Raw genomic sequence first — 144,086 nt, forward strand, 5'->3', positions numbered from 1 at the left:
ATGATATATTTAACTGACATTTGTTATTGTAATAACCAACGATTTATACAGGAAACTCATGACAACAAGGTTGCCCAACCAAACTTTTGCATCCCACTGTATATATATATACACACGCATTGTACTAATAATATATTGCCATAACTTTCACAAGTAGTCACTCTAGTGTAATCCCAGTAGCCTCTGGCTCAAGACCAGTGACCACATCTATCACACGATTAGCGTAATACGTGGCTGTTGCTGTCCTTAGCTGCCTATGAGATTTGAGTCCTTTAGTACAAAACTGCTTTACAATTACTAGCTCATTGATAGTAATACAGTAAGTCATTTTATCTCTAAGACTTTTTAATACAATCCTCTGGTACGTCTTTATTGTCCTTACCAACTACTGACGGACACAGCCTGGCAGTAAATCAGTAGATAAGCACGTTATTAACGCCTTGGCTGAAGACAATAAATACAACAGAACAAAACATGAATGACAGCAAGTCCAAAGTTTTTAGTTAGCAATATCAGTGAATATCAGTGAAATGGAGCAAGCGTAGATTTATTGCAGGATATTGCACCAAGATGAGAAAGTACGCAATTACGGTGTAAGCTCGCCAGTCTTGAGGTTTTTATTCTGTTTCCTTAAGAGTGGTATTTCCGTTTGGCACGTCTACAGTCCTTCCTGAACTACCCAATTCATGCTTCTCTCTCCTCACTCCTCGGATGCCGATCCTCTCAGTCTGTTTCTCCCACTGGTTACCCACCAAGCAAAAGATTCAGCTCAAGTCTGAAACACAGGGGCTTAACTACAAAGGATGCCCCCCCCCCCCAGCAAAACTTTGATAAGCCCCTTAATGTTCACAACCCCTCCTTTGCCTGGTGTTAATGACCCTCAGAGTCTGGTGGCCCATCTCAGAAGGTTCAAAACAAGTGTGGCCATCAGGATCGTCACACCCATAACATGTTTAGCCACAACAACACCTGATCTGGAGCATCTGAGTCGGGAAGGTTAGCCCCCCACACACACCTCTGGGCCCCCCTGCAGTCGCACAGGCTGCTCCCCCTTAGTTACGCTCCTGCTGGAACACACTTCAGACATTTGCTACACTCAATGTGCAGCCATGATAAACAAACAATCACCACAGGTGTGCGTTCTTGTAAAACATGGTTTAACTGAATTTCACTAAACAATGTTGTGCTATATCGTGAAAAAAATAATTATAAAAAATTGCGTCGTGGGTATGGGCCTTTATCCACGTCAGCTCTCTCCTCTCTCTCAGCAGGTTCCCCTGTGCTGTGCCTGGACTTCCTGGTAGCTACGTTATGCTCATGTAACAGAATTGTCCTTCAACCACTCTGCGACCGCCTAACGCCGATCGGTGGCCGCAGAGTGGCTTCCCCAGGACAGCTTAATGCCAAAAGGCTTCAAGTCTTGGGGAGGAGATTAGCGGGGATGGAGTGCGCTGATGCACGCATCCCCGCTTGAGTGACGGAGCGGAGCTTGGCTGTCCCCTGGAGAGGCTCACTACGCGATCCCCTCTTATAGGCTAATGCCTATGAGAGAGGATCGCCCTAATTGGGGGGGGGGGAAGAAAAATTAAAAATAGCCATTTTTATTTAAAATAAAATTACAAATAAATTAATAAAAAACAACAACCCTGCAGCAGCCATCAGAACCTACCAACAGAAAGCTCTGTTGATGGGCAGAAAAGGGGAACAGATTGATTTGTGTGCTAAGTTGTATGGCCGTGCAGCACACTGTTAAAGCGGCAGAGTGCTGAATTGTAAAAAATAGCTTGGCCACTAGGGGGGTGTAAGCCTGTGGTCATATCCTAAAGTGATTAAAGTGGACTTGAAGTGAGAAGTGTATGGTAACTTCCATACTCACTCTAAACAATGCCAATTGTCTGGCAAACCTGCTGATCCATCCATAGTGTCTGAATCGCACACCTGAAACAAGTACAACTAATTGGGTCAGAGCACCTGATCTGCATGTTTGTTCATGGTCTATGACTGAAAGCACTTGAGACAGAGGATCAACAGGACAGCCAGGCAATCTGCATTGTTTAGAAGGTAATAAATATGTCACCGTCCATATACCTCTCACTTTAAGTACAGTACACGCCAGACCGGACGACTTTCTCACGCGAATTGTGGAGGATCCATGAGGTGGAGCAGGACGGTGAGGGATCAATCAGCCTGGAGGGGGCTGGAGAAGGCCCCAGGTGTGTATAATTTTTCCCCCCTCTCAGGTTTTCTTTAAAGACTTTATCCAAGACACAGACTTATTTTAGGATAGTGAGGAAAACTGTTAGAACCCTTTGGCCTTAATTTACCAAGCTTTACCAAACACTTTATCGAACGTTTGATAATTTACCTCATGAGTAAAATCTAATTTTGAATTCACTAAGGCAGGGCCGGGCCGAGGCATAGGCTGGAGAGGCTCCAGCCTCAGGGCGCAGTGCAGGAGGGGGCGCACAATTCATTCAGCTGTCACTCCTAATTGTGTATTAAGCAGAAATAAATAAGAAAAGGGGATACATAGCAGTGACTGCAAGCCATATAACTAGATATTAAGGTGTTGGGGAGGTTGTGGGCCCTGTGGCACCTCTTAGTCTAATAGCAATCAGTGTGTGACAGCTGGGGTGGGAGGGATGGAGGGGCGCAATTTGGTGTCTCAGCCTTGGGTGCTGGAGGACCTTGTCCCTGCTCTGCACTAAGGTGTTATAAATTTATTGAACATTTTATCGATAAAACATTAGATAAATCTATAACACCTTAGTGAATTCAAAATTAGATTTTACTCACGAGGTAAATTATCAAACGTTAGATAAAGCTTAGTGAATTGAGGCCTATGTGTTTTATTGCTTTCAGTTAAGGTGCGTACACACGCACTACCAGAGACAACAACGGGTCCGCTGAGTGGATCGTTCAGAAACAGCCTTATCAGTCCGCCGACAGCACGTACACACGCACTACTGTCGGCTAAAGACCGCCCAGCGGGAGGGTCCAGCGGACCCGTCGTTGCCGCTGGTAATGCGTGTGTACGCACCTTAACCCTATTGGGAAGATTTTCAACTCACATCCTGTCTCCAGAACCTTCCCGAACATGCAGGCTGGGGACCTGAGCAGAAATCACATAAAGGTGTGACAGCTTCTTGATGTGGCAATGACGGAGTTTTCGGACAACCTTACACAAGTAGTCCTTGAAGATGAATAATAACGATCCACTCATCAAATATCTAGATAACCACAGTTATTTCATTAACAAGCACAGGAGGAAATAAAACAGAGATAAATTCCAAAGGTGTTCAGATAACAATAGCAGGAAACAACACATTTACATAAATTTATTGAGGTTAATTATTCCCAGATGAATGTTAAAGAGAATCTGTACTGTAAAATTCTTACAATAAAAAGCATACCATTCTTTTCATTATATTCTCCTGGGCCCCTCTGTGCTGTTTCTGCCTCTCCCTGCTGCAATCCTGGCTTGTAATTGCCATTTTTATGCAGTGTTTACAAACAAAAGACATAGCAAGTGATAGGCTGAGAGTAGCTCAGCGTGTGAGTCATACAGAGTGTGCAGGGGGCCTGGAGAGGGTGTGTATAGCTTCTATCCAATCACAAGCAGCACATCACATTCCAGCCTGACTGCCTGAGCCCGACAGACGAGAGAAGATTAGATTGTATAACAGAGATAATACAGCCACTGGGCAACTAGGAAAGGCTGCAGTACTCCAGATCACATTAGAACAGCTATAGGAACTTATAGGATAGAAGAAATAAGGCTCAACATTTTGTTACAGAGTCTCTTTAAGTCATAAAGTATTCTGCTCATGAGTTTCCCTAAAAAAGAAATGTCTAATTAGCGTAAAAGATAATAGTGTGATAACGCTGAAAATAAGCCATCTTGAAAGGGCATCTGAACTGAGAGGGGTATGGAGGCTGCCATGTTTATTTCCTTTTTAAGCAATACCAGTTGCCTGGCAGCCCTGCTGATCCTCTGCCTCTAATATTTTTAGCCATAGGCCCTGAACAAGCATGCAGATCAAGTGCTCTGACCCAATTAGCTGCATTCTTGTTTCAGGTGCCATAGCCATAACCTCAGGGGCATAGCTACAAACCATAGACCCCCCCAGCAAAACTTTGATGGCTCCCCCCAATGTTCACACCTTTCCCCTTGCCTCCCCTTGGTGACCCTCATAGCCTCAGGGCCCATCCTGTGAGGGTCATAAAGCAAATATGGACATTAAAGAGACTCTGTAACCAAATTTTCAGCCTTATTTCTTCTATCCTATAAGTTCCTATACCTGTTCTAATGTGGTGTGTCTTACTGCAGCCTTTCCTAGTTGCACAGTGGCTGTATTATCTCTGTTATATAATCTAATCTTCTTTCCTCTGACGGCTTTGTCGGGCTCAGGCACTCAGGCTGGAATGTGCTGCTCTGCTTGTGATAGGATAGAAGCTATACACACCCTCTCCAGGCCCCCTGCATGCTCTGTGTGAGTCACAGACTGAGCTCCTCTGAGCCGATCACATTCTGGTAACAGCCATGTCTTTTGTCTGTAAACACTGCCTAAAACTGACAATTACAAGCCAGGATTGCAGCAGGAAGTGGCAGAAACAGCACAGAGGGGCCCAGGAGAACATAATGAATAGAATGGTATGCTTTTTATTGTAAGAATTTTAGAGTACAGATTCTCTTTAAAATCTTCACACCCATAACAAGTGTAGCCACAAAAACACCTGATCTGAAGGGTGGACTTTATTGGCGGAAGGTAAGGTTAGAAGGTTAGTAGTTGGGGTCCCCACACAGCTCCGGGCCCCTCAGGAGCTGCTCTTCTGTAGCCATGCCCCTGCATAGACCCTAAACAAGCATGCAGACAAAATGTTTCTGACTGGTGTCTGACTGGGTTAGCTGCGTGCTTGTTTCATGTGTGTGTGATCCAGACACTACTGCAGCCAAAGAGATCAGCAGGATGTCCTTGAAGAAATTGAGAGATGCGGAGAGGAGTACTTAAAGGGGCATTATAACATTTGTCCGTGGAGCACTGTTAATGACATGTATTGCGGCTGAGTCCTGCACTGAAGTGTCCTCAGTAACTGCACATTAGTGCAGTTAGGAGATGGAACGATCCTAGCTGAGCTGGCCAGTGTGTGGGGGGGGGACGGACACTAACGGTAGCTCAAGCAGTAGGAACAGATGCCTCCTACTCAGGGCCGGCCCTAGACTTTTTGCCGCCTGAGGCAAATTTGTAAAAAATTGCCACCGCCGCCCCTCCCCCCCCCCTCGGGGGGGTGGCGCACTCTGGGGGGCCGCCGAGCTGGAGGGGTAGCTAGCAGGACGGGGGTATTGGGCCAGCGGCGGGGAGGGGGGTCGGACCCCCCCCTCCCTCGCCTGGGTCCCCCGTCCTCCGCTCCCCTCCAGCCTAAATAGAAGCAGCCGCTATGTGTAAGAGGAACGGGCGGGGAGGACACTCACCTCTTCCCAGCATGCGCTCCACTGACATCACTTCCTGCAGCGTTGCAGGAAGTGATGTCAGTGGAGCGCACGCTGGATCGAGGAAGAGGTGAGTCCTCCCTGCCCGTGCCTCTTACACATACGGCTGCGTCTATTTAGGCTGGAGGGGAGCGGAGGACGGGGGACCCAGGCGAGGGAGGGGGGGGTCCGACCCCCCTCCCCGCCGCTGGCCCAATACCCCCGTCCTGCCAGCTACCCCTCCAGCTCGGCAGGCCGGCTCCCCGCACCCACGGACGGGCGGGTGCCGCCCCTGGAAATTTGCCGCCTGAGGCAAAAGTTTCACCCCGCCTCATGAGCGGGCCGGCCCTGCTCCTACTACACAATGGATTAGCCCGAGTGGCGTCAGTAAGTTAAATCTTCCGATGTGACCCTAAAGTTATGATTGGATAGTGGCCAGAGCGGGGACAAGGTCCTCCAGCACCTGAGGCTGAGACACCAAAGTGCGCCCCTTCATCCCTCCCACCCCAGCTGTCACACACTAATTGCTATTAGAACAACAGGCGCCCCAAGAGACCCCCATAGTGTCAGAGAATCAGACACTAGGAGCTCTACTAGGGATGCTCACCGCATTCCACGGAATTCCGTTTTCCCGCGATTCCGATCGGAAATTGGCGATTCCGTTCCGTCGCATCGGAACGGAATTGCTATACCGTTCCGACGGAATTCCGGAATTGCTATGCATAATTCCGTCGGAATGCAGATTTTTTTTAAGCCAATCACAAGGAAGACCCTAGAAGAAGCTTAAAGTGAAAACAACAAGATTTCTGCATGAAAATCGGATTTTCAGCATCAATAAAAGGCTTAACAAAAACCAACCAACAGGATTTCTGCATGAAAATGTACCACCTCTAGGGCCCATGGCTTACGCGACAACTCCTGCTGCTCCAAACCAAACTTATAAAGACCGCCGTGGAACCACCTCTAGGTCCCATGGCTTACGCGACAACTTCTGCTGATCCAAACCAAACTTATAACGACTGCCGTGGAACCACCTCTAGGTCCCATGGCTTACGCGACAACTTCTGCTGATCCAAACCAAACTTATAGCGACTGCCGTGGAACCACCTCTAGGTCCCATGGCTTACGCGACAACTTCTGCTGATCCAAACCAAACTTATAAAGACCGCCGTGGAACCACCTCTAGGTCCCATGGCTTACGCGACAACTTCTGCTGCTCCAAACCAAACTTATAACGACTGCCGTGGAACCACCTCTAGGTCCTATGGCTTACGCGACAACTTCTGCTGATCCAAACCAAACTTATAACGACTGCCGTGGAACCACCTCTAGGTGAAAAAAAAAAAAAAAAAAAAAAAAAAGACCGGTGGAACAGCCACTAGCTCCCATGGCCTACGATCAGGGGTGGACTGACAACTCATGGGGCCCCCGGGCAATAGGAGATTATGGGGGCCCCCATACCAGTGTTTCCCACCTTTCACGTTATATTTTTACAGACTAAGATATAATAATTTATTGATAACAGTAAATATGTTGTGATATTGTACACTGACAAAAACCCCACCAAAAAATGGGTGTGGTCACGCAACAGAATGTGGGCGTGGTCATGGGTGGGGCAAAATATACATGACCTTAGCAGTGCTGTAAAAGGTCTGACGGGGAAGTTTGAACTCTGCCATAGTGTTTACCCCCAAAATACATGTAATCTGACAGCATTTCACCAAAAATCCATGCAATTTGGCAGAGGTTCCTCCAAAATACAGATAATATGGCAGTCGTTCCCCCAAAATAGACGTTATCTGGCAGCAGCGGTTCCCCCAAATACACATAATTTGGCAGCGGATCACCAAAAATACATGTAGCAGCAGTGGTTCCCCCAAAATACATGTAATCTGGCAGCAGTGGTTCCCCCAAAATACACAGAATCTGGAAGCAGCAGTTGCCCCATTATACACAATCTGGCAGCGGTTCCCCAAAAATACACATCATCTGGCAGCTGTTTCTCAAAATACACTTAATCTGGCAGCAGCAGTTCCCCAAAAATAGTTAATCTGGCAGCAGTTCCCCCACAATAGGTGCCGTCAGTATAGGTAACCAGGTCAAAAGGTATCCCCAGTGGAAGTATCCAGGTCTATAGGTTTTCCCAGTGCAGGTATCCAGGTCTATAGGTGTCCCCAGTATAAGTAGCCTAATCTACAGGTGTCCCCAGAATAGATAACCAGGTCTATAGATGTCCCCATTTAAGATAGCCAGGTCTATAGGTGTCCCCAGTATAGGTAGCCAGGTCTACAGGTGTCTCCAGTATAGGTAGCCAGGTCTACAGGTGTCTCCAGAATAGATAACCAGGTCTATAGGTGTCCCCAGTATAGGTAGCCAGGTCTACAGGTGTCTCCAGTATAGGTAGCCAGGTCTACAGGTGTCCCCAGAATAGATAACCAGGTCTATAGATGTCCCCATTTAAGATAGCCAGGTCTATAGGTGTCCCCAGTATAGGTAGCCAGGTCTACAGGTGTCTCCAGTATAGGTAGCCAGGTCTACAGGTGTCTCCAGAATAGGTAGCCAGGTCTATAGGTGTCCCCAGTATAGCCAGGTCTGTAAGTGCCCCCAGTATATGCAGCCAGGCTTGTAGGTGTCTCCAGAAGGGGAAACAGCCAGTGAAGGAGGGCGATGTGCATAGCAGCGGAGAAGGGGGGAAGTTCCCCCCCCCCCCCTTCCTGGCTCTCCCCTCCGTAATCTGCAAAGTGTCGCACAGCTGGAAGCGGCTGACAGTGGGCGCCGGGCAGAGACTTACCGCTGTTCAGCCACAGGAGGGAGCGCTGATCTGTGTGCCGCTAGTCTGGGCTTCTCAAGCCCACACTAGCGGCACACAGATCAGCGCTCCCTCCGGTGGCTGAACAGCGGTAAGTCTCCGCCCGGCGCCCGCTGTCAGCCGCTTCCAGCTGTGCGACACTTTGCAGATTACGGAGGGGAGAGCCAGGAAGGGGGGCCCCAAGGTGAGAGAAGGGGCGGGAAACTTCCCCCCTTCTCCGCTGCTATGCACATCGCCCTCCTTCACTGGCTGTCTCCCCTCCTGCTCAGGGTTTTCTGGCGGGTGGCAGGTCACCCCCTGACCACGGGCCCTCGGTCTGTGCCCGAGTGCCCTAATGGTCAGTCCGCCCCTGCCTACGATTTATCAAAAACGAGGTTTCAATTGAGATTACTGAAATTTTTCCGTTGGAACAATTACGCAAAATTCTGACGGAATGTAACAGTTACGGAATTCAACGCGATCATCCCTAAGCTCTACCATCCTATTCATTCTCAGACAGTAGGGGGAAAAGCCAGAAGAGAAGATCTCTGCAGAATGGACAGACCAAGTGGCCAGAGGAGAATACCGCTGCCCGCTGCCTGGGGGACATCCGGAGCACCCCAGAATAGATCCAGGGCACATGCTTTGGGGCTAGCAACGCCCCTGATTCCCGCGGGACTTTTCATTGTGAGAGGTGTGTGAAGTCTATGCATACCTGTACATCTGTCTGGATGCGAGTGACGGTCAAGTGCGAAATTAGAGGAGCTACTTGTTTGTGGTATGATATTTTATTGCTACGTAATTGACTTAAGATATTCCACAGTTTTATTTTATATTTAAATCTACTTTTTTAAATTTTACTGTTTTAATGTGTTTGCTCAATGGCACATTCATTGAAGAATGCCAAAGCTAGAATCTATGAACCATTGACCTTTTTTATCTCTTTCCTGCTCTCAGAAGCCATTTTCTGCTAGGAAAGTGTTTTATAGGTGTAATTTCTTATCAGTGAGGGTCACACTGTAGTCTGACCCAGTCCTGACTCAGACAGGAACTGGCACTTACATATCTGATGTATAACTCTTTAAGGCCTTGTTCACATTGCGTTCGGTTTGTGTGTCCGCCCATGGTGGCCTTATTTTGAGGAATTTTTTCTTTCCGATTCTCGGCGCTTGCGTGGGTGATTTTTTTTTTTGGGGGGGGGGGGTTAGCGGTTTCCGACGCGTTTTTCCCGAGCGTTTTGGTAATTCACTCCCTGATGCAAGTCAGGAAGTAAACTCTTTGATCCAGGAAAATAATACAATGCATTTATTCTTAAAAACGTGAACGCAATCGCTCCACAAAGCGGTTTTGTGTTTTTCCTATACCTCCCATTATAGCAAAAACGCCCTAAAATAGCTCAAGCACCGCTTTTGAAAACTGACAGCACACGGAACACTCTAGTCTGAACTACACCATAGCACAACATGGTGTAAGCGCTTTCTGAGCGTTTTCGGAAAAACGTCTGCGCTTAGATTTTCCAAAAAACGTCTCTAATGTGTACAAAGCCTCAGGCAGAGAAAGAAAAAAAGGAACACGGCATAGTTATTTGTGTGCTAGGCACTGTACATACACATGTCTATCTCATCATGTCACATGTCACCTCGGGTATCCTTTAAAGAGAACCCGAGGTGGGGTTCTGACAATGCAATCCACATACAGAGGCTGGGTCTGCCTATACAGCCCAGCCTCTGTTGCTATCCAGATTCCCCCTAGGCCCCCCCTGCGCTCTGCTATCCCCCATAAATCACAGCAGTGCTGCCGACACGCAGCGTGTCACAGCAGGCTGTGTTTACATCTGTACTGTCAGTCTGCGTGCTCCCTCGACTCCTGCATAGCTACGGTCCCCGCCCATGTCCCTTCCCTCCCCGCTGATTGGAGGGAAGGGACGCTGGCAGGGACCGGAGCTATGCAGGAGGCAGGGGAGCACGCAGACTGACAGTACAGATGTAAACAAAGCCCGCACAGCGCGGCTGTAATTTATGGGGGATAGCAGAGCACGGGGGGAACTTAGGGGGGATCTGGATAGCAACAGAGGCTGGGCCTCTGTATGTGGATAGCATTGTCAGAACCCCACCTCGGGTTCTCTTTAAGTTTTAAGCCACTTCACCAACAAAATAGTCTCTATTCATCAGGAAATATCCAGCCTTCAATCCTCACCTCCCATCCAGCTCTTCCTCCATCCTATCCTCCCCTCCTTCAGTCCTACTACCATTGAGGAAGTTAACCACCTACTGCAGACTTCCCATACCACTACCTCCCCCCTTGACCCCGTCCCTTCTAACTTACTCCGTCCTCACTTCCTGGATTTGGACCCAGTCCTCACTGCCCTGTTTAAAGGGATACTGTAGGGGGAGGGGGTCGGGGGAAAATGAGTTGAACTTACCCGGGGCTTCTAATGGTCCCCCGCAGACATCCTGTGCCCGCGCAGCCACTCACCGATGCTCCGGCCCCGCCTCCGGTTCACTTCTGGAATTTCAGACTTTAAAGTCTGAAAATCACTGCGCCTGCTTTGCCGTTTCCTCGATCCCGCTGAGGGCCCCTGAATGAGTCACAGTGTGTGACGAAACGCGTAAGGCGGATTCGGAGGCGTGCTGACATCATTGAGGAAGTAGAGGCAGGATCAGGTATTCGTGCTGCTCTATGATATCCGCGGACGGAGTGGTAATGAATTAACCTGTAAGCCTGCATTCTAAAGTTTTAAATAAATGATTTTTACTGGCATACACTGATCCTACTCCTTGGCTGGCTGGATTCACTTACGGATTTGGATGTGATATGCAATTGAGAAAGACGCGCTTCTGGTGAGTGCACCCACAAAGGGGGAGCTGAACGTTGTTTTTTTACCCTCATTTTGGTGGTGGCACTACCCCCTGGAGTGCGGTACGAGGTGCTTACTGTAGCCAGTAATAGACTGTACTTGGCACTATGTGCATCTTCTGATTTTTATTACAGGGCAATTGAGCGCGGTGATCTAGTGTGAGTAAAGGTTATATATATATATATATATATATATATATATATATATATATATATATATATATATATATATTTGTATATATACACACACACACACACATTTGTTCAATTATTACATATAAATATTATTAATCTAAATATTAATAATCAATACAGTCCTTCTAAAGAAAGACATAGCTATTGTTAAACCCTATATAATGTAATACTTTGAAATACATTTAAAAGCTGGTGATGCTTTGAGACAGTAAAACATTCTCATGAGATTGTTATGATTCTGGAGGATTGTTGACGTGCTCTAGCTTCAGCTAGCTGATAACACATGATGTTTTGGGAACAGGCTTTATAAAATATTAAACAAAGAAGGGGTTTTCCCAATTAGTTAAAGATGATTCAATGATGCCACCTGGCGGTTTCATAGTCTTATAAAATTAATATTATTAATACAGATTGTTATGAAATGCTGACATCTGCCGGTTGAAGAAGTTATATTTATTCATAAGAAAGGCAAAATATAGAACATGATTTTATATTATTAAGTTCTGAATTGCTGAATCTGAATTGCTCCTCTGCCCCGAGATTTAAAGGGACTCCGAGCAGTGCAGAAACTATGGAAAGATGGATATCATTGTAAAGCTCTCTTTCTCCTCTTTCCAATGATATATAAACCGCCATTTAGTTTTCACTATTTTCACGATTGAAATTGCGGCGGCCGCGATTTCGATCGCAAAAACAAATAGAGAAAACTAAAAGGCATAGGGCGGCAGTTTATGTGTCGTCAGAAAGAGGAGAAAGAGAGCTTTAAAATGATATCCATCTTTCCATAGTTACATTGTATTACACAGGGCGACTTTTTCTCAAAGTCAGCAGCTCCATTCAGCAGAATAGAGCTGCTGACTTTAGGAAAAAGTCGCCTTGTGTAATACAATGTAACTATGGAAAGATGGATATTATTGTAAAGCTCTCTTTCACCTCTTTCTGACGACACATAAACTGTCGCCCTATGCCTTTTCGTTTTCTCTATTTTCGCGATCGAAATCACGGCCGCGGCAATTTTGATCGCGAAAATAGCGAAAACTAAAAGACGTAGGGCGGCGGTTTATATATCATTGGAAAGAGGAGAAATAGAGCTTCAAAATGATATGCATCTTTCCATAGTTTCTGCACTGCTCGAAGTCCCTTTAAGGGGGATAAATACCTCGTTCTGCCACGGGGATGCAGCAAATCAGCTTGGATCGTAATGCTGAAGCTAACTGTGCAATAAAAAGAGATTTTTGAGACTGCTGATTAGTTGAGTTTTGGTTGGATAACTGGGACTCTACTGTATAAATATATAAGAAGTGTTTTTGAAATTAGGATAATTAATGTAAAATTGTGTACCCTGAATAATGTTTTACATTCGGACTATATGTCATTATGGTTATTTTGTAAGTAGAAAGGAGTCTTTCAAGGATTGTTAAGTGAGAATTTTGGACAGAGAATAAAACTGGTTTACAAGAGGACTGAAAGAGGCAAATCTACTGTACATCAAACCCCTAAACACAGGAGGCAAGCTTGGAGACAATTCCTGAAGGATTTACTAGGATGACCAACAGAGGATTGAGATGGCCTAGAGCAGTGTTTCTCAACATTTTATTGATATGTACCCCTTTTAAAACCCTGTACTCACCAAGTACCCCCTAGCATAGTAAATATTATCACAAGCACCCCTTGACAAAAACATACATGGTATAGAATATATGGTAGTACATGATAATTCATTCGAAACAAGGTACAAGCATTTACTATTGCTTTAAAAGGGGAACTGAAGTAAGAGATATACAGAGGCTGCCATATTTATTTCCTTTTAATCAATACCAGTTGCCTGGCAGCCCTGCTGGTCTATTTCTCTCTGCAGTAGTATCTGAATAACACCAGAAACAAGCATGCAGCTAGTCTTGTCAGATCTGACTTTAAAGTCTGAAACACCTGATCTGCTGCATGCTTGTTCAGGGGCTATGGCTAATAGTATTAGAGGCAGAGGATCAGCAGGGCTGCCAGGCAACTGGTATTGCTTAAAAGGAAATAAACATGGCAGCCTCCATATACCTCTCTCTTCAGTTCCCCTTTAATTAGCTGACACTAATTTGGTGTTTTTAAATAAGATTTATAATTTTCTAAATCTCTAAATGTGTTATTCTTGCTCCAGTATATCAAGACGGAGTACCCCCTAGAACCATCTGAAGTACCCCTTGGGGTACGCGTATCGCACGTTGACAACCTAGGGCCTAGAGGACAGCGTGAAAGTCCCAGGAATGTATAAATTCTTTTTTTTCATCTTAGGTTTCTTTCATACAATATACATTGCTTGGGTGTCTTACTGATTCTCTGCCTCGAACAGCCGTAGACCCTGAACAATCATGCAGATCAGATGTTTCTGACTGAAGTCTGACTGGATTAGCTACATGTTTGTTTCAGCGACACTGCGCTGATGCCTTGGTGCCATTTTCATGAGCGAGAAAATGGAGTGATTCGAACGAAGTGGAAACGGGACCTTTCCCTTGTAGCTAAATACAAGTAAATCCTTGCAGCTGTTTTCCAATATCAAGTTTGAAGCAATTTGATGGAGGAGTTTATAGTAGCAAATTGGGGCCAAAACTACATAAATGCCAATAGTCTGGAAATTAAATATAGCCATATAAATTACATTGTGAATCTAGAAGCACCATTTACTTTTCATTGGAATTAAAGAGTACCGGAGGCGTTTTTTTTTAAAGAGCTTATAGTATACAGTGGCATGTTCTCCGAAAAATGACATGCCTCTGTATCCTTCTGGTGCCCCTGCCAGACCCCTGGGCTCTGATGTCCCCTCTCAAAGCTGGCGACAGGCTAGCAACAATCTGATTGGCGCTAGGCTCCTGTTTACCTGCCAGCTGTCAATTAAATTGCTCCCCCCGCATTGCATCTTGCTTATTGCTCTCCTGCCACCACCAACATGCTCTCCGCCTCTGTTGCCTCACTCCCCCACATCCTCCAATAGGCAGCTAAGCCGTGACCCCGGAAGTACTTCCGAGTGGCAGCCAAATTGGATTTCCTCAGAGGTTTCACCGGCTGCGGAGGAGGAAGAGGACAACAGAGAGCGGCATGGAACAGCGCCGATTGGTCCAGGTGGCAGCGTGGAGCAGGTAGTATGTTTTTTTTACAGCTGCCTCTTGTTCTCTTTAAAAGATTAAAGCAAACCTAAACTGAAAAATATAAGTCAAAATAAGCATACACCTGTCATACTTGCCTCCCGCGTAGTCTACTCATCAGTCTCTTTCACCTCTTTGTCCACTGTGATTGGTGGAATTCTCCATCATTTACATAGACATTACCTTGCACATCAGCAGTCTTTTCAGTTATAATTGACAGCAAGTGATATAGTGGAAAAGGGCCTGTTTCCACTACACGCAGTGCGATGCGGCTGCATAGCCGCATCGCACCATGGCCGAACTGTAACCAATCCATGCCAATGGAACAGTTTCCATTACGCGCTGGTTATGCGGAGCGGAGAGATCCAAGATAATGCATATTCTCGAAAGGCCGCATCCGTGTTCCGTCTCTGCCAGTCACTTCCGCATCGCGAATGCAAGCGGAAGTGATGCAATGCGACGAGGTAGCCACACTCGCATTACTTTGCAAATGGAAGAAGGCCCTTAGGCTTTCAGCTTCCGGAGAGACAATTCTAACTAGATCTAGTCGGAGCTGGAAGGAATCGTTGTTAGAAGGATTTGGTGAGCTTCTGAAAAGAAACTAACCGCAAGGTATGTAATATTAATTTGCCGGTACATCAAATGTTTATAAATTTACTAAGTTCAGATTCCCTTTAACTCATGCCATACAGATCAATTGAGAATCAGCTCAGACCAAATTCTTTTTTTTATTAACAAGGAAAAAGTAAGTTTAAGGTTATCCAAAGAACATCCTTATTGTTTTGGTAGTTAATAACTATGTTATGGTCTATAAACTACTGGGGGTAATTAGGTAGAAACTAGATAAAATAACGTTATAAATCTGTTACGCTTTCATGACGCGATGGTGTCTGGAGGAGAAATGATTTCGAGATAAGCTCCATGACAAGGAAGAGAAAATAGTAGCAGCCTTTCAAGTGATGATGAAATGTCCAAAACAAACATTTCCTCATCAAAGTTGTGAAGTCAGTAGATAGTTCAAGAAGAACATTGTGCAAGTCATACCTCGGCAGTGACAATAAGTGTTAGTGGCGTAGCTGGTGATCAGCTCCTGGTACCGATCATGAGAGTCCATTAGGTGAATGCATATTGTGTTGTAGTAAGTCAAGGGGGCCGTGCTGGTGGTGATAAAACTTTTCCCCCCCACCCCTTGCTGACCACTCCACGCCGAGTGGTGTGAACACGGCGGTAGCCCTAGGACCACTCCACGGCAATTGGCTTGAAGTCATGGGGCGGGGTTTTGCAGATCGCGCGCGCATCTCTGCTCCGTCATCAGTCTCCCAGCTGCAATCGCCACTAGGAAACTATTAGACAGCGGTTTAATTTACACTGTACAGCGCTGTGATCTAAGGCAGCGCTGTACTGGGGCCAGCCATGTGACACTGCTGTCCCCCTGGGAGGCACTAGAGTGATCCGCTGATGCATATCACAGACGATTGCACCGATTGGCTGGCCGGGGGGGGGGGGGGGGATGAGGGATTAAAAAATAAACAAAAAATAACATTTATTTAAAAAAATAAAGACAAATAAACTAGCATCCCTGCAGGAATCAGAGCCCACCAACAGAATGCTCAGTTGATGGGCAGAAAAGGGGGGGGGGGGGGTGGAATCACTTGTGTGCTAGGTTGTTCGGCCCTGCAGCAAGGCCTTAGGTCGGGATCACATTGGAGCGCATCCGCCCCCTGCGCTGCGTTCCACTCCGTGAAAGCTGAGCAAGTGGAAGAATTGGGAAAAGATTGGGAAAGCATTGCTTCCGCTGCTGCGTTCCGCTCATCAGAGCGAAACGTAAGCTATTTAGGCTCCAATGTGAACCAAGATTTAAAGCTGCAGTGGCTAATTAGTAAAAAAAAAATGGCTTGATCACTAGGGGGTTTAAGTGGTTAAAGGGAACCTGAGATGGGGATTAGCAATGAAATATACATACCTTGGGCTTCCTCCAGCCTGATTGCTCCCACGGCGTCTTCTTCCTGTCAGTTTGCCCGCAGAAAGCCCTCTGGTCCGGGGCCAACTGGTCATGCGTGGCCCGGCCGCATTCACGTCGCTTGGAGCATTCTGCACTTGTGCAGGCGTAGGTCACTCCCAGCTATGGGAGTGAGAAGGGAGTGCACCTGGCCCAGACTGCGCAAGCATCGACTGGCCCCGACTGACAGAGTTTTCGGGGCCAATTGCGGGCGAATGGAGAGGGAGAAGAGGACGCACCAGGTATGTATATTTTATTGCATGGGCCCCATTACAGGTTCCCTTTACTGCAAATAGTTTGGCATTTGTTTTTATTATGTACTAGCTGATTGCCCGGCGTTGCCCGAGTATGTATTTGGTTGTTGTCCACCCACTTTTCTAACCCTAACACACAATGACTCAATGACCTAGTTTGTGAGCTTTGCATTGTTTGGCATCAATAATTTGCATTGAAATGAAACAAATCTGATTGGCTGTGGCTCCACCCTCTTTTCTGATTTTGAACCCCAGTCACCAAATGACCAACTGTACCAGGTTTTAAGCTTGTGTCCTTAACAGTGCAAGAATGGCAGCAATTGAATATTCCCCTTGAAAAGCAATAAATGAATTTGAATCGGCTTTTGTAGGCTCCACCCTCTTTTATGAATATTAATCCCAGTCATCCAGTGACCAACTGTGCAAAGTTTGAGAACCCTACCAGTAACAGTGTAAGAATGGCTGCAGTTTACATTTTCCCAGTGAAATTTCTATTTGTCTCCACCCACTGATGACCCAGCATTGCCTGTGTATGTATTTGGCTGGTGTTGGCTATGCCCACTTTTTGTAATAGTAACAGACAATTACTTAATTACGCAGTGACCAAATTTGTGAGCTTTGCAGTCTTTGGCATCAATAATTTGCATTGAAATGAAACAAATCTGATGGGCTGTTTGTGTCTCCACCCCTTTTCTGCATTTGAACCCGTCACCCAATAAATAACTGTACCCAGTTTGGGGCTTGTGCCATTAACAGTGCAAGAATGGCAGTAATGAAATACTTCCCTTGAAAATCAATAGATGAATTTTGATTGGCTTTTGTAGGCTCCATCCACTTTTATGAATAATAGCTGATGAATTGGCGTTGCCCAGGTATGTATTTGGCTGGTGTTAGCTCCGGCCACTTTTTCTAACCCTAACACACAATTACTTAATGAACAAGTTTGTGAACTTTGGGGTCTTTGTCATCAATAATTTGTATATTCCCATAGAAATTAAGCAAATCAGATTGACTGTTTGTGGCTCTGCATCTCTCCGGGATTTGAACCCCAGTCACCCAATGACCAACTGTAGCAGGTTTGAGGCATCTGCTATTAATAGAGCAAAAATGGAAGCAATTTAAATATTCCCCTTGAAAATCAACAGGTGAATTTTGATTGGCTATTATAGCCTCCACCCACTTCCCATAATATTAATCTCAGTCACCCAGTGACCATCTGGGCAAAGTTTGAGAACCTTTGCCATTAACAGTGTAAGAACGGCTGCAGTTTATATTTTCCTAGTGAAATTTGTTTTTGGCTCCACCCAATTTTTGTAACCTTGACATACAGTCACTCAATGACCAAGTTTGTGAGCTCTGGGGTCCTTGGCATCAATAATTTGTAATTTACCAGTGAGATGAAACAAATCTGATTGGCTGTTTGTAGCTCCACCCCTTTTCTGAATTTGAACCCCAGTGACCCAATGACCAACTGTACCAGGTTTGAGGCTTGTGCCATTAACAATGCAAGAATGGCAGCAATTTAAATATTCCCCTTGAAAATCAACAGGTGAATTTTGATTTTCTTTTTAGGCTCCACCCACTTTTTTGAATATTAATCCCAGAAAATCCCAGTGACCAAGTTTTAAGCTTTTGGGTTTCTGCCATCAAAATTGTGTGAATGGAAGCAGTTTATCCAGTAAAGTAATCTGATTGGCTGTTTGTGGCTCCACCCCTTTAGCGCATTTGAACCCCAGCCACTTCATGACCGAGCTGGTTTGAGGCTTCTGCCATTATTAGTGTAAAAGTGGCAGCAGTTTCAATATTTCCCTTAAAAATCAATAGGTGAATTTTGATTGGCTGTTGTAGGTTCCACCCACTTTCCTGAATATTAATCCCAGTCATCCATTGACCAACTGTGTCACGTTTGAGAACCCTGCCAATAACAAAATGGCTGAAATCAATCTAACAAATCTGATTAGCTGTTTGTGGCTCCGCCCCCTTTAGTGAATTTGGACCCCAGTCACCTATCAGCTAAGAGGTCTCTGCCATTAACAGTGTAAGAATGGTAGCAATGTAAATATTCCCCTTGAAAATCAATAGGTGAAATTTGATTGGCTGTTGTAGGCTCCACCCACATTTCTGAATATTAATCCCAGTCACCCAGTGGCCCACTGTGTCAAGTTTGGGAACCCCGCCATTAACAGTGTAAGAATGACTGCAGTTTATATTTTCCCCTGGAATAAAATGTAGTTATTGGCCCGCCCACTTTTTCTAACCTTAACATACAGTCACTCAATGACCAAGTTTATGAGCTTTGGGCTTTTGGTATCAATCATTTGTATATTCCCATTGAAATTAAACAAATCTGATTGGCTGTTTGTGGCTCCGCCCCCTTTCCAAATTTGAACCCCAGTCACCCAGTGACTAACAGTACCAGGTTTGAAGCATCTGCTATTAACAGTGTAAGAATGGCAGCAATGTAAATATTCCCTTTGAAAATCAACAGGTGAATTTTATTTGGCTGTTGTAGGCTCCACCCACTCTCTTGAATATTTATCCCATTCACCCAGTGACCAACTGTGCAAAGTTTGAGAACCCTGCCAGAAACAGTGCAAGAATGGCTGCAGTTTATATTTTCCTAGTGAACTTTATTATGGGCTCCGCCCACTTTTTGTAACCTTGACACACAGTCACTCAATGACCAAGTTTGTGAGCTTTCAGGTTCCTGGCATCAAAAATGTGTGACAGGAAGCAGTTTATCCAGCAAGGAAATCTGATTGGCTGTTTGTGGCCCCACCCCTTTAATGAATTTGGACCCCAGTCACCCAATGACCAACTGTACCAGGTTTGAAGCCTCTGCCACTAACAGTGTAAGAATGACAGCAGTTTTAATATTCCCCTTGAAAATCAATAGGTGAATTTTGATTGGCTGTTGTAGGCTCCACCAACTTTCTTGAATCTTAATCGCATTCACCCAGTGACCAACTGTGGCAAGTTTGAGAACCCTGCGATTAACAGTCTAAAAATGGCTGCAGTTTACATTTTTCCATTTAAAATGAACGTCTGAAATTTGATTGGCTGTTATGCTCCTCCCACTTTCCTGGATTCGTAACCTCGGTCACCAAGTGACCAACTGTGCCAAGTGTGGGGACTCTGGCTTGATTACTGTGAGAATGGCAGCCTTTTACATTTTTTCCATTGACATGAATGGGTGAAATCTGATTTGCTGTTTGTAGCTCCGCCCAGGTGTGCAGGGGGGCCGCGAGACCCCCAGAACCTATCGTCCAAGGTAGTAAGGGATCTGTATACCAAGTTTCGTTCAAATCGGTCAAGCCGTTTTCGCGTGATCGCGGCACATATACACACACACACATCCGATTTTATATATATAGATTTTTGTTTAATCTTTTCTGGACCAGCACCCTCTGCCCCCTTAAGGACCAGAGGGTGCTGGTCCCGTAAATCGCCACTTCCCGACGAATCGCCGCAATGATCCGCCGCTCCCGACGAACACGCCGCTCTGTCCCCGCCGTCGGTCAGGAGCCGCTTTCATTGGCTCCTGACCCTGTCACTCCATGTAAGCCAATGAGAGCGGCTTACATGAATGACAGGGCCAGGAGCCAATGAAAACGGCTCCTGCCCGGCTCACAGAGCTCTGCCGTCATAGAGGCGGCAGGGCAACAACGAACGGCGGGGGCAGAGCGGACCGAGCGGTGGAGACGGGCGGAGGCGCGCGGTCAATGGGACGTAGAGTTTACGTCCTGTCAGGACCGCAGCGCCCCCTGCCCGACGTAGATTCGTACTCGCTCGGTCCGAAAGTAGTTAAACAATTTCAGAGTACCCAGCAAGCTCATCGTGAACCAGAACTCCTAGGAGTGTGTACAATGGACCGAAAAGCCCTCTTTGTAAAATGCTATGGAAAACAAAGACTTTCTTTCTTAAAGAGAATCTGTAACGTCAAAAGATCCCCTGGGGGGTACTCACCTCGGGTGGGGGAATCCTCCGGATCCTAATGAGGCTTCCCACGCCGTCCTCCGTCCCTCAGGGGTCTCGCTGCAGCCCTTTTTGATGTTACAGAGTCTCTTTAAAACAGAAAGTATTTGCGATAATTCAGGTTGGAGTGAGCTCCGAGATGTCTCTCAGCAAGTCCGAATACCCCTGGAGATTATTATTATTTAATACTTATATAGCATCGACATCATCCGCAGCGCTGTACAGAGTATAATTGGCCTCAATTCACTAAGCTTATCTCCTGTCTTTAATAACGTTTCCATAGTTATCACCATGGTGATAAGGCATTTGATATTTAGGAAACACTTTAACTCAGGCAAACCTAAAGTTACCGCTTCTGTCTTTAAGTTAACTCTTCAATCCTTAAAATAACTCCAGAATTCTTAAGTTAAAGACAGGCTGTTAAAGCAGAACTGTAGATTTTTATTAAACACATTGTTTCACTTACCTGGGGCTTCCCCAATCCCCCAGCAGCCGTTCTGTCCCGCTCCTCAACGAGCCCTCCGTTCGCCCGCCACCAGCTACTTTCGGTATCACCACCGGGCCACTGCGCGGCTCTGGCCATGCGTATCCTTTCTTCGCGTTCCCCGCTATTGCAGAGAGGAACGTGAAGAAAGGATACGCTTGGCCAGAGCCGCGCTGGCATCTACTTACAAGTCGAGGTACGGGACCGAGCGACGGCGGGGGAACAGAGACTCGTTGAGGAGCGGCGAGGGACAGGACAGCTGCTGGGGGCTTGGGGAAGCCCCAAGTAAGTGAAACACGGTTTATTTTATATCTACAGTTCCGCTTTAATTAACTGCATGTGAAAAGAACTACAGAGGAGGTAACTTAAGGAATGAAGAGATAAGATAATTCTCTCACTGTGTGGTACCAAGTTTTCTCTTGCCTGATCTCCAGCATGATCTTAGTGAATTGAGGCCAATGTCACATAACTGTCCTTCATAGGTGCTCACAATCTGATCCCTACCACAGCCATATGTCTATATTATTATTATTTAGTATTTATATAGCGCCGACATATTACGCAGCGCTGTACAGTGTATATATATATATATATATATATATATATATAGTCTTGTCACTAACTGTCCCTCAAAGGAGCTCACAATCTAATCCCTACCATTGCCATATGTCTACATTATGTAGTGTAAGTACTGTAGTCTAGGGCCAATTTTTAGGGGGAGCCAATTAACTTATCTGTGTATGTTTTTGGAATGTGGGAGGAAACCGGAGTGCCCGGAGGAAACCCATACAGACACGGAGAGAACATACAAACTCTTTGCAGATAGTGCCCTGGCTGGGATTCGAACCAGGGACCCAGCGCTGCAAGGCGAGAGAGCTAACCACTACCCCACCGTGCTGCCCTATATCGTGTAGTAGTGTATGTATTGTAGTCTAGGGCCAATTTAGGGGGAAGACAATTAACTTATCTGTATGTTTTTGGGATGTGGGAGGAAACCGGAGTACCCGGTGGAAACCCGCACAGACACTGGAAGAACATACAATCATGCAGATAGTCCCCTGGCTGTTATTTGAACCAAAGACCCAGCGCTGCAAGGCGAGAGTGCTAACTACTAGGCCACCGTGCTGGAGATCAGGATTAGCACCCCCTGGGGTCGGGGCACCACTTTCTGTAAGCCTAGCCTTTGCACTACGAGAACTGTGTAGGATGCACAGTAGAAAACAGTGTACTCCAAAAATTAAGAGGGTTCACACAAAAACAAAGAGAAAACACTTTATAGCATTTCGTATGGCACTGGCAATAACACTGGTTAAAAATATAAATACAATTTGCAAACAAAATCTTTCTGTATTAACTTAGTGAAAATAGATTATACATACAAAAATACTGTATACAACTTGTGATAAACATCTGATTAGGAAATGTAGAATGCTTAAAAACAAACATTTGTAAGTTATGGTTAAAACAAACATGTATGCGGTTTTACAATTGCGCCCCTTATTTGTTCCATTCATGGATGAGTGTGCTTATGGTAAGCTAGCTTTTGGTTGCTTTCCATGTTATTTTAACTGCCCCCAGTGCATGCTAGCAATATAGTATGTTACTTCCAAGACCAGAGACTAAATGGAACCCGAGATGAAATGCCTATGGAGGCTGCCATATTTATTACCTTACCAGCATGAAGTTAAAGGGACCCTAAACATTAAAAATAAATGTAATTGGGACTTACCTGGGGCTTCCTCCAGCCCACCGTAGGTCAGGAGGTCCCCCGGCGTCCTCCTGGCTCCTCTCCCGCTCCTACTGCAGAATTCACGACTGGCGACACCCGGGCCAAGTGTTGGCCCGTCACTTCCTTAACGGTGACGCGTAGCATCATCATGGCGGCCGGCGTGACAGTACTGTGCATACACGGCTTTCTAACTCTGAACCGCGCATGCACAGTATTGTCACGCGGGTCGCCGTGATGACGCTACGAGTCACCGTTAAGGAAGTGTCGGGCCAACACTTGGCCCGGGTGTCGCCAGTCGTGAATTCTGCAGGAGCGGGAGAGGAGCCAGGAGGACGCCGGGGGACCTGGCAGCCTACGGTGGGCTGGAGGAAACCCCAGGTAAGTCAAAATTTCATTTATTTTTACTGCCCAGGGTCCCTTTAATCTAGTCAAATGTTTCAGTCAGAAACATCTGACCTGCATGCTTGATCAGGGTCTATGGCTGAAAGTATTGAGGCAGAGGATCAGCAGGACAGCCTCCATATCACACTCACCGCAGGGTCCCTTTATCTGCATTTAAGCTTCACGGACCCACAAGGCTATTATCACGTGAAACAAACATTTGTAATAGTTTTGGATCATAAACTGCAATGTGTACAACAGGTGGCCATACACCGATTTTATAATTCAATTCCCTGCAGATTTGATTCATCTGCTGGGAATCGATTCCCCCAAAATGTCAGATCGATTGATTTTTGAACCATTTTAACCAAAAATCGATTTAAAGAATCGATCGGACAGAATGGAAAATTTAAAACAATCAGGGGAGGGGCAAAAGCATGGGCAGATCAATGGTCTATAGCTTTGCATTGAACAGTGCAACTCTGCGGTTCAATCGATTTTCAATTGATTATTTTTGAATTGATTCTTTTCAGAAAGGAATCAATCATTTTGGAACATTGGGTGGGTATCTATAAAGGTTCGTACACATGTCTGATCAAAGGCAACGACGGGTCCGTCATCACCTCCTGCTGGGCGTGTTTTCAACAAACAGTACAGCGTGTGTACAGTCTGTGGTGTCGGTGGTGGCTAGATAGTGTATTGGTTAAGGGCTCTGCCTTTGACATGGGAGACCAGGGTTCGAATCCTGGCTAGGTCAAGTATCTATTCAGTAAGGAGTTCAAGGCAAGACTCCCTAACACTGCTAGGTGGCCTCTTGAGCGCATTCCAGTGGCTGCAGCTCTTGAGCGCTTTGAGTCCAACAGGAGAAAAGCGCTATACAAATGTTCGGATTATTATTATTATAAGGCTGTTTCTGAGCGAAACAGCCTTATCAGTCCACCGACAGACTGTACACAAGCTGTACCATCTGTTGAAAACATGCCCAGCAGGTGACGACGGACCCGTCGTTGCCTTTGATCAGGCATGTGTACGGACCTTAACCATTTCAGCCCGCGGGGATTTTTCACCTTATGCATCGGAGCAATTTTCACCTCCCATTCATTCGCTAATAACTTTATCACTACTTATCACAATTTATTGATCTATATCTTGTTTTTTCCGCCACTAATTAGGCTTTCTGTGGGTGGTAAATTTTGCTAAGAGCCACTTTACCGTAAATGCATTTTAACAGGATTAATAAGAAAAAATTGGAAAAAAATTCATTATTTCTCAGTTTTCGGCCTTTATAGCTTTAAAATAATCCACGCTACCATAATTAAAACCTATGTATTTTATTTGCTCGTGTGTCTCAGTTTTTATACCATTTAAATTTTGTCCCTATCACAATGTATGGCGACAATATTTTATTTGGAAATAAAGGTGCATTGTTTCCGTTTTGCGTTCATCGCTATTTACAAGCTTAGAATTTAAAAAATGTTTGTAGTATACCCCCTTCAAATGCATATTTAAAAAGTTCAGACCCTTTGGTAACTATTTATGTCTTTTTTTTTTTTTTTTTTATTGTAATTTTTTTTTTTCCATTAAAATTTTTATTTGGGGAATATTTTGGTGTGGGGCATAAACAGTTAATTCTTAATGTTGTTATCTGTGTAAATTGTAATGTTTAAAATGTGTAGCTGTAGTTTTACTATTTGGCCACAAGATGGCCACCTTAATTTTTGTTTTCCGTCCTTGTACTTCCTGCTAAGCGGAAGTACAAGGGCGATGCGAAACTCTCTCCGGGCAGAAGAACTGAAGCCTCACAGGTGAGCGCTTCGGTTTTTCTGCGGGGGAAAGGGATCGGTGATCAGGACCATGTTCCCTTTCACTGATCCCAGGGCTACCGGGCGGCACAGCGGGGATGCGGGGGCGCGCCCGCGATCGCGGGCGGGAGCGCGCCCAAGCGCGGGAGCGCTGCAGAGCTGCCGCCCGGACGTGAGCGCGGCGGAAATGGTTAAAGGCCCATACACCCGTCTGATTTTTGCGGACGGGTCATTTGAACGTCCCGTCATTCAGTCGTCCGTACGCCAAATCAGGCGTGTGTACAGACTGTCGTTCGCGTGATAAGACAGAGTTTGAGCGATCCGCCGGCGTTCGCAAAAATCAGACGTGTGTATGGGCCTTAAGTGTATGGCTAACTTATCTCCCTATTGTCTATGGGTACACATGTGAGATAAAAGTCTTTGCTACTCAAGGAATCAATCTGCTGCATGCTGTACACAGGCAAAATATTACTTCATGCAAAAGACCCAAGGAATGCTTTTGTAGTTACTTTACTTTCTTCTTTTTCACGTGTTGCGCACACAAGAGGTAAAGCACATCTGAAGCGAGAGGCCTATGGAGGCTGGAATATTTATCTAATTTTAAACAATGCACGTTGCCTGGCTGTCCTGCTAGTCCTCTGCTTTTCATTTTTTTTAGCCATAGATCCTGAAGATCAAAATTTGACTTAAACTAAAGGAATACTGTAGGGGGGGGGGGGGGGGGGGGGGGGGGGTCGTAGAAAAATGAGTTGAACTTACCGGGTGCTTCTAATAGTCCCCCGCAGACATCCTGTGCCCACGCAGCCACTTGCCGATGCTCCGGCCCCGCCTCCGGTTCACTTCTGGAATTTCAGACTTTAAAGTCTAAAAACCACTGCGCCTGCGTTGCCGTGTCCTCGCTCCTGCTGACGTCACCAGCAGTGTATAGCACAAGTCCAGTATGGTCTGTGCCTGCGCAGTACGCTCCTGGTGACATCCGCGGGAGCGAGGACACGGCAACGCAGGCGCAGCGTTTTTTAGACTTTAAAGTCTGAAATTCCAGAAGTGAACCGGAGGCGGGGCCGGAGCATCGGTGAGTGGCTGCGCGAGCACAGGACGTCAGCGGAGGACCATTAGAAGCCCCGGGTAAGTTCAACTCATTTTCCCCCGACCCCCCTACAGTATCCCTTCAAAAGGAGTCATCAGTCAATCTAAATCATAGCTGATTTACTTACCTGGGGCTTCCTCCAGCCCCTTGCAGCTGACTGTCCCACTGTGACAGCTCCGTTCGCAGCCGCTGGCCCAGGGTCCTCACACGGTGCAGAGGCCGACCTCGAGGCCGTCCTTACTGCGCCTGCGTGAAGTGCCGCTGTCAATCAAGCCAACGTTGTCCGCGGCGCACTCCAGGTTGTGTTCAGTAAATCTCCCTGGTTAGAACAGTTCCTGCAATTAGCCTGTAAGTACAGTGTATGTTTGTGGGCTTTGAAAAATTGGCAGCAGCACCTTAGCTACTGTAATCACTGTATTATGAAGTTTACACAGACTTTCAGAATGTGGGTTATCTCCACTACCTGATAATTGTGATAAGTAGGGATGATCAGTGAGAAGCAAATACCTCTGAAATCATGCAAATGTTTATGCAAATATATGCAGTTTGAAAACCTGGGTTTAAATTGATTGGTCCATTTTCAAACGGCATACATTTGCATAAATTTGCATCAACTCAGAAGAATTTGCACCTCTATGATCATCCCTAGTGATAAGCAGCTTTTATTAGCCCATTTCCCCATTCTACTGTCTTTGAATAAAACCCCACTGGCCTTGAACCTGCAACACACGTCACCTTCTCTAGTTATCTTCTCAATCAATCCAATAAGTGGCTAGAAAAAGCATTTAGAACTTCGTGGAATTCAAATAACACAGCTGATCGGCAAATCGCATGTTTGAAGTTCTCGGAATGTAAACCTGTTAAAAATGAGAACTTCCTGTATTCTTTACTCGACAAACCATTTCTGATTGGGCGACTCCCAGAGTTTGGCCGGTTAACCAGCAGAAGATGATCTTGGTTGTTTAAGCCACACTGATGACCGCATCAGGCTCACCCCAGGGAAATCCCGAGCCCTGGCTTTGTAGGGGTGTGGAGTGGACGCTGATCCAGCAGCTTATACTTATTTTTCACCACATTGTTCTTGGTCCTCCTTTGTAATGCCGTCTCCTACCAGCTCTTTGAGTCTAGATAAATGCTGCAGAGCTCTGCAAAAGCAAAAACCAGTAAGATTATAAACCGATTTAAAGCTACAAATACAGGATCCCGAGGTGAGAGGGATATGGAGACTGACATTTATTTACTTTTAAACTATATAAGTTTCCTGGTATGTAGGAGACAAAGCCCCTAGCAAGTATACAATCAATTGATTTAAAAACAGTAACAATAGAGGACTTGACAATAATAATGTTTGTTTTATTTCTTTTACTACCAAAAAAAGGGGGGGTGCAATCCGTTTCACAGGTCCACAGCCCCCTTCATCAGGCAACAGTATTGGGAGCAAGCTTGTTCGGTTGGAATCAAGCCACAGCGCCCCTGTTGTCACAGAACAAGCTTGCTCCCAATACTGTTGCCTGATGAAGCGGGCTGTGGACCCGAGAAACGTGTTGCACCCCCCTCTTTTTTGGAGTAAAAGAAATAAAGTTAATATTATTGTTTTACCGACTTCTATCTGAAGAGTCTTCTATGGGGGGGTAGGTCCACCACTACCGCTTCATTTTTACGGTTTTTAAATCAATTTATTTTATACTTGTTGGTGCCTCTGTTCCTACATACCTTGTTCATGCACCTTGGATGAAGGATCTCTTGCCCTATTCTATGTCTGCGGAGAGAGACTTCTTAATTTTGAGTGGGGACAGGACAAGTTACCCACCTCCTGCCTATACAATGGTTGCCTTGGAGGTAACCCACCTTTGTGAGTATTTTCTTGCACATTTACATACTAACATACCTTGAAGGAAACTTACTACACAATAGATGGATCCCGATGCTTGTCCCCTTTTTCTTTCTATGTAAGCTGCCTGTTAGTCTCCCTGATCCTGTGTCTCTTAATACGTTTCTCCTTGGACCCTGAACAAGCATGCAGATCAGGTACTCTGATCCAGACACCATGGATGCCAGAAAATCAACAAGACTGCCAGGAAACTGTTATTCTTTAACCACTTCGCATCCAGACCTTTTTTCCCACTTATTGACCAGAGCAGTTTTGACAGTTTAGCTATATCCTTATTTAATAACTTTATCCCTACTTAGGACACAGAAATAAAATATATATTTTTTTTTTCAAGACAAACTAGGCTTTCATTGTATGCCATTTTTTTTCCTCGAACAATTTTGTTTTCTATGAATTTTAATGGGAAAACAAAGAAAAAAATAGAAAAACATTTCTCAGTTTTACCAATTCCAGTTTAAAAATAAAAAAGTGCTACTGTAGATAAAAAAAACCAAAAATTTTGTTTTGGCTATGCTTACTGCTTATCACAAAACTTAGATTATGTTCCGGTCACAATTTATGGTGAAGATATTTGATTCTGAAATAATGCTACAGAGTATTTTTCACTATGAAATGAGAAAATAAAAGTATTTTTAATAGTAAAAATCACTCATTAGCTCAGGAAACATATATTCCTATTCACCAATTAGTGCTGCATCAGATAGTGCCAGAAATGTGTACAGGAGCAAGCCCAATCCATAGCACTGCTTCTGTACAAGACTTATATCTACTGACTTGTGGCTTAGATGAAGTCACAGATGACGTATATCTACTGACTTGTGGCTTAGATGAAGTCACAGAGCACATATATCTACTGACTTGTGGCTTAGATGAAGACACAAAGAATGTATATCTACTGATTTGTGGCTTAGATGAAGACACAAAGGACGTATATCTACTGACTTGTGGCTTAGATGAAGTCACAGAGCACATATATCTACTGATTTGTGGCTTAGATGAAGACACAAAGGACGTATATCTACTGATTTGTGGCTTAGATGAAGACACAAAGGACGTATATCTACTGACTTGTGGCTTAGATGAAGACACAAAGGACGTATATCTACTGACTTGTGGCTTAGATGAAGACACAGAGGACGTATATCTACTGACTTGTGGCTTAGATGAAGACACAAAGGACGTATATCTACTGACTTGTGGCTTAGATGAAGACACAAAGGACGTATATCTACTGACTTGTGGCTTAGATGAAGACACAAAGGACGTATATCTACTGATTTTTGCCTTAAATGAAGACACAAAGGACGTATATCTACTGACTTGTGGCTTAGATGAAGTCACAGAGGACGTATATCTACTGACTTGTGGATAAAGTGGTTAAAGTGTACCAGAGACGACAAAAAAAAAAAAAAAAAAAAAAAAGCATTTATATGTACCTGGGGCTTCCCTTAATCCCCTTTAGGCAGATGGCTCCCTCGCCATTCTCTCAAACCACAATGACTCTCTGCTTTTCGTCCTGGTAAGTCCTTCAGTCGCAGCGTTCTGCGCCTTTGCAGTACTACTGTGCAGACACCGAACGCCCCCCGTGATAAGAGCGCAATGAGGGTGTGCGCACACACAGCTTAGCCGCACATGAGCAGTATGCGTGACTAAAGGATTTACCGGGATGGAAAGTGGAGGATTGAGATGCACGGGGAGGATGGCGAGGGAGCCATCGGCCTGAAGGAAGCCCCAGGTACGTATGAATTCTCTCCTTTGTCTCAGGTTTCCTTTACAAAAAAATAAAAATGTCAGCCTCTATACCACTCTCACATCAGGTTCACGCCATCATTCATGGACAAGCATATCATCGCTTTGGTTGACTGGTCACAAATCATGTGACCACGTCTTTTCTCTTGTATTGTAGGCTACAAAGGGAAGGGGGGGGGAACGAGGGAATCAGACAAGATCAAAATCACAAAAACTATAATTTGGGGTGAAAAAAAACTGCCCCAAAAACTCTTTGTGGGTATCGACCTCTATCCCTTACCAAACATCCTAAAACATTTTATCCTCTTTATCCTAGGGCTGGACATTAACTGGTTCCGGACCGACGCAGTCTGAATCTACGTCCAGCAGGTGGTGCTGCCGCTCTGACTGCACATAGATTCAACGTCCCGCTGAATGATGTGTCCCTGCCGATCTCGCCACTCTGAATCCGCCGCAATTCGTTCGCTCTGCCATCTGTAAGATGGCAGAGCTCTGTAAGCAGGTCAGGAGCTGCTTTCATTGGCTCCTGACCGCATGATCACGGAGAGCCAATCACATTGGCTCCCACTGATAGACAGCGTCAGGAGCCAATAAAAGCGCTCCTGACTGGCTGTCAGCACGGTCATAGAGACGGCAGAGAGAGGAGCCTGCTGAGATGGGCACCGGCGAGAGCGGCGGGTATGTGCGTCGATTCGACAGGAAGCGGCGTTTTACCATACCAGCAGTCTCTGGTCCTTAAGGAGGCAGAGACTGCTGGTACGGAAGTGGTTAAACTAGAATCCATTTTACTTAAAATCTCCATTTTCAACAATATGTCATTTGTTGTGTGCTTTAGACAGAACTGGTTTGTCATTTTACCTCAGTTCTTAACAAGAAGAATACCGGAGAAGAGCATTAGATTAATTAAGATGAGCTTATAGCTTTAGTGTGAGGGGATGGTGATCTGGCTTCATCAAATTCAGCTTATGGCTTCGTTTTGTGTGGTTGGTGAAATCGCTGAGCCTTCACGTTTATCGCAGAGCGCAGGACTTACTTCTGGAGAGACTTGTTCACAGGGAAGATCTCTTGGTCCACTTTTTGCAGCTCGGATTCTGCTTCTACGCAGGCCTACAAAGAAAAAATGTAAATCAAATAAAAGCTGCAAAGCAGCATAAATAAAACAAACAAACACAGAACATTTATATTGCGCTTTTCTCCTGGCGGACTCAAAGCGCCAGAGCTGCAGCCACTAGGACGCGCTCTATAGGCAGTAGCAGTGTTAGGGAGACTTGCCCAAGGTCTCCTACTGAATAAGGTGCTGGCTTACTGAACAGGCAGAGCCGAGATTCGAACCCAGGTCTCCTGTGTCAGAGGCAGAGCCCTTAACCATTACACCATCCAGCCACTCGCTGGATAATCGTCGCAAGAAGCTGGATGTAAAAGCACACCTGCATTGAAAACTGGATAATCCAGAGGCTTTCCCCTCCACCTCACCGTTCCAGCAGTGGGAACCCAATAAACTTTGCTGAGAAGGGCTTGTCGATGGAGCTGGGTCACACTGTGCAAGATGGCGTGCATCTGCATAGTAGCGCAGAGCCAACTGGGCTCGGCTTTTTCCGCCGAGCCCGAGTAGTTCGGTGCAACTGCATGAGCTGCACTGAGCTTGTGCAATGCGGCTGTGCTTATTCACAGAATGGTGCGCAGCTGGCAGCTTTTAGAGGGTCCCGGCGAGAAGCGATGTTTTGGAGGAGGACTTGGGAAGCCTCCAGAGGATTTACCGAGGTATGTATTTGAGTTTTGCTGATCTCACAGGTTTCCTTTAACCTCCCTGGCAGTAAACCCGAGTCAAGCTCGAGGTGAAAAAAAAAAATCCAGGAGCTCGGGGGTAGCTACGGGGAGGTCTATGCACAGCCTGAAGCGCAGCGTGCGTTTCAACTCCCCTCCCATGGGATCCAGACGCCAGCAGCCTTTCTTCTTCAGGTTCTTCGGAGGCTGTGGATCCCTCGGTGAAGTTACCTTTTTGTCATCATGATGAGAGATGGCGATCTCACTATAGTGTTACAGTGCCACCCAGAGGACAGAGGAAGAATTGCAGTGCTGGATCCCAGGGAGGTGAGAGAGTGCAGGGCTGCCACAGATCTCACTGCGGTATGACTTTTTCCTGGTTTTAGGGTCTAAAAGCATGCCAAAAAAAAATAAATAAAATTGTACTGCTTTTAGACTCTATAATCCAGTAATAAGCTACGTACATATGCTAGATTAAACGCGGCCAATAACTGACAGCTTCTGCTGAGGCTCTAGCACGTTTACAGCGACCCCAGACCCCCTTGGTACATCAGCGAGCAATCTGCCCGGTGGACAGACCTGGCCAATTGCTAGCCAAGGAAATTGTTTTCCACACTCACTCCGCCTCCTCTGTGACGTTCCTCGTGTGCCACTCTGTTGCTGCCCACCCCATCGACAGCCAGGTGGCTAGCAATACATCTGTACATTGAGCCCTGATCTCTGCCGGGGCACAGTCCTCATATGTGTGTACAAGGCTTACAAAAATGCCTCTAATGTTGCAAGAACATGTTGCTTCCAGGATTGGCTAAGCGGTGGGCAGATAGCAACAAAAATCGAGATCAAAACGTGGAGTTTGCACAAATGCCTGTTACCGATCGTACCAATGGCTGTACATTCATCACAATCGCCAGCATTAAACGAGAAGAGCCCAGACCATCGTATATTGTTGCAGAACCGTCTGTGTGAACGAATCCTAAACGTCCCAAAAGGACCTGATACAGGTTAGAAGCTGTTGATGCGGTGTATAATTTATGCTTTGCCAGCAGTCCCCTGGCTGAGGATTTGTACTCACCAGGTGGAGCTCCTTCCCCTGTTCGGTGGACTGTGCTGGGGTGAAGTTCTGCTGGAAGGCCTGAAGATTGAACAACATGTGCTTCAAAGCCTCTACAGGTCCGTGATGGTTTCCTCCTGAGAATGAACCGCTCTGGAAAATAAAGTCAAAATAAAGGAGTGGTAACTGGAAGAGTGAATCCAAGCAGAATAGTCACTGTGCACAAACCAGCTCATAACTCATCTCCGAGATATCAGTCCCAAGCTGGCTGAAGATCATCTGTCTCCATCTACCATGTGATCATTATTCTCACACTAGGTCCCGACGGGTGTCCAGAGTGCTGGATTGCAGCACGAATACACTGTGTCTAACCTGAATATTTTATACTACTTCCAGTCTAGTTTGGAGTGGAGAGGTTATCACTCATGGGTACTGTACTAACATGTTCTGGGAAAAATGAGTTAAATGCTCACCTACATATTGGGGAGGCTGTAGATCCCATAGAGCCATCCCAGGCCTCTCTCTGTGCCCTGTCAAATTTTTGGGCCATTATGGCAGGTTTTGGAAGCTTCCGAAGACTGGAGCATCCAGACTAGCACATGCGCAGTACATATCTGATCATCTTCCGAAGTACTCAACACGATTACTTCAAAAGGCTGCCTGAGGAGGGCCGAACGAAGATGTGTTCGACAAATCTAGTCGTAGAACTTTTAACGGTGGAAATAGGGGGGAAAGAAAGAGGGCCATGAAGACTCTATGGGATGCAAAGCCTTCCCTCTCTATAGGTGGGTACATAGCTTGCTTCAGTATTGATTTAATGTAGAGCAGGGCGGGATCACCAAGAGGTCGGTGAGGAAATATTGGACAGTACTGACACTGTCTAACGCTACTGGAAATAAATAAGTCACAAGACTTACCATACTCGCTTCTTTAAGTCCATTGTTGAAGAAATCTGCTAGATTTGACTTGATGGGAGTTTCAAGTTCTTTAATACTCTCAGGATCACATATTACTGGGACAGGAGATTTCCTATTAAAAAAAAAATAAATAAAAAAAAAATAGCATTTTAATATTTAAAGGGAACCAGAGACGAACAGTACTGAAAAAATGAAAAAGCTTTTATACATACCTGGGGCTTCTTCCAGCCCCATAAGCCTGGATCGCTCCCACGCCGCCGTCCTCCGCTGCCTCTATCGCCGCTACCGGGTCCCGTCACTTCCAGCAGACGCGGCCAATTGTATGCAAGAGCAGGGACTCCCTCCATATCCTTACGCATGCGCCTGCATAGTATGGAGGCGCATGCGTAAGGATATGGAGGAGTCCCTGCTCTTGCGTACAATTGGCCGCGTCCGCCGCAAGTGACGCGCTGCGCTTGTGTCGACTGGCTCGACTGGCCTAAAGTACGGGACCCGGTTACCGGCGGATAGAGGCAGCGGAGGACGGTGGTGTGGGAGCGATCCAGGCTTATGGGGCTGGAGGAAGCCCCAGGTATGTATAAAAGCTTTTTTCCAACGTCTCTGGTTCTCTTTAACCACTTATTCCACAAACTACAGTAATATCTATGTCCTCTGTGACTTCATCAAAGCCACGAGGACGTAGATATACGATTTTAAATTACCAGGCCAGCTGTGCATGATTGGGCGCAGTCCTGAGCGCGCCCCCCAGCACTGTCAGCTGCATTACTAATTGGCGAAAGGAAAAATGTTCCCTTGTAACCAATTAGAGACCCCACGTGGATGAACGATCACCGCTGGATCCTTCATTTTTCCCCTCAGTGCACAGATCGGGAAGTAAATTGAGCGGCAAGCAGCCTTTCTCACCTTACCTTGTTCCAACAATCAGCCTGCAGCCCAAGCTTCCGTTCCCCGCTCTGCACTCAGCCGCGTACTGCTGAATATCCGTGTCCCAGCTTTATGACATCATCAAGCCGGGACCCGGGTAGTTGGCTACAGACTACATAGGACTCGAGACACATCTGACTATGCTAGGGGGACATAAACTGGTGGCATGGTTTTTATCACAGTGGCACTTTTTATTTCTAAAATGGAAATGGTAAAACTGGAAATAATGCATTTTTTCTTTTTTTCCCCATAAAAATGCCTAGAAAACAAAATATTTCTTGGGGCTAAATACCACCCCATTGAAAGCCCAGTTTGTCTTGAAAAACGATATATAGATCATTTTGGTGTCATAAGTAGAGATAACGTTATTGCTGATTAAACAGGGACATGGCTAAAGCGTCAAAACTGCTCTGGCCCACAAGGGAAAAACAAGGTCTGGATGCAAAGCGATTAATATTTTTTTCAGCCGGTCAGACAATGACAGCCATAGCATGAAGTGAGTCTTTAGCCTCAGGCAGTGCTGGGAGGGTTTGGCAGACGTTCATCTGCCTCGTCTTCCAGTTGAACGGAGCATAGATGGCACACGGCATTGCTAACACCACATCACTCTCGACACGTTCCTCTATCGTTGAACGTTGTTTTTGCAAGACGTTCATCTGACATGCGTGCACACATCCAATTTTGATTAGCCAAGCACCGGCCAATTTTACCACCTCCATGAAGTATGCAGCCAACTCATTTTAAATACTGTGAGCAGATACTGGTCAGTCATTGGCCAGTCAAAGTTGGAGGAGTGTGCACACCTTAAAGGGGAACTGAAGAGAGAGGAATATGGAGGCTGTCATGTTTATTTCCTTTTAATCAATACCAGTTGCCTGGCAGCCCTGCTGGTCTATTTCTCTGCAGTAATATCTGATTAAAACCAGAAACAAGCATGCAGATAGTCTTGTCAGATCAGACTTATAAGTCTGAACCACTGAAACACCTGATCTACTGCATGCTTGTTCAGGGGCTATGGCTAATAGTAATAGAGGCAGAGGATCAGCAGGGCTGCCAGGCAACTGGTATTGTCTAAAAGGAAATAAACATGACAGCCTCCATATACCTCTCTCTTCAGTTCCCCTTTAAGGGTTAAAAGTCCAAAAAGCTTTCCTACTAAAAAGCAACCCTCAGTGTAATTTGCCTTCTTAACCACCCTGGCGTTCTATTAAGATCGCCAGGGCGGCTGCGGGAGGTTTTTTTTTTAATTAAAAAAAAAACTATTTCATGCAGCCAACTGAAAGTTGGCTGCATGAAAGCCCACTAGAGGGTGCTCCGGATGCGTTCTTCTGATCGCCTCCGGCGACCAGAAGTAACAAGGAAGGCTGCAATGAGCAGCCTTCCTTGTTTCGCTTACCTCGTCGCCATGGCGACGAGCGGAGTGACGTCATCCGACGTCCTGACGTCAGCCGCCTCCGATCCAGCCCTTAGCGCTGGCCGGAACTGTTTGTTCCGGCTACGCTGGGCTCAGGCGGCTGGGGGGACCCTCTTTCGCCGCTGCACGCGGCGGATCAGGTAGCACACGCGGCTGGCAAAGTGCCGGCTGCGTGTGCTGCTTTTTATTTCATGCAAATCGGCCCAGCAGGGCCTGAGCGGCAGCCTCCGGCGGTAGTGGACGAGCTGAGCTCGTCCATACCGCCCGGCTGGTTAAAGAGGAAATTCGGTGAAAAAAAAGTGCTTCATTTTTACAATAATAATGTATAAATTATTTAGTCAGTGTTTGCCCATTGTAAAAATTTTTAAATCCCTGATTTACATTCTGACATTTATCACATGGTGACATTTTTACTGCTGGCAGACGATGTCAGTGGAAGGAGATGCTGCTTGCTTTTTTTAGCAGTTGGAAACAGCTGTAAACAGCTATTTCCCACAATAAAACGAGGCTCACAGACAGGAAACTGCCAGGACAATGGTCCTCAGAGTTTCTTGTGGGAGGGGTTTAACCACAATATCAGTCATACAGCGCCCCCTGATGATCAGTTTGTGAAAAGGAATAGATTTCTCATGTAAAAGAGGGCATTAGCTACTGATTGGGATAAAGTTCAATTCTTGGTCACGGTTTCTCTTAAAAACAGAAGGTGTTTGCAATAATTCAGCTTTCAAAGTAAACCAGAGAGGGAAGAGACGGCCAATTAAAAATAGGAGCGACAGCAGGCTCGCAGGTGTGACACACAGCATAATGTATATAAATCAGTAATACTGGCTGTAACCTAGTAAAAAGTGATACCACAAAATACTGTTATATGTAAATGCCTTCCCTTTAAACAGACCAGAAAATGCTGCAGCACAACTGGAATATAGGAGTGCGCAATAAAAAAACAGCAATTATTCAAGCGGATCTCAATGGTCCTTTACCCAGGGATCAGCCTAGTCACACTCTGCGTACCAGCCGCCGCACCTGCTCAAGCATCTCCGAAGAAGCACATAGTGCGATACGCGTGAGCAGGTGCGGTGACTGGTACACGGAGTGTGACTTGGCAGACAGATACTTATCTAAGGGGAGGGAAGGCTCTGGGTCCTATAGAGCCTTCCAGTTCCTCTCCTGGTTCCTGCCTTCCAGAGTGTCTCCCCCGTTTAAATCTCCCGCTGCGGGAGGCTTTAGAACCCCGAGTGCCCGTGAAGATGGGCAGCTCCATACTGAGCATGCATGAGAGAACACTTGCGCATGCGCAGTACAGAGCCGTCAGTCTTCGGGAGCACTCGGGCTTCCAACGACTTCAGAAACTTCCCACAGCAGAAGAGAGCAGTCTCTGACCCATCGGTCAGACAGCTAACAGGGGTGACAGTGCTGGAACGAGGGGACTAGGAGGGCTCTAAGGACCCAGAGGCTTCCCTCTCAAAGAGAAACTCCAACCTAGAATTGAACTTCATCCCAATCAGTAGCTGATACCCCATTTTACATGAGAAATCTATTCCTTTTCACAAACAGACCATCAGGGGGCGCTGTATTACTGATATTGTGGTGAAAGCCCTCCCACAAGAAAAGTATGTACTTTTGGCAGTTTCCTGTCTGTGAACCTTGCTGCATTGTGGGAAATAGCTGTTTACAGCGGTCTCCAACTGTCAAAAACCATGCAGCAGCTACATCACCTGCCAGCAGTAAAAATGTTCACTGTAGTTCCTCTTTAAGTATCTGTTTTTATTTTTAAAAACACTTCAGGTTTACTCTGAAATAAACCTGAGACAAAAGGGTGTAAAAGTTTTATACATACCTGGCTCTTCCTCCTGCCCCCTCCACGAAGACCGATCCCTCGCCGCCGTCCTCTGCCGCCTGGATGCTCCGATAGCTTTGCTGGCGTACTGCGCATGAGCAGCCCGGCTGCGGGCAGACTGCGCTGACTGGCCCAAGATAATGGTGCATCTGCTGGTGCATCCAGGAGGCTTCGGACCGCAGCGAGGGAGCGATCTGCGTGGAGGGGGCTGGAGGGAGTGCCAGGTATGTACAAAACTTTTACACCCTTTCATCTTATGTTTACTTTAAAGAGACTCAGAGACAATATAAAGTAATAGGCTTCCTCCAGCCCCATCTACATGGATCGCTCCCATGCCGATGTCCTCAGCCTTCTTGATCGCCGGTACCGGGTCTCGTAACGTCGTTTTCCACATGCGCAGGGACTCCCTCCGTCTCCAGCCTTACACAAGCGCATGCGCAGTACGGAGGGAGAGCACTGGGCTTGCGTCGACTGGCCGAAGTTACGGGACCCGGTACCGGTGATAGAGAAGGCTGAGGACAGCGGCGTGGGAGAGATCCATGCGGATGCAGCTGGAGGAAGCCCCAGGTATGTATAAATCAATTATTGTATTCATCTCTGAGTCTCTTTAATGGTGGCCATACATGGTACAATTTTTTCATACAATCTTACCATTTCTATGTAATATAAGGGAACTGCCTAAATTATCCTTTCAGTATATTCACTTAATTTACCCTTATACTACATAGAAATGGTAAGATTGTATGAAAAAACTTGTACCATGTATGGCCACCATAAGACAGATACAACTGTATGGCGTGTAATCAGCCTAACAGCAGTTTCTCGAGTTCCCCCCGCTTTGTCCTAATAGTAGAATATCGATAATGTTACTGATATTCTACAAGTGGCTATTTCTGGTGCCCCTTTTGGCCTGTAGGCATAAAATCCTGCTTGAACTTGCACTTAATTAGGACATATAAAAGAGAAACAAGTACAAGCTGAATAAAGAATGATAGCACATCTGGTAGTTTCATTACAATGTATACGGGATCTTCTCCCAGGACCTCTCCCCCTCCAGCACATCTTCTGTTCGTGGGCTTCCATTATTCCCCGCAGGCTGAGGAGACCCCTTCTGCAAAGGATCAAAGCCTTCTGGTTTCCGCACAGGCAATTCACAAGCGCCATCTGAGAACAGAACAACCAGACACGTTACATGCAAAGAGTTGACATAGGAAAATATCACGGGAACACTTAAATATTTGTAGGCCGTGAACTCAGGAAGGAGAGACGGGCATTCGCTTACTTTTCAGTGGCACATGCAAATGCCTGAGGGCATCCAAATCAGAAAGGTCTGGATGTAATCGCCTGCCAACGCAGTTACCGGAATTAACCGATTCATCACCGAGTTGACTTTGAGGGCCATAAAACCGAGAACTTAAACAATCCAAAGAAAAACAATCTTGCGTATTTTTGAAGGATCCAAGTGTTGGAACATCTTCAGAAGACCGTTGTAAGTTTTGTGCAATTTTGTCATCGTAGTCATCCAAAAGGCCGTGGTCTTTTAACCAGAGGGGATAGCGGACGCCTGGAATACTGGTGATGCCGGAAACACCTAGATCGGACTTCTGGCTGGTTAGCCACCTAGGATAACTTCTAGACAGTGCAGAGTTCCTCGATAAGTAAGGAGAATTCAGATGGTTGTAATAAGGGTGATTTTCTCTGTCCATTATTAGTGAGATATTTTTGTCCTTTACTTTGAAGTCATCTTTAAGATGCTGTAGATCCAGAGAATGGGAATCGTGATGTAGGTGAGAGAGGTTAGTCCTTGAAGACAACATTAGAGGAGAAGACAGTGGAGAGTGGTTTCGGAGAGACGTTCCATGGCGCTTTTTCACATTTTTGTGATGCTTCCGCTCAGATGCTTCAGAGAATGGCAATGAGCCATCAGAGGGGAATCCCAAGAGATCATCGGTGGTCAGGCTGAGTAGATCTGGATCACGAACAGCATATCGTCTACCAGATGCGTGCTTCTGCCGGATATGGCGTCCTGCTGAACCTAAGGTTAAAAAGAAATAAATAGGTCTTAAAACCCAGCTATGCAACTTTTCCTCACTGACCTAACGCTATGAAGAGTCTACAATGTCCAAGACTTACTAAAAGGGCTAAAGTCACAAAGCAATACAGCATACAGTAAAGCAGGAGATAACTGATTTCACTGAACATTCTGTCAGATATCAATTCACAAAGGTGATTACTGCAGAATGCTGTCTGTATTACATTTGGTTTCAATTTTCCATGCACTACAATAACCAGGGCTGTGGAGTCGGTTTAAAAATCATCCGACCCCATCTCTGACTCCACGCATACGTATAAAATCGCCACTGGGATGTCTGGGCGCAGGATACAGCCAGTATATGGCTTATCCTGCTGCTGCACAAGTCCCGGCGGCGTTAAATACTATTCCCCCTCTAGGTCCACGTGGATGGTGCGAGAATGATGTAATTCGGCTTCCAGCTGTTGCTGGCGGCCGAATTACAGTGTTTTAAAAGTAAGTTCAGCTCTGTCTTCTGATGGCGTCGAAGTTACTCCCTGTGCGCTGCTATAGCAGTAATTCCTATTATGGTCTATGGTGGCGCAGATTGCACCCAAATCTCCTGCGCTATTATTACAAAGCTCGGACTTCACAGCCCTTGCAGTATTGTGGAGTGGGTACCAAAATCACCCGACTCTGACTCCTCAGTTTTTGTAACCACCGACTCCAACTCCAGGTACCCAAAAATTGCTCTGACTGAGACTCCAACTCCTCAACCCTGACAATAACCTATCAAATACCATATATATGCGAGTATAAGCCATCCCCAGTATAAGCCGACCCCACAACTTTCACCCCCCCCAATAACGAGTGACTCAAATATAAGCCGAACCCCCCAATGCCTCCCCCTAGGCAACCCTCCATGTATGTGATGCAGAGTGCCGTGCTTGTGTACATATAGTTGCTTCCCTTCGTTTTGGGCAGCCAACTTTCCATCACCCATGCAGTTCTTGCTGTAACAGGTCCAGGCATCATTCTCTTCTGGTCTAGGGGCAGACATCTTCCAGCTTCCCTTGCAGCTCTGTACTCCCTGCTGACCTCTAGTTGTCAATACAGAACTGCAAAGGGGATGGAAAGATGGGACCAGAAGAGAGTGAAGCCCTGGACCTCTAGCGGCAAGAGCTACATGGGAGAGGACGAGGGGAGGCAACTATAGACACAATGCTGGCTACTGACCATGGTACAGAAGCTCTGCTGTCACTGTGACAGCAGAGCGAGTGAGTGCAGCAATGGAACAACAGTGCAAACAGTGAGAGACACTGCACGGCATGGCCGATTTAAATCTACGTCCTTGCAGGGATAGCAGCATCCAAACAGGGTGTAGATTGCAATTAGCATGGTGTGGAACCGGTATAATAATAAGAAATAGCAGGCTAACTAACATACCTTTTTTCTTAGCCGAGCCAGGATCAGCAGAGGGATAAATGTGGATCTTCCCTGTACTGGTGAGAGGAGAGAGCAGGCTTTCCTCATAGTCCTCGATGTAGGCCTCCAAAGCCTTAGAAGCAGAATCAAACATCTTATCCTTGTAAGCTATGGAACTGCCAGATGAAGCAGAGCCCCTACTGCTCCCCAGACTGCAGCTGGCCAGGAGGGAGGAGATGGAGATGGAAGAGTCTGGAGGGCTGGAGGTCGCCATCTGCCCAAATTCATATCCGTCACCTGTGTGAAGACTACCTGTAACATAACAAGAGAAAATGTGCTACTGGAACAGCAGTATCATTAAAGTGGTTATAAAAAAACAACAACTCACTAGTGTTTTTTTTAGATTTTCAAGGTAAAGTAATATATTCAAGACCCTGCCTAAGGCTAGGTCCACACTAGGCCTGTTTGCAGAACGGACCTGAAGTCCGTGATTCTGCTTAAACCTGAATGCAAACGGATTCGTGCTGCCCTTTCGCAGCAAACGTTTTTGATCCGTTTGCAGTGTTCTCCCCAGAATTTTTTTCCAGCCGGGTGGCATGAAATAGTAGCCGGGTGGCATGAAAAAATAGCCGGGTGGGGCGCGATGAAAATGCAGGGCAACTGCTTACAGCATGTGAGGAGGTGAGCCGATGACAGCCGGGTGGTCACCAAATCTAGCCGGGTGGAGCACCCGGCTAAAAGAGCCTGGGGAGAACACTGCGTTTGCGTGTTTTATTTTTTGCCCTCCCCCCAAAAACGGATGGCTGCATCCAGGACCCCAGTAGGTGTCCCCCAGGTAGCCTGAGGGGGTAGCAGCCAGGACAGGGGGAAGCGGGAGCAGCAGCGGGGAGGGGGTGTCCCCGTCCCCCCTCCAGCTAATTGTTACTTAAGTGTAGCGAACAAGCGAGAGGGGAAGTTTACCTTACTTCCTCTGCTCACCGTGACTTCCTGCAATGGGGCGGCATTGCCGGAAGTCACGAAGCAAGCACAGGAAGAAAGGTAAACTTCCCCTCTCGCTCGTTCGCTACCCTTTTGCCACAAAATAGCTGGGGGGGGGGGCAACCCCCCTCCCTGCCGCTGTGCCCGCTACCCCGTCCTGATTGCTACACCCTCAGCTTACCTGGGGGACACCTATTGGGGTGACAGGAAGGGGAGGAGCAGGCAGTAGGCAATGCGGAATCTCCCTCCGTTTTGTGTGCAAGAATAGCCTGTGTAGAGGGAGATCCATTTTTGCACTGCCTTCCACTACCCCCTGCATGTATCAGCATCCATGTGCGTTGCAGAAAAATGCAGCAGATCCGGACCTTTCGTTCAGGTTTTGAAAACGGGTCCCTGCAAACACAGATGGATCCGTTTTTTTGTTTGGGTGAAGACGGCTGCTATTTTTAACATTGCTATCTGTGGCTCCGGTTTCGATCAGGTTTTAAAAACGGAGACACAGATACGTTTCCGGACCTGGTGTGAACAAGCCCTTAGTCTTTTTTTTTTTTTTACCTCAAATGTAAAACACATTTTACATGGGTTATTTTTTTTTGCCTTTGTAGGAGTATACTCCCAAAACTAGCTCTGGTCATCAGCAAAGGCAACAATCTCTCTGCGCCTGTGTCTTCACTCTGCTTCCCTGATGACAAGTGAATGCAAATATATGTAGCTTACAAATGGTCTAAGGAAGAGTGAGTGAGCGAGTGTGTGATCAAGGCGTCGTTTCAGATCAGAATAGAAGTGGTGTGTAAAGGAACAGGAGTTACAGTGATTGGAGCTGCTGTTAGCCTGAGTATGGCGGTTTACTACACTAGAAGGAAGGGAAAAAAAAACCCAGAGGTTTCCTGCTGGGTCCCTGAAACAGACTAGTGCCATAAAAGTTATGGCCCGTACTCACGGGCTGCAGAAGTGGCCTGTCGCCAGCACACGTGAGCGTGCTAGCGACAGGCCGGCGACAGCTTCTCTCCAGGTCCCTCCGCGTACACACGCAGAAGAGGGACCAGCGGCGAGACGGAAGCTGTCGCCGACGTTCCTCCTCCCCCCGCCGGAAGCTCCATTTACCTCTATGGAGGTTGCTGTCACTAGTCCGCGTACTCACGCGGACTAGCGACAGTTGCGGCGGAGGTGCGGCGGCGACTGTTGCCATGCGATTGAAACTTTCAATCGCATGGCGACAAGAGCGACGGGCGACAGTTCGGGGTGCGCGCGCGTGCAACGGCCCATACTCACGGGCGACCTGTCGCCGCAACACGCGTGCGCCGCGTGTTGAGGCGACAAAAGTCCCTCGTGAGTATGGGCCATTACTTGCCTCGGTAGTGGGAAATCTCTGAATAGTCCTGAGGCTTTCATTAGCATCTTATACCTCACTGTCCCAGCGCTGGGTTCCTCTAAACTTATTTGACTGGAGCCAGCGGAATACGTTTCTTCTGTCCACGCTCCCATCCGTGAACAAGCGCATCACCACTAGGTGTCTCCACTTACCCAGCAGAAGAAAACGCTTGTACACAGAGGGAAAAAAACTGAGCACAAGCTGACCTGACTTGCACATGCGCAGTGGGATGCACTCGTCCACACCCAGCAGCGCAGTATAGAGCAGCGCTGAGCAAACTACAGCCCACGTGCGTTGTGAATGCGGCTGCCAGACCCCTCTCCTCCCTCCCTGCAGATTTGTGAGCGGGTGATAAGAAGTGTAATAAGCTGGCATATCCAGATGGTGCTTCATGTGGCGGCACTGTTGCCATGGAGACCCAACGCTGGAAGCGGTGATTAGGCAACTTAACTCTCTTCTTATCACCACTCGCAACTCTGCAGGGAGGGTGATTAAGGTCACATTCACATCATTTAGTGCAGGTGCCCATGCAATTGGAATGCAACGCATACGATTGCACGCCAACTGCGCTGCTGATCCCATTCACTACAGTGAATGGGTCAGCGCTGCGATTCCCGAAAAATTCATGCAGCAGTGCGACAGCGCATCGCACTGCTGTGCAGCACAAACGATGGGAACGGCATAAGTGCCGTCTATGCACTTCTACCGTTCTTGCGTGTCGCACACTATAAGTACTGCCGAAATGCGCAGGGCAGTGCATGATGTGAACGCAGCCCGCAGCCGGAAGATCCGCGCTAAAAAAACCCCACTTATCTGGGGCTTCTTCCAGCCCCTGCCAGTCGATCTGTGCCCTCGCCACAGCTCCTCTCCCTGTCCTGCACTGAAGAAGCCGACCTCGCCAGACGCCAGGTCAGCTTCATGTGCGCTCCACAGCCGGGGAGGGGGGGCACGTGGTGTATGCGACGTCATCGGATCTCTACTGCACAGGCGCAGTCTGCACAGTAGAGACCCGATGACGTCACGTACACCACGCGACCCGCGCCGTGGAGCGCACATAAAGCCGAGGTCGGCTTCTTCAGCGCAGGACACTGGGAGTGAGGAGCTGCGGCGATTGCACAGATCGACTGGCAGGGGCTGGAAGAAGCCCCAGGTAAGTGGAGTTTTTTTTTTTTTTTTCAGCACGGATCTTCCCTTTAAACTTTGCCCAGGCCTGGTTTAAAGGGACCCTTCTCTGGAACTGAGCTGTAAGAAGATACAGGAAGCCTCAGGACCATCCATCCTCTACTGAGACTAATTTTTAACTTCTAACAACAGCCAGGCAGGACACTCCCCAGCACAGTGTAGGCCCCTCAATCAGAGTGCATTGCCAGTTATTACCTCGCTTTCCTGTAATACGCAATAGAGCTCAGATGATCAGCAGCCAGGCCTGTCAGTTCAGCCTTCCCGTTCCCGCCGCTCATCTCATAACAAACGCTTCTTCCAGCGGATCCTCTGACGTGCTCCTGCGTCCCATAACCTGACATTCATCAGCCCGACGTTACGTCGCACTTCCGAGTTCCACTGCTGAAACGCAGCGCGATGTCTTAGGCGCCATCTTGTGGTCAGAAAAGGGTAGTACTGCCAGTGCCACTTATAGGGTTTAAAAGGGATTAGCATACAATGACAAAAAACTACACGTATTTACATAGAAAATGTCCTTCAGTCTTGAAGTACATATACATATACAGCAGTGTTGCCAACCGTCAGTAAATTTACTGACAGTCAGTAAAAAAGTCAACAAATTTGGGCTGTCAGTAAAGTCCATGAAGTCCATAAAGTCACATCCCCCAAATGTAAATGTATCAATGTGCCCCCCCCCTCCCCGATGCCGTGCATTAATGCTTCACCTGTCCGGTGTCCACCACTGTACTCTTCTTCCTCATTTGCACCCCACGTGGTTGCCGATGTATTGCACGTAAGGGGCGCATGTGTGATATCTTTCATTGAATTTCAATAATAGTAGATGTCAGTAAAAAAAAGTATTCTGTCAGTAAATTTTTGTGCTTTGTCAGTAAAAATGTATTTCCTAGGTTGGCAACACTGATATACAGTATATATATATATATATATATATATATATATATATATATATATATATATCGGGATGCGAAAGTTTGGGCAACATTGTTAATCGTCATGATTTTCCTGTATAATAGTTGGTTGTTACGATAAAAAATGTCAGTTAAATATATCATATAGGAGATGATACTCTTTAGAGAAAATTAAAAGAGGAGGGAAACTTACAATTGGCCCCCTTAAATTCTCTTTCTCATAATTGGATTCACCTGTGTATGTAGGTCAGGGGTCACTGAGCTTACCAAGCCAATCTGAGTTCCAATAATTAGTTCTAAAGGTTTTGGAATCAATAAAATGACAACAGTGCCCAAATGTATGCACCTGCCTAATTGTATTGAAACAATTATTGCGCACTTTCTATAAATCCAATAAACTTCACTTCTCAAATATCACTGTGGGGGCGCATCCTCATAGGTTTGCCTCTAGATCAAAAGTCTAGAACAAGCTATATATATATATATATATATATATATATATATATGTATATATATATATATATATATATATATATATATGTATATGTATATATATATATATATATATATATAGTCCTGCTGATCTATTTGGCTGAATAACACCACCAGAGACAAGCATGCAGATAATACTGTAATATTGTCAGGCGTGACTATAATGTCAGAAACATCTGACTTCCTGCTTCCTTGTTCAGGGTCTATGGCTAAAAGTATTAGAGGCAGAGGATCACTCAGCAGGGCTGCCAGGCATCTGGTATGGCAGCCTCCATATCCCTCTTGCTACATTTGTCCTTTAAATAATAATTAATGCATAGTATTTGAAATGGTGAGAATAAAGGAGGTGGGGTCTACTTAATACTGAGGGAACATCTGACTACCTATAGCAGGGGGAGGGGCTACTTCTGGATGCCTATAATGGTGGCTTGTCTAGTTAATTATACTAGCAACTTATGCTGGGTGCTGCCTAAAACTGAGGGTCCCTATTACTACATAATACTGCAGGCACCTATAGCTATCTAATACTGATGGAGAGGGGAAGCTCTGGCTACCTAGTAGTGGGTAGTGGGGGCACCTCTAGCTACGTATTACTTAGGGGAACCTCCGGCTTTCTTAGACTTGCGATCACCTCTGGTTACCTAATACTTGGGGGCACCTCTAGCTACTTAAAACCTGAGGGGACTTCTGGTAACCTATTTTTTTTTCCTCTGGCTACTTAATACTTAGAGGCACTTCCAGTTTCCTAATACTTAGGGGCACCTCTGTCTTCCTAATACTGTGGGGGACATCTGGCAACCTAATACAGAGAGGCTACTTATTACTGGGGGCACCTCTAGCTACTTAATACTGTGGGGCCTCCTGGCTACCTATACTGAGGAGCTACCTCTGGCTAATATCCAGATTTTACTCACCTCTCAGGACCTCTCATGCAGCGTCTCCTCTATGGCTCCAGCAGTATCTATTATTACGTAACTTGCCAGTACATACTGGTGAGCAACATGATGACAGATGCCACTGGAGCCATGGAGACCAATTGCTAAACCTGGCTGAAGAGAGATCCAATCCCTCATCATAATATTACATTACAGGGCGTCTGCAGTGAAGTCCTTATTGCCAGATGGAGGGGCACTCGAGGAGAACAGATTGTTTGCCAGCTGGCCACGGTGTGGCATCGCAGCTACAGGCACATTCTTCACCCCTCTACAAGTAATATTTTATGTGTTGCTGTTTCTGTCACTAAAATATTAAACACATTATCAAATGCCTTTATTATGAAAAAGCCAATGGTAAAATTGTTTTTTTACTCTCATCCAATGGTGGCGCAGCTCTAGATTGTATAGTGTGAGACTTGTGCCATCCAGGTCAGACCCTCCCCACTGGCAACACTACCCCTCCATTTGGGACAATGGAAATTGGCCACTTTCCCCTAGTGACATTGATAAGCTGAGGAAATTTGACCCACTCCTCTAGAGACACTGGGAAGTGGACACACTTCTGCATAGCTCCCAACTGTCCTTTTCAGAGGAACAGTCTCTCTTTGGGCACTGGGTTTCACCCTTACGTGGAGCAGCCTTGGAAGGAGCATGCAAGATTTTCACACATGGGATAATAGTTTGGTAATTTGCTGGAAAATATGGCTTCAATTCAATTAAGACCTGTTCCAGCTGTGGAGGAGGTCTGTGGAACAACCTGTGTTCTGCTATGTGATGTTCTGCCACTTCTGTCCACAGTTGTGAAGGTTCTTCTGGTATAAGTGGTCTGCCTAAAACAGTATAAGTGGTCTGCCATTCCTGCTTCTGTTCTGTGACAGCATACGAGTAAAAAGCATTCCTGGGGTCCCTTTAGACTACATGCCTCTTCTTGTGACTCTGATTCTCTGTATCAGTTCTAAAGGGTTACAGGGAAACCTCTACAAATGTGCCCTGCTCCTGCATCTCCTGTTTTGTTTATTTTCTAATGGGCCGCCCGGCAGTACATCAGTACCAATGGGGTGAGGAAACAGACCGGGTGGCTTCTCCTATTGGCAGTATCCCCAGCCTGTCTATTTTACCAAATGGTTGATTGTTACTTACCAACAGCTCCAGGCTGGAGGTAAATTACCAAACATCTCACTTGCTTTACCAAATGCTCTAATCTTTGTGAATTGACATTCATTGCGGTACAGTATTTACTGCACAAGTCAGTAATTTACCTCAATAGTCAATAATTTTACTTTTCCATGTGGTAACAGCCTTAGTTAATTGAAATTCAGATGTTTGGTAAAATCAGCAGTTTTTTTGCATTACCGAATGTGGTAATGCTTAGTGAATTAAGCCCCTTGTGCAGTATATAGTGTACTAAACAAGTGTGTATTATATGCAATGACCTGGTTTGTCCATGCAATTTATTTGCATTACATGCTATTTACTTAAAGAGGAACTCCAGTGAAAATAATGTAATAAAAAATGCTTCATTTTTACAATAATTATGTATAAATGATTTAGTCAATGTTTGCACATTGAAAACCTTTTAAATCCCTGATTTACATTCTGACATTTATCACATGGTGACATTTTTACTGCCGGCAAGTGATGTAGCTGCTGCTTGCTTTTTTGACAGTTGGAAAAAGCTGTAAACTGCTATTTCTCACAATGCAACAAGGTTCACAGATAGGAAACTGCCAGGACCATGGTCCTTAGGCAGGGGTCACACTTATCGGCTTTCGTACGCGTTTTCTGCACAGAAAAACTGACTTCAACTGAGAACTCATGTTAATCAATAAGCAAGGTCACACTTGAATGCAGTTTTCGCACGTAGAAAAAAAACTGACATCTTGCGCAATTTGTCAGGCAGGGAACACACTTGACTATTTTCGTGCACGTTTTCTGCACAGAAAAACTGAGAACTCATGTTAATCAATGTGCTAGTTCACACTTACTGACTTGTTCGCACGCAGAAAAAAAACTGACATTCTGCATGATGATTCTGCACATTTTGTCAGTTTTCTCTATCAATTACATCAGCTGCTGTGAAAAACGCGCGCGTTTTCCTGCATGGAAACACACTTGGTGTACAGAAAAAGTATGCAGAAAAACGCGCGCGGGAAAACTGAAAGTCAAGTGTGTTCCCTGCCTCAGTTTTCTCTATAAATTACATTAGATGCTGTAAGGCAGAGGTCACACTTGTCTTTCAGTTTTCTGCAAAGTGTAGAAACTGAAAGACAAGTGTGTGTGACCCCTGCCTCAGAGTTTCTTGTGGGAGGGGTTTCACCACAATATCAGCCATACAGCGCCCCCTGATGATCCGTTTGTGAAAAGGAAAAGATTTCTCATGTAAAAGGGAGTATCAGCTACTGATTGGGATAAAGTTCAATTCTTGGTCACGGTTTCTCTTTAACTTAATGTTAGCACCGCATATGTCAATAATAACACAATTTAGTGATCAAACGTATTTTATTCTCTATCAAGCTAGATTTAAAGGAAGTACAGGGAAATGTCAGAAATGTCAGGATTGCGTCCAAAAAAGAGTGCAGTATCTTTTGCATTTGCCCAGCTCACCTCATGGTTCCCTCCTTAGACCAATTAGAAGAAGGTAACAGCACCGAGGTGAATTGGCTGAGTACAAACTATACTGCAGTCTTTTTGGGAAACAAACTCAAGACAAGACACAGAACATTTCTATTGCGCGTTTCTCCTGGTGAACTCAAAGTGCTTCAGGGCTGCAGCCACTTAGGGCGGGATCCACAGGCAACCATGGTTATTAGGGAGCCTTGCCCAAGACTCCTTACTGTTTTATACACTGGCTTGAGCCGGTTTTATGCACTGGCTTGATCCTCCATTCTGACAACTTTAGTTGCTTTTATTACTGTCAGTGTTTGAGTTTGTTGGGAGCATGTGTTTTGAGTGTGGAGGGTTAATGATTATTTGCTGTCTTTGTAGAGACATACTGATCTACTGATACTGTTCTGTTCCATGGAGAGAGGAGATGAGGCAAGAGGTGTCCGGCTGTTGGAACTACAACAGAGGTTGGTTGTTAGCAATTCAACATGTTAGATTACCAACTTCATAATCAATGGCATCACGGACAACATATTTCCAACACAGACTTCATCGGTGGATTTCCGGCTAGGCAACAAAGGGTATGGCCTAGGGCACCAGGAAAGCAAGGGGCGGGCTGTGGGCAGCAGGGTGTCAGTAGCAGTTAGCCTGCTGAACATCCGTCCTGCTACACAGAGTTTGCACATTGCGATGGGCGGCTACCAACAGCCGGATCTGACACTCGGGGGATGAAGGGGCAGCGAACGGGCGCTTACAGTGATCTCTGAGCTGCCTGTCACTCGGCAAATGTGGCGCTCGCCAAAAAGCTTACAATTTAATTTCTGCCATCATGTCACTAACTGTCCTCAGAGGAGCTAATGATGTAATCTCTGCCATCATGTCACTAACTATCCTCAGAGGATCTTATACTGTAATCCCTGCCATCATGTCACTAACTATCCTCAGGGAAGCTTATACTGTAATCCCTGCCATCATGTTACTAACTGTCCTCAGAGGAGTTTATACTGTAATCCCTGCCATCATGTCACTAACTGTCCTCAGAGGAGCTAATGATGTAATCTCTGTCATCATGTCACTAACCATCCTCAGAGGAGTTTATAATATAATCCCTGCCATCACGTCGCTAACTGTAGTCAGAGGAGCTAATACTGTAATCCCTGCCACCATGTCACTAACTGTCCTCAGAGGAGCGTACAGTCTAATCCCTGCCATGTTGGGGGGGGGGGGGGGTTGTTTAGGATGCTGTTGGTCCCAGGGCGGTTGGGCCTTGGGTGGTAAAAAGTCCAAATCCGGTCCTGCAGAACTTTCTGTCTGAAGATCAGCTGACCAAAATCTAATGTGTGTACTCAGCTTTAGAACTCAGCGAGAGAAATGTGACTCTGTTAAAGTAGGAGACAGAGATGGGGGTGCTGCTAGCCTGGGATATCTCTCTACTGGAGTGGCTTGCTTCCCTCCTATAAGGAGTGTTCAGAGATTTGGGTCGTCTAACCATTGCTATTCAGGGTTGACATGAGAATTAACAGCTATTATTAAAATTTCAATCAGTCACATGATATAACTGTAGCATTAACATTCATATAGATTCATTTCTCTCTCTGGGCCACCTATAGCAAGGCATGGATCCGATGCCACGATAGTTTCAAAGCCAGTACAAAATATACCTAGTCCACCAGAATGCTCTGGGGGTGGAGAATTATGTATATCTAAACAGCCCCAATTGTGACATCATTGGGAGGGCGGGGTTTCATACCAATACACAGCAATAAATGTATATAGGAAGTGCTTCTGATGCTGAAACCCGGAAAATGACCGTAAAAGTGGGTATCCTGAATTATTTACTGCATTCTACTATAAGTCACTGCTTAATCAGAAGAGGACTGGGAATGTGTAGGAGGAATTCTCTAGAAGTCTGGAGTCCCTTTTTATTCTGGCATTGTTCAGGAAGAGAATTCCAGGAATCCAGGTGTACAAGGTATTTGTCGTGTGATCTGGTTCTGGTCCAGGTTCTGGTTGGCATAACAATTCGGTCCATTTATGATCTCTGGTTGTCTCTCCTGTAGTCCAGAATTCCTCGGGAAGTCTTTATGGCCCACCCAGGAGGATGTGAGCCTGCAGTTCATTCAACTTCCTGTATTTAACTCTTTAATCCCCTCTTGAACATAAGTGATGAGATCGACAACATTGCTGGGTATGGCTGTTTCCACCACCGATCGAGGAAGCAGGCCCCCCAGTTCTGGCTGGATGATGACCACCAGCTTGGAATGTGCCAGGTTTCTACATAAAAATGGAGATGTACATTAGAATTTATTTAGGTTTTATCGCTTACAGGTCAAAATTGATGAATAACAAGCTAAAAGACAAGGAAGTGACTATAAAGATGCTGAGGAAAGAGAGGGGGTCAACAAAGTCCTGAGGAACAAGAGGGGGTCAACAAAGTCCTGAGGAAAGAGAGGGGGTCAACAAAGTCCTGAGGAACAAGAGGGGGTCAACAAAGTCCTGAGGAGCAAGAGGAAGTCAACAAAGTCCTGAGGAACAAGAGGGGGTCAACAAAGTCCTGAGGAACAAGAGGGGGTCAACAAAGTCCTGAGGAACAAGAGGGGGTCAACAAAGTCCTGAGGAACAAGAGGGGGTCAACAAAGTCCTGATGAACAAGAGGGAGTCAACAAAGTCCTGAGGAACAAGAGGGGGTCAACAAAGTCCTGAGGAACAAGAGTGGGTCAACAAAGTCCTGAGGAAAGAGAGGGGGTCAACAAAGTCCTGAGGAACAAGAGGGGGTCAACAAAGTCCGGAGGAACAAGAGAGGGTCAACAAAGTCCTGAGGAACAAGAGGGGGTCAAAAAAAGTCCTGAGGAACAAGAGGGAGTCAACAAAGTCCTGAGGAACAAGAGGGAGTCAACAAAGTCCTGAGGAACAAGAGGGGGTCAACAAAGTCCTGAGGAACAAGAGGGGGTCAACAAAGTCCTGAGGAACAAGAGGGGGTCAACAAAGTCCTGAGGAACAAGAGGGGGTCAACAAAGTCCTGAGGAACAAGAGGGGGTCAACAAAGTCCTGATGAACAAGAGGAGGTCAACAAAGTACTGAGGAACAAGAGGAAGTCAACAAAGTCCTGAGGAACAAGAGGGGGTCAACAAAGTCCCGAGGAACAAGAGGGGGTCAACAAAGTCCTGAGGAACAAGAGGGGGTTAACAAAGTCCTGAGGAACAAGAGGGGGTCAACAAAGTCCTGAGGAACAAGAGGGGGTCAACGGGATGCAAATAAATCCGCTGCGCTTTCATTTGCGCTAACAACTGCAACTGACTATGTCATTCATTGAAAATAAATAAATGATTAAAAGGTTGAAGAGAAAATGTAAAGGATTTTTTAAAATGAACCTCCCCCTAAGGCAGGGGTGTCAAACAAATACAAAGTGGGCCAAAATTGTACACTGGGACCAAGTCGCGGGCCAACCTCAATGTCTAATGGCCGCCTCCCTCCCTTATTAAGTTCCCAAGTGGCCCTCCTCCCTCCCCTATACAGTTCCCTAGTGTTTAGTGCTTCCCCCCCCCTACCTCCCCCATATGGCTTCCCTGGTGTTCTAGGGCTTCACCTCCAGTATAGCTTATCTGGTGGTCTAGAGTGGGCCAAACATAATGCAAAGTGGGGAAACCACTTGAGGGCCAAATTTAATGGCTCTGTGGGCCACATCTGGCCCATGGGCTGGAGTTTGACATGTATGCCCCAAAGGAAGTTTGTAATGGAGTGTGCTTTTTGGTAAGGGGGGGGGGAGGGGGGCTTGGGGGTGAGCCTCATTACTTACCTACAGGGTGCTGCATACCTTCCAACTTTTTGAGATGAGAAAAAGGGACACTTAAGCCATGCCCCTGCCACACCCCTGGCCACGCCCTCACCACGCATCTAGTCACGCATACCATAAAGATTTCATAAGAAAAATATGTTGTTTTATAATTTAAACCACATTGGTCCTTTCTATCCTGATTCATTTTCCTTCATAGTGACATTTTAAAATTAGTAATATATCAATTTAAAGGTTGGAAATAAAGTTTAGAGTCAATCAAACACATTTTTAGTATAGAAATATATATATTTACATAAAAAAAAAAAATTCCACGGAGCTGGCACCACCAAATGTAGTAAAAAAGCTCTTTATTCAAACGTCATTAAAATGACATTCAGTCAATGATCAAAAATGTAGCAATGGCGACAGCCCGCTGTTTCGAACTTGACGTCCTTTGTCAAGCCATACTGCTATCACTAGACATAAAACACACCTCCTTTAAATAGTGGTCAGTTACACAATCAACCAATGAGTTTGAAATCGCAACATCCAATGAGGATGCCTGACAGGGGGTGAGGACCTGATGGGGAACTACTCTAAATCATGTGATCCATGGTAGACCAATAGGAACGCTGGTCGCGTAACCGAAATACGCATGCGGACAAAAATACGCATGAAAATACGCATAAAAGCTTCCGGACCGCAAAAATGACGTCAACGCGTGTCGTACGCGTAAAAATTTACGCATGCGTCACCGGATGCGTAAATTTACCAAAAAAGTGTCCTAGGCCTCTCCCCAGTGTGGCCAGCTTAAAAAATCCTAAAGCCTCACAAAAGAAGCAAGTGATTAATCATAAAGACAAGCCCAGTTAAGGCCACATCAAAGAGGAAACAGTCGGCCCACACTGTGGAGAGCACCAAATTTTGGCAAGGAAAAGGCAAGGAAAAAGGGGGAGAGGGAGGGGGAGGGAAAGGGGGGGCAGGGAAAGGGGGCTGGGAAAGGGGGGGGGGGGAAAGGGGGGGGGAGGGGGGGGGGGAAGGAGAAAAGAAAAAGGGGGGGAAACGGAAAGGCAGGGAAGGGAAGGAACCGGTCTCACCATAGATCATAAAAAAGCCAAAATAAATAAAAACATCAGGTAAAAATAACAACCCCTGACGGCATCGCCAATGGTTTACAAAGACAGAAGCATAGGCCAACAAGATCACGGCCAACACCCTTGAAGCATCAAAATTAAACACAAAAACTCAAATCATAATCTCGATTCAAACCCCCTCGACCCATAACCCCCAGGCGTTTAATCCACCAAGCTTCTCTACGTGCTAGTTCTTGTTTGCGGCTCAATTTACCTCGCCAATCAAGGGGAACACTATCGATTACTTGGACTCTCATTTGTGAAATGTTATGTCGTGCCTCTGTGAAATGACTGGACACTGTCTAGAATCCTTGTTACGGATGGCAGTCTTGTGACCCGACATCCTAACTTTAAGAGGTTTGGTCGTCATCCCAACATACCCAAGACCACATGGGCATACAATCAAGTAAACTACATAACTCGAGTCACAAGAGTACCGTCCCCTAACAACAAATCTTGTACCTCTAGAAGGGTGAGTAAAAGTACCACCTCTAGTGATATGACTGCATAAATGACAATTAAGGCAGGGATAGGTACCTTTCTTGGCATTATCAGGAAGCCTGTCCCTTGACACCCGGTGATGAAAAACCTTATCCCTGACAGTGGGGGCTCTCTTAAAAGACAAGAGAGGAGGGTAACGGAACTCGGGAATACGTGGGAAGGCCCCTTGTAAGAGGTGCCAATGTTTACGAATGGCCTTACCTATAGCTTCACTACAAGTATTAAAGGTAGACACAAATGGCATACGATGTTGTTTTGGTTGTCTCTTACCACGTCTACGCTGATCAGAAAGAGTATCAGAGGGATATCCTCTTGCTCTAAATTTAGATCTAAGGGCCTCTTGTTGTTCCTCTCGTTTGATAGGGTCGGATACAATCCTCGAAACACGGGTCATCTGGCCAGAAGGAATAGCATTCTTGATGCCAATTGGATGAAAGCTATTAAAGTGTAAAAGAGAGTTTCTATCAGTAGGTTTTACGTAAAGTGTTGACTCTACCTTACCCGATGTACAGGTAATCCGGGTATCAAGGAACACAGCCTCCTCCTTACTGCTATGCTCAGTAAATTTAATGGTTGGACATTTAGAATGAAGAGAACCAATAAACTCAATTAGGGTCGAATGTGGCCCCTCCCACAAACAAAAAATATCATCTATATAACGCCACCAGCACTTAGCGTGCTGGTGGAAGAGTGGGTGGGTATAAACAAAACTTACTTCGTATAAACCCATAAATAAACCAGCATAGGAAGGGGCCACATTCGACCCCATGGCTGTCCCCCGTTGTTGTATGTAGAAGGAACCCTGAAAGGAAAAATAGTTAAATCTCAAAATAACATTCAATAATGAAATTACGTTGTGCACTGGATAAATCTGACTGTTGCATCAAGTACCAATCGACCGCCTCTACACCTCCATCATGGGGGATGGAGGTGTAGAGGCTCTCCACATCAAGGGTGACAAGCAATGCTCCCTCACCAAGCTCACCAATAGAGTGAAGCCTGTCGAGGAACATGCTGGTGTCCCTGATGTATGAATCAACAGAAACCACAATAGGCTGCAGGATACGATCGACATATTGTGCTAACGGCACAAACACAGAACCCACGCCGGCCACAATGGGTCGCCCCGGTGGCCGGCGTGGGTTCTTATGTATCTTGGGAAGGGTATAGAATGAGGGAGTCTTTGGCCTGTCCTGTTGGAGAAAAGCATATAAAGCATCATCAATAAGACCATTAGTTTTAGCCTTTTCTAATATGCATTTAATACGAGACTGTATCTGACTCAAAGGATCCTCATCAATTCGCCTATAAACATCCTGCTGGGATAACTGTGAAAGTATCTCTTGTTCGTAATATTCAGTGTCCAATACGACAACTGCCCCGCCTTTATCAGCGGGGCGGATGGTTATTTCTGTGCGTTGTCCTAATTGGAGCAACGCCTGATGTTCAACTTTAGTTAGATTGAAATTAACCGTTCTAGAGTCATATTGAGATTCAATAAGATTCACTTCTTCCTTGACCCTGTCAATAAAGGTGTCAATGACAGGATGACTCGGGGGTAAGAAACTACTCTTATTACGTAAGCCAGTCCCTGAAAGAGAAAGTGTATTAGTATCTTCAGTAGTCCCTGAGTTTACACCTATAAAGGGGTTAGAATCAAAAAAATGCTTAAGCTTGATGTTCCTAAAAAAACGAAACAGTTCCTGATCGATCAGAAAAAAATCAGGTGAGTTGGTTGGGCTGAAGGATAGTCCATAATTAAGGACCCGTTCTTCCACAGCCGTCAAAGGATGACTTGAGATATTAACGACTAATGTCGGACCTTCGGATCTCTCCTCTGCCGTAAAGTCATTTGTCCTCTGGCGTTTCCTACGCTGGTACCTTCTGCCGCCCCTGCGTCTCCGCCCTCCCGGGCCATCGGAGACGCCTCCCGGGATGACTGTAAAAAATCACTAGAGGAGGAGTTAGCTTCAGAGGTGACTGGGCGAGAACCCTTAGGTCTAGGTTTTAAAGGTTTACCAGGACGTCTGTTCCTAACTGGAACCACCGGTCTCTGCCAGGCATACACATATCCTGTGGCATAATCAGCCAGATCCCTATGAAATTTGGATCTCTTAAGGTCTTCACCGGTTTTTCTGTAGGTCTCCATCCTCTTATTTAGGTCACCAACGTAAGCCTGAAATTCATCAGGGGGTAAGATGTTTCTCAATTGCTCACCAGTGATGTTAATCTTGTCGTCAATAGAAGGCAATTCTTTCTGTATCCGAGCTACTGTACACGTCATGGCATCAAAAGATGCTTTATTCCATATGCGCTCCCACGTGGAACAAAAGTCCGCATCATTAGGAAACAACATCGGATAGATTGGAGAGCGTACAGCTCGAGGAATCTTCTTATTGCGACAGTACTCAACCAGGGTTTTGGCATGTAGATCCAGGTCTACTCGCCGTTTACGTAAGGCTTCCAATTCACGTTTAACCGACTTCACATCAGGTTCTTGTAAAAAAGTTGCTCCACCGTCTGAGTTGGCAAAGATCCTGCTGGCTTGTTCAACAGTATAAGAGAAAGTCGCAGAGACAGTCTCATTAAAATTGTCTTCCATGGTGCAGTCACTTCCACGGTACTTTAGATGCACAATTCACAACAATGGAGAAGCACCCATGCAAGAAGACCTCTGTGTGCCTTAGCTCATGGTCACAGTACCAAGTGACCCAGTAAAAAAATTCCACGGAGCTGGCACCACCAAATGTAGTAAAAAAGCTCTTTATTCAAACGTCATTAAAATGACATTCAGTCAATGATCAAAAATGTAGCAATGGCGACAGCCCGCTGTTTCGAACTTGACGTCCTTTGTCAAGCCATACTGCTATCACTAGACATAAAACACACCTCCTTTAAATAGTGGTCAGTTACACAATCAACCAATGAGTTTGAAATCGCAACATCCAATGAGGATGCCTGACAGGGGGTGAGGACCTGATGGGGAACTACTCTAAATCATGTGATCCATGGTAGACCAATAGGAACGCTGGTCGCGTAACCGAAATACGCATGCGGACAAAAATACGCATGAAAATACGCATAAAAGCTTCCGGAACGCAAAAATGACGTCAACGCGTGTCGTACGCGTAAAAATTTACGCATGCGTCACCGGATGCGTAAATTTACCAAAAAAGTGTCCTAGGCCTCTCCCCAGTGTGGCCAGCTTAAAAAATCCTAAAGCCTCACAAAAGAAGCAAGTGATTAATCATAAAGACAAGCCCAGTTAAGGCCACATCAAAGAGGAAACAGTCGGCCCACACTGTGGAGAGCACCAAATTTTGGCAAGGAAAAGGCAAGGAAAAAGGGGGAGAGGGAGGGGGAGGGAAAGGGGGGGGGGGGAAAGGGGGGGGGGGAGGGGGGGGGAAGGAGAAAAGAAAAAAAAAAAAAAAAAAAAAAGGGGGGGGGGGAAACGGAAAGGCAGGGAAGGGAAGGAACCGGTCTCACCATAGATCATAAAAAAGCCAAAATAAATAAAAACATCAGGTAAAAATAACAACCCCTGACGGCATCGCCAATGGTTTACAAAGACAGAAGCATAGGCCAACAAGATCACGGCCAACACCCTTGAAGCACCCTTTTCTCCTTCCTCCCCCCCCCCCCTTTCCCTCCCCCTCCCTCTCCCCCTTTTTCCTTGCCTTTTCCTTGCCAAAATTTGGTGCTCTCCACAGTGTGGGCCGACTGTTTCCTCTTTGATGTGGCCTTAACTGGGCTTGTCTTTATGATTAATCACTTGCTTCTTTTGTGAGGCTTTAGGATTTTTTAAGCTGGCCACACTGGGGAGAGGCCTAGGACACTTTTTTGGTAAATTTACGCATCCGGTGACGCATGCGTAAATTTTTACGCGTACGACACGCGTTGACGTCATTTTTGCGTTCCGGAAGCTTTTATGCGTATTTTCATGCGTATTTTTGTCCGCATGCGTATTTCGGTTACGCGACCAGCGTTCCTATTGGTCTACCATGGATCACATGATTTAGAGTAGTTCCCCATCAGGTCCTCACCCCCTGTCAGGCATCCTCATTGGATGTTGCGATTTCAAACTCATTGGTTGATTGTGTAACTGACCACTATTTAAAGGAGGTGTGTTTTATGTCTAGTGATAGCAGTATGGCTTGACAAAGGACGTCAAGTTCGAAACAGCGGGCTGTCGCCATTGCTACATTTTTGATCATTGACTGAATGTCATTTTAATGACGTTTGAATAAAGAGCTTTTTTACTACATTTGGTGGTGCCAGCTCCGTGGAATTTTTTTACTGGGTCACTTGGTACTGTGACCATGAGCTAAGGCACACAGAGGTCTTCTTGCATGGGTGCTTCTCCATTGTTGTGAATTGTGCATCTAAAGTACCGTGGAAGTGACTGCACCATGGAAGACAATTTTAATGAGACTGTCTCTGCGACTTTCTCTTATACTGTTGAACAAGCCAGCAGGATCTTTGCCAACTCAGACGGTGGAGCAACTTTTTTACAAGAACCTGATGTGAAGTCGGTTAAACGTGAATTGGAAGCCTTACGTAAACGGCGAGTAGACCTGGATCTACATGCCAAAACCCTGGTTGAGTACTGTCGCAATAAGAAGATTCCTCGAGCTGTACGCTCTCCAATCTATCCGATGTTGTTTCCTAATGATGCGGACTTTTGTTCCACGTGGGAGCGCATATGGAATAAAGCATCTTTTGATGCCATGACGTGTACAGTAGCTCGGATACAGAAAGAATTGCCTTCTATTGACGACAAGATTAACATCACTGGTGAGCAATTGAGAAACATCTTACCCCCTGATGAATTTCAGGCTTACGTTGGTGACCTAAATAAGAGGATGGAGACCTACAGAAAAACCGGTGAAGACCTTAAGAGATCCAAATTTCATAGGGATCTGGCTGATTATGCCACAGGATATGTGTATGCCTGGCAGAGACCGGTGGTTCCAGTTAGGAACAGACGTCCTGGTAAACCTTTAAAACCTAGACCTAAGGGTTCTCGCCCAGTCACCTCTGAAGCTAACTCCTCCTCTAGTGATTTTTTACAGTCATCCCGGGAGGCGTCTCCGATGGCCCGGGAGGGCGGAGACGCAGGGGCGGCAGAAGGTACCAGCGTAGGAAACGCCAGAGGACAAATGACTTTACGGCAGAGGAGAGATCCGAAGGTCCGACATTAGTCGTTAATATCTCAAGTCATCCTTTGACGGCTGTGGAAGAACGGGTCCTTAATTATGGACTATCCTTCAGCCCAACCAACTCACCTGATTTTTTTCTGATCGATCAGGAACTGTTTCGTTTTTTTAGGAACATCAAGCTTAAGCATTTTTTTGATTCTAACCCCTTTATAGGTGTAAACTCAGGGACTACTGAAGATACTAATACACTTTCTCTTTCAGGGACTGGCTTACGTAATAAGAGTAGTTTCTTACCCCCGAGTCATCCTGTCATTGACACCTTTATTGACAGGGTCAAGGAAGAAGTGAATCTTATTGAATCTCAATATGACTCTAGAACGGTTAATTTCAATCTAACTAAAGTTGAACATCAGGCGTTGCTCCAATTAGGACAACGCACAGAAATAACCATCCGCCCCGCTGATAAAGGCGGGGCAGTTGTCGTATTGGACACTGAATATTACGAACAAGAGATACTTTCACAGTTATCCCAGCAGGATGTTTATAGGCGAATTGATGAGGATCCTTTGAGTCAGATACAGTCTCGTATTAAATGCATATTAGAAAAGGCTAAAACTAATGGTCTTATTGATGATGCTTTATATGCTTTTCTCCAACAGGACAGGCCAAAGACTCCCTCATTCTATACCCTTCCCAAGATACATAAGAACCCACGCCGGCCACCGGGGCGACCCATTGTGGCCGGCGTGGGTTCTGTGTTTGTGCCGTTAGCACAATATGTCGATCGTATCCTGCAGCCTATTGTGGTTTCTGTTGATTCATACATCAGGGACACCAGCATGTTCCTCGACAGGCTTCACTCTATTGGTGAGCTTGGTGAGGGAGCATTGCTTGTCACCCTTGATGTGGAGAGCCTCTACACCTCCATCCCCCATGATGGAGGTGTAGAGGCGGTCGATTGGTACTTGATGCAACAGTCAGATTTATCCAGTGCACAACGTAATTTCATTATTGAATTATTGAATGTTATTTTGAGATTTAACTATTTTTCCTTTCAGGGTTCCTTCTACATACAACAACTGGGGACAGCCATGGGGTCGAATGTGGCCCCTTCCTATGCTGGTTTATTTATGGGTTTATACGAAGTAAGTTTTGTTTATACCCACCCACTCTTCCACCAGCACGCTAAGTGCTGGTGGCGTTATATAGATGATATTTTTTGTTTGTGGGAGGGGCCACATTCAACCCTAATTGAGTTTATTGGTTCTCTTCATTCTAAATGTCCAACCATTAAATTTACTGAGCATAGCAGTAAGGAGGAGGCTGTGTTCCTTGATACCCGGATTACCTGTACATCGGGTAAGGTAGAGTCAACACTTTACGTAAAACCTACTGATAGAAACTCTCTTTTACACTTTAATAGCTTTCATCCAATTGGCATCAAGAATGCTATTCCTTCTGGCCAGATGACCCGTGTTTCGAGGATTGTATCCGACCCTATCAAACGAGAGGAACAACAAGAGGCCCTTAGATCTAAATTTAGAGCAAGAGGATATCCCTCTGATACTCTTTCTGATCAGCGTAGACGTGGTAAGAGACAACCAAAACAACATCGTATGCCATTTGTGTCTACCTTTAATACTTGTAGTGAAGCTATAGGTAAGGCCATTCGTAAACATTGGCACCTCTTACAAGGGGCCTTCCCACGTATTCCCGAGTTCCGTTACCCTCCTCTCTTGTCTTTTAAGAGAGCCCCCACTGTCAGGGATAAGGTTTTTCATCACCGGGTGTCAAGGGACAGGCTTCCTGATAATGCCAAGAAAGGTACCTATCCCTGCCTTAGTTGTCATTTATGCAGTCATATCACTAGAGGTGGTACTTTTACTCACCCTTCTAGAGGTACAAGATTTGTTGTTAGGGGACGGTACTTTTGTGACTCGAGTTATGTAGTTTACTTGATTGTATGCCCATGTGGTCTTGGGTATGTTGGGATGACGACCAAACCTCTTAAAGTTAGGATGTCGGGTCACAAGACTGCCATCCGTAACAAGGATTCTACCCAGACAGTGTCCAGTCATTTCACAGAGGCACGACATAACATTTCACAAATGAGAGTCCAAGTAATCGATAGTGTTCCCCTTGATTGGCGAGGTAAATTGAGCCGCAAACAAGAACTAGCACGTAGAGAAGCTTGGTGGATTAAACGCCTGGGGGTTATGGGTCGAGGGGGTTTGAATCGAGATTATGATTTGAGTTTTTGTGTTTAATTTTGATGCTTCAAGGGTGTTGGCCGTGATCTTGTTGGCCTATGCTTCTGTCTTTGTAAACCATTGGCGATGCCGTCAGGGGTTGTTATTTTTACCTGATGTTTTTATTTATTTTGGCTTTTTTATGATCTATGGTGAGACCGGTTCCTTCCCTTCCCTGCCTTTCCGTTTCCCCCCCTTTTTCTTTTCTCCTTCCCCCCCCTCCCCCCCCCCCCCTTTCCCTCCCCCTCCCTCTCCCCCTTTTTCCTTGCCTTTTCCTTGCCAAAATTTGGTGCTCTCCACAGTGTGGGCCGACTGTTTCCTCTTTGATGTGGCCTTAACTGGGCTTGTCTTTATGATTAATCACTTGCTTCTTTTGTGAGGCTTTAGGATTTTTTAAGCTGGCCACACTGGGGAGAGGCCTAGGACACTTTTTTGGTAAATTTACGCATCCGGTGACGCATGCGTAAATTTTTACGCGTACGACACGCGTTGACGTCATTTTTGCGTTCCGGAAGCTTTTATGCGTATTTTCATGCGTATTTTTGTCCGCATGCGTATTTCGGTTACGCGACCAGCGTTCCTATTGGTCTACCATGGATCACATGATTTAGAGTAGTTCCCCATCAGGTCCTCACCCCCTGTCAGGCATCCTCATTGGATGTTGCGATTTCAAACTCATTGGTTGATTGTGTAACTGACCACTATTTAAAGGAGGTGTGTTTTATGTCTAGTGATAGCAGTATGGCTTGACAAAGGACGTCAAGTTCGAAACAGCGGGCTGTCGCCATTGCTACATTTTTGATCATTGACTGAATGTCATTTTAATGACGTTTGAATAAAGAGCTTTTTTACTACATTTGGTGGTGCCAGCTCCGTGGAATTTTTTTACTGGGTCACTTGGTACTGTGACCATGAGCTAAGGCACACAGAGGTCTTCTTGCATGGGTGCTTCTCCATTGTTGTGAATTGTATATATTTACATAGAAAGAGGGACAAAGTCCTGAAAGAGGGACAAATGAGGGTGAAAGAGGGACAGAGGGACAGGGCTCCCAAAAATTGACTGTCCCTCTGAAAAAGCAGGGACGGATCTAGGGGGGGGGGGCAAGCGGGTATCTTGCCCCAGGCGCAGTTTGTTGAATTCTTAAAAAGGCGGCAAAATGAATGACAGTTTAGGCGCCAAAACCTGACCTTGCCCCAGGCGCAACTTGGTCTTGATCCGTCCCTGCGAAAAAGGGACAGTTGAGAGCTATGGTGCTGCTCTTCTGGCCCCCGGTAGGTAGGATATATATTGTGTGTTAAAATATAGAACTGTACTACAGAGCACCATGCTCAGTGTTTCATACTGTTTCATAAAATCATAATTCTAAGGAGAGGACCGAACAGTTCATGTCTGTTGTACTTACTCCGGTAAGGGAGAACAGATGTATCCACACGGGTTGTTGAAGCCTCGTATATGGGAGGAAGTGATGGGACATTTCTCATGTTCAATACTGATAGCTGTGTGCAATGAAACACGGATTTATTTTATTAAAAAATGTCTACTACATATTTTGGAAACAATCCAGTTCTTGCCACTAGAGGGCAACTACAACCCAGATAACGAACATATCTTGTATAGCAAAAAAACAACAACAAAAAAACACCAAATATTGGAAAGCTGTTTGGTTTGGGGCATTTTTATTTGTTTTATTTACATTTTTTTGGTTAATACCTATACAAAGTGATGAGCAAAATTTTGTTTTGCTCTTCACTAATTGTAAACGTTACTATTTTTCCAGAGCTGGTTGGGGAGATTCATAGCTATCTGCCAGCAGATCGTTTTACAGAACATTGAATTACAGCACTTATTGAGAATGGATATGTATTTCTGACAATTCTAAGGCACACCTGAAGCCTAATTCGATTTAAAGGACATCCGAGGTGACATAATGAGATAGACATGTATGTAAATGGCCAAGCACACAAATAACTATGCTGTGTTCCTTTTTTTCTTTCTCTGCCTGAAAGACTTAAAAATCAGGTATGCAAGTGACAGTTACTGTCTGGGTCGGGACCGGGCCAGACTATAAGGAAACCCTCACTGGTAAGGAATTACAGCCATAAAGCCCTTTCCTCGCAGGGGGGCACTCAAGAAACAGTGGAAATGTCGTGGAATACCTTTTTGAGTTAGTTTACAATGTTTATAACAAAACTTGGCTTGAACTTGGGCTATAAAGAGATCCTGAACTAAATAGGCCAAACAGAGCAAATAACAATCATAGGTTACCTACATTGAATTAGGGGTGGTCCTTCAAAGAATTCAGAGTTGATGCAGCATTATGCAGCTTTTTATGCAGCCTGGAAATGGACCAAATGAATCCCACCTCAGCTTCTTCTGGTCCATTTCGACGGTGGCAGCACTAGAAGTCCCCAAACAGCGGGCATGTAAATACGTATTTACCTTACCAGTTCTAACACAGGCGCAGCAGTGGCTCTCCGATGGGCTCAGGAAGAATTAGCTGATCGGGTGTGCTGTACTGCGCAGACGTGAGCGGACCTGATAGGGCTCAGCTATTTCTGCCAGGAGCCCCCCCCCCCTCCCCCCCCCCCCCCCGGGACATTTTTAAGTTTACGGTGTCTCTTTAAGTTTTCTACTAGGTGATATTTTTACACCTTAGCAGTAAAATGCCTTTTAAAGAGGAACGTCAGTGAAAATAATCTGATAACAAAAGTGCTTCATTTTTACAATAATTATGTATAAATGATTTAGTCAGCGTTTGCCCTTTGTAAAATCTTTTAAATCCCTCATTTACATTCTGACATTTATCATATTTTTACTGCTGGCAGGTGATGTCAGTGGAAGGAAATGCTGCTTGCTTTTTTGGCAGTTGGAAACGGCTGTAAATAGCTATTTACAGCAATGCAACAAGGTTCACAGACAGGAAACTGCCAGGAGTACCATGGTCCTCAAAGTTTCCTGTGGGAGGAGTTTCACCACAATATCAGTCATACAGCGCCCCCTGACGATCTGTTTGAGAAAAGGAATAGATTTCTCATGGGCAATGGAATATCAGCTACTGATTGGGATGAAGTTCAATTCTTGGTCACGGTTTCTCTTTCAGCTACTGTACTTTTGACAGTACTTTACTACTTTTTAGTACAATTTCAATAATAGAGTGCTGAAACAGTATTTTAAACCGAAGCTGAAAAAATCTCCTAGGAGAAAACTCAGGAGAAAATGTGAATTGAATAGGGGCCCCTTGTCCTGGTCACAGCAATGGGAGAAATACTTTTTGATCTCAACTTTTTGGGAGGACACGTCCACAATGCCCCGCTCAAAATTAAATTGGAAAGCAGAACAACACACTTACAATTGGTGGAGATGACTCCTCCGTCGTACTTCCTAATGTGCACCATGTCTACAAATTCTCGTGATGAAATGATGCCAAAACCGTACGTGTGTGTGATGGCGTGAGAGACTACCGTGTTCTGGAATAAGACATTTATATAGTATTAGCACATAACATTGATCACAAACACACACTAGAGTAATAACTTTTAAAATAACACTTAAAGAGGAACGGTAGAGAAAATAATAATAATAATAATAGAGAAAATAATATAATTAAATTGCAATTATTATTATTTTTTTTTTACAATTTAGTCCACTGGGTATTAGAAATTAATGGTTACTGCAAGGGATTATGGGAAGTTTTCTCCTGTGGCCAACAGGCTGATTCCTATATTTGTATAGAGCTTTTCTCCTGTCAGACTCAAAGCGCTTGTAAGGCAGCCACAAGAGCGCACTCAGTAGGAAGTAGCAGTGTAAGGGAGACTTGCCCAAGGTACTCCTTACTGAATAGGTTCTGGGAGAGCCGAGATTCTAACCCGGGTCTCCTGTGTCAAAAGTAGAGCCCTTAACCAGTACACTTTTCAGTCACTGCTGATGCAGGAGCCCCCATTGATACCTCCCAATTGCCATACTAAGTTTTTTCCGCTGCTGAAACTAGGTAAATGACCATAAAAGTATCTATTCTGAATAATTTACTGCATTCTACTATATGTCACTACAGCACCTCTTTAATGCCTAGTACACACAAAGCAATTTTGTTTGCATTTTATATGGCAAACCTAATGCCTAGTACACAGGATGCCATTTTCTGTCAGATTGAAGGTCGAATCAATTATTTTCTACAAGTCGGATCTAACTTCTGATCCATTTTGTGTAGAAGTGATTAGAAAATCAGATCGAACCTGTGGGAGATAATCATTTTGACCATCAATCTGACAGAAAATTGCATCGCGTGTACTAGGCATTAGGGTTGCCATACACTATGCAATTTGACTGCAATCTTTGTACAATCTTTCTATTATCTATGTTTTATAAGGACCTACAGAGCTTTAACTTTGAATTGTTTATGCAGACAGAGTACATGCTCCATTTTTTATTGCCTGATGAAGCAGGAGATGCCAGCGAAACGCGTTGCACTTGCACTTTATGGAGTATATAAATAAATCCTTGTTACAGGAAAGGAATGTCACCAATGGCTGGGTGAAACAATTCTCCGTTTATTGATACATCAGTGAATACAAAGGATTAAAAAAAAAGCTCACGCGCATCGGAGCTCATGGCCCCCTTAATTATAGCTAGATAAATAAATCCTTGTTGTTTTGAATATATACAAGTCTCTTTGTGTGTCTGCTTGGAGGAGGTAAGTCCACCTCTGCCTCCTCTCATTTTAACATTTTTAGTCAATTTTATTCTTTTGGCGCCTCTGTCTGCATATACAGTTCTTGTGTCCACCCTTGGTGGAGGGGTGTTACCCACTGTTTTCTATCTACAGAGAGCGACTTCTTAATCCTGAGTGGGGACAGGTGTAATCTCCCCACCTACTCATATAGTGGTTACCTGGATGGAAACCTTGTTTGTGAGTATATCTGCATACTTACCTTACATATGAAGTCTTACACTACACATACTACACTATATTAGGCTCTCAGTGTCTCCATCTTTGTGAACTTTGAATTGTTGTCCAGGCAGGCCCTTATAATACATGAATATGTTAAGATTCATTCAAGGCTGCAATTGCTGTCAAAGGTGCATCTACTAAACGCTGACTGTGACCAAATTCATAAAAATGTCAGAGAGAGTGAATACCTTTTATAAGTGCTGTAATGTGAACCAATAAAACTAGATAATCTTAGATGATGGGATGGCCAAGGCCACCAGGGATAAGATAATTAAGTGAGTAAGTTTCCTGAAAGGAACCACACCTAACCAAAGGTGCACAGAGCTTTCTAACTTTATTAATTAGTGTCCTGCTCTAAAGTCCCATACACTGGCTCAACAGCGGTATTTTGTATCTAGCGATTAACAAGTGACTTGGAAAAGTTAGACGACTAGGCGAAAAACAAGATAAGGACCGCAAAGTAACTGATAAGAAGAAGTTGGATCGTTCGTTTCCGCAGTTCGGTTTGATTTTGGAAATGACAAGAAGATTTGTGTGCAAGATAACAATCAGTACAGAAATCTAGTACGACTATACATCAACCAAAATCGCAGAACCTTGCCTGAAGTCAGTGGCGTAGCTAAGGAGCTGCAGGCCCCGATGCAAGTTTTGCAATGGGGCCCCCCCAAGCACTCTAGACATAACAATTGATACGGCGCACCAAAAACCTGCCAATGGCAACTACAGTGTCAGAGGTGCAAGAAGGGGATGGGGAACAGCTTGTTAATAATTACCATTATTCAAAGCATCTATAGAAGTAATTATTATGAGCACAGGACCAATAGAGAGCTAATACTGTAGTTGAGGGTGGGCCTTTCGGGGCCCCTCTGGCCTAAGGGCCCCGATGCGGTCGCTACCTCTGCACCCCCTATTGCTACGCCCCTGCCTGAAGTGTTGTGATGTCTACAGCTATAGACGTACGTATGTTTGGACGTGTATAGCCTGTGTCCTTTTTACTTTAATTCTTCAGTCGGTTTTGGTTACACGATTGTCGTAGTGAATGTGGTACTAGAATGTCGTATGTATATAGTTATATTTCAATGAATTAATATCATTTTTCTACTTCTCTTTTTTTATTTTAACTTATCCGACATGTCGTCCGCAACGTAGAAAGGAAATACATCAAGACTTACGGAGTTCGGCGACAACTGTGGTCTCTCCGCAGTCAGGTGTGTACAGCTGTTGACTGAAAAGAGACACGTGCTTTGTGTTTAGCGATATGCTAATCACACGTCCTTGGCCAAGTCGCTCATTGGGTCGTGCGGTGTGTATAACTGTCGTTTGTACGTTAAGACGTATTTTGTCTTGACAAAAAAACGTTTGTCGTTCGTATAAAGTCGACCACTGTTGAACGTGTTTATGAGGCTTAAGAACACAGTTCATCCAACAAACTTTATACAAACAGAAATGGAAACTACTTTTATTTAAAATACACCTGACCCAGTTTTCCACCCCAATAATACTTCTAATACTGTTTTATTACCATCCCCCCTTCCGACGCCCCTTGTGACCCCCGTTCTGCTTAGTCGTAATCTTTGACTGAGCAGAATGCCGATTATAGGCAGGAAGGAAGTGGCAGTACTTCCTCCTCTCTGCCAGTCCTTTAATTCTGTCCCCTTCACTCGCCGCATTAGTTTCAGATATAAGGGAGGGAGGTGGCCACTAGATATCAGGGAACTGTACAGGGGTGGGAGGATTACTAGACACCAGGGAACTGTATAGGGAATGAAGGAGGAGGGACACTAGACACCAGGGAACTGTGTAGGGAATGGAGGAGGAGGGCCACTAGACACCAGGGAACTGATTCGTGAGGGAAGGTTCACTAGACACAAGGGAACTTTATAACAGAGGAAGATGGCTACTAGACATTGAAGTTGGCCCGTGACTTGGTCCCAGTGTTCAATTTCGGCCCACTTTGTGTTCGAGTTTGACACCCCTGTTCCAGAAGGTCCCAGCTATGTGGCTATTGGGGGAAGGAGGACATGAACATGATAAGTCTCTGGAGGATTTAGAGGCCTACCCCTTTCTAGGTATCTATCTTTTGTGTTACAGGCCACCTCAGACATCTCTTTACAGAGTCCAAGTCCTGATAGGTCAGTGACGTTTTGGCAGCACAAGGGAGACTTAAACAATGCTAAACACATGGATTTAACATTTTAGGTTATACATTACTACAGAATAAGTTAATAAATATGTGGTATAGGACATCCAGACATACAATAGGAGTGTAACTGCATTTTCTGATGAGGCATAACAAGTATTTCCACAGGATGGATGAAAGTCTCCATATATAGTTTGTTGTCCTTGAGGATCTTCCATTGATATACGTATAAAGTTGGATGAACCATGAGACGGAATAGGGTCAGCAAGGGGTTTATAGCATTGGATTGCACTGTGCTCATTGGACGCAGTTCCATACAGGAGAACACATTTGTAGGGAACTTATTTATCTTTTCCCTCCTGGCCTTGAACGCAGAACCACCTGAGATTGTCAGCTTTTATGGACAGGTGTTATCTCTAAAATCGTACTGTATATTGCCGGCCAAGTAAGGTAAATCCTCAGGTTACAGGAACAGGTAAGTAATAATGGTTAATTACAAATATTTAAATACCTTTTTGATGTTGTGGGTTTTTTTTCAGTTTCTAACTCTTTGTGGAAATGGAAAAAAAGGTACATAAGTACCCCTATACCCATTGCACCTGAGAAGGGGGCGGGCATCTTGACTCCTAGATGCCACCATGAACCCATCCACCCACGACCCCCCCCCCCCCCCCCCCCCCCCCGGAAGCCAACACCACCAAGGTCAACCTTCTCAGGGCTCTGTGTGGTGAGATCAGGATAAACACTGGCAAAAAAAGTGAAGCTGGAGGACCTGGTCGATGCGGTCTACGAGGGAGTACGATTTCACAGCCTTGTCCCACTTCCTCCTGTACTCAGCGAGATACATATACGGGATGACTTTCTCTGGCACCTCCTCAATGATCCCCTCCCCGCGATATCTGGATGAACAGGAGAAACAGACAGAAGCATTTACATGCCGGGCAAGAGTCAGACTGGAAAGTAAAAATCGGCACACCTTGCATAGATGTAAAAATCTACAACTTAAAGAGGAACTCCAGTGAAAATAATGTAAGAATAAAAAAGTGCTTAATTTTTACAATAATTATGTATAAATGATTTAGTCAGTGTTTGCCCATTGTAAAATTGTTTAAATCCCTGATTTACATTCTGACATTTATTACATGGTGCCATTTTTACTGTTGGCAGGTGATGTAGCTGCTGCATGCTTTTTTGGCAGTTGGAAACAGCTGTAAACAGCTTTTTCCCACAAAGCAACAAGGTTCACAGACAGGAAACTGCCAGGAGTACCATGGCCCTCAGAGATTCTTGTGGGAGGGGTTTCACCACAATATCAGTCATACAGCGCCCACTGATGGTCTGTTTGTGAAAAGGAATAGATTTCTCATGTAAAAGGGGTTAACAGCTACTGATTGGGATAAAGTTCAATTCTTGGTCGGAGCTTCTCTTTAATTGCACATCAATTAAAAGCATAGCACAAGACAAGGCAGCACAAGAGCTGACACGTTTTTGACCCTGCTGGGTCTTTACTCGTAGATGAAATGACACCAAATTACACACATTAAATAGTGGTAGCTCCTCTCCTCAGGACCACACCTAAATCAGGTAACACATTTCTCGTAAAGAGACTCTGTAACAAAAATGTCATCCTTTTTTCTACCATCCTACAAGTTCCTAAACCTATTCTAATGTGCTTTGGCTTACTGCAGCACTTTCTACTATCACCGTCTCTGTAATAAATCAATGTATCTTTCCCCTGTCGGACTTGTCGCCCTGTGTCTGGAAGGCTGCCAACTCTTCCGTGCTGGTCTGTTATGCACACCCCTCTCCAGGCCCCTCTATGCACACTCCATTGTGTGTGTTATTTACATAAGCCATCAGCGTCTCTGCTATCTGATATCAGTGAAAGAGAGCTGGATAAAAATCCTCCTCTGTTCAGGCTGTGAAAGGACCTGGCTGACACATACTGAGGAATTACAGACAGGGCAGAGCTGTCTGCAGGAAGAAACAGCCTGTCACTAGTATTCAGTGGATGAGAGTTGCAGGGGGGAGAAGGTATACAGCCTTCTTGTGTATGGATGTATTTTCTATGTGTGGACATACTGTACATCAACCTACTTCCTGTTTTGGTGGCCATTTTGTTTGTTTATAAACAAACTTTTTAAAACTGTTTTTTACTACTTTTAATGCGGCGAGGAGCGGCGAAATTGTGACAGAGGGTAATAGGAGATGTCCCCTAACGCACTGGTATGTTTGCTTTTGTGCGATTTTAACAATACATATTCTCTTTAACCTTAAGGACCAGGCATTTTGCGCGGGAGGGGGGTGCGCGCGTTTGGGGGGGTCAGACGGCCGGATCCCGTCTGTGGCTGGCTATATTTGTGTCCCCCATGGTGGCCTGTGCCCCCCCTTCTGCCAGCAGCCTTCACTCACCTTCCAGGCTCCAGCGATAAGCCGCACGGGACCCTCTTCTCCGGCCGGCATCTTCGTTCTATCTGACGATCAGTTCCGGGTCGCGGCTTGATGACGTCATCAAGCCGGGACCCGGCGCTGATGTCAGACGGAGCGGAGATGCCGGCCAGAGCGGAGGGGGGCGCCGATCGTCGCAGGAACGGCAGGGAGGTGAGTGGATCCTCTTCTTTCCCCCCCTGCCGCCGCAGCTGTCAAACTGATCACTACGATCGGGCGGCGATCGTAGTGATCACGTGATCAGCAGCCATACGCGATGGCTGCTGATCACTCGGGGGAGATGTCGGCTGTCATATGACAGCTTAATCTCCCCGTCCGGGTGCGCACGATCGCGTCGGGAGCGGAAACTGCGGGCCGGTGTAGATCCTACGCCGCATCCTACGCCGCATCAGGCTAGAACAGCCACAAGTGCGGCGTAGGATCTCATAGAGGCGGTCCCGAAAAGGTTAAGATGGCCACTAACAATACAATTTGCCAAATGATCGTTTATGCATGATTATACGTATGAACGATCAGAAATGATCTTTTGGGACCACTAATGGATGAAAATCTCCAAACCAATCCAATTTATGAAATCGATCTATTTGTGTGGACATACTGTACATCAACCTACTTCCTGTTTTGGTGGCCATTTTGTTTGTTTATAAACAAACTTTTAAAAACTGTTTTTGACTACTTTTAATGCGGCGGGGAGCGGCGAAATTGTGACAGAGGGTAATAGGAGATGTCCCCTAACGCACTGGTATGTTTACTTTTGTGCGATTTTAACAATACATATTCTCTTTAAGATGGCCACTAACAATACAATTTGCCAAATGATCGTTTATGAACGATTATATGTATGAACGATCAGAAATGATCTTTTGGGACCACTAATGGATGAAAATCTCCAAACCAATCCAATTTATGAAATCGATCCAATTTTTCAAATCGATCTTGTCAATCTGATCAGACTGGGTAGGAACATTTTTATTTGTTAGTGGTCCCAAACGATCAGTTCCGATCGTTCATTCGAATAATCATTTGAAAACAATTGTTCGGCAAATTGTATCATCGTTAGTGGCCACCTTAAGAGAAGTTTTTTACCCGATTTAGGTGTGGTCACCTTTAAAAAGACAAGAATCTACTATCAAGCATATATATAGTGTGGTGTATTGGAGAGAGACTGGAGCTTCTCCTAACATACATCATGCTGTTTGTATATGTGACTGTCAGAACCCGAAGTCTGGCCACTTCGGGTTCTGGCCGGTCAATACTAGAAGTGGGCAGGGAGAGATAAAATACATGAACTACTGGCCTTTTTCTAACTCTGGGACACTTAATAGGCTGCCACCGATTAGAGACAGTAAAACAGTCAACCTACTTTGTAAATGTTTAAATAAAAACAAAACATGGGATGCTTAAAAAGTTATTATTAGGAGCAGGAGATTAAATATAATTATTTACCTCATCAGTTTACTTTCACCTCGGATTCGCTGTAAGTGTCCAATAAAATTGTGTCTTTGATACCCCACCCCTCACAAGGTAAGATTAATTATTCTTACAGTCTTAAATATATATATATATATATATATATATATATATATATATATATATATATATATATATATATATATATATATATATATATTTGGCATGCCTTTTCCCACCCATTCCATTTTTTCCCATAGATGGGGGCTCCCCAAGTGACATTAATCCAGTGGTCCGTGTTTTTATTGGAGAGCGGCCGATAACATCCATATATTTGACAAGACCTGGGAGGAGATGGAATTCTCTCCCTGCTCGCTACTGTGGTTTCCTTTAGCAACCCAGCAGGGCCAGAGCTGCCATTAACACAAAGGGGGCAACTGCACAGCCTGACCCCTCCCCCCAGTGGTCTCCCGCTGACTGCTCCCCGGGCCCCCGCATGTCCCATAGCTGAGCTGCCTTGTAGTAGTAACGCACCCTTTTACACTTAGTTGCTCTCAGTTATAAGTGAAAAAAAAACGGATTTTCAAAGTAAGTCCCATGTTTTCCTACGGCACCTTTCACACTTAACACGTTTTAACTGAAATCTTTTTCACAATGCACTGCTATGGAAAAAACGCGTACTAACACATACTAATACACACTAACGCATAGCAACTGTGTAAATGGGCCTGCTGGATGAAGAAGACACAGACAACATGGCTGAAGACGGAGATCGTAACACGGCAGCTGTCGGAACAAGTGAATTATTCAAAGCAGCTCAACTACGGGACATGTGGGGGCCCGGGGAGCAGCCAGCAGGAGACCACCTGGGGTCTGGTGGAGCAGGGGAACGAGGCCGACTTTGCTTGAGTGTGTGTGTGTGTGTGTGTGTTTTCTGTATAGTGTGTGTGTGTAGGTGTGTGTGTGTAGTGTGTGTGTGTGTGTTTTCTGTATAGTGTGTGTGTGTAGGTGTGTGTGTGTGTGTGTATTCTGTACAGTGTGTGTGTGTGTGTGTGTGTTTTCTGTATAGTGTGTGTGTGTAGGTGTGTGTGTGTGTGTGTATTCTGTATAGTGTGTGTGTGTGTGTGTTTTCTGTATAGTGTGTGTGTGTGTGTGTGTGTGTTTTCTGTATAGTGTGTGTGTGTGTTTGTGTGTGTGTGTGGGGGTGTCTGTGTCTTCTGTATAGTGTGTGTGTGTGTGTGTGTGTGTGTGTGTGTGTCTGTGTGTGTGTTTTCTGTATAGTGTGTGTGTCTGTGTGTGTGTTTTCTGTATAGTGTGTGTGTGTGTGTGTGTGTGTGTCTGTGTGTGTTTTTTCTGTATAGTGTGTGTGTGTGTGTGTGTGTGTGTAGGTGTGTGTGTCTGTGTGTGTTTTTTCTGTATAGTGTGTGTGTGTAGGTGTGTGTGTGTGTGTAGGTGTGTGTGTGTGTGTGTAGGTGTGTGTGTGTGTGTTTTCTGTATAGTGTGTGTGTTTTCTGTATAGTGTGTGTGTGTGTGTGTGTGGTGTGTGTGTGTCTGTGTGTGTGTTTTCTGTATAGTGTGTGTGTCTGTGTGTGTGTTTTCTGTATAGTGTGTGTGTGTGTGTGTGTTTTCTGTATAGTGTTAGTGGGTGTGTGTGTGTGTGTGCGTGTGTCTGTGTGTTTTCTGTATAGTGTGTGTGTGTGTGTGTGTGTGTGTGTGTTTTCCTTCATATTAACATTTTAATAGAGAAATATATACTATATATTTACATAGAAAGAGGGACAAATGAGGAGGAAAAAAGGACTGTGGGACAAAGAGGGACTGTCCCTCCAAAAGAGGGACAGTTGGGAGCTATGGTGTTCTACTCACACATTTCCTGAGTACTCGTTGGAAGGCTTCCAGGACACAGTGATGCCTTTCTGAAAAGAGCACAGACAGTTCAGCCCGCACATGTCTAGGAAATAACAGGAAATACCGTAAGGAGTTCAGCTGGATCCTTACTCACTGTGGACTTGACCACTTTCCAGCCCGAGCTGTCCTGATAATACGTTAAAATCTTCTGCGACACGTCATCTGCCAGCTTCTGATAATCCATCCTCCGCTGGAAAAATGTGATAAATGTAAGGAAGACTATTGCAAGAAATAAAAATTCCTTGTTTACTTAAAATCTCAGTTCACTCTCACTTTATATTTCTTTATAACTGCATTTAAAGAGGCCCAGCAGTGACATTTGGTAGAATGTAGTAAATTATACAGGCTACCCAATTTTATGGTAATTTTCCTACTTTCAGCTTCAGAAAGACTTCCTATATGTTGCCTTATATGGGTATGTAGCACCGCCCTTTCAGTGATGTTTAGTCTAGGCTGTTTAGCTATGCGTAAGTCTGAGTTGCAAGTCTTCCAAATATGCTATCAGCAATACCAATATCTCTCTTGCGGGATCTTGTGACAATGATGTCACTTCCTGCACAGAATAAACTCCACTCTCAACACATCTTCCCTGCAGGCTTTGCCATCCGTGAATACTGTTTTCACCAATTACCAACATGGCACGCCACAAACCCCACTCCTAAACAATACCTCTGTCATGAAGCAGGGTATGTGGCCTGGTTGCCACAATATTTTGGTAGGTGGCATGATTTTTCAGACCAAGCTTCCATCGTCCATGGCCCACTGTAAGCTCTTTATAGGGGACAGAGGTCCGCATGGGCATTCTGACTGGTCTGTAGTCATATAGTCCCTTACACAGTAAACGGTTACGCACACTGCATGTTCTGACACATTTCTATCAGGGCCAGCATTACGCTTTTCAGGAGTTTACACTACAGATCTCCTTCTGTGGAATTAGACCAGACAGGCCAGTTTTCACTTCCCATGTGCACCAATCGGGGCCAGAGCTATCATAGTAAAAAATGGGCAATTGCCCCAGAGCCTGTAGGGGCCCCAGAGGTGTCCCTCCCCCATTGCTCCCCAGGGACTCTGCAGAGTCTGTTAAGTTGGGAGGTGATTGGGGGAGGGTCAGCAGCCAGCTCAGGGGCCCAGGAGGGAGATTTGGCTGCAACAAAGGGCCTCTAATGACGCTTTTTGGTCGGGGGTGTCTGTTGGGGGGGCCCCCAGGCTAATCTTTTCCTAGGGACTAATTTGTACTTGAACCGGCCCTGACACCAATGAGCTTTGGGCACGCACGTCCTGTCAATGGTTTACTTGTGATCCTTCCTTAGACCAATCTTAGTGGGTACTAAACATGGCATAACAGGGACAACCCCCCAAACCTGACCTGTCAGTGTTCTCAATGTTGTGACTGACTGGTATATGTTATAAGTGACAGTATATTGCCATCATGCCATGTTCCCTCCTATCTAGAAGGGGAGTTCCTTGTTTTGCCTATAATCATATATATTCCCAACAAGACAGAAGCTGTCACTTGCATGCCTAAAAATTAACTCTTTCAGGCAGCAAAAAAAAAACAAGTAAAACAGCCTGGTTATTAAAATGTTTTGCACAGTACATACACATGTTTATCTCATCATGTCACGTAGAGCAGTGTTTCCCAACCGCTGTTCCGCGGCACACTAGTGTGCCGCGGAACGTTGCCTGGTGTGCCGTGGTCTTATCCCCCCTCCCGCCCGTCCCTGCGGCCGCCGCTGTTATTACCTTAGCAGCGGCCGCTCTCCCCTCTCCAGACCATGTATATGCTAGCAGCGTATCTCCGGCTGCTCTGTGTGATGCACTGATGTGGAAGGAGGCAGGGCTCGGTTACCATAGTAACGGCGATACATATCGCCGTTACAGGAAGCCGCTGCCCTCCTTTCTTCCGCATCAGTGCATCACACAGAGCAGCCGGAGATACGCTGCTTGAATATACACGCGCCGGAGAGGGGAGAGCGGCCGCTGTTAACAAGGTAATAACAGCGGCGGCCGCGGGGACGGGCGGGAGGGCACTCAACTGGCTATACTGGGGCACTATTCTGGGGTACTATACTGGCTATCCTGGGGCACTAAACTGGCTATACTGGGGCACTATTCTAGCTATACTGGGGCACTATTCTGGCTATACTGGGGCACTATACTGGGGCACTAAACTGGCTATACTGGGGCACTATTCTGGGGCACTATACTAGCTATACTGGGGCACAATACTGGCTATACTGGGGGGGCTATACTGGGGTACTATACTGGCTATACTGGGGCACTATACTGGCTATACTGGGGCACTATACTGGGGCACTAAACTGGCTATACTGGGGCACTATTCTGGGGCACTATACTAGCTATACTGGGGCACTATACTAGCTATACTGGGGCACAATACTGGCTATACTGGGGGGCTATACTGGGGTACTATACTGGCTATACTGGGGCACTATACTGGCTATACTGGGGCACTATACTAGCTATACTGGGGGGCTATACTGGGGCACTATACTGGCTATACTGGGGCACTATACTGGGGCACTAAACTGGCTATACTGGGGCACTATTCTGGGGCACTATACTAGCTATACTGGGGCACAATACTGGCTATACTGGGGGGCTATACTGGGGTACTATACTGGCTATACTGGGGCACTATACTGGCTATACTGGGGCACTATACTGAGGCAACTAAACTCCCTACACTGGGGCAACTATGCCAGCTATGCAGCCGCACCCCAGCCCCCCCCCCCCCCCCCCCCCCATAGCGGCACTGTCCACTAGGTCGCGCAAACAACCGGGGGCCGCATCGCCCCCACCGCGCGCGTGCGCCGTTCCCCGGGGAAAAATTTGGTCAGACAGTGTTCCCCGGGCCGGAAAAGGTTGGGAAACACTGACGTAGAGTACACTTTAAAGAGAAACTGTACCCCACTCTATATACATACCATGAACTCTGTGTTAAATGCTAAAATACAGTAACTGAAAGTATATTTACTTTGAGGGAGCTGTAGAACCCAGTCTTTAAAGCAGTGTTTCCCAACCTTTTCCGGCCCGGGGAACACTGTCTGACCAAATTTTTCCCCGGGGAACGGCGCACGCGCGCGGTGGGGGCGATGCGGCCCCCGGTTGTTTGCGCGACCTAGTGGACAGTGCCGCTATGGGGGGGGGGGGGGGGGGGGGCTGGGGTGCGGCTGCATAGCTGGCATAGTTGCCCCAGTGTAGGGAGTTTAGTTGCCTCAGTATAGTGCCCCAGTATAGCCAGTATAGTGCCCCAGTATAGCCAGTATAGTACCCCAGTATAGCCCCCCAGTATAGCCAGTATTGTGCCCCAGTATAGCTAGTATAGTGCCCCAGAATAGTGCCCCAGTATAGCCAGTTTAGTGCCCCAGTATAGTGCCCCAGTATAGCCAGTATAGTGCCCCAGTATAGCCCCCCAGTATAGCTAGTATAGTGCCCCAGTATAGCCAGTATAGTGCCCCAGTATAGCCAGTATAGTACCCCAGTATAGCCCCCCAGTATAGCCAGTATTGTGCCCCAGTATAGCTAGTATAGTGCCCCAGTATAGCTAGTATAGTGCCCCAGAATAGTGCCCCAGTATAGCCAGTTTAGTGCCCCAGTATAGTGCCCCAGTATAGCCAGTATAGTGCCCCAGTATAGCCAGTATAGTACCCCAGTATAGCCCCCCCAGTATAGCCAGTATTGTGCCCCAGTATAGCTAGTATAGTGCCCCAGAATAGTGCCCCAGTATAGCCAGTTTAGTGCCCCAGTATAGTGCCCCAGTATAGCCAGAATAGTGCCCCAGTATAGCTAGAATAGTGCCCCAGTATAGCCAGTTTAGTGCCCCAGGATAGCCAGTATAGTACCCCAGAATAGTGCCCCAGTATAGCCAGTTGAGTGCCCTCCCGCCCGTCCCCGCGGCCGCCGCTGTTATTACCTTGTTAACAGCGGCCGCTCTCCCCTCTCCGGCGCGTGTATATTCAAGCAGCGTATCTCCGGCTGCTCTGTGTGATGCACTGATGCGGAAGAAAGGAGGGCAGCGGCTTCCTGTAACGGCGATATGTATCGCCGTTACTATGGTAACCGAGCCCTGCCTCCTTCCACATCAGTGCATCACACAGAGCAGCCGGAGATACGCTGCTAGCATATACATGGTCTGGAGAGGGGAGAGCGGCCGCTGCTAAGGTAATAACAGCGGCGGCCGCAGGGACGGGCGGGAGGGGGGATAAGACCACGGCACACCAGGCAACTGTGCCGCGGAACAGCGGTTGGGAAACACTGCTTTAAAGGATACACAAGGCAAATATAATAAAATCAAATTTACTTATGTGGGGCTCCCTCCAGCTCCTAGAATTCTATGTGTCCCTCACCGCAGCTCCGCTTTATGCCAGTCTTCTGGGTTCCACTCCATAACGGGCAACCGCAGCCGGGAACATTCTGCGCGGGCACAGAAGCTCCATAGGAGCTGAGGTGGGGCATGCAGCAGAGCCCACAAACAACCTAAGAAGTTGGCCTGACCACTCTGAGTACTGCCTGTGATTTGTGCTGGTTGGTTGAGACTGCTGGTTAGTTGAGCTCCCAATAACCGGGACTCCTCCGTATATAGCTATAGATAATGTTTCTGATCCTGAAACCAGGATATTTAATGTAAAAGTGCATATTCTAAATCATTTACTGCATTCTACTGTATGTTGCTGGCTCCTGGTTCAAATCCCAACCAGGGCACTATCTGCAAGGAGTTTGTATGTTCTCCCCCTGTCTGCATGGGTTTCCTCTAGGCACTCTGGGTTTCCTCTCACATCCCAAAAACATACAGATAAGTTAATTGGCTTCCTCTTAAAATTGGCCCTAGACAAGGATGCATACACTACATGCAGTGGCGTAGCTAAGGAGCTATGGGCCCCGATGCAAGTCTTACATTAGGGCCCCCCAAGCACTCTATACATAACAATTGATACGGCGCACCAAAACCTGCACATGGCAACTACAGTGTCAGAGGTGCAAGACGGGGATGGGGAACAGTTTGTTAATGATTACTACTATTCAATGTATCTATAGAAGTCATTATTATGAGCACAGGACCAATAGAGAACTAGTACTGTAGTTGAGGGAGGGTTCTTCGCGGCCCCTCTGGCCCAAGGGCCCCGATGCGGTCATTAGCTCTGCACCCCCTATTGCTACACCCCTGACTACATGATAAATACATAGACATGACTATGGCAGGGATTAGATTGTGAGCTCCTCTAAGGGACGGTTAAGTCAAAAGACAATATACTCTGTACAGCGAAGATGTCAGTGCTATATAAATACTAATCAATAAATAAAAATTTATATCAAGGATGTAACAATAGGTACCAAAAGAATGGAACTATTTCTAACAGCTCTCTGGTGCTGAGTATGTCAGCCTATGTCAGTAACACGGTGACGGCGTTACTGGCAACAGAACGCTCTATAAATATCCCAGGAACATCTTGCAGAGAGAGTGAGCAGTGACTGACCTCCTTAAGAATGCAGAGTCGTGGAACAGAACACAGTCAATCCTCAGTATGAATGGGATCTCCTCGATTTCTGCTGAGCAGGGATTTCTCAGTGCTCTTACCTTGGTGTGTGGAAGGTAGGGAACAGGCAGCAGCAGAGATTGAATCCTCCTCCTATGTACTTTGAACTGGAACCTGCCTTACCTAACAATGCACGGAATATGGCAGGAAGTCCTGATATAGGGAGCTGCTGCTAAAGCATATACTGTACTGTACTGTAAGGGTCATGTGACCTCATATGAAGCAAAGTCCTGTCATGTTTCTTATGGGCATAGAAATCCCAGCCAGGAGTCACACAAACCTGTGTTATCTGGGCTCGCATACTTTACTGTGCTCATAGACCTTTATTCTGTTTAAAGTACACAACTGTGACAGCTCAGTCAGCCCTAGAGCAGGTGAAATTCCAGGTGTGTCACTGAGCTATGCAAAACGTTTTGTAATTTAAAGTGGTACTGTAGAGTCTGAAGCGAGAATAAATCTCGCTTCACACCTCCTAAATAGCAGGGGCATTTGTGCCCCTGCTAAAACGCCACTATCCCGCGGCTGCACGAGGGTCCCTGTCCCCCCAAATCCCCTCCGTAATGCGGGGGAGCGTTTCCGCATTGGGGCAGGGCTAACCGCCGCAGCCCTGCCCCACGCGCGTCTGTCAGCGCGTATCTCCGCCTCTCCCCCGCCCCTCTCAGTCTTCCTTCACTGAGAGGCGGGGGAGAGGCGGCGATGCGCCGCTGATAGACGTGACTGGAGGCAGGGCTGCAGCCGTTAGCCCTGCCTCCAGGAGCGACCAAATGCACGACCAAGTCGTGCTGGGGTGGGTTTGGGGGTGAAGGGACCCCCTTTGTGCGGCGCGATAGTGGCAGTTTAGCAGGGGCACACGTGCCCCTGCTAACTATGTGCTCTAAAGCGAGATTTATTCTCGCTTCAGAGTCTCTTTAAAGAATAAAATTGCTGATCTTTTATAATATTCATTTATAGATGATTTAGTCAGTGTTTGCCCATTGTAAAATCTTTCCTCTCCCCGATTTACATTCTGAAATGTACTTCATTGTGACATCTTAAGTCCTGCCAGGTGATCTGTATGGAATGTTTGTTACTGAGAGTTCTATGCACAGAGGGAGATACTGCTTGCTGGGCAGTTGGAAAAAGCTTTTATTTCCCACAATGCAACGAGGTTCACAGATAGCAAACTGTCAGGACCATGGTCATGACATCACCCTGTGGGAGGGGTTTCACCACAATATCAGCCATACATATGTCCTGATTATTTATGCGAGAAAAGGTAAAGATTTCTCATGGGAAAGGAGGTATCAGCTACTGATTGGGATGAAGTTCAATTCTTGGTTAAAGTTCCTCTTAAAGAGCAAAGGACGTTCCAATTTACTGTAGGAAAATATTATTTTCCAGGCTTTGGCGACATGCTGCATAATGTGATAACCTTACCTCAGTTGTGAGTTTAGTTTTTTAGAGGAGAAATAGGAATTTCTTTTGCTATTAAATATACTGTCTAAGTTGTACCTTTATGTATCACACCGTCCCTCGTTTCCCTACTAAGGTCCCACTTTTGGCCTGATCATTACTGACAGGTTTTGGACTAGCCCATCTTCTCATGGGGGGTTCTCAGGGTTTTCAGCGAGCAGGGAGGCTGGGCAAAATATTTTTTAGGGAGTGTCTTTGTAAAGAATAAAGGCCATGCTGAGAAACCCCCATGAAAAGATGGACTAACCCAAAACCTGTCGGTAATGTCTGATTTCTACTACCTACAGTAAGTGACAGCAACATAGGAGAAGTAATTTATGGCTCATTTTACTCAGGAGGAAACGTACTTCTTATTTCTGTGTGTTTTAAATGTTAAGATTTTTCACAACAGTTCCTCTTTAAATGCCCATTCTTTACTATTTCCATGCTTATTTCCAAATATGAATCTAAAAACAAAAATGAATATTGTGTCCAGTGCTGACATCCTGCAGCATGTCCGATAAAAATGCTCGGCATGAAATTGGTCGAATCATCAGGCATAATTTTTGCAGCACCGATTCTTTTTTACAATTCGATGGTGATAATTGAATCAGATGGTCAAACGGCTCCAAAATCAAATGACGTGTATCTTCTGTTTCTGCTTTCTGACATCATTGTGATAACAGCAGAAGAGAACAAAAGATAAACAGAACAATGAGTAACAATTAAAGTGAACCAGAGACGAAGCACCCTCATGTATTTTACCATATATATCAGTGGGAACATTAGAGAAAACACCTACCATGCTTTCTGTTTCATTCTGCACTGCAGAGCTTGTTTCTTATCAGCCCTGATAAAATCCCCGACTGAGCATTGAGTCTGGCTTTGCTATAATGACTCAGCTATAATGATTCCTGAGCAGAGCCAGCAGAGGGCAGGCTTGGACTAGAAAAGACACCAGAAAACACAGACTCAGCTATAAAGATTTCTGAGCAAAGCCAGGCTGAATGCTCAGTCGGGGATTTTATCAGGGCTGATAAGAAACAAGCTGTGCAGTGCAGGATGAAACAGAAAGCAGGGTAGGTGTTTTCTCTAATGTTCCCACTGATATATATGGTAAAATACATGAGGGTGCTTCGTTTCTGGTTCCCTTTAAGGAGCCCATACAACAGACGATGCATGTATGGACAGATCGACCAAGAGACAGATCTCTCTCTGATCGAATGTGATGGGAGAGAGATCTGTCAGCTGCCCACACACAGCATGCTGATTCTCGCATCAAATTTCATGCTGAAATCTCTCGGGTATCGGCCGAGTCTGCTGCTGTTCCCATATTGTTTAAATGTACATGTATGTGTGCATTAATACATGAGAAAAAAATCAATAATGCAAAGCATATTGCATTATTGATCATGGACCCTTTTCAAGGCATTTTAAATACAGTTAATTATAAATATGCTAACATTTTCACTCAGATTTGGTGAGTGATACTGATCACATAGCGACACAGAGGCCCATATGCAATTAACGTTTTCTCTTGAGTTGTCTTCTAGGAGATAATTTTTCATCTTCTCATTAAAGGGAACCTGTATAAATAAAAGGTCTCCTGGGAGGTACTCACCTTGGGAGGGGGAAGTCTCAGGGTCCCAATCAGGCTTCCCCCTCCCCTGTAGCTGCAGGCAATCCAGCGCTGGCTCCCCTGAAGTGTCCGGAATCTTCGACAAGCCTGACAAGCGCTGATATATTTACCTTCCTGGCTCCAGCAGGGGCGCTGTTGCGGCTCTCAGCGCGGAGATAGGTGGAAACAGGCGATCTCTGTCGGGTCCGCTGTACTGCGCAGACGCAGGAGACTTGCGCCTGTGCAGTAGAGTGGCCCGACAGCGATCGGCTATTTCCGCCTATCTCCGAGGCGGAGAGCCGATACTGCGCCTGCACTGGAGCCGGGAAGGTAAATATTTACATCCCCGCTGCTGTTCGGGGAGCTTTATCGCCGCAGCCGTGGGACCGAGGAGGACGGGGGAAGCCTCATTAGGATCCGGAGGCTTCCCCCACCCGAGGTGAGTACCCCTCATGGAGGTTTTTCTCAATACAGGTTTTCTTTAAAATAACTTTTCAGCATTTTGCAATTGAAAAAATAGCACAAAAGTAGGCAAAGAGGTCCTATCAAAATGATTGTGAGTATTTTCTTGTTTGCTGGTGGCTTAAAAGGCATTTTATTGACAAGGGTGAACTTATCATCTAGGGGAAAACTCAAGAGAAAAGTTAATTGAATATGGGCCAGAGATTCATTAGGTACAATGAGATTTTACATCACTCTGCTTCTAAATGCCCATCTGAACCAAGAGGATATGGATGGATTTCCTTTTTAAACAATGCAGATTGCCTGGCTGTCCTGCTGATTCTTTGCCTGTAAAACATAGAGCCAGAGTGGCGTAACTACAATTCCTGGGGCCCCCCAGCAAAACTTTGATAGGGGCCCTAATGTTCACACCTCTTCCCTTGCCTCCCCTTAGCGCCCATCTCACGAGGGTCATAAAACAAGTTTGGCCATCAGGTTCTTCACACCCGTAATAAGTGCAGCCACAAAACACCTGATCTGAAGTATAGTCCCCTGTATCAGAGGAGGGGAAGGCTAGTAACTCCGCCCCAAGCCCCCCCCCCCCCCCCATTGCAGGGGCTGCAGATTAGCTGCATGCTTGTTTCAGGTGTGTGATTCAGACATTACTGCAGCCAAAAAGATCAACAGGGCTGACAGACAACTGGTATTGTTTAAAAGGAAATACATATGGCAGCCTCCATAGTCCTCACACGTTAAAGAGAATCTGTACTCTAAAATTTTTACAGCAAAAAGCATAACATTCTATTCCTTATTTTCTCCTGTGCCCCTCTGTGCTGTTTCTGCCACTCTCTGCTGCAATCCTGGCTTGTAATTGCCAGTTTTAGGCAGTGTTTACGTCAGACCCGACAGAGGAGAGAAGACTAGATCATATAACAGAGATAACACAGCCACTGTGCAAGTAGGAAAGGCTGCAGTTAGACTGAGCACACTAGAACAGGGATAGGAACTTATAGGATAGAAGAAATAAGGATGAAAATTTTGTTACAGAGTCCCTTTAAGTGTCCTTTATTCTCCACACTCTAAAATTGTTTCTCGAATATCACCGGGAAGACTGCTAATGCTTCTGGGCAATGAGCATTCCACCTCTGATTGAGGCAGGAGCTCGCCTGTCCGTCTGAGGGAGCGCTAGGACTTTGGGATGCGCTGGATTCTTGGATTCGAAAACAAAAAAAAGTCATGATAATTTTAAAGAGAAATATCACTGCCTTTAAAAATGTGCTACAACCAAACATCAGCACTGCACAACCCTTCTTTCAATGTTGTTAAATGGAACCTAAAGTCAGAGCGATATGGAGGCTGCCATATTTATTTCCTGTTAAACAATGCACATTGCCTGGCATCCTGCTGATCCTCTGCCTCTAATATATTTAGCAATCGACCCTGAACAAGCATGCAGATCAGGTGCTCTGACTGGACCTACAGGTTTCAGGTGTGTGTTTCAGACACTACTGATGAATGAAAGATCAGCAGGATAGCCAAGCAACCAGCATTGTTTAAAAGGAAACCGAGGTGTAAGCCCTATGGAAGCTGCCACATTTATTTCCTTTTAAACAATACCCGGTGCCTTGCAGTCCTGCTGATCTATCTGGTCAGTAGGGTCTAAACAACACACTTAAAACAAGCATGCAGCCAGTCTTGTCAGATTGGTCATAGACATCTGATCTGCATCTTGTTCAGGGTCTACGGTAGGGTTTCTCAAACCTGTCCTCGTGACTCCCCAATTGTGCATGTTTTGCAGGCAACTTCACCTATGCACAGTTGGGGCAATTAGTGTCCTAGCCAGGTGGATTCCACAGAGGGGACCCCAGGAGAATGCCTGATAGCGGAGCTGCTGCGAGGGACACATAGGCTTCCAGGGGCTGAAGGAAGTTCCAGGTAAGTAAATCTGATTTTTTTTTAATTGCCAGATGTATCCTTTAAAGCAGAGTTCCCCAACCCTGTCCTCAAGGCCCACCAACAGTACATGTTTTGCAGGAAACCACAACCATGCACAGGTGAGGTAATTAGTGTCTCAGCAGAGCTGATTAACCACCTCTGTGGATTGCCACAAAACATGCACTGTTGGTGGTACGTGAGGACGTGGTTTGGGGATCACTGCTTTAAAGAGACACTGAAGTCTCTTTTTTGACCTTATTTTCTAATAAAGTCCTCTTGAGCATTAAATTCTAAGCAGATTTGCTGCATCCCCGCTGCAGAACGTGTGATATATTGCCCAGAAATAGCCCTGCAAAGTTCTACGACTTTGCAGGTGGCAGATTTTGCTGCCCGGGAGAGGCAGAGCTGTGCGCAGTAGCTCTGCCTCCTATCCAGTCAATCACCCCGATCTCCGCCTCTCCCCCGCCCCTCTCAGTGAAAGACTGCAGGGGCGGGGAGAGGCAGAGATTGACTGGAGAGGAGGCAGAGCTGCTGCGCACAGCTCTGCCTCTACCAGGAAGGAAGATCTGTGAGCCCTGTAACTTTGCAGGTGTGTTTCTGGGCAATAAATCACTCATTCTGCCGCAGGGGTGCAGCAAATCCGCTTAGGGCCTGTTTCCACTAGTGCGGTGCAAATCGCTGGGATTCCACCGCTGACAAAATCGCATGCGGATGCGATTCCGCATGCGATTTTTGCCGCGATTTCGCATAGGCAGGCTATCAGCGATTTTAACCATGTCACTGCCTGGCTCAATGTACATTAGTTTTAGTGCGAATTCGCACGCGAAATCGCGGCAAAAAACGCATGTGCGATTTCCCCTATTAAATACATTGCCTGCGAATCGCCTGCATTCCACACGCAGGCGAATTCTGCAGGCCCTACCGTGCAGAAAAATCCTGCACAGAAAAACGCACCAAAAAACTGACAAGTGGAAACAGTCTCATCCACTTGTATTGGTTATGCGAATCCGCATGCAGACAACGCATGCGGATTCGCTCTAGTGGAAACGGGCCCTTAGAAGTTAATGCTCAAGAGGACTTTATAAGAAAATAAGGTAAAAAAAATGACTTCAGCGTCTCTTTAAGAGGACCCGGAGGTACACATACACATAGGGAGAGACAGCTTGGGGGTCTGTTGGTTGCCAGGAAATGATATGCCATTACCGTCACACACCCATCGACACACATTTTTCAGCATCGTTTTGATCAATTTCCGGCTCAAATCAATTCAAACTATCGATATCTGCCTGCCAATTGTTATGATCAAATAGGCTTAAAATTGATGCCAAAAATCGAGTACTGTGTAGGCACCCTTAGAAGAAAGCAATAAATTGTAGAATTGTTCTTAAAGTGCACCTGAACTCTTGCACAGGACAGAAGGGATACAGAGAAATGCACCCTGTATGTATTTAGGGAGTTTAGCCTGTCTAATGTCCCCTCATCTGTGACTAATCACAAGTTGTAATTAGATTTCTACCCTGTGTCAGCTGACTGCCAAGGCAGATAAGCTCATTTGAAAGCCCAGGATGTTAAACAATATGTCTGCTTCCATAACAGCAGGAAGTAGACACACTGCTGATTTATATCAGCTGTAACAAAGAAATGTTTTCCATAAAGGTTACTATGCTGTTGCTTATCTTTTAGAGCAGAGAGGAAATTTCGAGTTCAGATCCGCTTTAAAGGGAAGGTTCAAGCAAAATAAAAAAATGAGTTTCGCTTACCTGGGACTTCTACCAGCCCCATGCAGCCATCCTGTGCTGTCGTAGTCACTCACTGCTGCTCCAGTCCCCCGCTGGCAGTTTGCCGACCTCGGAGGTCGGCGGGACGCATTGCGTACATTTTTACGCATTCCCACTAGTGCAGGAACATTAACACATACATTTTTACGCATTACTGGTTTAATGCGTAAATTTTTACGCATTGAACCAGTAACGCGTAAAAATGTATGTGTTAATGTTCCTGCACTAGCGGGAATGCGTAAAAATGTACGCAATGCGTCCCATCGACCTCCGAGGTCGTCAAGCTGCCAGTGGGGGACTGGAGCAGTAGTGAGTGACAATGAGGGCACAGGATGGCTGCATGGGGCTGGTAGAAGTCCCAGGTAAGCGAAACTCATTTTTTTATTTTGCTTGGACATTCCCTTTAACATTTTCCCAACCTGGTACAGAACAGTCATATGCTTTGCCACAAGAGGGTGCTGTACACTCACTTAAATTGTATTGTACTTTTCTCCAGATGTACACATGCATACACACATCCATCAGCTGACCGTAACTGTGCACTTCCAGCACATACACGTGTACAATTACAATCAGCTGATCTATGTGTTTATGTGTATGCATGTAGTATGTGAATAGACTGCTGTAATCGCAAGGAGCGCTCCTACAGAACAGAAGGCTTGTGTTTCTTTTTTAAAGCACAACTGAAGCGAGAGGTATGTGGAGGCTGCCATGTTTATTTCCTTTTAAGCAACACCAGTTGCCTGGCTATCCTGCTGATCCTCTGGCTCTAATACATTTAGCCATAGACCCCTGAACAAGCATGCAGCAGATCAGGTGTTTCTGACATTATTGTTAGATCCAACAAGATTAGCTGCATGCTTGTTTCTGGTGTGATTCAGCCACTACTGCAGCTAAATAGATCAGCAGGGCTGCCAGGCAACTAGTATTGCTTAAAAGGAAATAAATAAGGCAGCCTTCATATCTCTCTCACTTCAGTTGTCTTTTAAGGATTAGGTCTCTACTTATTAAGGAAACTAAGGAGCGCTAACCTCCCACAGAAGCTTCTGGTTAATTTCTACAGATGCACTATAGAAAGCGTTCTGACCAATTGCATGATGGCCTGGTACAACAGCTGCACGAAGGCTACTAGAGAAGCCCTGCAGTGAGTTGTTAACACAGCAGAAGCCATTATTGGCACTGAACTACCATCACTGGAACTTTTGTATAATATTCGCAGCGTGAGAAGGGCCAAAAACATTATCAAGGACAACACTCACCCTGGAAATGCCTTGTTTGAGCTCCTTCCATCAGGTAAACGTTTTAGATCAATCCGCATACAAACAGACCGAAAAACAGCTTTTTCCCATCCGCCATAAACTTGATGAACTCTGAATCCTCTCTGAAATAATTAACACTGTGTACAAATTGTTTAAATATCTGTAACACCTGGCATACTTGTATAATGTCTTCTCTTCCTACCTTTGTTACTATCACTATGTTCCCTATATGCACTGTGGGGTTGTCATGAAAAGTAATTTCGTTGTGTTCCACAATGACATTAAAGTGCTTGAACATAATTGAATTGAATAGGTAACCTACTGGGGAAAAAGAAGCCATTGTATCAAATAAAGAAAAAACTTTACTAGCCTGCTATAACATCTCTTACTGGTCAATGTGTCTATTCAGTTTTCCAAAGTGCTTCTAAGATTCCTAAAACATCCACAAATAAGGGCCGGATTACACAGACGTCTGGGCAGCAGTAGACGTCAGCTGTGGCGCTCAACATTCAAGCGCTGCCCATTCAAATTAACTGGTACTGTTGTTTACGCACACGCCATGTTTTGATCCTGATTTTTCCTGTCACTAATTTTTTTCCTGGACGCAATCTGCAGTGTCCAGGAATGGTAACCGCTACGCTTCCGTGTCCCCCTGCGGGGGTCAAAGACAGACTAAACGACAGGACATGCCACTGAAGGTAGACACAGACGGAAAACATTTATATGGCACTTTTCTCCTGTTGGACTTAAAGGTTTTGAACTGCAGCCAGTTGGGCACGCTCAGTAGGCAGTAGCAGTGTTCGGGAGTCTTGCCCAAGGTCTCTTCACTGAATAGGTGCTGGCCTACTGAACAGGAAAAGCAGAGATTCAACTCCTGGTCTCCTGTGTCAGAGGCAGAGCCCTTCGCCAGTACACTATCCAGCCAAACGCTTTTCTGCGTTCTTGCCGAAAAGCATTTGATCGAGACGCCGTCTGAACCAGCCCTACACAAAAAATGTCACAAGTAGCAGCCAGCCGCTAGCCTGGTTTAAAATACTTCAGTAAGTTGTTTGGCTTGGCTGAAGGGTGTGGCCTTTGACCTTTGGCATTCTTCACTTTCTCCTGCGACTTCTTGACAGGAATTTTGGGAGTGAGTTTCTTATGCTTCCAGTCTGTCATGAGTTCTGTGCGGAGCTCCTCTGGGAGCTGAGAAAACACACTCATATCCACGCTTTTGGGGAAAAAGTCTGTTGTTTCACTGGATTCTGAGCAGTCCATGGCAGTGCTGGGGTCTGTGTCACAGCACTGACTCTCTACCAAAGTCTTGCAACCACTACTGCTGGGTAAAACGTATGAGGAAGAGCTGGCAGAGCCAGTGCTATTGCTGCTTCCGCTGTCTCTACCATTGTGGCTTTCTGGCCTGACAGGAAGTTGTGCTATTACGGCGGCCATCTTGTTTTGCCCACTCTGTGGTGGGATGTCACATGCAGAATTGTGTGCAGTGGAGCTCTGTGGATGTCTAGCACTGGCTTTCATAAAGAAGCTTTGTATCCCCTTGGGTGATGGTCTCTTGTCCTGGCTGCTTTTCTGTATCCCTCCAGTCTGTGGGCTGGAGAGGATCTCCCTCCTAATGTCCTCAGGCAGCTGGCTGAAGACATCCATGTCAATGTCGTCAGAAAGTGAAGGGGGCGCAGGGTGGTTAGACTCCAGCCTGTCAGAGACGATTCCAGGTTTCTTTTCATCTGTGACTCCAGAATCTTTTTCTGCTTGTGTTCCAGGCTCCTTTTGTACAAAAAGAAGATCACACACAAAGTATTACATACTAAAGTATGCTAGGCAAGGAGAATAAAGCTTAATATTGAAATGTAACTTCAAGGGAGTCTACCACCAGTGGCCTGTAGTGAAGGATGACGCCATTTATTAAGGTCTAAAATGTATATAAGCTCCTCCCACTAGTACATAATACTGTAAGCCAAATTTGACAAATTGGGGTTTAAATGGAGCAGATGTAACATCACATTAGAAGTCAAAATGCACCACATTGTTTATAACATAGCGTTTCACAGAAAGAATAGCATGTAAATGTATATACAGTATAAGCTTATACGACAGATTGTATGTAGCTCGATATATGCCTCTGAAGAAGCGGCTGAACAAATCTATCCCTGCTATTGCTTGGCCGAAGCGATCTACCAGGCTGATCACTGGCCGGGCAGCAATCATAGGCCACTTTAAACACTTTGGATTCTTGACAGAGGCGGTGGATATCGGCTGCCTCGGCTGAATTTTATCTAGCGTGCTTACGGAGCTTAAAGTGAACCGCCAGACTAAAAATCGACTCAGCAGCACTGAAAAGGCTTGGTGTTTCTTTAACAGTTTCACAGCATCAGAACTTTGTTTCTCTTATACAAGCCTCATTTTTAGCAGCACAGAAGAAAACTGCCCGGGCAGTTTTCCCCTTATGCTGTGCAAAGCATGATGGGATTTCTGATGTTGTTGTTCTCGTGCTGCTGTTTTGGTGCAATTTTTTTTTTTTTTACATTTTGAATTTGACATTTGAAGCCTAGTGTGTGCAGCTGGGAGGGGTTATCAGGACACAGGGCAGTTGGGACTGTGTCTCATGCTCCCTGTCATCTCCTTTCAACCAAAAAGATGGCTGCCTCCGTGACAAAGATGGCAGCCCCCATGAATCACAAACATTTGCCTGTTCTTCTAAACCAGGGTCAGTAAAAGATTATATTACCTATCTATTCTAAATAACATAACTAATGTAACTTAATAACAGTATGTTTGTTTAGGCTGAAGTTCCCCTTTAAAGGGAACCAGAGACGAAGCACCCTCATGTATTTCACCATATATATCAGTGGGAACATTAGAGAAAACACCCTATCCTGCTCTCTGTTTCATCCTTCACTGCTCAGCCTGCTTGTTAACAGCCCTGATAAAATCCAGACTGTGCATTCAGTCTGGCTTTGCTCAGGAATCATTATAGCGGAGTCTGTCTTCTCTGATGTCTTTTCAAGCCCAAGCCTGCCCCCTTCTGTCTCTGCTTTCCTGTTCTGTATATTCAAAGCATCACAGAGAGCTGTGATAAGATGAGAGGAGCTGCTAATGTAAATGTACATTGAAAAACTTTTTTTTCCTATCTATATTTGTTAGTCATAAGAGTTTTTTTTTTAGAAATGGTGATTTCATTTTGCACACAGCCCACTAAATAATATGCTTTTCTGATGAACTGGAAAAAAAAAACGGCACACCAGAGCGGTAAAAATACCATATAGTATTTAGTGTGTAAAACCTATCGGGGGATATGTTTATTTTGTGCCAAAGCGTTCATCTCTGGTTTCCTTTAAATATGAACTCCAGTGAAAATAACGTAATGAACAAAATTGCTTAATTTTTACAATAATTATGTATAAATGATTTAGTCGGTGTTTTCCCATTGTAAAATCTTTCCTCTCCCTGATTTACATTCTGACATTTATCATATGGTGACATTTTTACTGCTGGCAGGTGATGTCAGTGGAAGTAGCTGCTGCTTGCTTTTTTGGCAGTTGGAAACACCTGTAAACAGCTGTTTTTTCCCACAATGCAATAAGGCTCCCACAGTGTGATGTCAGTACCTAGGTCCTGTCATCACACTGTGGGAGGGGTTTCACCACAATATCAGCCATATAGAGCCCCCGATGAGGTATTTGAGAAAAGGTAAAGATTTCTGGCGGGAAAGAGGGTATCAGCTACTAATTGGGATGAAGTTCAATCCTGGGTCATGGTTTCTCTTTTCTGTGTCTGTTCTCTTGCTTTGCCCGGTTACCTGTCCTATTGCCAAACCTCTGCGTGTCGGACTACCAGCTCTATTCTGATCCCTGGACTGGCTGTCTACCTGAACCATTACTGAACTCTGCTTGTCTGACTACCCACCCAGTCGTACAGAGCCTCCCATCTTCATAAGCATTCAGGGACACGGGTGCTCCCAAAGCCTTGCTAGGACTCCCGAAACCATAGAGTTTCAACCGAGCACAGCGGTGGACCGAGGGAAAAAGAGAGGACCACCAACACATGGGATCCAGAGCCCTACCGCTCCATAGGTATCCAATCTTTTTCTTTTAGTTCTCTTCACCATCTGTTACACGCAAGATTCTGATGATCTATCCCCTTACCTGGCTCATCTGGCTGGCCTCTATCCTCTTCTGGGTGAGGTAGAACCCAATTGAATTCCGTGCTGTGCCTGAACACTGAGCTGGCTTGAGGTTGGAGAAGCAGACATTCAGCAGGGTGAGATGAAATGGCCACTTGGCATCAATCATCTTCTCAAACAGCTTCATCAGCAGGTCCATCAAAACAGGGACTGATAATTCTACCCACAGGGAGGAAAAGCACAATATTAAAGTGACACTGATGCAAAAAAAAAAAAATTATGATGTAATGAATTGTATGTGCAGTACGGATAATTAATAAAACATTAGTAGCAAAGAAAATAGTCTCATATTTTTATTTTCAGTTATATAGGTTTTTTCTTTTTTTTAAACATTGCATCATTCTTTCATATTTGCAGTTTACACACTACTCAGCACTCTCAATGATTTTACAGAGGAGGCCAGTGAACTTTTGAAATTAACTCTGCAGAAAAAACAAAATACAGTGACAGACACTTGAGATAATACGCTTCAGAAGACAGAGCTCTCTGCGACTTTGAAAGTTGTGGAGCTCAATGGCTCTTTTGCTTAGATAACAACTGGAGTATCTTAACTCTTCCTGTACTGGAAACAATATTAGACTCTGCTGATCTCTGCTGCTAATGTTTTATTTCTTAGATGTACTACACATACCAATCATTATTTTCACTTCAGATTCCCTTTAATGCCTATCTACCCTTTAACATTTTAGGTACATAACTGGCTGTAATGTACACAAAGGATACAATTCAAAATCCTGACGCTTGTCTACAAAGCACATTACAACCCAGCTCCTCCTTATTTATATAAATTCCCTTAAAGCATGGGTCTCAAACTCGCGGCCCGCGGGCCATTTGCGGCCCTCGATACAATATTTTGTGGCCCTCGCCGGCAAAAGCTTCCTTATAGTTCACTTCAGTGCTCCCAAGTAATCCGCCGCATCCCCGCTGCTAAACGAGGGCTGCAGAGCCCCCAAATTGCCCGTGGGGCAATCCGCCGGCATTTCCTGGAAGGGCAGAGCTTTCAGCTTCAGCTCTTCCCCTCCTGGCGTCAATCTCCGCACGGATCGCCGCCTCTCCCCGCCCCTCTCTGTGAAGGAAGAGTGAGAGGGGCGGGCAGAGGCGGCGATGCGCCGCGATTGTGAAATTCCTGTGAAGTCAGGATGAGGCTGGGCCAGGATGAGGCCCAGCCTCATCCTGACTTTGCCTCCTGCGGCCCCCAGGTAAATTGAGTTTGAGACCCTAAAGGATACCCGAGGTGACATGTGACATTATGAGATAGACATGGGTATGTACAGTGCCTAGCACACTAATACTATGCTGTGTTCCTTTTTTTCTTTCTCTGCCTGAAAGAGTTAAATATCAGGTATGTAAGTGGCTGACTCAGTCCTGACTCAGACAGGAAGTGACTACAGTGTGACCCTCGCTGACAAGAAATTACAACTATAACACACTTTCCTAGCAGAAAATGGCTTCTGAGAGCAAGGAAGAGATAAAAAGTGGAATTTCTTATCAGTGAGGGTCACACTGTAGTCACTTCCTGTCTGAGTCAGGACTGAGTCAGCCACTTACATACCTGATATTTAACTCTTTCAGGCAGAGAAAGAAGAAAAGGAACACAGCCTAGTTATTTGTGTGCTTGGCACTGTACATACACATGTCACATCAGGCATCCTTTAACACAATTCTCTCCCCTAACACATCTGCCACTTACCCTCACTAACCCTTTTTAGGATCCAGAGGCTTCCCCCTCCCGAGGTAAGTACCCCACAGGGGTTGTTTTGTTTTTGTTACGGTATCACTTACCACTGCTCAGATTCTGGATGACATTCTTTGGGATGGGACATTGGCGACTCTCCCGATTGGGGTATTTATTGGTTGGGTGGGACTGCCGCAGGGTCAGACGCAGGGTCTGAGGACTCCTCCCATCCCTCTGCACCCTACAGAGATGAAACGTGACATTTATCAGTGTTACAAATCACTCATTGGTCATCACCTTCAAAATTAAAATAACTGAACACATCTACAGTAGTATATTACTCCCTGCCTGGGTGATAAGGCTGGAATAATAATAAAAAAAACAACAACAGCTAAAACAAACACATTAGGTCTGAATTAGGGCTTGTGTACAACAAGTGTTAATTTATGCATCTGAATTGCATTTTGGGGTTATTTGAAACATTGTTGCAGAATACCGGCGGCAAAGTTGGAAAATGTTTTTTATGGTATGTCCACTTAGGAGCAGGGCTGTGGAGTCAGAGTAATTTTGGGTGCCTGGAGTCGGTGGTTTCATAAAATGAAGAGTCAAGTATTTTTGTACCAAATTCACAGCCCTGGTAAGTAATAGCTAAGGAGTCGGAGCTATTTTGGGTACCTGGAGTCGGAGTTGGAGGTTTCATAAATTGAGGAGTCGGAGTTGGAGTCGGATGATTTTTGTATCGGCTCCACAGCCTTGCTTAGGAGTGTTAGGCCTCCTACACTTGTTATGTTGCCCTTAACGATTACCGATAGTGCAACATTTCTAGTAACCAGCACTGTACACACATGCTGCTCAGTTATAGCCAAACAGCATGTACTGTTCCATAGAGAGAGGAGGAGGGATGACCTTCCTTGAATGTTTAAGGCCAGATTTACACCTGTTCGCAGTGGTGCGATGCAGTGCAAGCACCCCATTGCACCGCAGAAAACAGCCTATATATGACCCTGTGCGACAACAGGGTCATATGCATAGGTCCGCCCCCAGGCTAGTGACATACTCCCTGCTGGGCAGCAAGTACATCACAGGGATTCTCGTCGGTCCGTGCATGAGCGCCATGTTGCACCATACTCCCACTGTTTACACTTAATGTGTCCCGACTGACTTGCATTGGTGCGTAATCAGTGTGGTAGGCAAGGATCATGCTGCAATGCTCTGCAGACTTTGCGTTGGGAATGCAGCGGTTTGGATAATTCCGGTGCACCATATCGCATCAAGTTAAAGTGAACCTCCAGACTAAAAATTGACTCAGCAGCACTGGAAAGGCCTGGTGTTTCTTTAACTGTTTCACAGCATCAGAACTTTTTTTCTCTTATACAAGTCTCATTTTTAGCTGCAAAGAAAAAAACTGCCCGGGTTTTTTTCCCCTGATGCTGTGCAAAGCATGATGGGATTTCTGATGATGTTGTTCTCATTCTGCTGTTTTGGTGCAATTTTTTTTAAAGTGTACCCGTGGCGAACAACAGGTCAAAAACCAGATACTTACCTTTGGATCCTGTAGAAGCTTCCCACACCATCCTTCGGTCCACTGTTGCCACACGTGGACCCCCCCAAAGAAATCCAACAAGAGCTTGTGGGAGTGAAGAGTAGGGCAGCGCTCTTCTTCAGGCACGAGCACGGCTGTACTGTACCTGTAAGTATTGCCGTTCCTGCCGTGAATCAAAGCTACTTGTGCAGGAGCGATTCTGTGCATCTCACGCGGGTGCAGCATGGTGACGCTCGTGCCTGAAGATGAGTGCGGCCTGGATCTTACCGGGGGGTCCCGGCAAGCTGCAGCAGGGTAGAAGAGGATGTGAGAAGCCTCTACAGGACCCAGAGGCTTCCGTCTTCTTAGGTAAGTATCTGTTTTTTGATCTGAGGTTTGCCTCTGGCTCACTTTAACTGATTAAGGACCAAAGGCTTTGGAACCTTTAACAAGACTCTGACAAAAAAAGTTCCCCTGGAGGGTACTCACCTCGGGAGGGGGAAGCCTCGAGGTCTAAATGATGCTTCCCCCATCCCTGTAACTGCAGAGAATCCAACGCTGGCTCCCCCGAATTGACCCGGAATCCTGGCTTGACAAGCCTGACAAGGCTTGATATATTTACCTTCCCTGGCTCCAGCAGGGGAGCTGTTGCGGCTCTCCGCCCGGAAATAGGCAGAAATAGCCGATCTCTGTCGGGTCCGCTCTACTACGCAGCCGCTGGAGACTTGCACCTGCACAGTAGAGTGGGCCGACAGCGATCGGCTATTTCCGCCCATCTCCGAACGGAGAGCCGATACTGCGCCTGCGCTGGAGCCGGGAAGGTAAATATTTACATCCCCGCTGTTCGGGGAGCTTTATCGCCGCCGCCGTGGGACCGAGGAGGACGGAAGAAGCCTCAATAGGATCCGGAGGTTTCCCCCACCCGAGGTGAGTACCCCCCAGGAGGACTTTTTGCCATTACAGGCTTTCTTTAAGGACCACAGCCTTTTTTTTATTTTTGCACTTTGTGATTACTGTGATTGGCTCATGCAATGAAAACTGCTCCTGATCGAGTTACAGAGTTCTGTGTTGGCGGGGCTGTGCTATTGCATCCTGGGCACGGGATCGGGACGGCATTAAAACTACGCCGCATCAGGCTTAGGCAGCCACGAGTTTTAACAACAGTCAGCCCTGAACCGGTTGAGTAGGGTTGCGTAGTACGAGCATGCAATGAAGACAATACACTCGTTTATCGTGTTGCCAAACAAACTCATCTGCACATGCTAGATTCTAATCTCAGAGGACCCAAAATGATTGTCTCAGAAGGCGATTATCTAGTTGGTGTTGGCTGGATAGTGTAATAATTAAGGGCTCTGCCGTTGACAAGGGAGACCAGGGTTCGAATCTTGGCTCTGCCTGTTCAGTAAGCCAGCACCTATTCAGTAGGAGACCTTAGGCAAGTCTCCCTAACACTGCTACTGCCTATAGAGCGTGTCCTAGTGGCTGCAGCTCTGGTGCTTTGAGTCCGCCAGGAGAAAAGCGCTATATAAGTGTTTGTCTTTGTCTTTTTTTGTCTTTTGGTGTTCCCAAACTACAATTACAGCCAAGAGCATGGAGTTTGCATGTTCTCCCTGTACAGGTGTGGGTTTCCTCCAAACAAGCTGGCTTCCTCCCACCTCCCAAAACATACTGGCAGGTTAGCTCCTCCTCCCTACCTTATATTGTATGTAGAATAAATGTCTCATGTGCGCTGCTTCAAATACCACACATAAATACACATATAAACCTGGGATCGCACCCATATGCTTTCATTATTATACTATTTATTGCCTTACCTGTTCATCTTGGTAACGTACCTGTTTAGAAGGCTTCTGAGCAGTTCTTCTAGCTTTGCTTTCACATCTGATACTGTGGAACACTTCTTAAACGAGTCCTCTTCACTCAGGGACTGTTTGAATGAAGATTTAGTAGATTAAAATCCATGTCAAAGTAAGAAAAAAACATTTTTGCCTTTTAGTTGAGGATAAAGGGCTAAACTGAACAGATCGGTAAAACTGTCAAAATAGGTACAGCTATTGTTACAATTAGGCTGAGAACATTACATGAATTAAGGGGGGGGAGGGGTGTGTGTGTGTGTACGTGTCTGCGTGTACGTGTGCGTGTGTGTGTATATGCTGTATCTCTCTCTCTCTCTCTCTCTCTCTCTCTCTCTCTCTCTCTCTCTCTCTCTCTCTCTCTCTCTCTCTCTCTCTCTCTCTCTCTCTCTCTCTCTCTCTCTCTCTCTATATATATATATATATATATATATATATATACAGTGCTGTGAAAAACTATTTGCCCCCTTCCTGATTTCTTATTCTTTTGCATGTTTGTCACACTTAAATGTTTCTGCTCATCAAAAACCGTTAACTATTAGTCAAAGATAACATAATTGAACACAAAATGCAGTTTTAAATGATGGTTTTTATTATTTAGTGAGAAAAAACCCCTGAAAACCTACATGGCCCTGCGTGAAAAAGAAATTGCCCCCTGAACCTAATAACTGGTTGGGCCACCCTTAGCAGCAATAACTGCAATCAAGCGTTTGCGATAACTTGCAACAAGTCTTTTACAGCGCTCTGGAGGACTTTTGGCCCACTCATTTTTGCAGAATTGTTGTAATTCAGCTTTATTTGAGGGTTTTCTAGCATGAACCGCCTTTTTAAAGAGAACCCGAGGTGGCCTTGTATTACGTAAGTGGGGCACAGAGGCTGGTTGGGCACACTAACACCAGCCTCTGTTGCCCCATCGTGTGTGTCAAAGACCCCCCTGCTCGCCGCTATACCCCCGCAGAGCTGGCGACACGCAGCGTGTCGCCAGCACAATGTTTACTCTAGCGCTGTCTGTCAGCGCCGCTCCGCCGCCTCCTCCGCATCGCTGCTACCCGCCCTCGTCCCTTCCCTCCCGCTGATTGGAGGGAAGGGACGAGGGCGGGTAGCGGCGATGCGGAGGAGGCGTGGGAGCGGCGCTGACAGACAGCGATAGAGTAAACATTGTGCTGGCGACGCGCTGCGTGTCGCCAGCACTGCGGGGAGTTTAGCGGCGAGCAGGGGGGTCTTTGACACACACGAAGGGGCAACAGAGGCTGGTGTTAGTGTGCCCAACCAGCCTCTGTGCCCCACTTGCGTAATACAAGGCCACCTCGGGTTCTCTTTAAGGTCATGCCACAACATCTCAATAAGATTCAGGTCAGGACTTGGACTAGGCCGCTCCAAAGTCTTCATTTTGTTTTTCTTCAGCCATTCAGAGGTGGATTTGCTGGTATGTTTTGGGTCATTGTCCTGCTGCAGCACCCAAGATCGCTTCAGCTTGAGTTGACGAACAGATGGCCGGACATTCTCCTTCAGGATTTTTTGGTAGACAGTGGAATTCATGGTTCCATCTATCACAGCAAACCTTCCAGGTCCTGAAGCAGCAAAACAACTCCAGACCATCACACTACCACCACCATATTTTACTGTTGGTATGATGTTCTTTTGCTGAAATGCTGTGTTACTTCTACGCTAGATGTAATGGGACACGCACCTTCCAAAAAGTTCAACTTTTGTCTCGTCGGTCCACAAGGTATTTTCCAAAAAGTCTTGGCAATCATTGAGATGTTTTAAGAAAAATTGAGATGAGCCTTAATGTTCTTTTTGCTTAAAAGTGGTTTGCGCCTTGGATATCTGCCATGCAGGCCGTTTTTGCCCAGTCTCTTTCTTATGGTGGAGTCGTGACCTTAATTGAGGCAAGTGAGGCCTGCAGTTCTTTAGTTGTTGTCCTGGGGTCTTTTGTGGCCTCTCGGATGAGTTTTCTCTGCGCTCGTGGGGTAATTTTGGTCGGCCGGCCACTCCTGGGAAGGTTCATCACTTTTCCATGTGTTTGCCATTTGTGGATAATGGCTCTCACTGTGGTTCGCTGGAGTCCCAAAGCTTTAGAAATGGCTTTATAACCTTTACCAGACTGACAGATCTCAATTACAGTACTTTTGTTCTCATTTGTTCCTGAATTTCTTTGGATCTTGGCATGATGTCTAGCTTTTGATGTGCTTTTGGTCTACTTCTCTGTGTCAGATAGCTCCTATTTAAGTGATTTCTTGATTGAAACAGGTGTGGCAGTAATGAGGCCTGGGGTGACTACAGAAATTGAACTCAGGTGTGATAAACCACAGTTAAGTTATTTTTTAACAAGGGGGGCAATCATTTTTTCACACAGGGCCATGTAGATTTGGAGTTTTTTTTCTCACTAAATAATAAAAACCATCATTTAAAACTGCATTTTGTGTTCAATTATGTTATCTTTGACTAATAGTTAACGGTTTTTGATGAGCAGAAACATTTAAGTGTGACAAACATGCAAAAGAATAAGAAATCAAGAAGGGGGCAAATAGTTTTTCACAGCACTGTATATATATCCTTTCAATGGTATAGCAATAGGGGAGGCAGAGGCTGTGACCGCACTGGGCCCTTGGACTAGAGGGGCCCGCTAGGGGCCCTCCTTCATCCATCTTCTCAGCTTTTCATTGGTGCTATGCTGGTATATGGGCATTGAATAGTGGTAATCCTTCACAAACTGTTTCTTTAAACTTAATAGGATGGTTAACAGATTGCCTGCAAATATCAGACTACATGTAAGGACCCTTATCCCTGAAGAGCCTAGAACAGCCTGCTTTTACATGCTTCCCAAGATCCACAAAGAGGGAAACCCTGGCAGGCCCATAATCTCAGGGAGCGGAACTCTTACAGAGAACATCTCAGGGTGGCTGGAAAACATTTTGAAACCTCTTGTCTGTAAAAGACCCAGCTACTTACAGGATACCACCCACCTCCTGAACAAACTGTCAGCCATCGGCCCAGTACCTGAGGGAACCATACTGGCCACGATGGACGTGGAGTCCCTGTACACGAACATTCCCCATGATGATGGTATTGCGGCCTGCTGTAAATATCTTCAGGGTCAGGGAATACCTGTAAAGCCTATTACTGGACTGATCAAATTCATTCTCACTCATAATTATTTCACTTTTGGACAGGACCTCTATTTACAGCAGATGGGCGTGGCAATGGGTTCGCGATTCGCTCCACAGTATGCAAATCTATTCATGGCCAAAATCGAAGAGGAATACCTCAATGCATGTGGCATAAAACCCTTGGCCTACTTCCGCTTCATTGATGATATTTTAATCATCTGGTCCGCAAGTGAGGATGATCTTCTCCAGTTCCACAGGAACTTCAATGCCTTCCATCCTACAATCAAATTGAAACTTACCTACTCTCACACAGAGATTAACTTTCTGGACACCACCATATACATCAGGGGTAACAACATACAAACCTCTGTGTATCGCAAACCTACAGACCGTCCCACATACCTAAGATATGACAGTTTTCATCCCAGGCACATTAAGAACTCTATAATTTACAGCCAAGCTATAAGGTACAACCGGATTTGTTCTGACAGGATGGACAGAGACAAGCACCTGGATCACCTTAAGAACACTTTCATTAAACAAGGTTACAGTCCTCCCATGGCTGAGGCCCAAATCAGGGAAGCCAGCAACATCCCCAGGACTGAACTCCTGAAATATAAGCAAAACCAGAAAGAGGAACGTGTCCCTTTGGTTGTCACCTACAACCCACACCTGGAAATCTTAAGGAGGATTGCTAAGGAACTTCATCCCATTTTACACAAGGATCACAGACTGAGAACGATATTCCCTAAACCTCCACTCTTGTCATATCGGCAACCACACAATCTAAAACAGATGATTGTCAGGAGCTCTTTGAATAGGCCTCAACAAAACGGAACATCACCCTGCCGACAAAAAATATGTGGGACCTGCAGACACATTTACTCCACTGACAGGGTAACGATACCAGGTTCACAACAGGAGTACAGAATACAAGGTAAATTTTCTTGTGGGTCCACCAATCTGGTATATCTAATCATGTGTGCTAAATGCCCCAATGTTATGTACGTGGGAGAAACTGGACAAACTCTGCGCAAACGTATGAATGGACACAGGCACACTATTAATGATACCAAATCTGGGCTCCCAGTTGCTACACACTTTCGGTCCAACGGACACAGCATGGATGATCTTCGTGTCACTGCCCTGAAGGGCGGCTTCAAAACGTCAAATGACCGATTAATAGCAGAAACAAAATTTATAAATTGTTTCAAAGCTGTGCAGAAGGGTCTGAATAAGGACAACAACTTTCTATATTGGTATGAGATTGATGATATATGAACTGTCTCAGCCACCCTAGCTGAACTTGTGAACTAAGAATTTACGATACCTCTGGGTCAATCCTAATACCAGGTCTGTGAGCAATAAAGTAAACAAGGATCCTTATCTTACCCCATTTAGATGGTCTGTTTGTATTAAGGCATCTTAATGATGTATTTATGCTTGAAAAAAATATCTGTTTTTCCTTTTGATGTTGCATGTATATAAGCTGTCTGTACCACCAGCTTGCAAACTAACAGGATATAAACCTGACGAAGGCTGCAAGGCCGAAAGCTTGTTTATTCTTATTCATTTGTAGTTAGCCAATAAATGGTATCATCCTGATTTAAAACTTCTTGCTTTTACTGATGGCTAACACGGTACAATACCCTACTGCTAATCTAAATACAACTCTCTCACACTGCAGCTGTCCTTAGTAGGATCCATATCACTAGACTGCTTGGGGTCCCATGTAAAACTAACACTGGGGCCCCAGGCTCCTTGCTTGTGCCACTGTATCCTACCATATTATTATTACATATTTCAATAGAAGTGACATCTTCTTCAGCACTTTACAGAGTACACAGTCATGTCACTGACTGTCCTCAAAGGAGATCACAGTCTAATCACTACCATAGTCATAGTCCAATGTCCTACCATATTCTTATAGAATTCTACATAGCTAATGAGCCTAGGCTAAACATCACTGGGAGGGCGAGGCTACATTCAATATACAGCAATATATAGATATAGAGGGTGTTTCTGATGCGGAATCCAGGAAAATGATTGTAGAAGTGGATATCCTGAATATGTTACTACATTCTGCTATAGTATATGTAACTACAGAGCCTCCTAAATCCATAACACCATAAGAAGCCAAGTTTCAGGGCCACCAGGAGCTCTTTAGCATAATGGTGACAATAGAACCTTGATAAGGTGACCCTCGTTGTTCTGAAACATTGGCTTCTCATAGCACAATGCATATAAATCCATCACTCTGTACATATGGGAGGGCCGACTACTGGGTGTTATTGCTGTCTGTATTGCTCGCTCCAGACAGGCACCCACCTGATCCCCACAAGAGGAACGTGTGTGAATTATTAAACGGAACAGCAGGGAAAGGTGGCAGCGCTTTCCAAAGCAGGCTGCATCTGAATGACTACCAGCATAGTGTGCAGAGCCTAATTATAGGCAGGGCACACATCCTGCATTCAAAGCAGATGCACCAAATAAACATTAATGGAGGATGTTAGCTTCCAGGACAGTTTGCAACCTTTACTGGACCCTTCCACCGCGATGAGGCCAACCTTATGGAAGGGACCCTAACCTGTAACTACGGTTATTACCAAAGATAAGCAGGATACGCTGCCACTTTTTCTAAAAAAAAAAAAAGATACCTAAGAAGGGGAAAGCCGATAAGTCCTCCAGAGATTTCACGTGTCGTCCTCACCGCTGCCACCCTCTGGAAGATCCTCTTCCTGAACGAGCGCGGTCGTGCTGAAATCGTGCAAGCATGGCCCCACCTACGCAGCAGCACGGAGCCAGTCATGTGTGAGTGGCTTCAGCTTACTTTGCAGGTGCAGCTACACTCGTACAGGCGCAGTACCACTGCACTCGTGTGTGAAGAGGAGCTCAGCCCGGATTGTCAATCTGACAAACTGTTGTCAGATTTCTTTTGGGGGACTGAGAGCAGCAACAGAGATTTGGAGAGTGGAAAAAAATCAAGATTAGGGAACAGCACAGTGATGTAGAGCTTAGCACTGTTGCCTTGCAGTGCTGGGTCCCCGGTTCTCATCCCAGCCAGGATACTATCTGCACGGAGTTTGTATGCTCTTCCCCTGTCTGCGTGGGTTTCCTCCGTGCACTCCGATTTCCTCTCACATCACAAACATATAGGTAAGTTAATTGGCTTCCCCTGTAAAAAAAATTGTCCCTAGACTACGATATATACACTACATGATACATTGACACATGCAGGGGTGTTGCTAGGATCCTAAGATATCCGGGGCACTTTTGGGCCCTCCAGCCGGAAAATGAGTGTGGCCACACTCCAGGATGTGGGAGTGGTCATGGGCGGAGCCAAATTTACATCAAGTTAACAGCAGTCTAAGTAGGCCTGCCCAGCAAAATGTTGGATGAAGCCCCCTTTTCTACTGAAAAAAATAAATAAATAAGCATATCATATAAATAGGCAGTGTCACTTAAAGAGACTCTGTAACATCAAAAAGATCCCCTGGGGGGTACTCACCTCGGGTGGGGGAAGCCTCCGGATCCTAATGAGGCTTCCCACGCCGTCCTCTGTCCCACGGGGGTCTCGCTGCAGCCCTCTGAACAGCCGGCGACAGACCCAACTGTAATTTCAATATTTACCTTTGCTGGCTCCAGCGGGGGCGCTGTGGCTGCTTTCGGCTCGGAACTAGACGGAAATACCCGATCTCCATCGGGTTCGCTCTACTGCGCAGGCGCCGGAGACTTGCGCCTGCGCAGTAGAGCAGACCCGACGACGATCGGGTATTTCCGCCTACTTCGGAGCCGACAGCCACCAGATCGCCTGCGCAGGAGCCGGGAAGGTAAATATTTACGTCGCCGCTGTACGGAGGGCTGCAGCGAGACCCCCGAGGGACGGAAGACGGCGTGGGAAGCCTCATTAGGATCCTGAGGCTTCCCCCACCCGAGATGAGTACCCCCCAGGGGACAGTTTGATGTTACAGTTCCTCTTTAAAGAGAAACTCCGACCAAGAACTGAACTTTATCCCAATCCGTAGCTGATACCCCCTTTTACATGAGAAATCTATTCCTTTTCACAAACAGACCATCAGGGGGCGCTGTATGACTCATATTGTGGTGAAACCCCTCCCACAAGAAGCTGTGAGTACCGAGGTACTTCTGGCAGTTTCCTGTCTGTGAACCTTGTTGCATTGTGGGAAATAGCTGTTTACAGCTGTTTCCAACTGCCAAACTGCATGCAGCAGCTACATCACCTGCCATCAGTAAAAATGTTACCATGTGATAAATGTCAGAATGTAAATCAGGGATTTAAAATATTTTACAATGAGCAAACACTGACTAAATCATTTATACATTTTTTATTACATTATTTTCACTGGAGTTCCTCTTTAAACATAACTAGGCAGGTTATCTGGCAGTTCTCCATAGCATTCCCTCACAATGCTCCCACAGGCCTCCTACTAAGCCACCACAAATCCCAGCATGCCCCATAGAAGAACCACAGCTCTCACCCAGCATACCCCCATTGATGCACCACAGCTCCCAGCATCACCGCCATTGATGCACCACCGCTCCCAGCATCACCGCCATTGATGCACCACAGCTCCCAGCATCACCGCCATTGATGCACCACAGCTCCCAGCATCACCCCCATTGATGCACCCCAGCTCCCAGCATCACCGCCATTGCGGCACCACAGCTGACTCTGTCTGGGGGACATCCGGGGCACCCCAGAATAGATCCAGGGCACGTGCCACTGATCTTTGGGGCCAGCAACACCCCTCAACATATGACTATTTTAGAGATTAGATTGTGAGCTCTCCTAAAGGATCAGTTAAGTGACAAGGCAATACTCTGTACAGCGCTGCGGAAGATGTCAGCGCTATATAAATACTAAATAATAATAGATTACCCGAGATTTGCACTTGGGTACACTATTTGACACACACAGAGATAAGCAGCGATACCTGCGGAGGACCGGTTGGAGTGACAGGCGAGTCGTCCTCTCCTCGGCTGAGCTGCTGGATACGATGAGCCACTGAGGCCCCCAATTCCTTTTCCAACACAGAGACTGGGCAGGCCTGCAGAGCGCAGACGCTGTCCAATCCCAGGGCTTCCAGACGCTGGGCGGTCCTGTGACCAATGCCTGCATAGACAGAGGACAGGTTTACTTTTCAGAAATGTGTATTATTAAACTTTATTTATAAAGAGCCGACATACACTGAGCAAATATATAAACGCAACACTTTCTGTTTTGCTCTCATTTTGCCTGATCTGAGCTCAAAGATCTGAAACATTTTCTACATACACAAAAGACCCATTACTCTCAAATATTGTTCACAAATCTGTCTAATGCTAGGCATACACGGGTCGATCCGGCGGCCGATTAGCTGCCGGATCGACTCCCGCCGCGTCCCTGCTTGTCCGCACGTGTGCCCGGATCGATTCCCGCTTGTCCCCGCCGGCGCTTCTTATCTTCCGCTCGATTCGCCGCTATTGTCCACCCGCGGGTATCGATCGCGAAATCGATCCCCGCAGTGATCGGACACATCGGATATTATCAATCGAGCCATCAGCGGCTCGATTGATAAGGAACAAACTGACTGTGTATGCCCAGCATAAGTCTGTGGTAGTGAGCACTTCTCCTTTTCTGAGATAATCCATCCCACCACATGGGTGTGGCATATCAAAGTGCTGATTAGACAGCATGAATATTGCACAGGTGTGCCTTCAGGTAGCCATACATCAGGCGACTTGGCGGCCGATTGACCATCGGATTCGATTATTATAATTGAATGAAAATCAGTGCCGCCACGTGCATGCTCGATCGACAATTTTGTGCCGAAATTGGTTGCAAGATGAAAAGCCGACTTGTTAAATTGTGCGGACAACGGTAACGTCTGCAATATCGGGATGAGTGACGAACGCAACGAGACCCCCGACGCTGTCCCCCCTAATGTGTAATGTGCCCCCCGGGGCCCAGTGCACTATACATTATCTGTCCATGACCGCTGGCTCCGGGCAAACTCCTTGCTTCATACACGCGCCCCACATGGTTGCCGAGGTGACAGGGCCCACGTTACTAGGCGACCAAATGAGGCACATGTATGGATACGCAGCAATAAGAGGACAAGCGGCGGACAGGTAATGTATATAGCACCAGGCATGGGGAAACTCACATTAGGGGAGCGGCGAAGGTGGCACATAAGGCCGATTCCAGATAAGTTTCAGCATGAAATTGATCAGGAATCGGCATGCAGTGTATGGGCATCCGACAGATCTCTCTCTAGTCAGATTTGATCAGAGAAACATTGTCTCTTAGTTGAATCTGCCCATCATTGCTAGATGTATGGCTAGCTTTAGACCGGCCACAATAAAAGGCCACTCTGAAATGTGCAGTTTGAACACAGCACAATGGCCTTTTTAAAGAGACACTGAAGCGAAAAAAAATATATGATATAATGAATTGGTTGTGTACTATGAATAATTACTAGAAGATTAGCAGCAAAGAAAATATTCTCATACTTTTATTTTCAGGTATATAGTGTTTTTTCTAACATTGCATCACTCTATAATATGTGCAGATTACACAACACTCAGCATTCAAAATGAGTCTTTCAGAGCAGTCTGTGAAGTAATGACCTCTCCTCTAGCAGAGGAAAAGTAAACAGTTCAATTACAGTTGAGATAATAAAAGTCAGATAACAGCCCTCTCCAGGACTAACTTAGTCGGAGAGCTTAATGGCTTGTTTGCATAGAGATAACAACTGGAGTTTCTCAACTCTTCCTGTACTGGAAACAATTAGACTGATGTATCTGATCTTAATGTTTTTTTTCTTAGCTGTACTACACATACAAATCATAATATCATCATTTTTTTTCGCTTCAGTGTCTCTTTAATCTGTGCTTGGTAGGGAAGCATTGTCAGTCAGTGCTACCTCACTGATGTCCCAGACTCCCAGGCACTAGCAGGGTAAGCAGTGCTGTGTTTCCATATTTCTGGAAACAGGACACAGTTTCTCTGAAATCCAGAAGTTCCAATTATGGCTTGGAACATCCGCAGCTGCGAAGTGGTTATGCGGTACATCACATGCTCATGGAAGCCAATAGAAAGCTTCTAATGTGATTGACATGCACAACACACCCACGGCACAACCACAGTGTGAAGTCATGAGGCAGCCCTTGGTACACTGGAAATGTGTTTGTATATAAAAGAAACCCCTCGTTTACTGGGTACACTCGCTCTCTGTCTTACATCTCAACTTAAAGAGACACCGAAGCGAAAAAAAAATGATGATATAATGAATTGGTTGTGTAGTACAGATAATTACTAGACCATTAGTAGCAAAAAAAATATTCTCATATTTTTATTTTCAGTTATACAGCTTTTTTTTTTTATAACATTGCATTATTCTCTAATATTTGCAGTTTACATGCTACTCAGCATTCTAACTGATTTTTACAGGACAGTGAACTTTTGACCTGTCCTGAACTGTTCTCTGCAAAAGAAAAAACAATACAGTTAAGATCAGGGCTGTGGAGTTGGAGTCGAGGAGTCGGAGTCAGAGCAATTTTGGGCACCCGGAGTCGGAGTTGGAGTTATGGTTTCATAAACTGAGGAGTCGGGAGTCGGATGATTTTTGTACAAAATCCACAGCCCTGTTAAAGTGAACCAGAGACGAAGCACTCTCATGTACCATTAGCATATATATCAGTAGGAACATTAGAGAAAACACCTACCCTGCTCTCCATTTCATCCTTACTGCTAAAAATGTCTGTTAACAGCTGTGATAAGAATCCCGGACTGAGCATTCAGTCTGGCTTTGCCGGGAATGATTATAGCTGAGTCATTATAGAAGAGCCACAAGGGGGCAGGCTTGGGCTTGAAAAGACAGACTCAGCTATATTCATTCCGTAGCAAAGCCAGACTGAATGCTCAGTCGGGGATTCTTATCAGAGGTGATAACAGTCAGATTAAACAGAGATGAAATGAAATAAAGAGCAGATTATGTGTTTACTGTCACGTTCCTACTGATTTATAAGGTAAAATACATGAGGGTACTTCGTCTCTGGTTCTCTTTAAGTATTAGACTAAGGAGACAGAGTCAAGGAGTCGGAGCCATTTTGGGTACCCGGAGTTGGAGTCGGAGTCGGAGTTTCATAAACTGAGGAGTCGGAGTCGGAAGATTTTTGTACCGACTCCACAGCCCTGGTTAAGATAACAGCCTTCAGAACACAGAGCTCTCTGCGACTTCATGGAGCTCAATGGCATTTTGCATAGATAACAACTGGAGATTCTTAACTCTCCCTGTACTGGAAACAATATTAGACTTATTTCTCTGCTCCTAATGCTTTATTTCTTAGCTGTACTACACAACCAAATCATTATATCATATTTTTTTTTCCACTTCAGTGTCTCTTTAACTTTCTTCTTTGCTACACGTAGCCTAGATTGAGTTTCCTCAAGCTGAACCTAGGTCAGTTGCCTAGTGGTGACTTGCAATGTAACGCCAAGATCTGCAATGATGTTCATATTCTTGCTTTGCTGATGTAATGAGAAATGCTGACGATATGCACCTTATATTTCTGATTGAAGCCAATACATTCCCTCAACTGCTTGAGCACGTCTATTGTCTTCATCGATATGTGCTACAGCTGTGAGAATGCGAGTGCTGTACAAACACTGCAGATTTGGGCGCAGCCGCCGCCATCATAGGCCGTAATAGAAATTATGGCTATAGCGGCGCACAGTTATTTGGGCGTCGTCAAAAAGGCGGAGCACAAATGATTACAAAAAACACTGCAATAGCTGGAAGCCGAATTACATCATTCCCCCACTATCCATGGCGGCCTGGAGGGGGAATAGTAATTAACGCCACCGGGACTTGTGTAGGAGCAGGGTGAGCCGTTTATCTGCTTTACCCTGTGTCCAAATCTCCTGGAGGCTAAATCATAGGTATGGGTTAGAATGTAGCTAAGTGCAGTCATTAGACTGCTGGTACCCAACGGTGGATTACCAAGGGCAACCACTTAATCACATTCTTTCAAGCAGTTCACCTTCTGTTTTTCAACAGCGACCTGTTGTGGCCCGAGGAAGCAAAAGTGGGCATATGTTGCCGAATGGCACACTGACAGTACTTTTTACCCGCTGAAGCTCATTAGAGGTCTGGGGCTCATCATTTCCTTACAGCAGGCAGTGCTGACCGTTCCATTTACTTTAAATAGCTGGCCTGGATAGGGATGATTCTTTTGTTTCGCTTTAGTGGTACCTGGAATTTTGCCCACATGGGGGAGGCTGTTGATCAGGAGGCCGCTGCTTTCCGGTAACAGAACGGTTTGTTGGTTGGGTTTGAAGGTGCCGGACACCAGCTTGGAGAGCAACTTGTTCCCCGCTATTCCCGCACAGCCCGTGAGGCCCAGCCTGCTGTGTACCGCTGCCCGAATATCAGCCGCGATGTGAGAGCCAGCGACCAATCGTCTGTGAGTCCCATCACTGCCGTCCACCGCTGCAAAGACAACACGTCATCAGTGACCCAAACAACACATCGCTTACATGGCAACTGCACCCATCTTCCTGTACAGTTTGAGCATTATTCAGGAATTTCTTGATAATGCGCCCTGTCTCCACAGATCTCCTTACCCAACATGCACTGTAACAGGAAGTGAGGAAATGTGGCATAATCTCAAAAGCAGGGACTAGGGAATGTTAATGAGGTGCAAATAACTCCGAGTTGATGCAGAAGTAAGCAAATTTTGTATGCAAATTACTGCAGCTTGAGAATAAACCAATCACATCCAGCTGAGGTAAAATTCTATTTGTCCATTTTAAAGATTCATAAATTTGCATAATCCTGCATCAACCCAAAAGTATTTGCATCTCAATGACCATCCCTAGCAGGGACCCAGTGATCCCAATCTATAATTTATTAAAATAATTTTTAAAAAGTAAACATGTACGCCTATTGGCGGCCACTTATTTGCCACCAATGGGCTGGCGGAAAGTGGTTAAATAGTAGAAATGCTATTTACAGCAATCTTTCATAGCTTATAATTAAAGGTAAACCACCATTAAAAGATTAATCACAATAACTGGTATTAAGTAGCTAGATTGTTCCTATTTAACACATTGCAGAGAAAAGTGACAAATGACAGCTGCTGCACTCAGTAGTAAAGGGTTATATCTGCCTCTGCAGGTCTCCAGACAGATGTTTGTTTACACTAGAGGGTCAGGGAGGGGAACCGCTGACCACTTCACAAAGACTGACAGAGAGGCTTGAAGGGGTTTTAGTATTGCAGCAATGCCTCTGAACAAGATTGCCTTCTCACTCTGATTGTTGTAGACATGTCCGACCACATCCAGGCCGCCACCCCTTTGCTGATCTGCTTCCTGTAACTTCTTGTCCACCAGTTCTGTGATATCCATAAAGTTCTCATCGAAGCCCAGCCTCTCCACCTTCACACTGATCTCCTCCAGCAGCTCTGCAGCAAAACAAAATATATCAGAAGAGGCTGACACGTAAAATGGATCAGGCAACAAAATTTGTGTAACATTTATCTATTTTACGCAGGTGGTGAGTGCTAGAGCCTGTTTATAATGTCAATAAATCACCTGTTAATTACCAGGTCAGGAGCCCAGCTGCTGTCACCTCCTGCACTACTGAATGCCTGTGCTACACGCTGCACTGTTATGTGCATATTTAATTACCGTAAGGCAGGGGTGTCAAACTCTAATACAAAGTGGGCCGACATTGAACACTGGAACCTAGTCACAGGACAACCTTAATGTCTACTGGCCACCTTACTCCCTTATAAAGTTCCCTGGTGTCTAATGGCCCCCCTCCAACCCCTATACAGTTTCTTGGTAACTAGTGATCCTCCCCTCCTTCCCTTTAAACAGTTCCCTGGCGTCTAGGGGTCCCCACCCTCCCCTATTTAGTTCCCTAGTGTTTAGTGCTTTCCCGATCCCCCATATGACTTCCCTGGTGTTCTAGGGCTTAACCTCCAATATAGCTTCCCTGGTGGTCTAGAGTGGGCCAAACATAATGCAAAGTGGGGAATAGAGTTGGGCCGAACCTCCGATTTTAGGTTCGCGAACCGGGTTCGCGAACTTTCGCGGAAGGTTCGGTTCGCGTTAAAGTTCGCGAACCGCAATAGACTTCAATGGGGATGCGAACTTTGAAAAAAAAAAAAAATTATGCTGGCCACAAAAGTGATGGAAAAGATGTTTCAAGGGGTCTAACACCTGGAGGGGGGCATGGCGGAGTGGGATAGATGCCAAAAGTCCCCGGGAAAAATCTGGATTTGACGCAAAGCAGCGTTTTAAGGGCAGAAATCACATTGAATGCTAAATGACAGGCCTAAAGTGCTTTAAAACATCTTGCATGTGTATACATCAATCAGGTAGTGTAATTAAGGTACTGCTTCACACTGACACACCAAACTGTTCACTGAACAGAACAGGTATGCAGTGGCGGGTTCACTGAACAGGTATGCAGTGGCAGGATCAATGAACAGGTATGCACTGGCAGGATCACTGAACAGGTATGCAGTGGCAGGATCAATGAACAGGTATGCACTGGCAGGATCACTGAACAGGTATGCAGTGGCAGGATCAATGAACAGGTATGCACTGGCAGGATCACTGAACAGGTATGCAGTGGCAGGATCAATGAACAGGTATGCACTGGCAGGATCACTGAACAGGTATGCAGTGGCAGGATCAATGAACAGGTATGCACTGGCAGGATCACTGAACAGGTATGCAGTGGCAGGATCAATGAACAGGTATGCACTGGCAGGATCACTGAACAGGTATGCAGTGGGCTGAGGGCTCACTGAACAGAACAGGTATGCAGCCAGGAAGAAGTTAAGCCTAACTAATCTTTCCCTATGAGAGACTGCAGCAGCTCGCCCTACTCTCACTAATGCAGGCACACGAGTGGCCATAACGGCCGCCGCTGCCTGCCTTATATAAGGGGGGGTGGGGCTCCAGGGGCTAGTGTAGCCTAATTGGCTACACTGGGCCTGCTGACTGTGATGTAGAGGGTCAAAGTTGACCCTCAGGTGCATTATGGGGCGAACCGATTTTTTGCGAACTTTTGCCGCAAAACGTTCGCGTGCGACACCCGCACGCGAACCACCTAAGTTCGCGCGAACCACGTTCGCCGGCGAACCGTTCGGCCCAACTCTAGTGGGGAAACCACTTGGGTCCAAATGTAATGCCTCTGAGGGCAAGATTTGGCCCCCGGGCTGGAGTTTGACATAAATGCCATAAGGCAAAAATTAGAAAGTCTCTGGTTTAGTAGTTCAGAACTTCTATAACAGAGACTCCATTATTGGCGTGACTCCATCAGAACAGGAACTTGAATCCCAACAGTATTCATCAGCTGCAATATTCTATCTATATGGGTTCTCTGACATCCCATTCCCCCATGTTGTGCAATTTGAACAGTGCAATCAAACTGCACAATATCAAGGATGCGCATCGCTGGAAAGGACCTACGCAGTAGTCACCGACCCTGCCGACCAGAAAGTAGCTTCGGAGGGTTGGTACAGAGTAACGGAGGGCACCAGAGGAGAAGGGGAGCGGTGGGAATGAGGAGAGCCTACTCCACATGCCTGTTCCCCAGTTTTGAAATCTTTTGGACTAAGGTATCCTTTAAGGTCTGTCTAGCAGTTTCTCACTGTGGGGTGATAATTTGTGCTATTTGTCAGTGAGAGGAGGGAAAGTCATTTTGGTTGCACTTTCTAACTTTTACTAACAGAGAATAAATTCAGTAATCAGCGTTACTTCTTACACTGGCAAACCCCATGCACAGGTAAGCATCAGACAGCGATGACATGTTGCACCCTCCCCCCGAACAAGGCTGCGAGCTATCACTGACCAATTCTGTGTGAGCCTTCGGGAGGCTGAATTGTGGTCAGAGAAAAACAGTGCTATTGATTGATTATTAGGTTATTAACACTGCTACATGAAAGGAGACAGACAGAAAATGTTAAATATCTGTGTCAATTGCGGTGCAGCTATTGCTGTAAATGCAGTAAGAGTACCTGTGACCTTGTAGGACATCTCCCGGTAGTGAGTCAGATCCTCCCCGCTGACCAGCACCAGCTGTGGGCAGATCTCTTTAGCTTCTCGGATGCTTGAGCACTTGTTGAGGCCCAGTCTCCTAGCCTCATAATTACAGGTGACCAGGAGGTTTTTCTGCTGGACTCCTGTTCAAAATGTAAGAAAGGTATTGCAACTGTTTTCTGAAAAGTGCAGCAGACATCTCCTATAAGTGCTAAGACATGAAACTACAACAAACATAGCTTCCGAAACAGCAGGTCAGAAAGTCCATCCTCTCTTTTCAAGATTTGCCTACATAACAGGCTTTTCTTTACCGACATTACTGAGCAGAGGGATGAGGCTGAGCTTGCTTTACCTCCCCTCATTTCAGGGGATTGCATCATATAAAGGTACATGAGTAATCTGGCCTCTGAACGTCATCCCTTCTCTAGACGCATCTCTGAATGTCATCCCTTCTCTAGACCCGTCTCTGAGCTTCATCCCTTCACTAGACCCATCTCTGAGCTTCATCCCTACTCTAGAACCGTCTTTGAGCTTCATCCCTTCTCTAGACCCGTCTCTGAGCTTCATCCCTTCTCTAGACCCGTCTCTGAGCTTCATCCCTTCTCTAGACCAGTCTCTGAGCTTCATCCCTTCTCTAGACTCGTCTCTGAGCTCCATTCCTTCTCTAGACCTGTCTCTGAGCTTCATCCCTTCTCTAGACCTGTCTCTGAGCTTCATCCCTTCTCTAGACCTGTCTCTGAGCTTCACTCCCTTCTCTAGACCTGTCTCTGAGCTTCATCCCTTCTCTAGACCTGTCTCTGAGCTTCATCCCTTCTCTAGACCTGTCTCTGAGCTTCATCCCTTCTCTAGACCCATCTCTGAGCTTCATCCCTTCTCTAGACCTGTCTCTGAGCTCCATTCCTTCTCTAGACCTGTCTCTGAGCTTCATCCCTTCTCTGGACCTGTCTTCTGAGCTTTATCCCTTCTCTAGACCGGTCTCTGAACTTTATCCCTTCTCTAGACCTGTCTCTGAGCTTCATCACTTCTCTAGACCCATTTCTGAACATCATCCCTTCTCTAGACTAGTGTCTGGGCTTCATTCGTTCTCTAGACCCGTCTCAGAGCTTCATCCCTTCTTTAGATCAGTCTCTGGGCTTTATTCCTTCTCTAGACCCGTCTCTGAGCTCCATTCCTTCTCTAGACCTGTCTCTGAGCTTCATCCCTTCTCTAGACCTGTCTCTGAGCTTCATCCCTTCTCTGGCCCTGTCTCTGAGCTTCATCCCTTCTCTAGACCTGTCTCTGAGCTTCATCCCTTCTCTAGACCCATCTCTGAGCTTCATCCCTTCTCTAGACCTGTCTCTGAGCTTCATCCCTTCTCTGGACCTGTCTTCTGAGCCTTATCCCTTCTCTAGACCCATTTCTGAACATCATCCCTTCTCTAGACCTGTCTCTGAGCTTCATCCCTTCTCTAGACCTGTCTCTGAGCTTCATCACTTCTCTAGACCCATTTCTGAACATTATCCCTTCTCTATACCAGTGTCTGGGCTTAATTCGTTCTCTAGACCCGTCTCTGAGCTTCATCCCTTCTCTAGATCAGTCTCTGGGCTTTATTCCTTCTCTAGACCCGTCTCTGAGCTTCATCCCTTCTCTAGACCTGTTTCTGAGTGTCATCCTTTGTCTAGCGGCCTCACCTCTGAGTGTAATCACTTGTTTAGACCCACCTCTGAGCATCATCTCTTATCCAGACCCACCTCTGAGCATCAATTTTTGTTTAGACTCATCTCTGAGCATCATCTTTTGTCTAGCCCCAGCTCTGAATGTAATCTTTTGTCTAGACCCGCCATTGAACATCTCTTGTCCAGACAAACTTCTAAGGGCCCGTTCTCGCCTGAGCGGGAATCGCGCGATTCCCGCTCATGGTAAACTGCTAGCGGTTTTACGAAAACCGATACACATAGTAGCAAGTGGCAGTGTTCTGACTGCCGCGTTTGCAGCAGTTTGGCGGCGATTTGCGATCGTGATTAGCGTGCAAAGCACGCTAATCGCGATCGCTCCAAAACCGCCGCAGTGTCCAGTGATTTTTCTGCGTTAATCGCGGGAAAATCACTCCCGCAAAATGGTTTTGCGGTTATAGGTGTGAACTAAATGGAATTTGTCTAGACCCACTACTGAAAAGCTCGTCTCGACCCGCCTCTGAGCGCCATCTCTTCTATAGACTTGCCTTCTGAACATCATCTCTTGTGTAGAACCATGTTTTATAGCCCCACCTCTAAGTGTAATCTCTTGTCTAACTTTACCTCTGAGGAGCCTTTAACATCGAAGCAGTGCAGTATTTTTTCTTCTGCATACTCGAAGCAGGAAGTGACGGCAAGCGCACGTCACTTCCTTCTTGCCCGTGGCGTGGTGTTCCCTGAAGGCCTGCTTTTGATGGTGCGATGTGGTGCGTTGGCCACGAAGCACCGCATCGCTGCTTTCTGGTGTGAAACCAGCCTAAGTGTAATCCCTTATCTAGACCCACCTCTGAGTGTAATCTCTTGTCTAGCACCACCTCTGAGTGTAATCTCTTGTCTAGCACCACCTCTGAGTGTAAACTCTTGTCTAGCACCACCTCTGAGTGTAAACTCTTGTCTAGCACCACCTCTGAGTGTAAACTCTTGTCTAGCACCACCTCTGAGAGTAATCTCTTGTCTAGCACCACCTCTGAGTGTAATCTCTTGTCTAGCACCACCTCTGAGAGTAATCTCTTGTTTAGCACCACCTCTGAGTGTAATCTCTTGCCTAGCACCACTTCTGAGTGTAATCTCTTGCCTAGCACCACTTCTGAGTGTAATCTCTTGTCTAGCACCACCTCTGAGAGTAATCTCTTGTTTAGCACCACCTCTGAGTGTAATCTCTTGCCTAGCACCACTTCTGAGTGTAATCTCTTGCCTAGCACCACTTCTGAGTGTAATCTCTTGTCTAGCACCACCTCTGAGTGTAATCTCTTGTCTAGCACTACCTCTGAGTGTAATCTCTTGTCTAGCACCACCTCTGAGAGTAATCTCTTGTCTAGCACCACCTCTGAGTGTAATCTCTTGCCTAGCACCACTTCTGAGTGTAATCTCTTGCCTAGCACCACTTCTGAGTGTAATCTCTTGCCTAGCACCACTTCTGAGTGTAATCTCTTGCCTAGCACCACTTCTGAGTGTTATCTCTTGTCTAACACCACCTCTGAGTGCAATCTGTTTAGACCCGCCTCTGATCATCATGTCTTGTCTAGTCCTACCTCTGAGTGTCATCTCTTGTCAAGATCCGCCCACGAGTGTCATCTCCTGTCTAGCCCCACCTCTGAGTATAATTGCTTGTATAAACCCGCCTCCGAGTGTCATCTTTTATTTTAGACCCACCTTTGAGGGATGCCTCTCATCTAGATCCACCTCTTGTCTAAACAATTCTCTTTACGCCTCATCACCTGTGTCAGATACATTCCCAGTATAATGAAAATAACAGGGAGCTCAGAACACTCCCAGTTTCAATTTAGTGATAGTGATTTTAAATGACAGAAATGATACAGAGATCTGTTTTATTTAATCTCACAATGCTTTGTTTACCTTTTGCAGGATGGAAAAATGGTAAAAGGAAAGAGAAACTGTCCCTAATCCTACAGCTACACATGGCATCTTTATATGCATATTTGTCAGATGTATGAAGACGATACAACGACCCTAGAAGATTATTACCAAGAGGCTTATCCCGGAGCTCTGGGTTGCGGATCATCTCCACCTGTGCATAGAAGCAGTCCATGTCGAGGTGCATGATGACCCTTCCGATGGTGGAGTCACACTTCACTACTTTCCTGGTAGCTGCAGAAAGCAGAGGGGTTCAGTGTTCAGCTCATTAGAGACCAATGTCAACTTAATACTCAAATAAAAAGACCTATGAAAACTTTTACTGTAAGCCCTGCATGAACCCTTCAGATCCACCTACGGGTTTACTAAAAAAGTTCTAAGCCTTAACAAGGATGAGAGGGGGGCATGAGCACATGCTATATACCATTAATAATCCTACCTATGTCTATACCCCCTACCACACATTGAGCGCAATTTGCAAGTGAGGGCACAGAGCATGCATGTCTAAGTCCGGCCCGGGGGCCAAATGCGGCCTACTGAGCCTTTTGGACAACAATCGTAAAAACATTTAACTAAACGACGAGTGACCGATATCGGGTTGTCTATCGAATTCAACTGGCAGATCAATTCAGATGACTATTGGGCAGATATCACACAAGTTGTGTGAAAAGTAATGCACGGTTTTCGAACAACATAATCATTGGGAATATTGGTGGTGATATAATGTACAATATGGATATGGAGGGGCAGTGTTATAATGTACAGTATGGCTATGGAGGGGCAGTGATCTAATGTACTGTATTGATATTAAGGAAGATGGGCAGTGATATAATGTAAACTATAGATATAGAGGAAGGAGGGGTAGTAATATAATGTACAGTATGGATATAGAGGAAGGAGAGGCAGTGGTCTAATGTACAGTATAGATATAGAGGAAGGAGGGGTAGTAATATAATGTACAGTATGGATATAGAGGAAGGAGGGGCAGTGATCTAATGTACAGTATGGATATAGAGGAAGGAGGGGCAGTGATCTAATGTACAGTATAGATATAGAGGAAGGAAGGGTAGTAATATAATGTACAGTATGGATATAGAGGAAGGAGAGGCAGTGATCTAATGTACAGTATGGATATAGAGAAAGGAGGGGCAGTGATCTAATGTACAGTATGGATATAGAGGAAGAAGAGGCAGTGATCTAATGTACAGTATGGATATAGAGAAAGGAGGGGCAGTGGTCTAATGTACAGTATGGATATAGAGGAAGGAGGGGCAGTGATATAATGTACAGTATGGATATGGAGGAAGGAGGAGCAGTGATCTAATGTACAGTATGGATATAGAGGAAGGAGGGGCAGTGATCTAATGTACAGTATGGATATAGAGGAGGGCGGGACAGTGATCTAATGTACAGTATGGATATAGAGAAAGGAGGGGCAGTGATCTAATGTACAGTATGGATATAGAGGAAGGAGGGGTAGTAATATAATGTACAGTATGGATATAGAGGAAGGAGAGGCAGTGATCTAATGTACAGTATGGATATAGAGGAAGGAGGGGCAGTGATCTAATGTACAGTATGGATATAGAGGAAGGAGGGGCAGTGATCTAATGTACAGTATGGATATAGAGGAAGGAGGGGCAGTGATCTAATGTACAGTATGGATATAGAGGAAGGAGGGGCAGTGATCTAATGTACAGTATGGATATAGAGGAAGGAGGGGCAGTGATCTAATGTACAGTATGGATATAGAGGAAGGAGGGGCAGTGATATAATGTACAGTATGGATATAGAGGAAGGAGGGGCAGTGATCTAATGTACAGTATGGATATAGAGGAAGGAGGGGCAGTAATATAATGTACAGTATGGATATAGAGGAAGGAGAGGCAGTGATCTAATGTACAGTATGGATATAGAGGAAGGAGGGGCAGTGATCTAATGTACAGTATGGATATAGAGGAGGGCGGGACAGTGATATAATGTACAGTATGGATATAGAGGAAGGAGGGGCAGTGAGCTAATGTACAGTATGGATATAGAGGAGGGCGGGACAGTGATATAATGTACAGTATGGATATAGAGGAAGGAGGGGCAGTGATATAATGTACAGTATGGATATAGAGGAAGGAGGGGCAGTGATATAATGTACAGTATGGATATAGAGGAAGGAGGGGCAGTGATATAATGTACAGTATGGATATAGAGGAAGGAGGGGCAGTAATATAATGTACAGTATGGATATAGGCGAAGGAGGGGCAGTAATATAATGTACAGTATGGATATAGAGGAAGGAGAGGCAGTGATACAATGTACAGTATGGATATAGAGGAAGGAGGGGCAGTGATATAATGTACAGTATGGATATAGAGGAAGGAGAGGCAGTGATATAATGTACAGTATGGATATAGAGGAAGGAGGGGCAGTGATATAATGTACAGTATGGATATAGAGGAAGGAGGGGCAGTGATCTAATGTACAGTATGGATATAGAGGAAGGAGGGGCAGTGATATAATGTACAGTATGGATATAGAGGAAGGAGGGGCAGTGATATAATGTACAGTATGGATATAGAGGAAGGAGGGGCAGTGATCTAATGTACAGTATGGATATAGAGGAGGGCGGGACAGTGATATAATGTACAGTATGGATATAGAGGAAGGAGGGGCAGTGATCTAATGTACAGTATGGATATAGAGGAAGGAGGGGCAGTGATATAATGTACAGTATGGATATAGAGGAAGGAGGGGCAGTGATCTAATGTACAGTATGGATATAGAGGAAGGAGGGGCAGTGATATAATGTACAGTATGGATATAGAGGAAGGAGGGGCAGTGATAGAATGTACAGTATGGATATAGAGGAAGGAGGGGTAGTAATATAATGTACAGTATGGATATAGAGGAAGGAGAGGCAGTGATCTAATGTACAGTATGGATATAGAGGAAGGAGGGGCAGTGATATAATGTACAGTATGGATATAAAGGAAGGAGAGGCAGTGATCTAATGTACAGTATGGATATAGAGGAAGGAGGGACAGTGATCTAATGTACAGTATGGAAGGGGGCAGTGATATAAGATGTAGAATGGGAGGGGCAGCATTATAAAGTATGATGTGGAAAGTGGTGGGTTGTGCGATAAAGTACAGAAGGGGAGGAGCTTAGTATTACAGCATGCTGTAGAGTGCAGTATAGGGACCCTGTACGGATCCTCCTCCTCCCGGGACAGCCAGTCTGTCTCCTCTTCCTCCTCCTCTCGGGGGGACTCCATGTCTCTGGGAACCCCTCTGCCAGCCAAGTACACAGAAGCAGCACAGCGGAAAATGACTTCCTTCCTCCTGACACAGACAGCAACAAACTCCGAGCTGCAACCAGCAAACTCTTCCGTGCGTTCCACGCCTCTTCCTCCTATCCAGCTATGACCAGCAGCTGCCGACAGAGGGCGCTGCCCCGTGTAGAATGTTGATGTATTGCCAAAGCGCCACTGCAGCACTGTTATGTGGTCGGCAGGTGACGCTGTCCGCACAGACGCTGAGGAGCTCATACTGGCGGCAGGGGTCACACTTGTCTTTCAGTTTCTACACTTTTCAGAAAACTGAAAGACAAATGTGACCTCTACCTTACAACAGCTAATGTAATTTATAGAGAAAACTGACAAATTGCGCAAGATGTCAGTTTTTTTTCTGCATGCGAAATCTGCATTAAAGTGTGACCTAGCTCATTGATTAACATGAGTTCTCAGTTGAAGTCAGTTTTTCTGTGCAGAAAACGCGTACGAAAGCCGGTAAGTGTGACCCCTGCCAGTTTGAATCAATTCAGGAGCATTTGCCAGATATCTGTGACAAATAGTTTCCTTTTGGAAGATACACTGTTATATCCTGAATTCTAAAAAAAAAAAAAAAAAAACTACTGCTTTTTAATGTTAATGCAGCCAGCATGCCCGCAGTTTTGTAAAAATGTATCTGGAGTGAAATTAAGGGAAAAAATGCATACTTACCCTAAATGGGGGAAGCCTTTGCCCCATCTCCCTCCAGCTCGCTAATATACCAGCATTTGTTGAATAAGTTTGTGTGACCACACTTCCATCTGCAGGCGCAAGGCGGCCCACACCTTTGCAGTAGCACGGAAGGAAGCACTCTGGTCTGTCTTCCACAGGGCCGGATTTACCATAAGGCACTGTAGGCACGTGCCTACAGGCGCCTCATCCTGGAAGGTGGCTCACTCCCCTCCCAGAGCGCCTCCCTCCCTCCTTCCCTATGCAGATTCCTTAGTAAATGAGAGGTTACTCATCCGGGTGTCGGCATTCAACTGACAATCGGGGGCAATGTAATACTGAGGGTACCTATGGCTACCTTATGCTAATGGACACGTGTAGTTACCTATGACAAGCAGGGAAGTAAGGGAGAAGTGACAGCTGGAGCAGCCAGCACATTTGTGGTGCAGTTTGGTGGGGTTTGTAGGTTCAGGGAGGGTGAAGGCAAAGATGCCAGGAGATCTGTGCCTATAGGCTCCTGTGATGTAAATACGTGCCTGGTCTTCCGTGAATGAGCGGCTCCATGCTACTGTACAAGAGTGAGCTGTCAGTGCGCACCCACATCCGTGTACAAGCGCCACTGCGAAAAAAAGAGGGTCCGGGTTATTAGTGGTCGGCTCAAGAAGGATCGGAGAAACCTCAGGAGGATCAAGAGGCTTCCCTCTAACTTTTTGATTTTAAAAAGTCACAGGTTTGCTTTAAATAGGGGCACCAAAAGTCTTTTTCCATTGGCGTAGCAATAGGTGATGCAGAGTTTGCGTCCGCCCTGGGGCACCTCCCTCAACCACAGTATTACCGGTAACTCTTTATTAGTCCTGTGCTGGTTATATTGACTTCGATTGATGCTTTGCTGCTCCCCATCCCCGTCTTGCAAAGGTTCTGGTTTTGTACCAAAGTATTTGGAACAGTGTTCTGAAAATTCGTAAGCTCATTCCTTCAAGTACTGAAAATAACAATGTGTTGTGGTAATACTAACATGATGGGCCTCATTGACTAAAGTATGGTTTTTTTTTCATAAGACATTGCCTTTAGGCTCCCTGCACACTGCAAATCCGTTTTGCGATTCTGGTTCCGATTTGCAATTCCGATTTTCCCTGGATACAATCAACAGAAAAACAGAGGAAAAAACGCAGCATGTAGTAACGATAAAAAATGGGAATCGGATGTAAAAACTGATTAAAAATCGGAATCTGAATCGAAATCGCATGCAGTGTGCAGGGAGCCTATAAGAGGAACTGTAAGGGCTGGTGCACACCGAGCGGCTTTTTGGGCGTTTTCAGATCCGCTTGCGGCTGCGGATCTGCTTGGTCAATGTATCTCAATGGGGTGGTGCACACCAGAGCGGCAGGCGTTTTGCAGAAACGAAAAATGCCTGGGTGAGGCATTTTTTGGATTTCTGATGCGTTTCTGCCTCAATGTTAAGTATAGGAAAAACGCAACCCGCTCTGAAAAACGGCACTTCAGAGCGGTTTTGCAGGCGTTTTTGTTACAGAAGCTGTTCAGTAACAGCTTTACTGTAACAATATATGAAATCTACTATACTGAAAACCGCAGCAGCAATCCGCAAAACGCTAGCAAAACGCCTCATAAAAATAAAAAAAAGCGTTAAAAAATCTGCTAGCATTTTGCGGATCTGCTAGCGGGTTTTGGTGTGCACCAGCCCTTTCCAAGGATTGGCCTTCATCCCAATCAGTAGCTGATAACCCCTTTCACACAAGAAATCTATTCCTTTTCTCAATTAGATCATCAGGAGGTGCGTATGGCTGATATTGTGGTGAAACCCCTCCCACAGTGTGATGTCATGACCATGGTCCTGACAGTTTCCTCTCTCTGAACCTCATTGCATTTTGGGAAATAACTTATTTTTCCAACTACCAACAACCAGTATCTCTCTCTCTGTGCATAGAACTCTGTGACAAACATTCCGTACAGATCACCTGGGAGATGTCATCTTCACCATTGACAAATGTCAGAATGTAAATCAGGGAGAGGAAATATTTTGCATTGTCTGATTTTTTTCAAATACTTCCGAGTTGTCTCTGCATTCTCCGATTGGTCCAATGCTATCGAGTTCTGTGATTGGGCAATAATTACTGAGTTGTGGCTATGCAGTATTTCCACAGAAATCTGATTTCCGACTTCGGATTTCCAAGTAATGGTTTTTTTGGTCATTTTTTGCATTCTCTGATTGGCAAAATACTTGCGTGTTATTACTTTCTGCACTCTCTGATTGGTCCAATGCTTCCGAGTTCTGTGATTGGGCTAAAATTACTGAATTGCAGTAATGCTGTATTTCTGCACAAATCCGATTTCCCAGTTTCAATTTCCGAGTTCTGATCGGATATTCGGATTTCCGATCGTAAATTCAGAAATTTAAATTCAGCAAAATCCGAGTGAGCATCCCTCCCGAGTATAAAAAGTGTGCTTTTACTTATCTGGGATTTTTTTCAGCCCCCTGTAGTCTTGAAGGCCCCTCGCTTTCCTGCTGTACCCCTTTATTGATCAGCTGACCACCCCGGATGCTGGTCAGCTGAGTCCCGCACTGCCGTGCATGCTTTGAGTCCCGCACTGCCGTGCATGCTTTGAGTCCCGCACTGCCGTGCATGCTTTGAGTCCCGCACTGCCGTGCATGCTTTGAGTCCCGCACTGCCGTGCATGCTTTGACCCAGTTGTGCGCCTATCAAAACAAGCTCCTGTAGTTGGCAGTATTCTGCACATGCGTAGTTATGGATCTTGGAGAACTGTGCAAGCTCAGAAGGCTCCTGGCCAGGGAAGGGCAATTGAGGAGGTGCACTGCTGCTCATTGTGTCAGCGTATGCGCAGTAGTACATGACCCAGCTGACCAGCAGATCACGCACAGGACAACAAGGGACCTTCAACACTACAGGGGGCCAGAAGAAACCCCAGGTGAGTATACTTTTTCCACTAGGTTTGTTAGTCTTTTAAAGGGACTCAGAGCACCTCTCATGGGCATGCCTTTAAGCCAGACGACTTCCAACAAAGTCGTGCTATGACCCATCTGGAGGAGCCTCTTGCAATGGCCATGCGTGTCACTTCCTCTTTCTGCTTCATTTAGTGATGCACTTCTCTAACAGAGAAGACAGGGGTGACCCAGAAGTTAAAACATAGCCAAGATGGCAGCCACCATTTTAAAATTGAAATCGAACGAAAACTATTTGGTGTAGAACGATTCAGGCATCAAATGAAAGAGGAAAGCACAAGCTACAGAATGTTGTGCATCTTTAAGTATTTGGCAGTACTGGTCGGAGTCTTAAAGTGAACCAGAGACGATGCAACCCCATGTATTTTACCATATATATCAGTGGGGGCATTAGAGAAAATACCCTTCCTGCTCTCTGTTTCATTTTTAACTGTTCAGCTTGCTTCTTATCAGGCATGATAAAATCCCAGACTGAGCATTTAGGGCTGGGGCACACCGAGCGGCTTTTTGAGCGTTTTTGCAGCCGCTTGCGGCTGCGGATACGCTAGAGTAATGTATTTCAATGGGGTGGTTCACACCAGAGCGGGAGGTGTTTTGCAGAAACGAATCCTCCTGGGGTGAGGCATTTGTTGGATCTGCGGAGGCGTTTCTGCTTCAATGTTAAGTATAGGAACACCGCAAACCGCTCTGAAAAACGGCAGATCAGAGCGGTTTGCCAGGCGGTTTTGTTACAGAAGCTGTTCAGTAACAGCTTTACTGTAACAATATATGAAATGTACTACACTGAAATCCGCAGCAGCAATCCGCAAAATGCTAGCAAAACGCCTCATAATGATCGAACCACTCAGATGTGAACACTCTCATAGGGAATCATTGCACAATCGCTTTTAGGGCGATTTTGATAATCGCCCGCGCTTAAAAAAAAGGCGAAAACACCCTCAGAAGCCCAGGTGTCAGGTGAGTGAAACTTTTTTCCCCCCAGATGTATCCTTTAAATAATAACAAAGCAATAACTAGTGTGTGGATTATGGATATGACGTCTTGTCGGGTGGGACTGGTTATTATTTCCCACGCTGCAATTACCCAGGAGACGTCTGGTCTTGTCTGCTGAGTAATCAGGCTCTGGGGGTGAAGCCGGCTGCTGGAAGCTCCATCTACTGCGATAATTATCTGAAGATTTCCTGTAGGGATTGCCAGTCAACTTAAGCGACTTTCACAGTGACTCCAAGTCTCCCGCTCTTCAACCCCCTCTCCGGCTCCAGCGGCCCTCCTTCTAGTTCTCATTTATTTTTGTACTGCTGACACATTTTCTATCAAGAACGCGGAAGCAGTACCCGTGGGGCTGATTCACAAAAGTCATCTCATAAATGATCTCTCCTTAGACTGACTTACTACTACAAATTCATACCGCCCAACTTTTTGAGATGAGAAAGAGGGACACTTAAGCCACGCCCCTGATCACCCCTGATCACGCCCCCACCACAACCGTAGTCACGCATACCATAAAGATTTCATAAGAAAAATATGTTGTTTTATAATTCAAACCACACTGGTCCTTTCTATCCTGGTTCATTTTCCTTCATAGTAACATTTTAAAATTTGAAATATATCAATTTATAGGAAGGGAATAAAATTTAGAGTCAATCCAACACATTTTTTAGTAGAGAAATATATATATACTGTATATTTACATAGAAAGAGGGACAAAGTCCTGAAAGAGAGACAAATGGGGAGGAAAGAGGGACAGGGCTCCCAAAGAGGGACTGTCCCTCCAAAAGAAGGACAGTTGGCAGCTATGCAAATTGGCGTTAGCAGTGCAGTGCTGCCCGGGGGCTGCACCGCAATGCCAAAAACAGGCCTTCAGGGATTATGGCGTTAGTGCACGATAATCCCAGTCTGGCCGAGATCCAAACAGGAAGTGATGCTCGTTTGTGGTCACTTCCTGTTTCGGGAATACGTAAGTGCACAGAAGCGTATTGTAAAAAATAGGCTTTCGCACATGCGCACTGCCGCCAACTTTTTAAAAATCCCTGTGTCGCCATGACTTCCGGTACGCCGCAGATCGCCGCAGGAGCCATACGGTGACGTAGGTATGGCAGCACGTTAGAAAGGGCACTTCCTGCGCAGCGTACCGCCACATAAGAAGTGTGAACTCCCCCATAGACTTTCATTACCCGAGGGCGTGGTGTTGGTGCAGTAAATTTACCGCACTGCCCCAGTGTAAAAAGGCCCTAACCGTTGATGCACTAAACTGCGGTAATATTGCTGTGCACAGACATCTGATGAGGGGGTTGATTCATTAAGCTGCACTGCTTTATGAGAGGAGCGTGAGTTATGGGCACGCTACGGGCACAACTAACTCGCACTCCTTGCTAATAATGGCCACTCCACTGAGCCCACCCTGACTAACACTGGCAATCCAGCGCAGGAAACTTGGGTGCCGCTGCCGCCACCATAGACCGTATTGGAAATTACGGCTATAGCAGCGCACAGGGAGTAACTTCGGCGCTGTCAGAAGACTGAGCTCAGGTTACTTTTAAAATCGGCCTCCAGCAATAGCTGGAAGCCGAATTACATTATTCCCCACCATTCACGTCGACCTAAAGAGGGAATAGTAATTAATATCGCTGGGAACTTGTGCAGCAGAAGGATAAGCCGTACCGGCTGAATCCTGCGCCCAAGTCTCCCAGCGGCGAAGCCTCTCGTACGCCACCCTGAGCCCCAGCGGGTCCAGTGGATTTAATCAACATGATCCCCGCACTCTGATTGGCCATATAGGCTGCCTGTCACTTGAGCAGTGCAGCAGCGCAGCTTAATGAATCAACCCCAAAATCTCCACATTGGGCCTGCTGCACAAAAGGCTGGTAAATTTGCCATGCCAGGTAGCACACAGCAATTTTGTGAGGACGCTCCCCTCATCCTGCAGGCACTGGCACTACACTTACCTCCCTCTGCTTCCTCAAAGACAGCATCTCCTCCCTGCTGGCCCGCAGCATCTGATCCCCAGGATGCCGGGTATGGGCTGCAGCGGTGCTGCAACACTCACCCGCTCTCAGCAGATTAGTGATGGGATCACTGGCCTCATGTGAAGTCCTGCTTCCTCTCTGATTACTACTGCGCATCATGTGACCCGGCAGCACGTAACAGGTCACATGAGCAGGGCCGGTTCAAGTAACAATTGGGCCCTAGGGCAAAATTAGCCTGGGAGCCCCCAACAGATACCCCCTGAGCAAAAAGCGTCATTAGAGGCCCTTTATCACAGCTAAACTTCCCTCCTGGGCCCCTGAGCTGGCTACTGACCCTCCCCCAATCAACTACCAACTTAACAGACTCTGCAGAGTCCCTGGGGAGCAACAGTTAACATGGGGAGGGACACCTTGGGGGTCCCTACAGGCTCTGGGGCCCTGGGGCAGTTCCCTATTTTTTCCTATGGTAGCTCCGGCCCTGCACTGAAGGGACCGGTGGGCTCCGGCGGGAATAGCTGAGCCCAATCTGGTGCAAGCCTGCACAGTACAACTGACCCGATCAGGCTCAGCTATTTCCGTCAGAGCCCATCGGAAAGCCGCTGCTGCCCCTTCGCTAGAGCGGGAAAGGTAAATATTTACAATGCCACTGTTCAGGGGCTGCCAGCGCTTTATCCCGGAGGGTGAAGAAGAGGACAGGGAAAGCCTCATTAGGATCCACAGGCTCCCCCCTATCGAGGTAAATACCCCACAGAGCTGTGTTTTTAATTTTAGTTACATATCCTCTTTAATGTAACCGAGGTTTATTACTGTATAAAGAAGTGTAAGGGCTTGTTCACACTATGGGCTTCATTCACTAAACCGTGATAACTCAAATATCACACCTTATCAAAGATATCACACCTTCTCAAAGTTAACACGCCTTATCAGAGTAGCACAGCGAGCGCTACAAACTTATGCCTGATAATTGGGAATGGCACTCGTCCTGCCCCGAGCCCCTGCGGGTTCGTAGCGCTCGCTATGCTACTCTGATAAGGCGTGTTAACTTTGATAAGGTGTGATATCTTTGATAAGGGGCTTGATTGACAAAAGCTGGATAACTGCTATCACAGCAGTTATCACACGTTCTGCCGCGCACGAAGGTTTGCACGCGTAAAGGATTACTCCGCGTGATAAACGAATGTTTGTGCGCGATGAAGCGCATGAAACACACGTGTGATCGCACGCAAGCGGTCGTTTATCACGCGGAGTAATCCATTAGGCGTGCAAATCTTCGCACGCGGCAGATCGCGTGATAACTGCTGTGATAGCAGTTATCACACTTTTGTGAATCAAGCCCAAGGTGTGATATTTCAGTTATCACGGTTTAGTGAATCAAGCCCTATGTACGCTCACCATTGATGATACTGGCAGATGCTATTATCTGTTGTTGCCTGATGGGGTGGGTTTGTATCCCGCGAAACGCGTTGCACTTTATTTGGAGTATCCAATAAAATAGTTTTGACTGAAAATCCCCAGTCGTATGTTCTGCTTGGAGGATGTAAGTCCACCACTACCTCCTATATTACCAAGATGGGTTTTTTACGTTCTTTTAGTGTTTTTTATCCTGTTGGCGCCTCTGTTATCCAATTATCTATGTACGTTTGAGTATAATTTTAAGCACTAGCAATTTTATCAATCGCCCTAAAAACACTTGTGCAATGATTCCCTATGAGAGTGTTCACATATGAGCGGTTCGATTGCGTTCTGCTTCCAAAAGCGCTGCCTGTACCATTTTCTGAGCGCTTTGGCTCAATGGAAAGTAGAAGGAAATCGCAAAGCGCTTGAAAAAGCCCTTTGTATATTGATTTCCCGAGCTCTTTTATGAACAAATACATTGTATTTATTCATTTCCGGGTGAAATAGTCTACTTCGGAACTGAAAAAACGAATTGCTCTGCAAAAGCACTTAGAAAAGCGCTTTTCTAAGGGAAAAGCGCTTACAAAACCCTGAAAATTGCTAAGCGCTTGCGACAGCTATGCCGATTTATAATGTGAACAGGGCCTTAAAGTGGATTTATGCATCCTGCAGGGCCAGGATTTATTTTGTGGTTGCTTGAGACTTCTGGTTAAATGAGTGTTTTACTGTATTGACAAAACTTTATTATTTTTTTTTTACAGGTAACAAACATTTCACATACCTGTTTGATCAGCAACTTGAGCTGCCCTATAACGCTGCAGGCTATAACTTTTCACAGTGTAAAAAAAAGAAATGTAACATTAGCTAACCACAAGCCCTGCGATGACGCGTTCTACCTGCTGGAGAGGGCGCCCTCCTCTCCCCGCCGGCCGCTACACCACATCACACACTTTGGACTCCATGTTTACAAGCTGAAGTATAAAAGCGAGCTGGATTTGCACAATATTGCATAACTGCGCGGTGAGTCAGCCAGCCAGGGCTGCAGGCCAGAGAGATAGTTCTGGCGGTCGGACGCAAGGGAGGTTTTACGGGAAATGTGACAGCACGGAAGCATGCGATTTGCTAATTCAGGATTAACCCCTTTGTTACTAGGGACAAAAAATATAATTGCTCACATGTAAGGGCCAGTGCACACCAAAAAGTGCTAGTGTAGTCGCAAACGCTTTTTGAAGCGATTTTTTTTTTAGGAGATTCTAGGCATGTGCCTAGCGAGTTTTGGAGCGTTTTGGTGTAGCATTTTTTTATTTTTGTGTTACAGTAAAGCACCGATTTTCCATTTTCCTATACTTAAAGGACAACTGAAGTGAGAGGGATATGGAGACTGACATATTTATTTCCATCTAAGCCATGCCAGTTGCCAGGCCCTCCTACTGATCCTCTACCTCTAATACTATTAGCCATAGCCCCCTGAACAAGCATGCAGCAGATCAGGTGTTTCTGACATTAAAGTCAGATCTGACAAGACTAGCTGCATGCTTGTTTCTGGTGTTAGTCAGATACTACTGCAGAGAAATAGACCAGTAGGGCTGCCAGGCAACTGGTATTGATTAAAAGGAAATAAATATGGCAGCCTCTGTATACCTTTTACTTCAGTTCCCCTTTAACATAGATGTGAATCACCTCAGAAATCAGCAGAAATGCTGCAGGACCTGCATTTGCGTTTGGGAGAAAATCACATCGCTCTGGTGTGATCCAACCCATTCAAATACATTAGCCCAGTGCTTATCAAAGCCCTGGCGTTTTTGAAAGCGCTCAGAAGCACTCTTGGTGTGCAGCAGCCCTAAATGTAGTGTAAGTTAAGCTACACACTCACCTCGGGATGCAGGAAGATGGATCCGGTGACATCTCCCTGAAAACAAGCGCTCCTCCGATCCATCTTCCAAATGTCGGGCATGCGGAACGTCACGTGATGTTACATGACGGTCGCCAATGAGATTTTAAGCGATCGCGGTACTTTTCACGGGAGTTGTCGGGGATCTTAAAGATCCGATCCACCGTGAAGGTCGTTATGGCTGTGTGGCACAAAGCGACGTTTGTGTGAGCCTGTACCCACAGCGGGAGATCGCGAAAACAACAGCAAAAAAAATCTCCGGTCACAGGGAAAATCATCGGAAAAATCGTGAGGTGGGTATGGGCTTTACACCTTTGTCAAAGGTGAACTCCCGGCTTATACCCGTAACGCGTAAAAATGTACTTGTTGATGTCCGCGATAGCTTCCTGCACCAGCAGGGATGCGTATAAACGTACGCATGGCGGCCGGCCAACTCTCAGTCGGCAAAAACGAAACTAGCTGGCAGCGGGGGACCAGAGGATTAGTGAGTGGCTGCGAGGGCACAGGACTGCTGCAGGGGGTGTGGTAGATGCCCCAGGTAAGTAAAACTTTTTTTTTTACAGTTAAGGTTCCCTTTAAGCACCCCCCGTAACTTTTACCTGTGATCCCCACCACTGCAGGACCGGGGAGAGGGGATTAGTAATGGGGTTAGAGCATTGTTGTTTAACAATAGAAGATAAACAGCGAGTTGATGTCGGTTAGTCTGGCATTGTACAGCGACATCATAAATCACATGACATGGACACGGGTCTTTTCTTTTGAGCAATTCTCAGGGAGGCATTGTAGGTTTCCTGTAACCTTTATAACACATGTCAGTAAAATCACACCCTGTAAAATACCATGGTATGTGTGGCAGTTAATTATATCACTGTATGACTGGTACAGGGGAGGAGGGCCTTTCCCTGTCAGCACGGAGACAAGCCTGATCCCTTAAAAAGAAACCATGACCAAGAATTGAACTTCATCCCAATCAGTAGCTGATACCACCTTTCCCATGAGAAATATTTTCCTTTTCACAAACAGATCATCAGGGGGCTCTGTATGGCTGATATTGTGGTGAAACCCCTCCCACAAGAAACTCTGAGGACCATGGTACTCCTGGCAGTTTCCTGTCTGTGAACCTTGTTGCATTGTGGGAAATAGCCGTTTACAGCTGTTCCCAACTGCCAAAACAGCAAGCAGCAGCTACATCACCTACCAGCAGTGAAAATGTCACCATGTGATAAATGTCAGAATGTAAATTAGGGATTTAAAAGATTTTACAACGGGCAAACACTGACTAAATCATTTATACATAATTATTGTACAAATTAAGCACTTTTTTATTACATTATTTTCACTGGAGTTCCTCTTTAACCTCCGTGCCGGTTATCCCGAGCTCAGCTCGGGGTAACCTGCACAGGAGGATTTCTCAGGCTCCGCTGGGCCGATTTGCATAATTTTTTTGTTACATGCAGCTAGCACTTTGCTAGCTGCTTGTAACATTCGCTCGTCGCCGATCCGCCGCTATCCGCCGCGCCGCTCCCCCCCACTCCAGACCCCATGCGCAGCCTCGCCAATCAGTGCCATGCAGCGCTGAGGGGTGGATCGGGATTCCCTCTGACGTCGGTGACGTCATCCCGCCCCGTCGCCATGGCGACCGGGGAAGCCCAGCAGGTAATCCCGTTCTGAACGGGATTTCCTGCTTGATCCGATCGCCGGAAGCGATCGGAGTGGCTGCAGAGCTGACGCTGCTCAGCGGCCCAGGGCTCGCTACATGATTTAAAAAAAATAAATAAAAAAAAAGTGCTGCGCTGCCCCCTTGCTGGCGGGAATTGGACCGGCAGGGGGGGTTAAGGTGCCCATACATCTAGCCAATCTGATCAGAGAGAGATCTGTTACCTGCCCATACACTGCAGGCCGATTCCCAATAGGTATCCGCCTAGCTATACTGCCCCCACCGACTGCCAGTCCACCCAGGCTTTAATGCTCAAGGTATAAGGACTGAAGGCCGTAAGGCAATGGTTCAGGCAACAAGTATAGCTACACAGTCCTTAGCCATACACAGAGGTCAAATGACAGTCAATAATAATCTCAAAGTCAGCAAGCTAGGGATTATACATACATATCAGACAAGAACCGGGATAAACAAAAGAGTGGTCAGGCAGGCAAGGGTCAGTCCAGGCAGAAAGCAATAGAATAGTCAAGGACAGGCAAAGGTTCAGACAAGGTATCAGATAAGTAACAGGAGGCAACAGCAAGTAAAGCCCTTAAACCCAGCAACTAGTTCTAACGACTCAACGCTATCACAGGCAACTAACAAGTGTGCCATCCTTAGTGAAATAATAGCAACAGACAATCAGGAAGTCTAACAACTGCAGCCAGCCAATAGAAAAGCCAGACCTGTCTCTAGTGATTGACTCAGGACGAGTCAACCACTTTCTGGTTAAGAGAAAGCGGTGAGCGTCTCTGTCGCATGGCAATGCCAGAGAAAGTCTGTCCGTGTGAGCCCGCGGGACCTGTGGAGGCACCAAATCCACATGGAGAGCTGTGTCCCCATCTGCGCTGACCCCCAAAGACCCCTGCTGCTGCACCAGACTGGAGTGAGTTTGTGACAATAATGCAAATACTTTTTCAACTTTGGAGCTAAGCTTCCCACTGAAGAAAGTGCTGTGTTTAACTGTTTGAATGCTGTTCTGCTACCAATTTTTTTCTTGTAGCAGGTTTTATGCTGGAAACAGGGCCGTTTTAGACTTTTTGCTGCGTGAGGCAAACTTGTGAACATGTGTCCCCCCTCCCCCCAAATTGGAATGATCGCACAGCGCCCGAAAATTTGCACCGCACGTTATATCTGTGGTGAGCCCCCCCAAAAAAACACCCTCAGTATAAGTAGGTAGCCAGGTATAGGTGCCCCCAGTATTGGTAGTTAGGTACAGTTGCCCCCAGTATAGGTTGGCCAGGCACTATCTTCACTTCCTGTTTCTGCCTTGTGCTGCCCCCAGACTTCTGCTGCCTGAGGAAGTCACCTTACTTGGCATCATGGGCGGACCAGGCCCGGCTGTAAAGAATCTTTAAAGTGAACCTCCGGACTAAAAATCGACTCAGCAGCACTGAAAAGGCCTGGTGTTTCTTTAACAGTTTCACAGCATCAGAACTTTGTTTCTCTTATCCAAGCCTCATTTTTAGCTGCACAGAAGAAAACTGCCCGGGCTTTTTTCCCCTGATGCTGTGCAAAGCATGATGGGATTTCTGATTTTGTTGTTCTCGTTCTGCTGTTTTGGTGCAATTTTTTTTCCTTACATTTTGAATTTGACATTTGAAGCCTAGTGTGTGCAGCTGGGAGGAGTTAACAGGACACAGGACAGTTGGAACTGTGTCTCTTGCTCCTTGTCACCTCCTTTCAACCGAAAAGATGGCTGCCCCCATGACAAAGATGGCAGCCCCTATGAATCACAAACATTTGCCTGTTCTTTTAAAACAGGGTGGGTAAGAGATTATATTACCTATCTATTCTAATGAACATAACTAATGTAACTTGATGACAGTATGTTTGTTTAGGCTGAAGTTCCCCTTTAAGAGCCAAGAAGAAATGTTGCATTTCATACCACTTTTGGACACAGTGATAAGAGGACAATATTTATTGGCATGAAGAATGTATATAAAAATAGCACTTGTGACCAGGTGAGTAAACACAATTATGACTAAGTCTAATTAACTAGTGCAATGAAAGACAACAAAAGCAAGGATATGTACAGGTATCTACAAACAGGCATGTAATATACTGAGAGAAAACTATAAACAAAGTCAAGGATGACAGGTCACAACTAGTGGAACAGATAACCGGATGCAACACAAACTCGACAACCAAGAGCAAGGTCAATGACAGGCAAAGGATCAATACCAGGAATCCAGAAGAGGGGTCAAAAACAGGTACAAGAGTACAAAGACCAGAGGGACAGGGCTTCAAACAGTGGAAGGACATACAAACATCAGCTGGTAGGAGGTTGAGGTCCCTAGACTTCATAACTCATGGAACACCCACAGGGGAAGCAGGGAACTGCAGTCCAGTTAAGTATAGAAGACAATTCTCTGCTGGTGGATGGGAAAATTCAACAATTTGGTAAACAGTGGTTCCACCAGTATATTAGGCAAAACATTCGATGATTTCTACCAGCACTGTTACTTGGGAGCCCTCGGGAGCAAAGAGTCTAGTGACCTGTAGGGGTACCTACTGTCAGGGCCGTTTCTATTAACAATGGGGCTTCAGGGCAAAATTAACCTAGGGGACCACAAATGACCCCCCCTCCCACCAATAAGTGGCATTAGGGGCCCTTTAATAATATGGTAGGACATCATGCTGGGTACACACAATGCAATTTCCCGTCCGACTGACAGGATTTGACAATTATTTCCTAAATGTCTGATCTGCTTCCGATCGACAAGGGGATCAATCAGGAGCTGTTTGGATACAGATAATAATGAGGGCAAACGACATTGCTAATGAAGGGGAAAGTAAAGCATTCACACAGCAGGGCACAGGGCTGTGCTCATACCTGACTCTGTTACGTTCCCCAGAGCTGCTCCATGCTCTGTACACAGGCTGCTGCTCCATGCTCTGTGCACATGCTGCTGCTCCATACTCTGTACACACGCTGCTGCTCCATGCTCTACACACACTGCTGCTCCATGCTCTGTACACACGCTGCTGCTCTGTGCTCTGTACACACACTGCTGCTCCATGCTCTGTACACACACTGCTGCTCCATGCTCTGTACACACGCTGCTGCTCCATGCTCTGTGCACATGCTGCTGCTCCATACTCTGTACACACGCTGCTGCTCCATGCTCTGTACACACGCTGCTGCTCCATGCTCTGTACACACGCTGCTGCTCTGTGCTCTGTACACACACTGCTGCTCGATGCTCTGTACACATGCTGCTGCTCCATGCTCTGTACGCACACTGCTGCTCCATGCTCTGTACACACCCTGCTGCTACATGCTCTGTACACACACTGCTGCTCCATGCTCTGTACACACTGCTGCTCCATGCTATGTGCACACGCTGCTGCTCCATACTCTGTACACACGCTGCTGCTCCATGCTCTGTACACACCCTGCTGCTCCATGCTCTGTACACACGCTGCTGCTCCATGCTCTGTACACACGCTGCTGCTCCATGCTCTGTACACACGCTGCTGCTCGGTGCTCTGTACACACACTGCTGCTCCCTGCTCTGTACACACGCTGCTGCTCCGTGCTCTGTACACACACTGCTGCTCGATGCTCTGTACACATGCTGCTGCTCCATGCTCTGTACGCACACTGCTGCTCCATGCTCTGTACACACCCTGCTGCTACATGCTCTGTACACACACTGCTGCTCCATGCTCTGTACACACTGCTGCTCCATGCTATGTGCACACGCTGCTGCTCCATACTCTGTACACACGCTGCTGCTCCATGCTCTGTACACACCCTGCTGCTCCATGCTCTGTACACACGCTGCTGCTCCATGCTCTGTACACACGCTGCTGCTCCATGCTCTGTACACACGCTGCTGCTCGGTGCTCTGTACACACACTGCTGCTCCCTGCTCTGTACACACGCTGCTGCTCCATGCTCTGTACACACGCTGCTGCTCCATGCTCTGTACACACGCTGCTGCTCCATGCTCTGTACACACGCTGCTGCTCGGTGCTCTGTACACACGCTGCTGCTCCCTGCTCTGTACACACGCTGCTGCTCTGTGCTCTGTACACACCCTGCTGCTCCATGCTCTGTACACACCCTGCTGCTACATGCTCTGTACACACGCTGCTGCTCCATGCTCTGTACACACGCTGCTGCTCCTTCCTCTGTACACACGCTGCAGCTCCATGCTCTGTACACACGCTGCAGCTCCATGCTCTGTACACACACTGCTGCTCCATGCTCTGTACACACGCTGCTGCTCCATGCTCTGTACACACGCTGCTGCTCCATGCTCTGTACACACGCTGCTGCTCCATGCTCTGTACACACGCTGCTGCTCCATGCTCTGTACACACGCTGCTGCTCCATGCTCTGTACACACGCTGCTGCTCCATGCTCTGTACACACACTGCAGCTCCATGCTCTGTACACACACTGCAGCTCCATGCTCTGTATACACACTGCTGCTCCATGCTCTGTACAAACACTGCTGCTCCATGCTCTGTACACACACTGCTGCTCCATGCTCTGTACAAACACTGCTGCTCCATGCTCTGTACACACACTGCTGCTCCATGCTCTGTACAAACACTGCTACTCCATGCTCTGTACACACACTGCTGCTCCATGCTCTGTCCACACGCTGCTGCTCCATGCTTTGTACACAGGCTGCTGCTCCATGCTCTGTGCACATGCTGCTGCTCCATACTCTGTACACACGCTGCTGCTCCATGCTCTGTACACACGCTGCTGCTCCATGCTCTGTACACACGCTGCTGCTCTGTGCTCTGTACACACACTGCTGCTCCATGCTCTGTACACACACTGCTGCTCCATGCTCTGTACACAGGCTGCTGCTCCATGCTCTGTGCACATGCTGCTGCTCCATACTCTGTACACACGCTGCTGCTCCATGCTCTGTACACACACTGCTGCTCCATGCTCTGTACACACGCTGCTGCTCTGTGCTCTGTACACACACTGCTGCTCTGTGCTCTGTACACACACTGCTGCTCCGTGCCCTGTACACACACTGCTGCTCCATGCCCTGTACACACACTGCTGCTCCATGCCCTGTACACACGCTGCTGCTCCATGCTCTGTGCACATGCTGCTGCTCCATACTCTGTACACACGCTGCTGCTCCATGCTCTGTACACACGCTGCTGCTCCATGCTCTGTACACACACTGCTGCTCCATGCTCTGTACACACGCTGCTGCTCCGTGCTCTGTACACATGCTGCTGCTCCATGCTCTGTACGCACACTGCTGCTCCATGCTCTGTACGCACACTGCTGCTCCATGCTCTGTACACACCCTGCTGCTACATGCTCTGTACACACACTGCTGCTCCATGCTCTGTACACACTGCTGCTCCATGCTATGTGCACACGCTGCTGCTCCATACTCTGTACACACGCTGCTGCTCCATGCTCTGTACACACGCTGCTGCTCCAAGCTCTGTACACACGCTGCTGCTCGGTGCTCTGTACACACACTGCTGCTCCATGCTCTGTACACGCTGCTGCTCCGTGCTCTGTACACACCCTGCTGCTCCATGCTCTGTACACACCCTGCTGCTACATGCTCTGTACACACACAGCTGATCCATGCTCTGTACACACACTGCTGTTCCATGCTCTGTACACACACTGCTGTTCCATGCTCTGTACACACCCTACTGCTCCATGCTCTGTACACATGCTGCTGCTCCATGCTCTGTACACATGCTGCTGCTCCATGCTCTGTACACACGCTTCTGCTCCATGCTCTGTACACAAGCTGCTGCTCCATGCTCTGTACACACGCTGCTGCTCCATTCTCTGTACACAAGCTGCTGCTCCATGCTCTGTACACACGCTGCTGCTCCATGCTCTGTACACATGCTGCTGCTCCATGCTGTGTACACACGCTGCTGCTCCATGCTCTGTACACACGCTGCTGCTCCATGCTCTGTACACACGCTGCTGCTCCATGCTCTGTACACAGGCTGCAGCTCCATGCTCTGTACACATGCTGCTGCTCCATGCTCTGTACAAATGCTGCTGCTCCATGCTCTGTACACACCCTGCTGCTCCATGCTCTGTACACACGCTGCTGCTTCATGCTCTGTACACATGCTGCTGCTCCATGCTCTGTACACACCTTGCTGTTCCATGCTTTGTACAAATGCTGCTGCTTCATGCTCTGTACACACACTGCTGCTTCATGCTCTGTACACACACTGCTGCTCCATGCTCTGTACACACGCTGCTGCTCCATATTCTGGTGTCTCAGCTTATGCCTGGCCCCAGAAACTGCACTGCCTCTTTTCTGAGGGGGGATTCTGGGCAGCTGTTATTCCTCCCCCTCCCCCTTGCGTTTGCCTATGGTAAGGATGGGGGTGATTACTTTCTCACACCTCTTCACTTCAGAACAACATTTCTTGTGCGCTAACGTTTCAGGCCTGCAAAGTGCGCAGTTGTACAGTTATTATCTGCTGAGGACAATCTGAACAATAACACCTTTAACCACTTAACGACTGCCTACTGCCGATAGGCGTCGAAGTGGTGTTACCATGGAAACGGCCGCTCGATGTCAGTTCACGGAGGGTGTCTCCGTGAACAGCCTGCGAGCCTCCGATCGCGGCTCGCAGGCTAAATGTAAACACGCGGCGAAGAAATCCCCGGTGTTTACATCATACGGCGCTGCTGCGCAGCAGCGCCGTAAAGGAGATCGGCGATCCCCGGCCTCTGATTGTCCGGGGATCGCGGGCATCTGATAGGCTGAAGCCTATCAGAGGCGGCGCAGGATGGATCGCCGTCCTGTGCCGCCCACAGCAAGGAGGGGAGGGAGGGAAATGGAGCGAGGCTGCGAATCGCTGCGGAGAGGGGCTTTGAGGAGAGCCCCCCCCGCTTAGCCACACAGAGCGGCGGCGATCAGACCCCCCCAGCAGGACATCCCCCTAGTGGGGAAAAAAGGGGGGAAGTCTGATCGCCCTGCCACAATCCTGATCGGTGCTGCTAGCTGGAGAGCCCACGCAGCACAGATCACTAAAAAATCCACTGGTCGTCAAGTGGTTAAGACTAGTTCTTCTGCCTTTTTTCGTCGGGGAGGAATGCTTGTACAGCGTTCCCTCTCTCCTCTGTAAGGTCCATTATATTAAGTAATGTCTCTAATAGTGGAGCTGCTCCATGCTCTGTACACACGCTGCTGCTCCATGCTCTGTACACACGCTGCTGCTCCATGCTCTGTACACACGCTGCTGCTCCATGCTCTGTACACACCCTGCTGCTCCATGCTCTGTACACACTCTGCTGCTCCATGCTCTGTACACACGCTGCTGCTCCATGCTCTGTACACACGCTGCTGCTCCATGCTCGGTACACACGCTGCTGCTCCATGCTTTGCACACACACTGCTGCTCCATGCTCTGTACACACGCTGCTGCTCCATGCTCTGTACACACGCTGCAGCTCCATGCTCTGTACACACGTTGCTGCTCCATGCTCTGTACACACACTGCTGCTCCATGCTCTGTACACACACTGCTGCTCCATGCTCTGTACACACGCTGCTGCTTCATGCTCTGTACACATGCTGCTGCTTCATGCTCTGTACACACGCTGCTGCTCCATGCTCTGTACACACCCTGCTGCTCCATGCTCGGTACACACGCTGCTGCTCCATGCTCTGTACACACGCTGCTGCTCCATGCTCTGTACACATGCTGCTGCTCCATGCTCTGTACACACCCTGCTGTTCCATGCTCTGTACAAATGCTGCTGCTTCATGCTCTGTACACACGCTGCTGCTCCATGCTCTGTACACACGCTGCTGCTCCATGCTCTGTACACACGCTGCTGCTCCATGCTCTGATACTCCATGCTCTGTACACACACTGCTGCTCCATGCTCTGTACAAATGCTGCTGCTTCATGCTCTGTACACACACTGCTGCTCCATGCTCTGTACACACGCTGCTGCTCCATATTCTGGTGTCTCAGCTTATGCCTGGCCCCAGAAACTGCACTGCCTCTTTTCTGAGGGGGGATTCTGGGCAGCTGTAATTCCCCCCCTTGCGTTTGCCTATGGTAAGGATGGGGGTGATTACTTTCTCACACCTCTTCACTTCAGAACAACATTTCTTGTGCGCTAACGTTTCAGGCCTGCAAAGTGCGCAGTTGTACAGTTATTATCTGCTGAGGACAATCTGAACAATAACACCTTTAGTTCCGCTGCCTTTGTTCGTAGAGGAGGAATGGTAGTGCGGCATTCCCTCTCTTTATCTGCAAGGTACATTATATTCAGAAATGTCTCTAATAGTGGAGCTGCTCCATGCTCTGTACACACGCTGCTGCTCCATGCTCTGTACACACACTGCTGCTCCATGCTCTGTACACACACTGCTGATCCATGCTCTGTACACACGCTGCTGCTCCATGCTCTGTACACAACTGCTATCCAAAGTCAACTGTAGCAGGGAAAGAAAGGGGGCAGTGCTGTGAGCTGCAGGATACCTGCAGATATTCTGGTGTCTCAACTTGTGCCTGTCCCCAGACACTGCACCGGTCCTGGTCTGAGGGGGGATTCTGGGCAGCTGTAATCCCCCTGTGTTTGCCTATGCAGGTGAGAGGCTACTCTACCAAAGACTCTCCAGGGAGCAACAGTTAAGATGGGGAGAGACACCTTGGGGACTCCTACAGACTCTGGGGCAATTGCCCTCTTTTCCTCTATGGTAGCGCCGGCCCTGCCTACTGTACGTACTTCCCTTGTGAGATGCTCTGGTAAAGGCTGACAGAGTGCCTATATTTAAATAGGAACTTTAACCAAGGTTTCAACTCAGTAGATGATACCTCTCTTATAATGAGAAATCTTTACATTTTCTCTAATAGATCATAGGAGGTGCTGGTATTGTGGTGAAACCCCTCCCACAGTGCGATGCCATGACCATTTTCCTGACAGTTTGCTGTCTGTGAACCTTGTTGCATTGTGGGAAATAACAGCTTTTTCCAACTGCTAAGCAAGCAGCATCTCCCTTTGTGCATAAAACGCTCAGTAGTAAACATTCCATACAGATCACCTGGCAGAACTAAAGATGTCACCACCAGTGATACATTTCAGAATGTAAATCAGGGAGAGGAAAGACTGACCAACAATAATACTTTAAGTAATGGATTCAAATACTGCTGGGAATACACAATGGGCTTGATTCACAAAGCGGTGCTAACCTACTTAGCACGTCTAAAGTCTTTAGACGTGCTAACCAGGGTGCTAAGTAGGTTAGCACCGGATTTCTCAATCAGATCGCGCGCTAACTTTGCGCGCGCAAAGTTTTACGCACGCAAAGTTTTATGCGCGCTAAGTCCCATAGGCTTTAATAGGCACTTTGCGCGGTGCGCCCTGCGCAGTGTGCGCGTAAAGTTTTACGCGCGTAAAGTTTTACACGCATAAAGTTTTATGCGCGAAAAGCTCGTTTAGACGTGCTAAGGGGGATTTCACAGGCGTGCTAACAGCACCGCTTTGTGAATCAAGCCCATTGAGTGTTTTCGGCAGATTTACTGGCTGATCAATTTTCCAATAGTTTTTCCGATCGATTTCCATTCACGTCTAAGAGGAAATTGATTAGAAAAACGATCAAAATCAGATCGGACCTGTTGGAAGTGTTCTATCTAGCCATCTATCTGCCAAAAAAACTCATGGGGCTTGATTCACAAAGCGGTGCTAACTGTTAGCACGCCTGTGAAAACCCCCTTAGCACGTCTAAACAAGCTTTTCGCGCATAAAACTTTACGCGCGCAAAACTTTATGCGCGTACTGCACAGGGCACAGGGCGCACCGCGCGAAGTGCCCATTAAAGCCTATGGGACTTAGCGCGCAAAAAAATTTGCGCGCGTAAAACCTTACGCGCGCAAAGTTAGCGCACGATCTAATTGAGAAATCCGGTGCTAACCTACTTAGCACCCTGGTTAGCGCGTCTAAAGACTTTAGACGTGCTAAGTAGGTTAGCACCGCTTTGTGAATCAAGCCCATGGTGTATTCCCAGCATAAAGTATAGACCTACAAAGCAAGTGTTGATGTGGAATAACCCAGTGGCTTGTCTCTGTTATGCGATTCCAGATAATAAAAGCATGTCTACTGCAAGAGCAGGGCTCTCATTTCCCCGGCCACTGATTGCATATTCAGTAGCAAACAATCATTTTACCTTTCAGAGAGGGGAAAAGAAAAACATCGCTGAAACCCTTTGATAAAAACAATAGTGGTGTGCCTAAAATTTCCAGGAATTTTCCCTGTCCTGATGCATCTGGATGAGCAGGTTTGGCAGGAGAGCGCGATGAGATGCTGGCGTGTTAAAGCAAAACACCAAGCAAAGCGATTACGTCCAGAGTTCAGCCCCACTCAAAAACTAACACAGAAATAAAGGCAAGTTAAAGAAATGCCCTGGTGCCTGTTGGAGGATCGGGTTCTGTACACGCAGATAGGCACCGAGTATGACAAGTTAGAACTCTTTACTGAAGAAAAACATGCAAAGATAAAATCACACACCACCATCAGGAAATGCAGCTTACAGAGAACAGAGAGAATACAGATAATAAATACAGGAAATAACAATCCCATAAAGAAGATCATCACATTTTACACACAGTGACGTCTTGTGGGTGTTTTACTATACTGCAGTTAAAGGGGAACTTCAGCCTAAACAAACATACTGTCATCAAGTTACATTAGTTATGTTAATTAGAATAGATAGGTAATATAATCTTTTACCCACCCTGTTTTAAAAGAACAGGCAAATGTTTGTGATTCATGGGGGCTGCCATCTTTGTCATGGGGGCAGCCACCTTTTTGGTTGAAAGGAGGTGACAGGGAGCATAAGACACAGTTCCAACTGTCCTGTGTCCTGATAACCCCTCCCAGCTGCACACAC

The 144,086-nt window shown here is 46.1% G+C and overlaps 4 protein-coding genes across 9 annotated transcripts in view; all 4 read right to left on the minus strand.

Annotated features, from left to right (window-relative positions):
- Positions 1-26,981: 26,981 nt before the first annotated feature.
- On the minus strand, positions 26,982-45,019 carry C1H18orf54 (chromosome 1 C18orf54 homolog). The gene is made up of 8 exons (XM_068251330.1): positions 44,862-45,019; positions 41,156-41,446; positions 38,981-39,733; positions 38,715-38,862; positions 33,524-33,635; positions 32,628-32,759; positions 30,825-30,898; positions 26,982-27,296 (listed from the first exon to the last, which is right to left on the minus strand). The coding sequence occupies exons 2-8, from the start codon at positions 41,406-41,408 to the stop codon at positions 27,212-27,214; spliced, it is 1,557 nt and encodes a 518-aa protein (XP_068107431.1). The 5' UTR covers positions 41,409-41,446; positions 44,862-45,019; the 3' UTR covers positions 26,982-27,211.
- Positions 45,020-49,481: 4,462 nt separating this feature from the next.
- On the minus strand, positions 49,482-89,923 carry LOC137530708 (stAR-related lipid transfer protein 6-like). Of its 6 annotated transcripts, none has more exons than XM_068251333.1 (8): positions 89,298-89,923; positions 75,372-75,467; positions 75,236-75,285; positions 70,284-70,410; positions 65,773-65,890; positions 63,826-63,919; positions 55,285-55,451; positions 49,482-51,879 (listed from the first exon to the last, which is right to left on the minus strand). In XM_068251333.1, the coding sequence occupies exons 2-8, from the start codon at positions 75,459-75,461 to the stop codon at positions 51,740-51,742; spliced, it is 786 nt and encodes a 261-aa protein (XP_068107434.1). In that variant the 5' UTR covers positions 75,462-75,467; positions 89,298-89,923; the 3' UTR covers positions 49,482-51,739. The 6 variants fall into 6 exon arrangements, with proteins under 6 accessions (XP_068107434.1, XP_068107433.1, XP_068107435.1 ...); XM_068251332.1 differs by lacking the exon at positions 89,298-89,923 and adding an exon at positions 80,877-81,108; XM_068251334.1 differs by lacking the exon at positions 89,298-89,923 and adding an exon at positions 80,776-80,857.
- A 92-nt stretch (positions 89,924-90,015) lies between these two features.
- On the minus strand, positions 90,016-121,683 carry LOC137530774 (DNA polymerase iota-like). The gene is made up of 10 exons (XM_068251337.1): positions 121,453-121,683; positions 118,396-118,518; positions 114,676-114,840; positions 111,952-112,104; positions 110,895-111,131; positions 106,593-106,771; positions 98,507-98,598; positions 95,257-95,390; positions 93,437-93,633; positions 90,016-91,058 (listed from the first exon to the last, which is right to left on the minus strand). Exons 1-10 carry the CDS (start codon positions 121,550-121,552, stop codon positions 90,315-90,317), a joined length of 2,124 nt encoding a protein of 707 aa, XP_068107438.1. The 5' UTR covers positions 121,553-121,683; the 3' UTR covers positions 90,016-90,314.
- Positions 121,684-141,313: 19,630 nt separating this feature from the next.
- LOC137543988 (stAR-related lipid transfer protein 6-like) overlaps positions 141,314-144,086 on the minus strand; it is a 27,851-nt gene continuing 25,078 nt past the window's right edge. The window contains exon 8 of the mRNA XM_068265049.1: positions 141,314-141,447. Within this exon, the coding sequence (XP_068121150.1) occupies positions 141,314-141,447 (134 nt within the window). The remainder of the gene's footprint in view (positions 141,448-144,086) is intronic.

The sequence above is a fragment of the Hyperolius riggenbachi genome, chromosome 1 (assembly GCF_040937935.1).
Source record: "Hyperolius riggenbachi isolate aHypRig1 chromosome 1, aHypRig1.pri, whole genome shotgun sequence".
Taxonomy (NCBI): domain Eukaryota; kingdom Metazoa; phylum Chordata; class Amphibia; order Anura; family Hyperoliidae; genus Hyperolius; species Hyperolius riggenbachi.

Coding starts and splice junctions, on each gene's coding strand:
- C1H18orf54 (XM_068251330.1), bottom strand. CDS start 41,408: ATGGCGACCTCCAGCCCTCCAGACTCTTCCATCTCCATCTCCTCCCTC. Junction 39,734..41,155: donor TGGCTCGGCTAAGAAAAAAG/GTATGTTAGTTA, acceptor TTTTAACCTTAG/GTTCAGCAGGACGCCATATC. Junction 33,636..38,714: donor GAGAAGATCCCGTATACATT/GTAATGAAACTA, acceptor TTTTTTTAATAG/GAAATCTCCTGTCCCAGTAA.
- LOC137530708 (XM_068251333.1), bottom strand. CDS start 75,461: ATGGATTATCAGAAGCTGGCAGATGACGTGTCGCAGAAGATTTTAACG. Junction 75,286..75,371: donor GGAAAGTGGTCAAGTCCACA/GTGAGTAAGGAT, acceptor TGCTCTTTTCAG/AAAGGCATCACTGTGTCCTG. Junction 55,452..63,825: donor ATCTGTTCTCCCTTACCGGA/GTAAGTACAACA, acceptor ACACTTTAATAG/CTTTCATCCAATTGGCATCA.
- LOC137530774 (XM_068251337.1), bottom strand. CDS start 121,552: ATGGAGTCCCCCCGAGAGGAGGAGGAAGAGGAGACAGACTGGCTGTCC. Junction 118,519..121,452: donor ACTGCACTCTACAGCATGCT/GTAATACTAAGC, acceptor TGCTTTCTGCAG/CTACCAGGAAAGTAGTGAAG. Junction 98,599..106,592: donor CTCCAACCGGTCCTCCGCAG/GTATCGCTGCTT, acceptor TCATTCAAACAG/TCCCTGAGTGAAGAGGACTC.